Raw genomic sequence first — 144,179 nt, forward strand, 5'->3', positions numbered from 1 at the left:
TACTCTGTATCTATCCCTCGCGATTAACAACAAGCGAACGCGGTATTTAACGTCCACATCCTCGTCAGCCGACTCTCGTAGGATTCAAATTGTTGTCATATTTGCTTGTCTGTACTCGCTTGCACCCCCCAGACGCGCCCACATACACACTCACCGACGCGCCCACATACACAATATTCCAATGTACAGTTTTGCTTGTACAGTTGTACAGTGTCCCCCACCCACCCCTCCCCCCCACCCAACCACCTGCGTATATACTCTCTTTTCTGGACTCTTTTTGTATCACAAATAGTACTGTATTTGCAAATCTGGTATGTCATAAATGTATAGATGTAGCAGTACTGTCTATCTGTATGTCGTGTATGTATAGTGTTATGATGAATTGAAAATGGGGGACCCTGATGTAAACAAGACGAAAGTCTTTCTCTGGTCTGCATCCCCTGGCTTAAGGGGAGACACTGCAGGTGAATAGGGTAAAAAAATTAACTAATAGATATCACAATGAAACTTCCCCAGTTGATTACTTATATTAAGACAAGACTTTTTTGTATTACAAGTTTTCTGAAATTGTATGTTTAAATATGCAAATGAGGCATGATCTACTTAAATATGCACTAATTTGCATATAATTCCAGGACAGAAATCTGAACATTGGATAAAGCCATTTTCAAAATTATAGTTTCATTTTGTTGACATATTAGAGCCAAAGGTTATTACAGAGGGGATTTTGGATATCTCTTTTTATCACTCCATAAATCAGAAAATACTCCATTCAGTCCATTTTTATGGTAAAATTCCATATTTCGCCATGTTTTTAGGAATAAAATGTGATATAAATCAGGGTATGAATGCGATATCAACAAACCCTTCTGTAAATACCTTCAGAACATAGATATGAATAGAACTGGAAGGTTTGGTGTATGTGAGTGCTACTGAAGTGGAGATTTCTGGCTCAGAGTATGAGGAAAAACTCTTAAAACTCATTTTTGGGAAAACGCCTTCAAAGTTCTGTATTGTAAAATGCCATACTTTTTTTTTAAACAGATATTTACAAACACAATACCTAATCAAACCATTAGTAATAGACAACCTAAACACATGCCTGATAACTGAATAATAATAATAATGATGTTATTGAACTGAACAGAACTACACACAGGCTACAAACAGTGTAGTACAGTGTAGTACCCCCTAATAGGCAAAAAATATTTGAATAGATATCACTATGAAACTTTCCCAATTTGTTATGTACATATAAACTAAGAAAAAATATATTGCAAGTTTTCTGAAATGTATGTTTATATATGCAAATGAGGCACTTCCCCATTAAATATGTGCACATTTATGGATGCAATAAGGCAAAATGATGTAAAATAAACAACTAAATGTGTGTTATTGACGTTTTATTGTCACTAGTTTCATAGAAGACATGTTTAGGAAGCAAAATATAACAAAATCTCAAAATCAACAAAAAAAGTATATTTGACTATTCACCTGCAGTGTCTCGCCTTAACAATTGTATGTTTTGAGCTGTACTGTTACTGTACCCATTCTGCAATCTGTTAATAAAGTTTTCAATCAAACACACTCACCGACGCGCCCACATACACGATCACCGACGCGCCCACATACACACTCACCGACGACGCCGGCATCCGATTGGCTAAACGTTACGTAAAACGTCAGGGAAGCGTGTAAACAAACAAAAGCCAAGGTTGACAAAACCCCGGAAAAGGGAAGTGGAGGAGGACTCAGCCAAATGTTGAAGCAAAGTTAGTCGGGCACGATAAATAATAATAAACTTATCTTCTCATGGGAATTATTATTTCACTCTTCAAAACATCCATGCATGTATCTGTAGAATCGGCATCAAGAGAGAGTGAGTCGAAGTGCAAACGACGTGCGGGATGCCGCGCTATAGCCTATTCGTTACCAAGCTAACGTCAGCGAGCTAACAGTTCAGTCTCTGATGACAACTCGCTTCCAAATCAACTGACACTGATGACAAGTCCATGTCAGTCCTCACCCAGTCACCTGTTTGTGGGATGATGATTACTTGAGAGGGCGTCCAATTTCCCACCATATCAAGCTGCACACGCGCTATTTGTTTGCGGTAAGTTTGCAGTTTACTGAGCTAACGTGTACAGACTGTAAGCGGGAGCTGATTTGGAAATGTATAGCTACGTCTACGTTAACTATTAATGGTGGCATCCTGCTAACTAGGCTGCACATTTGCTGCGTTGTGGTTTTGCCATTATCTAGATAACGATAACGATAACGTTAGACATGGCGATGATGGCAAACATTGTTTTTCGATGGAGACATTTGTTATTTTGGGGGTGTCTCAATTTGCTGGTCTTGTTGTGCCTTGTTTTCAAATGGCGGTGTGTGTGTGTGTTGTTTTTATCTCAGGTTCAATCTGTGATGTTCTCCCCTTTGTTTTGCGACAAAAGTCTGGACTGTTTCCCAATCCTATCCTCCTCTGTGTCCTTTGTGAAATGACCTGACTCTCTGAGTCCACTGGCTCCAGCAGCGAATGACAATGGCGAGAATAGCCTGGTATCAAGAGAAGGTAAAGCCTGTTGCGATAGATTATGGTATGCAAATATACACATGGTGTGAAAAACAAGTCTAACGTGAAATGTAATGTTGCTGCAACAGATTGGTGCCTATGATCAACAAGTGTGGGAGAAGTCGCTGGAGCATACCGATCTGAATGTAAGACAAATTAAATTATCCATTATGAAGCCATTCATTACCCACCTGTCTCCAGCACTAAAACTAACTACCTTACGCATCTCAATCCAGGGCATCAATAGCAAACCAAAGAAGACGGGTCACATCAAGCCAGACCTCATTGACGTTGACTTAGTAAGGGGTAAGAAGAATTAATTGTTGTGTTTGGTAATGTTAGCCCCCAGATTGATTGATAAATGGTTGAATGAAGCTAGCTGGAGGGTGCTCTGCTTTTACTCTGACAAATTGAAAAGTTTCAGAACGGGTACATTTTCAAAACGGTATGGGTCTGTGAAAGTAATTGAAGATACCCGTCCATCGCTACTTTAAATCTCTCTTTACCTTTTTGGAATGCGTCCAGAGTCTCCTGACACATTGCCATTAATTCTGTATTGAAGTGGGACATGTTGAATTGACAGCGGATTGGATGGACCAGATTTGGGCTCCGAATCAAAAGAAAAACATGAGCGTTTCATAAACTCTTATTTCACCTAAACATTTTAGGCAAGAAATAGACAAGGCAGTTGCTAATCTGACTTTTCTGATCCAAGTGTCATGAGATAAGATGTATACTATCTTTGGATGTCGATGAACTGTGGCACTGTCTCTGAATTTTCATTCGTTAGTGCCAGTGGGCACAACTTGTAAACACTCACAGCTGTGTTTAGTTAGCCACAAACTAATCCAAAGTCAGTCAGTGGGAACAAACTCCTGTCTGTACGAGCTGATTGAAACTAACTGAAACCTACTACACAGTGCACACTAAATGGGATTTCAGTAATTTTGTACATACGGAAGCTTGTCCCCATTGACTGTGCATTATTTTGTGGATCAGCTGGTATCCATCAGTATGAATAACAGTAAGGATGCCACCAAATGTGGCCATTTTTCAAAGGTTCTATAAAATATATACAAAATGTGTTCATGCGACACAATCTCATTACATAATTGGAGCTGACCTGAACTTTCACAGGAAGACTCTCCTCTGCCCACAGCTTGGACAGATGAAGAATACATAGTGTGTATGTACTGTATACACTAGAAGTACAGACCTACATAAAACAAGCATTTCCATGACAACCATGTAGTGTTGACCTATTGTTGTCTCCTTAACCACCTGTCTCAGCTAACAAGCTAAATATCAGTATGAAATTCAATATCTTATATTCAAAACCCCTCAAGTATTCTAGCTAACGTTGGGCTATTTATGATCGTGTCCATTCTAAGCTGCTTGGAGGAGCTCTGCTTACATAAAGGACACATTCAAGTCATACCAGCCTGGCCGGTTTCATTTGTTATTGACCAGCCTGACTCCTGTTTTCTAAAGCACATTGGAAACGAATGTGTGTTAAAAGTGTTGTATTAATACTGTTTGGCTTGACTATGTTCTAGGCAGCATGAAATTATTGTTATGAGAATATGCTACTAAAATGTTATTTATTGATTGATTGATTGATTGAAAACTTTATTAACAGATTGCAGAATGGGTACAATACAGTACAGCTCAATACACACAATTGTTAAGGGGACGCAGAGCAGGGAAAGACTTTCGTCTTGTTTACATCAGGGTCCCCCATTTTTAATTCATCAGGACATATATGACATACATGACATACAGATAGACAGTACTGCTACATCTATACATTTATGACATACCAGATTTGCAAATACAGTACTGTTTGTGATACAAAAAGAGTCTAGAAAAGGGAGTATACATTTGATTTAAAAACTGTACATTGGAGGAGGTTGGGTGGGGGGGGGGGGTGGGTAGGAGGGGTTGGGGGGGGAAACACTTTCTGTACAACTGTACAAGCAAGACTGTACATTGGAATATTGACAACCATACTAGGTAATTTACTGTACATTGGAGGGGGTTGTGGGGGGGAAACACTGTACAAACAAGCAAAACTGTACATTGGAATATTGACAACCATATTAGGTAAATTACTGTACATTGGAAGGGGTTGGGTTAGGACATTTACAGGGGCCAGTTTAGAATTGCAGTCTCCCGTAGGTGTTCTTTGAGAGTGGTTTTGAAAGTGGGTAGTGATTCACATTCCTTTACAGCTTTGGGTAGGGCGTTCCACATTGATGTGGCATAATTGCAAAACGTGTTTAGTCCCTTGTTTGAGCCGAATCTGGGTTTAACATGATTTGTGGAGCTCCCTCTGGTGTTGTGATCGTGGTATTCACTGACCTTTGGGAAGTATTTTGACATGTACATGGGTACCTTGGTCGTGTAGTGTATCTTGTAGACCAGGCCCATTGCAAGTTGCTGTACTCTGTCGTCTACTCTAAGCCATCCTAGGTTGTCAAAGTGGGCAGGGGTGAGGTGGGTTCTAGGAGTAAGGTCAAGCAGTAGTCTGACCAGTTTGTTTTGAGATGTTTGTAATTTTGTTTTTAGCGCCATTGAGGTGCTTTGGTACCATGTTGATCAGTGACACGTCTCTTTTCTTCGCTCAGGATCCACATTCAGCAAGACCAAGCCGGAGAGTCCGTGGACGGCTCTGACTCGCAAGGGCCTGGTCCGAGTGCTGCTGTACCCCTTCTTCTTCCACTGGTGGATCCAGGTCACCTCCAAGTGCATCTCCTCATGTATCCTGGTGCTCTACTTCATGCAAGGTTAGCTCACCTCAAAGTGCATCTCCTCATGTATCCTGGTGCTCTACTTCATGCAAGGTTAGCTCGCCTCAAAGTGCATCTCCTCGTGTATCCTGGTGCTCTACTTCATGCAAGGTTAGCCCACTTCAAAGTGCATCTCCTCGTGTATCCTGGTGCTCTACTTCATGCAAGGTTAGCTCACCTCAAAGTGCATCTCCTCATGTATCCTGGTGCTCTACTTCATGCAAGGTTAGCTCGCCTCAAAGTGCATCTCCTCGTGTATCCCGGTGCTCTACTTCATGCAAGGTTAGCCCACTTCAAAGTGCATCTCCTCGTGTATCCTGGTGCTCTACTTCATGCAAGGTTAGCTCACCTCAAAGTGCATCTCCTCATGTATCCTGGTGCTCTACTTCATGCAAGGTTAGCTCGCCTCAAAGTGCATCTCCTCGTGTATCCTGGTGCTCTACTTCATGCAAGGTTAGCCCACTTCAAAGTGCATCTCCTCGTGTATCCTGGTGCTCTACTTCATGCAAGGTTAGCTCACCTCAAAGTGCATCTCCTCATGTATCCTGGTGCTCTACTTCATGCAAGGTTAGCGTTAGCTCACCTCAAAGTGCATCTCCTCATGTATCCTGGTGCTCTACTTCATGCAAGGTTAGCTCGCCTCAAAGTGCATCTCCTTGTGTATCTGGTGCTCTGCTTGAAAAAAATGTTATCCAGATAAGACTATTGGACACAGATGATGCATACATCATAGAGGTAAGGGAAATAATTAAAACCCACACCAAACAAACAACCAAATAAAATGATAACAGACAATTTACACGTCAGTTAAAATAGGCCTCCTAAGTGTGTAATCACCTTATGCTTATGTCCACAATAATGTGTGCTGGTCTCTTCCTCAGTGGCTGCGGTGGCGCTGTACCTCCAGACCCCCAGGGCAAGTGCCAGCGAAGTGTTTGGACCCATGTGTCTGATGCTGCTGCTGGGAACCGTGCACTGCCAGGTCGTGTCCACAGAGTCCAGCCGGAGCCCCTCGGGCAGCCCCACTGTCAGCAGTACCACCAGCCCTGCGCGCAGGAGGAGGTGGGCTTCTGACTGTTGGACCTCTAGTCTAGCCTACTTCTGTTTCCTCACACACACACACACACACACACACACACACCAGTGGAGGCTGCTGACCAAATTTTTAGGTGAAGCACAAATTATTATATTATATTATATATTAAATTATATTTTTAAAACATCCCCCACTGTGTGTCAGTGGTCAGTGGACACAGATGAAAACATATTAACATTAGGTGACAGCGCACCTGACCAGATGAAATCATATTAGGTGACAGCGCACCTGACCAGATGAAATCATATTAGGTGACAGCCCACCTGACCAGATCAAAACATATTAGGTGACAGCGCACCTGATCAGATCAAAACATTTTAGGTGACAGCGCACCTGACCAGATCAAAACATTTTAGGTGACAGCGCACCTGATCAGATCAAAACATTTTAGGTGACAGCGCACCTGACCAGATCAAAACATATTAGGTGAAGGTGACAAGGAAGCCACAGACTCATACCCCCCCGACACTCAACTAACCGCCTCGGACAGTCCTTCATACCAGTGGCCATCAGGCTCCACAACAGTGGGCAGCAACTGCTGCCAGACATCGACCTGGGACTTATAGGAACCCAAGGAGGACAACTTACACTACCTTAGGCATACTGCACCTTATGTGGATACTGTGATACTGTGAATAATGAATAATGTATATTTCAGTTAGTTAGATAGTAAATTATAACACTACCTTATGCATACTGCACCTTATGTGACACTGTGAAAATATATTTCAGTTAGTTAGATAGTAAATTATATTGACCTATTTGTTTACACAGCTTGTGTTGTTTTCACTACCTGTACACCCCCCCTTCCCCCATGCTGCTATGATGCCTGAATTTCCCCAAGGGGATCAATAAAGGAATATCTTATCTTATCTTAAAAGGAAAGATGAAATTCCCTACATGGGTTCCATCCTATAGAGGCAAATCATTCCTGTGACAAAATGGGATCCAATGTAATAAAACTAAGTCAACCAACGAACTAGATTCTTGTACCGGATCTCCTCTCTGGTAAACAAGAATACCTTGAAGACTCTAACAGGAGCACTCATTCAAGGGTACTACGACTATGCTTGCACCTCATGGTACCAAAGCACCTCAAAGGCACTAAAAACAAGATTACAAACATCACAAAACAAACTGGTCAGACTACTGCTTGACCTTACTCCTAAAACCCACCTCACCCCTGCCCACTTTGACAACCTAGGATGGCTTAGAGTAGACGACAGAGTACAGCAACTTGCCTGGTCTACAAGATACACACCACTAAGATACCCATGTGCATGTCGAAATACTTCCCAAAGGTCAGTGAATACCACGACCACAACACCAGAGGGAGTTCCACAAATCATGTTCAACCCAGATAAAAAAAAAAAAAAAAAATTAATAAAAAAAAAATAGTCATAACTTAGAAATGAGATTGCATAGGTCTATGAATCGATATCGCGATTCTGTTTTGATTAATTGCCCAGCCCTACAGTGTGTACAGTAAGTTAGCTTGGTGATTATCATTGTGATGTAGGCTAAGCTGGGTAGCTACTGTTAGCATACAAGCTTTTACAAACACTAGCCTACTTACTTTTTCATCCACAATGTTTTTTCTGATCCAGATGCATAAATCCACTTCTTCATGTTGCTCAGTTGCTGGTTTATACTTCGGTCCTAATGTTGGCGCAAAGTTTAATTTAGCCTGACTTTACTTGTTATAGCTGTACAGCTTACTAAACAACAACTAAACTACTTCCTTGCTCTTTCAAACAGTCAAAATGGGTCCATCTGCAGGGTCGGAGATTAGGTTTAGCTCTGGCCAATCTCAAGTTTCTCAAGTTTCTTTATTAGTTGTCATACAGAAGTACAGAATACTTTTATACAAAATGCTTATTTCTGTTACATTTTGTATAAAAGTATTCTGTACTTCTGTATGACAACTAATAAAGAAACTTGAGAAACTTGAGATTGGCCAGAGCTAAACCTACCCTGCAGATGGACCCGTTTTGACTTTGCAATGCAGCAATCTCTGATTGGATTTGCAAGGCTGCCAATCATATTCAACCTCCATGTATTGGATGGCAAGGGCTGTCAATCATTCAATCCTCCATTCAAAGGCAAGAGTTTAACTGCACAGACCGTGCTTAGACGAAATTAATAGCCTATTTCGATTGGCTGTTATTTATTATTTATATAACATTGGGTCACACCTGTGAAGTTTTCTTCACGAATAATTACTGCAGTCATTACTGCAGTGCAGGCCTGCTCAGAGCTGTCAATTTTGGCCATTTTTTTAAAAGAAAAAATTCACTGGAATTTTTTTTACAGAGGAAAACTTTTCTAATAAAAAAATATAAAATAATAATAATTAAAAAAATTAATTTTTTATATATATATAAATAAAATAAATGTATATATATATATGTAAATGAATAATAATTATGAATTATGAGTGAATTTGTGTTTCACGTGTTGTCATAGAGAAACCTCCACTGACACACACACACACACACACACACACACACTGAGTAACCTCTACATCTCACATGAAAAGATTGATCCCATCAGGGTTGGGGTTTACTTTAAAGGTTCTATAGATAACATTCAGCCACTAGATGTCGCACTAGAGCACCAGCATGTAATTTATCCACATCAGGTGCATTCCACATGGGGAAAAAATAAATAACGCACATCCTCCGTTTGTTGGTGCTGAGCCAAACTGTAAAAACAGTAATGCATAAGAACAAAGCGGGGCTCGCAACTCACTTGTAGTTCCAAGGTGTTTTAATAGACAAAAAAAGGCAGTAGATGCGACGTTTCGACCTTACCGGTCTTCCTCAAGCATGGCATTCCACATAGGGACATGAGAAGTAGGGTGGGTCAATACATGCACGCAACATGTAAACAACATACATTTTGGACCCGCACATTGTTTTTAATGATAAAATCCTTCATCAATAATCTCGTTTGCAGGGGGAAAGCAATACTTTTATTCTGCACCTTTCTAAAAGCTCTGTGGATGTATTATACACATTTTAAATAAAGATTACTCTACATACGATTTTTATCTATAACACAGTTTAAATTACTATATAAGTTAACATGTAACTAAGAAGATATTTGCGATGACGAAGCATTCGTAATTATTTGTTAACATGTTACTTTCTCACGCCAAAGGTTTTTCAGCCCCCCCCCAACCTTACAACCTTACATTCATTGAATTTGGAAAAATCTATTTCCTGAGTCGATGGAATTGAAAGTAGATGAACACCAACCCCTGACTCGCATTCTTGTTGCCTTGGATCTCAGAAGCTCTCACACATCCTCCTCCACAGCTTCCTGCTGTCTTAACTAGTCCTATAATCTATGGCCTCTGGTCTCTTGACTGTCTCCCAACAGGCCACGGAAGGGCAGAGGGATGAAGAGGACAGAAGGGGAGGAAGACGGTGGTGATTCGGAGCATCAGAAGCTTGAGGAAAACCAGAGGCCATACAGAACGGAGGAGAGAAGGGTACTAGTCACAGTTTAAACTGTCTGCAAAATGCAGTGTGGAGTACAATATGATGGATGTTTGATATCCAAGTTTCAAGTTTCTTTAATAGTTGTCATAGTAAAATACAGAATACTTTTCCATGAAATGCTTTTTTCTGTATGAGCTCCTGAGAGTGCTAGATAAAAAGTATAAAATAGAAAAAGTCAATAGTACGTAAACAAAGTGTTCAGTCAATCAATATACATATACAGGGAACAAACGTAACTTTTTGATTTACCAGCCATTTGGCTGGTAGATTTTAAAAACTACCAGCCAGGCAGATTTTTTACCAGCCAAAAATTAAAAATAGCTTTTTAGTATATCGCCATGTGTTATTATTACTATATAATACTCTCATATGCTATTTTCAATTAATATCATAAACAACATAAGGAATATTAGCATAATTTTGAGTGGACTGAAGGAATGAGTCAGCGTTAATAGTTTTAAATGCAAATAATTTATTGAAACATAGAAGTGGGGTCGGGGACACACACACTGTTTCAACTCACCACCCCCGCATCATATTGTAGTCTAGTCTGTCTTCAAACTTCCACTCCTCTCGAAACCTTTTTATATTTGAATATCAACATTATCTGTGCATCCTCAGTAATCCTGAGTTTACTACAATATACTCCTCTCCTGAGTCCTGACTAGTGACTTCATCGTCTTTCCAAACGCACGCACACACACAGAGAAAGGGAGAGTGCCCCCCCCCCCCATTTCCCTTTCCCCAGTCCACACTGTCTGCTGTTCTCTATGGCTCTGCCGCTGATCAGGATTAGCTTGTTAGCTTACGCTAACATAACATTCATTTCGGGCGATGTGGGCATAAAGGAATGGCGACGATGCAATGCATGTTAGATGCATTTGACCCGTTGTGAGAAGAAGAAAAAACCACAGACTTATTTCGGCTCGCAAAATAGGCGCACTGCTGTGTAGCTCTGCTCTCGGGGAACAAACTAAACTTTTTGACTTACCAGCCATTTGGCTGGTAGATTTTAAAAACTACCAGCCAGGCAGATTTTTTACCAGCCATTGGCGGTTGGCTGGTACTTATTTTGTTCCCTGTACATATATACAATACAGTAAAAAAATAGTAACAGTGGGGTACAATGCAGCAATGGGATCAGGTACAACTTAGCGTAAGGTGCAATGAGGTATGAATTGTAGTGCAAATCTTTGTTAATAAATATAAAGTGTGTTAAAGTGAGTAGAGTGGGTGTTACGTTACGGTGAGTGTTTATTTAAAGTGGATGTGTGTGTGCTGTGAGTAGATGATGGGTTGTTAAATAGTGTCATTGTCGTTGAGCATCCTGATGGCCTGGGGATAGAAGCTCCTTCTGAGTCTCTCTGTACTGGCCATGAGACTCCGGTATCGCTTGCCTGACCGCAGCAGTTCAAAGAGGCAGTTGCTTGGGTGACTAGAGTCTTTGATTATTCTCTTAGCCTTGCTCCTGCAACGCTTGTTGTAAATGTCCTGGAGAGTGGGAAGTCCACCTCCAATTGTGCGTTCGGCTGAACGGGCCATTCTCTGTAGTCTGCTACGGTCTTGTGCGGTGCTATTCCCAAACCAGGAGGTGATGTTACCAGTCAGGATGCTCTCTATTGTGCATGAGTAGAAGTTCTTGAGTATCTTCGGACTCACTTTGAACTTCCTTAGGCCCCTAAGGAAGTAGAGGCATTGTCGTGCCTTTTTCACTACACTGTCAATGTGTGTGTTCCATGTCAAGTCCTCGGATATGTGGACTCCGAGGTACTTAAAGCTGTTCACTCTCTCGACCGGTGCCCCGTCGATGCTGAGGGGGCTGTAGTCCCTGGCCCCCGTCCTCCTAAAGTCCACAATCATCTATTTTGTTTAGCTGAAGTTCAGGGAGAGGCAGTTCTCCTGACACCACCGCGCCAGATCCTCTACCTCTTCCAGGTAGGCCCTCTCATCGTTTGCAGAGATCAGACCCACCACTACTGTGTCGTCAGCAAACTTGATGATTGTGTTGTTGTTCCGCTGTGCCACACAGTCATGTGTGTACAGCGAGTAGAGGAGGGGGCTCAGAACACAGCCCTGGGGGGGCCCCTGTGTTGAGGGTGATGGATGAGGAGGTGCAGTTGCCTGCTCTCACCACCTGGGGTCTTCCCGTCAGGAAGTCCAAGACCCACTGGCAGAGGTCATAGTTCAAGCCCAGGTCCCTGAGCTTGGCTACGAGTTTGGAGGGGACTATGGTATTGAATGCTGAGCTGTAGTCAATGAATAGCATTCTCACATAGTTCCCCTGCCTCTTGTCCAGGTGTGATGCTGCTGTGTGCAGCACATGGGCTATGGTGTCCTCCGTGGACCTGTTGGGGCGATATGCAAATGGCAGGGGGTCCAGGTTGATGGGGATGGCGGAACAGATGTAGCCCTTCACAAGCTTCTCAAAGCACTTCATGGCTATGGAGGTGAGAGCTACAGGGCGATAGTCGTTGAGGCAAGCGGGCGTGGATTTTTTGGGTACATGGTAGTGGTCTGCAAGGGCCTTGAAATAAAGCCAGAGCCCTTGAACTTCAGGCCCTGCCCGAAAATAAGCCCGACTGTAAATAATATTTTAAGCCCTAGCCCGCATGAAAACCCGAAAAAAATTATTATTATTATTATTATTAAAATATAATTTTTTTTGTATTTGTTTTAAATATTCGAAACACGGTTTTATATGAACGTAATAAATAAACAAAACGAAGAAGCATTTCGCAATGCCGTCTCTCCCAGTGCTCGCTTATATAGACTGACTCACACATCAGCCTCAAAACGTATTGAAGGCTATAGAATCTTCTTTGACACACACACACACACACACGACACACAATAGCCTACTCAGTCAAACAAACAAACAGAAAACAGAAATCAGATTTCGAGCAGAGCAACAAAACAGGTAGCGAGTCGCGACCCAGCAAATAATAAACATATCACTCACCACGACGTCAGCAACGCGTTGAACACCGTTAACAAAACCGGCTACATACATCCCAAGAACAAATTAAAACGTTCGCCAACTGGCTATATTCCAACACAACCAATCGAGTTGAACTTGTCCCCTGAGTTCTTCTCCCTGCGCGCTGCAGTAATTACATCCAAATGTTTCTCTGGCGCAAAAGAGAAAGCGAATCTTAAAACGAAGGTTATCATATAACCCTAGTTATATGAGGGGAAAAAAAAACGCAATAAAAAAAATAATAAAAAGCGGCGGTGCCCGGGCCCGGCCGAGCCCGAATTATTTATTAAAAAAAAGCCCTACCCAGCCCGAACCCGCCGGGCCGGGCCGGGCCCCGTTGGGCCTGGGCAAGGTTGCAGTGCACTTATGGGTGGATGTGTCTCACAGGTGGCAGATAAATGGACAACAACAATGTACAAGTACACAATTGCAGGCCGATAATTGCAGATCGTAATAACGGCAGGGGGGGAAATCATTATAATTAGATTACATTTCAGTGTCAATTTCCCACCCTGATTATACATGTAATCCTGAGCTAAAAGTCCTATAAAAATGCTGTAGCTCGTTAATTAAATCTCTTGTGAAACAATGTGATTTAGAGCATGCTTGACTACTGTGGTTTGATGTGCTATGTATTAAACGGAATGAAGAGACGCAATTGATTAAATGGACCAATGGGGTAAAAACTAGGGATGCTCGATATTGGCTTTTTTACCGATATACCGATATTGTCCAACTCTTAATTTCCTATACCGATATATGCAGGGTTCCCCCCCCAAAAAACGTAATAATTTCAGGTAATTAACATTACATATCTCTTGTTGTGGAATTAACACAACATTATGCATACTTTTGACAATAAATAAAATCAGAATTTTTTCTTACTTGCTTGCCTGGGTAAATATAGGTTATAGAAAACCGATACCGATATTTTCCGATATCACATTTTGATGCCGATATCGGACATCCCTAGTAAAAACCTATATGTAATGAATGGGGGTATTTATTACTGTATGTAAGCCCCCCAGGGCAGGATGGGTCAGCAACAACATTTGGCCAATTTCCAGTGAGAAATTATAAGGATTCGTATAAGATTACAAGAAGTCACTGTTCTGTTAGCTTCATGTGGACTTTAAACAACATTCAGCTGTACTGTAATCTGCTTCTGCATTATGTTCTTACAGACAAATACAAGATATTATGTTCTTACAGACAAATACAAGACATTATGTTGCAGACAAATACAAGACATTATGTTCTTACAGACAAATACAAGACATGTTCTTACAGACAAATGCAAGACGACATGTTCAACCTCTTACAGACAAATGCAAGACATTATGTTACAGACAAATACAAGACATTATGTTCTTACAGACCAATACAAGACATTATTATGGTCTTACAAATAGACATTATGTTCTTACAGACCAATACAAGACATCATTATGTTCTTACAGACCAATACAAGACATCATTATGTTCTTACAGACCAATACAAGACATCATTATGTTCTTACAGACCAATACAAGACATCATTATGTTCTTACAGACCAATACAATACATCATTATGTTCTTACAGACCAATAAAGGACATCATGTTCTTACAGACCAATACAAGACATCATTATGTTCTTACAGACCAATACAATACATCATTATGTTCTTACAGACCAATACAATACATCATTATGTTCTTACAGACCAATGTTCTTACATTATGTTCTTGCAGACCAATAAAAGAAAATCAGGGTTTGGTGCATCTGATGAGCTCTCCAGTGAAGAAGAGGAGGGGGGAGAGAGATGCACCTCTACAATCGGACCTATATCTGATTCTGTCCTCAGGAAGAGAGGTATTCCCTCTTCCTCAAACACCCCAGTTGGACCACAGGTAATAAACCTTGCATGCTTTCAATCTGGTCTCACTGCATGTTATTCAAGCCAGCAAAGTTATATTTGTACCAGGGCTGGGATCAGTTCACATTAAATTAAATTAATTGAAAACGTAAACAAAAATGACTATCTAATAATGGAGCATTCGTTCTCAAGAAGGCTATTTGCTAATTGGTTGAATGGGACGACCGATGCTGCCTTGATGACATACAGTACCTTCCCTCTGTGCGCCACAACCCTCTCTGTTCACTCATTACTGTGTGTTCGGGCGATTCTTGCTAAAATGTGAATCACAATTTCTTTAAAATCATTTATTGCACTCTTTCTTAAACAGACAACATAACATATCACTGATTCTCTAGAATCGGGACAAAACACTTTTTAATATTATATTTTGAGAATGCACACTATATTGATTAGAGTTGTATATTCATGTAGAGAAAGGTCTGAGCTATTTAACCATGTAAAGGTGCAGGCTCTACATAGAAAAACATTTTCAAGAAATTCACATGTTTCCCTTTGAAACTTGATTTGTGTTAACTCCGTCAGACACACAAAAGTATATAATCCTAATTATTCCAGTCCAACAAGAATCTAAAGTTCTGAAGTATGTTGTAATAGTGTTTAGTTACTCTGGTATGCAATCAAATATAATATATAAACCTCAGGTGTAATTTCACACTATTCTGAAAACCCAGATTTAGACATTTTGCATTTTCAAACTTTGTTTTTAATTTTGATATGATAAAAAAAAAGATCATTAAGTAAATAAGACAAGAGGGTGAAGATCTGATGCTCCTTTATTACTTAAACAACATAAACTGAAGAAGGAATTAGTATTTTCCCCAAAATTAACAAAAACAAACATCTGACGGTGTTGACAAATGCATGCATCTCTGATAAATGAACACATGCATTTTTTAAACAGATGGAAATGACAATGATAAGAACTAATAACTCCTTGTCTTATACTGAACATTTTGTTAACTCAATTGTAATAACAACAAACTTTACATACACGTTTCCAACTATTACAAAATGCACTTTTTCCAACAACAAAAACAGTAATGGAGACCAGGACCCCTTCTCCTGTTTTCATCTACCCAACATCTACACCACTTCCTGATCTCCACTTTCTCACCCAATTCTCCTCTTCGTTTCCTTCTGCATTTCCGATTAGTTTCACTATGATGTCTTGAACTGGGCAGAAACGGAACCTTTTCTGTTGGACCATGGGGATGCAGAAATTCCACTTTCACATCTTGTTGATCAGTATCCACATCGATGGTCTTGGCAAGCCACCAGTGGTCATCATATTAGGGCGGGCCATACTTTTGTGCAAACATGAATTCTAAAGAAATCTTAACATGAGGGGTGTCTAAAATATGTGTTTCTTGTGGGGAATTCAAATATAGGATAATTTTTCGGATAGGATAACTCTAACCTACATCATTTTGGATTTCAAAATGGCAGATTTGACCATTTTTCACCCCTTAGGGCCGGACTGGGGGAATTATTCAGGCCACTTTTTAAGCAGGGGGTCTGGGGGTCCCCCACCAGGAAGATTTTTGTTACAAAGACTTAATTTCCTGCATGCTGGTGCAGTGCAGGACTTTTAAAATGTTTACCCTTTAAATGCCATTGTTTGTGATGGCATCACAAATTATTGTTAAAAAAACAAACATTTAAATATTTTCAATATCAAATGCAAAGTGGACTTTTCTGGGGGGGATTATTACAGGCTAATAATTGTTATAATCATCATGTGTCAATGATTAGCAACAACACTGATTTTGATGGATTTTTTGTTTTTGTAATGTCAGACTTAACAACTCTTATCAGAAAAGTGAGTATTTCATTTTTAATCTGACATTACAAGAAAAATGAAAAATAAAAATGGTTATGATCAGGACTGAAGTTGAATAAAAGATTTATGGGAAAAAATGGGATGATGATGATGCATGGTAACGTTAGCTAGTAGCTAGCATGTTTATTTTAGCACTGACTAACCTGGTGGTCCCGTGGTGCAAGAAAACATTTGGTAAATGTTGCCACATTTAGCGGCATCTCCTGCAAGGGTCTTTCTTTTTATTTCTCTCTCCCTCTCTGCTCCACTCTTCCTCTTTTTTTCACTGTTGAAGTGTTGAAACATTTAATTTCCAGTAATTTCCATCTGACTGTTCTGTGAAATACAAACAGTCAGCAGTATGTATTTTTCTCTCCCTCTCTCTCTGCTCCACCTTCCTCTTTTTTCCACCGTTGAAACATTTCATTTCCAGTCATTTTCATCTGACTGTTCTGTGAAATACAAGCAGTAAGCAGTATGTATTTTTCTCTCTTTCCCTCTCTGCTCGACCGTTCCTCTTTTTTCACTGTCCATTTTCAAGCGCAGGTTATAATGCTTTCGCTCTCTCCCTGTCATTTTGCAGAAGTGCCATCTGCCATTCCATTTGCCATCTCCACTGTCAATCAGTTGTATGGCCTGGTCCCGCCTCCACCAATCACATGCGGCTCCCTTTGTGTGTGTGACAGACAGAGCTCCTGATGGCCAGTCCGGGCTGCGTCTATTCTTTCCCCAATACATTTCCAGTTCCATGTGCGCGTTCTGCGATCTGATTGGCCACTGACGTTTCTGGTCATGTGACATGTGCGCCCAATCACGTGACGAGCTGTGTCTTTGCCCATTTCCGGGTCTAACAGCCTGCAAACTACCTAAAGCCTAGTTTATCACTGGTTAAGCTTAGGCGACTCTTTCGAAGTTGGTTAAGGTTAGAGTTTGGAATCAGGGCTGGCGTTCTATCGCCCTGCTCGAAGACAAACTCTAACCTTAACCAACTTCGAAAGAGTCGCCTAAGCTTAACCAGTGATAAACTAGGCTTTAGGTAGTTTGCAGGCTGAGTGCCTAAGCCCGGCGAAATAACTTGCCGTCACACGATTGGGGTCACATGACCAGAAACGTCAGTGGCCAATCGGAGCGCAGAAGGCGAACGTGGAACTGGAAATGTATTGGGGAAAGAATTCAGGCGTCCGGGCCTTCGCCATACATGGATGCCAACATGAATCTGAAGGAAATCCTAACATGCAAGGTGTCTAAATGATGTGTTTCTTAAAGGGGAATTTAAATACGAGTACATTTTTGGGATAGGATAACTCTAACCTACATAATTTTGTATTGCACAATTTCCAAATGTACCCATCCCCTTTCGAAGATTTGAAAAGATATGGGAAATCATTTATAATGACAAAGCCATCATTAGCACTATCCATCATCACACATCGTCACACGTGCAGAGTTTAGGAAGAAATCCTGGACAGTCTGTGTTATACCCTGTATGAATGTTGGCTTTTTCTGAGGATGCTCCCTTTCTCTCATTAACTTATAGGTTAACCCAAAGTCTTTAATTTGTTAACTTTTTAAGAATCGTGCCTGATGACACACTCTGTGCTGGTTTTTGGCGCCGTGGGCCAGGAGTTTGTTTGTTTGTCTTCAGATCTCTTCCGAGGATGTGGTGGAATAGCAGGGCCCTTTGGATTTTCTGATTCCTTACTTTGCTTCCTGATAGCATATTCTTTGTTTCCGTGCCTGGAGAGTCCAGTGGTGATGTATTTGTAGCCTTTTCAGCACATTATTGTTTTTCTCAGGTTGTTTTGTTGATCACAAATCTGATGGAGTTGACGTCTGACAGAGTTGACAAAAGGGCACACATTTACCCTCCAAGCCTGCATTGTGCACTACAGCTAGCTAGTTTTTTGGCAGTTGCTAGCTGTCTTAATAATCTCACTGAAACACTTGAATTCAATCCACTATTGTTTTTTAAAAGTAATAACGGAGAGACGGTGTTGACATGTTCCAGCTGTGACCAACGGAATATTGACATTGTTTGTCTAAAATATCAAAAAGTGTAAAACTTACCAGACCATGTGTGGTAGTGTTGCATTCACCACATTCAGGGGAAGGAAAAGGGGTCCTCAGGGATAGAGCTGGCCATGCTATTGCCTGATTTAATTAGGTTTATGAAAAGGTCTGACAGAGTTGACATAAACTGAGGACACAACTTTGATAGGTAGATTTCTATTTCTATTATTTGAGTTTCATGGCATGCATTGTTTTATACATGTATAACCCTTATCTTTGATTTGATATGTATGTTTTCACAAGTGGAGAGGTCTTTCAAGCTTTTTTGAGCTGGTCAATAATGTGACCCCTTGCTGAGGACAAGATAATTAACATGGGAGCTTCTAACCACAGATTATACATTTAAACAAATATCCCCCAAAAAACAAATATGTGCTAAAACTAGAGCTGGGCCGTTAACGGCGTTAACGTGCTGCGTTAACGCGATACTAGTATTGCGCGATAATATAATTGACGCAGTTAATCTAAAAAAAATTACATTTTTTTTTTTTTACTTTTATTTACCCAGGGTAGGTTCGCTGAGCACAGATGCTCTTTTTCAGGAACGCCCTGCTTCACATTCACACAGTTCCATTCACACCTGGGAGCTGCCCAGTACAACCACAGTTGACACCATTGGCCACTGAGCAACTCCACTGGAGCAGTTGATTTGCATTGGCAGGGTTTGGCCCTGTCTGGCACCCAACGGGAAAAATATTATAGGCACTATAAGTAGATACCGCTACATAAAACAAGCTGGTCTGCCTGAGTGACTGGTGGAAGAAGGAGAAATAGAGATTGGACTGATTGAGTCAAGCCATGTCACATAGTTCAAGTTTGAAATGCTTCTTTCTGTTTTGCTCCTGAGAGTGTGCTAGATACTGTACTGGTAATATTATTTATTTATGTTAACTTCTTAATTTTTTATTGATCTTTTTCCCCCTCCTTTTTCCTCCGATTTTCTCCCATCCCAATGTTAGTCGTTATGCCAATTCCCAATCCCCTTCCTGGTCGCTGCGCACTTACCCCCCCACAGTCGGTCTGGGAGAGTGGAGGCTACCACGTGCTTCCTCCGACACATGTCCAGCCAATCAACCGCTTCTTTTCACCTGGCAGCGCGGATTCTCACTGAGAGGGCGTAGCGTGTGGAAGGATCACACTATCCCACTTAGATCCTATCCGCGCTTAGCAGGCGCCCCGACCGAACTGTAGGAGTCGCTGTTTACAACGACCCGGACCCACCCCGCCAGCTTCTCCCACCCTCTAATACTGCCAATTGTATTAGTGTGAACGGCCAGCCAAGCTGGTGACAACCCCGGAGCTGTGAGCTGGATTCGAACAGGCGAATCCAGCCGCTCCGGGGTTGGTGACGAACGCAATCTCCGTTACGCCACCTGACCGCCCCCATTTATGTTAACTTCTGAATAAAACAACTTATTAAACACAAGTACATCTTATTGAACATTATTTTGATATTTCATTACCAATTATCATAGCAAAACAGCTTTTTCAAACAGTCTGTAATGCATTTTGGAAACGGGAGATGGGCTCATGGTGTAATGGGCCACCTGGCCTGAGAAACATAAGGAGGAAAGAAAAAGTAAGGACTTACTTCTGGTCATTATTTGGGTGGAACACACATATTTTGAATGCCTTCGGCATTTTTTGAGCCATTTTAATCTAGATTAAATCCAGGATTGCAGATAGATTAATCTAGATAAAAAAAATGTATCTATGCCCACCTCTAGCTAAAACATAACATCAGTATACACAATACCTTATGTCAATCATTATGAATTTCTTTATTTTTTATATAAATTCGACTTTTCTATGGACATGTTTTGTCCCAACTCTCAAGAATCAGTGATATATCAAAGTGCTTGACTTAAACTTAAACATAATGTATGAAAGTGCTTGACTTAAACTTAAAAGTCTCTTGTAACATACAAAATAACTCAAGTCAGAATCGTCATCATTTAAAAAAGTGAAGTTAACAATAATTATATTTTTTATAAAAAAAAATATTAAAAGAAATCGTCATAATTTAGAAATGAGATTGCATAGGTCTATGAATCGAGATCACGATTTTTTCCGATTAATTGCCCAGCCCTAGTGTCACTCCATCCGTGCCGTGTTATCGTTTGTGTGTGCAACCTCTCCCTTCACTGTGCACCTTGGTGAGGTAGTTCTGTGACACACACACACACAATCAATTATTTTATGTACAGTATATAGATTAGAGTTTGAAAAAAAGTCCCACCCAACCCTGAACCATACAAACCTGCATCACCATGGCACATTTTCTTAGAGGACCATTGCATTTGTCAGCAGGAAGGAGGTGGAGCTACTCCCAAGGACCCCAAAATGAGGCCTCGCGAACTGGACCGCCTCCGGCCCAGCGAGGGCTCCCGTCCCGCCTCTGACACTGATGACACGCTGTGGGAGGAGCTTCTCCAGGGGCCTGACACCGCCTCCACGGGCAGCACCGACAGCGAGGGGGAGGCACGGTACAACGCTGGCCTGATACACCCGCCACCCACCACTTTAAGCAGTGATGACGAGAACCTTCAGCAAGGGATCGCCGGAGTGAGTTCACCTTAAACCTCATGGATAAAGTTGTTCTCAGTGCTGCTGGTGTCACTAATAATAAAATGTTTAAAAGTGGGTCATTTTCTTCATTGGCCCGTGCCTGTAAGAACAGTCCTGTGAGCCGTGGTTTGTCTGTAAGAACAGTCCTGTGAGCCATGGTTTCTGTGAGCCATAGTTTGGTTGTAACCCACTGTTTGAGGAACACCGCATTAGGGCACCTTCAGTCCCCTCTCACACGGGCTAAAAGTACTCTCCCATCCAACGTTAACCTCGGGAAGGTGTTACTGTAATGTAGCTCACACATATTTAGTCAGCCTATGAGTAGCATCTGTTAACACATTGACCGCCAGCACCAGGGGTCGCTGATACCCCATTCATTGCCAGGTCTTTATTCAATAGATATAGTTTTAGACTGTGACATTTGCGAGTGCTTAAAATATATCCTATATTATATCTATGGGTCTAATAACGCTGTCGGGTCTCAGTGAGTTGCTTCTAGTCAACATGCCCGAGACGGATTGTTTTTTCATCTGTACATTTCCGTTTTATACCGTTTTGAATAGAGTATGGTTTGGGTGTTTTTCAGTAATTCCAGGAAAAAGGCGAGAAAACTGCGTTTTACTGTAATCCAGTCATCACGTTGTAATTTTTCGGCTGATTATCTAATCATCCTGAAATCAACGCTAGATTATCATTAGTATGTCTCCTCGTCCATACATGAAATTACTGTCGTAGCGGGGCGCTCCCCCCCCCCACCCCCACCGCAGCCAACGGTAAACGGCCATACACGGTCCACACATATAGCTGTGATCGCGGGAAAAGAAATAAATGTCAGATCAACAATCAAATTTATACATAATCTTCTTACCTTGTATCTGATGTAATGCAAAAGAGATAATCCAAATATCTGATCGCAATTCCAAATAATGCTTGTGGAGGTCCGCACCACACTACCGACCGGTTCACAATGACGGGCGGGCGGAGTTACTGCTCGCCCCCTAAAACACACCAACCCATTTTCAATGAGATGCAATAGCTCCGCCTGGCAGTAGAGGGCGGTGTTGACCGTCTGCCAGCTCAGACAGGTTCTGAAGAGGATACCAGAGGCTGCAGCTATGAATTATGAATAGATATAGCGAATAAATGAAATAACGATCCCAAAAACGAGTTCACTCGTTTCTGGCGCTCAACGCATGGCGGCCAATAACGAGTTAACTCGCTTATGGCGCAGAATGTGTTAAGAATGTGCTGTATATTGCTGAGCTTGCTGTGTCTCGTTGCAGGGTCAGCTGTCTTGGCTGCAGGCGTGCCACCCATCCAGAGACCGTGTCAGTGCCATAATATGGGAACAGGGCGAATGCAAGAAAGCAGACATGTCAGTACTGGAGATCAGTGGGATCATCCTCACAAGGGTACACCTCCCAACACACCACATGCCACCACTCTAGTTACTAACATCTAGGGCTGTCCCCGACTAAGGATTTGGATAGTCGACTATGATAGGCCAAAATTTGCAGTTAGTCGACTATTAGTCGACACATTTATTTATTTATTTTTTAATCATTCCATTTGGGCTGTGGCGGGTGCTTAATGTCTGAAGGAGTCGACTGAAGGCTTCTTGTCTTCTGCTAAAGCCTTGCAATTGGTCCACTGATGGATACATCTTGATATTTGTTTAGTCTAGTGTGTTCATTAGATAGGTGAAATCCTATTTCAGTGCCTCTGTGCCGGTTTTCTTAGGCAGTTAGCCTCTGGTATGCGTGCCATTAGCGTTAGCCACGCTTCTAGGCCTCTTTTCTTTTGGAAAGAATGATTACAAAATAAAATTTATACTTTTTTTGTATTTTGTATTTTATTTGTATTCGACTAAGAGGTTGGCAGTCGACTACGGCTCCTTTTGACCGATTAATCGACTAATAGGGGTCAGCCCTACTAACATCATAACTAAATATCATCCAAATTATTTTCTAGCTCTGCAAATTACACTGTGTGTAATTCCCGCCGGTAATATATAAGTGGTCAACATGTTCAAATAATAGCTCTACAGGTGCGGCTGGGTAGCGCAGTGGCCTAAGTACTCGCCTACCACCGCATAGACTCTGGGATCGAATCCAGCTGTCAGCGGTACCTCTGGCTTGGTCAGTCGTCCCTACTAACACAATTGGCAGTGTTAGCGGTGGGAAGCCGGTGGGGTATGTGTCCTGGTCGTTGTAAACTGCGACTCTTACAGGTCGGTCGGAGGGCCTGTTCAGCAGGGAGGGGATCTGGGGGAAATAGCGTGAACCTCCCATGCGTTACGTTTCCCCAGTGAAACTCCTCGCTGTCAAGTGAAAAGAAGCGGCTGGTGACTCCACATTTATCGGAGGAGGCATGTGGTAGTTCTACACCCTCCCCAGGCCGACAGTGGGGCAATGCACGCAACGACCAAGAAGGGAATTGGCATAACGACTAAATTGGGATGGGTGAAAAATACAGAAAAGCCCAAAAGAAAATGGGAAAAAATATATAATAATAATAGCTCTACATTCTGACAGCCATCAAGCATATTATGTGGTTGAAACAAGTACAATTATCTACCAGTGCAGTAAGCTAATTTGGCAAGATTGCTTGAAATGAGTAAAAATATCTAGGGTTCTCTCTCTTGATTGGATAAAGTGGGAAGGGAAACCAGAACATGTATTTTATGTTTACTGCAGAGCAGGAGGGACTGGGAGACCCATGTTACTATATCAGTGATTGCTGTTGGAATGTAGAGCTATTTAACACATATTTTAACAAAGAAATACCACTTATAGCACCTTTACAACTATATTCTTAAACCGTTTGGTGTTGTTGGGACAAAGTATTGAGATATAATCCATTTTCTTCTCCATTAGGGAGATATAACATTCTTCAATGTCCCAAGAAAATCCGCTTTTTGATTTCTATCAGCATGTGGACCCGAGGAGCCTGAAGATCCATATGCCAGTACCCGCATAGGTGCTTGTGTTGTGCCAGCATGCGTGGTCTGTTGGCAGCGCTGACAGGCTGTCGTCGTCGTCCCCCCTCTCTCTCTCTGCAGGTGAAGTTAGTGGAGCAGGGCATGGGTTACCTGGTACTGGGCGGGCTGGTGACCGCCACCCTGGCACTGCTTCCCTTCGTCTTCCGCCTGGCACTATATCTGGACATGTCCCGCCTGGGCTCCCTGTCCCCGGCGGAGCTGCTCCAGATGGTCGTGGGGCCTCCCGACGGCACCGCCTACGTCTTCCTCCTCATCACCACGGTGGAGAGAGTCTGCCTCACCGGCCTCTTCTTCTTCATGATGTGCGTGGCCGAGAGGACCTACAAACAGGTGGATTGCTGCGTTAATGCTGTATTAGAAGAGAAGTGTATGATTAAGGTCTAAGGATTAAGGTCTTGTTCACATCTAATCTAAACAATGCAGGGAAAACATGGGGGTAGTTGCGTTGGGTTTTCCGGCAGTTATTACCTCACAACACTCCGTAACACCAACGTAACTTCTGTCGGGTCTTACTCCGGGCTTGCATTCTCACCCTCAAGCCCGCCCTCTTACTTATACACCTGCAGATAACCAATATAACTCTGTATGATGGTAATCATGTACAATAATGCTGTATACCATATATATATATTTATTCTTACCGTATATATATATATATATATATATATATACATCCACCTGTCTGTACATACCTGCACATAATCCTCGTGCATATCTGTAGATACTATATCTGTACATACAGTATCCCTTACCTACTCTTACTTGTTACGCTGCTGGCCAGTATGACTACGACCATACTGTCTTTATACCTGTATCACTGTACATCTTGGTATTACAACTGTGTACATGCATCTGATTAGCACTACACACACCCAGTAGTACCAATTTATATATTTTATACCCAGTTTTAGTCACTGTGCATTGTATATTACTATTGCACTTTTCTGTTATATTTGTACTCTGGTTGGATGCCAAACTTCTTTTCTTTGTACTGTACTTGTGCTGTATAATGACAATACATTTGAATTTGAATCTAATCTCCTCGATCTCCCAATCACAACTGTTGCGATTTGGAGGATAAAAAAAAGAGCGCTAGTTTGAAAATGGGTAAATTCCGTTAATAAGCGTATCGAATAAACGCTTCTATTTTTCTATTGGATTTTACTGGACCCAGCAGCACCTAAACCTGGATGCGCTTCGCTATTATTATGATACAGCCACACTGCACCAAACACCTTTCACTTAGAATGACTCGGATGCAACGCTCGCCACCACATGGCACACGTCAGCTTGTAAATGTGCCCTCCGGATATGAATATTTAGGAGAAACCCCAGTAGACCGATGTGACTCATTGGTCTAGTCAGAGTAAGTAAGTAAGTAAGTAAGTAAGTAAGTATTTATAAAGCACCTTTCATACATGTCATGTAGCTCAAAGTGCTGTACACAATTATAGGCATATATAACGAGTAGACCTTGCGTCAGCCTCACCTTTTGTCCCTCAGACACGAATCTCGTTTGTCACCCTCTTGCCTCTTACTATATACACAGAGATTACAGACATCCGCTCACAAACGCAAGTGATTACAATACCATCTTTGCACTTTGTGCACTGCTGTAATTCATGTTCATATAGGCCAGGCGTTCTCAAAGTGAGGCCCGCGGGCCAATAGCAGCCCTCGGAAAACATTTCCGGCAGCCCGCAGTGATTTGTGTAAATGCTTTTTACTTTTTCTTGGGTGGCCCTCAATCCAATGTTGGGTCCCTGAATTGGCCCTCGGTCATCAAGATCTTTCAGAACCCCTGATATAGGCTGACGCACTTTATTTTTCTTCAACAGAGACTGGTGTTCGCTAAGCTCTTCAGCCACATCACTTCAGCACGAAAGGCCAAGAAGTCCGAGATCCCACATTTCAGACTGAAGAAAGTGCAGAACATAAAGATGTGGCTGTCGCTGCGTTCCTTCCTCAAGGTTAGCCTTGTCCTACATGCTCTGCCGGTATTGAACCTCATGATTCAATAAGAGTGTGCACTTCTGTCGGGATGATCATTGTCTACAACATGAAATTGACCGTTCTCGCCACCTACAGGCTCTGATTTATTCTTTAATGAGGTTACTGACCGCCATCACCATCATCTTCCACCAAGTGGCAGTAATCTCTTTGGGGCTATGATTTGATCTAAACGAATCTTGATGCATCACAATTCCTGTTTCAATCCCATTCAGTACATAGTAATAATTGTTGTTATACTTATTAATCAAAGTAAGTGAAGTAAAATTGTAAAAAAAAAAAATTCTATTCAAATCTACAAAGTCTATTAGGACCGTGACTATTGCATGAATTAATTCTTTCTCCCACCCCTATCTGCTAGTACATTGTTTGGACCACTATACTGTGACACTGTCTTACCACATTGTCTGTAATCGTGTCTCATCAACGTTCTTGTTCAATACAGAGACGAGGTCCCCAGCGCTCAGTCGATGTCATCGTCTCCTCCATCTTCCTCCTCGCCCTCTCCATCTCCTTCATCATCTGTGCTCAGGTCAGTCTTGTCTCCTCCATCTTCCTCCTCACCCTCTCCTTCATCATCTGTGCTCAGGTCAGTCTCGTTTGCTGGAACAGCTCTGACTAGAGACATGCACACTTATGGATTGGTAATCAAGTTGCAACAGAACACTAATTTATTGGGAAACACATTGCAATAGTTTGTAGCCTATACTTAAACATACACAGCTTTTTATGTTATTATTAATATTCCCTTCCCCATATTTCAGTAAGATAATTTAATAAACATTTTAATCAGTAGAATAGCTGTGTACACAACCAACAGGATCAAGGCACATGTGAAGACTGCATGAAGGTGGATATCCACACACTGGATTACAGCTCCCAATACTTAATTGACTTTCAACCCAGCGTTTGCCTAATGAAGACTGTTGGGTTGAAACATTGCTTTTTAGTCAATAAAGTATTGGGAGCTGTAATCAAGTGTGCGTATATTCATTTTCCTTCAGTCTTCATCAATTTTAAGTTTACCAACAACTACCAGTTGAAACCCCTCAACAGCATGCTTTATTATCACATTCTTGTCTTCTTATGTATGACCTCATTGTTAGCTGCTAAAGCTCTAGACAAGCTTTGTATGCATTACATATAGTTCATTCATTCAATTAATTCAAACCTTTATTTATTCTCGAAGGACAATTGAGGTCACCCTCATTTTCAATGTCGTCGAGACTTAGACATTTCAATGCATACATTTTTGACAATATAATAATAATAATAAATATGAATAACTATCTATATATAATATATATATAATAGCACCTTTCACACATGGACCGCAGCCCAAAGTCAAAGCTCTATAATTAACCAGCAGATTCTGAGGGTTAAGTCCAAACTCGTCCCAACTAATTATTGAAAGTTTGCAATATGTTTTTGAAGGGATCAACGGAAAGCTCAAAGAGTCAACACAGGCTGGTGGGGTGAAAACATAAACCACTGCTGAAATAGTAAATACAAATCCTCCAGTCAACGAACGCTGCCACCACTGGTCGCCAATAAGATCATCACCTTGACCTGACAGGTTAACAGTGATATTAATGTGTTTTATTGGAGACCAGTGGTGGCAGCACAGAGCGTTTGTCAAGCTTTTCCAGAACACCACAGAAGAGGGTGCTATTAACGGAAATTAACATCTCTGCTGGAGGATTTGAATGGAGACTTCGGAGAGGAAAGGGTAATTTGAAACTGTATTTCAGTAGCGGCTTGTGTTTTCATCCCACCAGCCTTAGATGAGACTATTTGAGCTTTCTGTTGATCCCTTTGCAAACATTCAATAATTATTTAGGACGAGTTTTGACTTAATCCTCAGAATCCGCGGTGGTTCGTTCTAGAGCTCTGTATGTAATGCAGACAATAGTCAATAGAGTGGTAAGTTTGACTATGTAAAGCTTGTATTTTAAAAACGGCAAACAATGAGAACATTTTCTAATTAGAAAAATGTTACTAATCGAATTACATACAAATGACAGTGGGACATGTAAATTAGACAAACGGTAGTAAAAGAGCTATAACTCAAAATGACTTACCACGGAAATATCTGTCTTCTGAGGTTGTATATTTTGGTTGTATGGTATGCCTTAAGGCGTAGAGCTTTTGATCGGGCCCAACCCTACATGAACCCGTGCAGGTTCTGGCCAAGCCCGAACCATGGCAACAGTTTTGGACCCAAGCCAGATTATTATTTTTATTTTTATTGAGAATTTCTGCCATCAAAAATAAAAATAGTCATCCGAACACTGCTGTTCCTCGGGTTCGGGCAGAGAATCAAAGCTCTAGTATGCCTACTTTCTTTCTTCTTTTTGGCTTGTAGATTGGTTGATTACCTAACTCTAGATTAATCCTCAGTGTAGATTCCCATTCATTGATATGTTATCCTGCTGACATTCCCATCTGCCCATCTCCACTCCCTGTAGCTGTTGCACAGTCACAAGACATTCCTGGATTCTCTGACCAACTGGGAGCTGATGGTTTGGGGTTCCTCTCTCATCCTCTTCCTGCTCCGCCTGGCCACCCTGGGCTCCGAGACCAACTGCAAATACAGCAACGCCTCAGTGCTGCTCACTGAACAGGCAAGGATCTGTAGCACACACGCACATGTGCAACCCCTTTTTAAGGGGGAATACTACCCATTTTAAGAATTCACATTATGTTCTTCCTGTGCCCCAGGACAGTTCAGTCAGTATTTGTGAACTTGCACCACTCTCCTAGAATAGAATAGAAATACTTTATTCATCCCGAGGGAAATTTGGCACTACAAATCGCTCACAGTAAAGAGTAAACATTTAGGGAGACAAAAACAAGTCCCAAATGAAGAATAAAATAAGCCTAAGAATAAAAATACCCAGCTCCGGGATATACATTTCCTATTTTATGTTTATACATTCTAATATAAAATATACAGAAGTCTATAGTAAGTGTAATATTGTAAAATATACAGAAGTCTACAGTAAGTGTAATATTGTAAAATATACAGTAAAATATACAGAAGTCTACAGTAAGTGTAATATTTAACAGTGTTTTAACACTTTAAGTGCCGAAAACGTGTTTAGGCGTCCTTCCCCGCCATGCTCAAGTTGCCGAGGACGCCGTAACTCGTCTTTAATATCAATATTTCAAAAATCTGTGATCGGAATCATATTTTCCATCCGCAGCCTTCACACACAGTTCTGAGCTCCTCTCAATCCTCTAGCGGTTCAAGAGCGCCATCTGGTGGCCGATCGGCAGAAGCGCCAAACAGGAAGTTATGTGGATGAAGTGCTGATCACCCATATTACTTCCGGGCACTCGCTATAGGTCCCGGGACTCCATCTTGATACACTGGACATCGATCGGTTGCAAATAACTCGATAAACAACATGATTTGGACGTATATAGTATTATACAACCTGGAAATGGACCGGGTATTTCGACATCCCATAATGGAAAACTGTCTACCCCACGCTGATCGCCCAACGGCCCGCGGAGACTGGGGTGAGTTTTAGCGTGTAATATTACCGTGTTCAACACTAACTGCTATGATGAACATTTGACCCACATTAGATGAATGGTATAACGCTGCCCACGGAATTATAAACGCCCCCTCGCCCATCCGGTCAACATCAGATGACGTGTAGTAACTTCCAGAAGTCCGTCCAGTTGGATATATTTATATCGTGCCGTTTTTATATCGCGCCGATTGCTATCAAACTGTATTTGATCATCAATATAATGCATTTGGGGCTATAAATCACGTTCTGGAGAAAGCTGCAGAAAGAGATAAAAACAATAGGCGGCTACGTGGCGTAGTGGGCAAGGCGCTCGCCACGAATGACGGAGACGCTGGGCTTGCCTGTTCGAGCCCAGCGCTCCACATTGCTTTCAGTTTAGCTGGTCGTTCATACGAATACACATTGACCGTATTAGGGGGTGGGAAACTGATGGGTGGGGATCGGGCGTTGTGGACAGCGACTCCTACAGGTCGGTTGGTGCGCCTGCGCAGTAGAATCAGGAAGTGTCGGGGGCAGCGTGAGCCTCCCACGCGTTACTCCTCGCCACTGAGAGATCGAGCTGCGCAGGTGAAAAGATGCGACTGCTGTTACCTCAAGTACCGGAGGGGACTTGTGCTATGTATGACTTAGTCCACATTGCAGCCGGCTTGTGGGAGGCAAGAAACAGCGTTCGTGACAGGGGAGGGTTGAATTGGATGATACGAAATTGGGATGGGAGAAAATATAGAAAATGGGAGAAAAAGTGGATAAAAAAAAAAGAAAGAGATGAAAACATACTTATACTTTAGATCATATTTTTGTATGAATATGTGAATGAAAAAGTTTAACGTTCATACACCCTGAACAATACATATAGGACATTGAATGGGCCCTAATAATGGCAATTTAGCAATAGAATTTAAAAAGTTATAGCCCTGCAAAGAAGGGGAACTTCTCCATAGACAAATAGAGCTGGCAAGGGATGGTATATCATGAATTTAGCCTTAGGCAATCAAAGTGTTAAAAGTAAAAGTCCAGGAAGATGGTAACTGCCACCCTGTGCTCAGTGATGCAGTGAGGCACAGTGATGCATTGTAAAGTCTGATGGCTGTCGGAATGAAGGACGTCCTGTGCCGTTCAGTGCTACATCTAGGGAGTCTTAGTCTAGCACTGAACATGCTCCTTCTATCAGCCAAGTCTGTGTATAGTGGGAGGGGTTGTCCCTGATGGCATGGAGCTTCTTTTTGGCTTGTAGGTTGGTTGATTACCTAACTCTAGGTTAATCCTCAGTGTAGATTCCCATCCATTGATATGTTATCCTGCTGACAGTCCCATCTGCCCATCTCCACTCCCTGTAGCTGTTGCACAGTCACAAGACATTCCTGGATTCTCTGACCAACTGGGAGCTGATGGTTTGGGGTTCCTCCTTCATCCTCTTCCTGCTCCCTGGTGGCATTAAAGCTAGAAATCGGAAAGAGAACCCCCCCAGAACCCTCCAGTTGGTGATGTAACTGGGATGTAAAATCTGGGCCTGCTCCACAGACTATGAACGTGGCTCTGAATTTATGAGGCCATGAACTGTTTTTGTGAGCTCTTGCACCCAAATGAGGATTTACTTCTTGTTCAGACCTTCTAGCAATACTAGAATATAAACATAATTTGGGTGTAAGAGTTCACACAAAATAATATTTCATGGGCTCATAAAGTCAGAGCCCCATTCATGGTCTATAGAGCAGCCCCAGATTTTACATCCCAGTGACATCACTAATTGGAGGCTTCTGTCTCTGCTTTCTAGCTTTATTTAGAGTGGTGTGTGCTCACAAATACTGACTGAACTGTCCTGGGGCACAGGGAAAACACATATGAATTCCTAACATGGGTAACCCCTTTTAATGCATGTATTTGTATATATATCACTCTTAATGTAAAATTCTTTCTTCAGATCAACTTATATCTCAAGATGGAAAAGAAGCCGAATAAGAAAGAAGAGCTGAGCATAGTGAACAACGTTTTGAAACTTGCTACAAAACTGATGAAAGTAAGCCTGGAATTCATTCAACTACCGGTACATTGGTTTACAGCCTGGATTTCCTGTAACCCTGCATACTTGATCTTAACCTTGTAACTTCTCTCAATGTACAGTATAATGGGATCTAAAATGTAATCTATGGTTTAACTGTTACTCTGCCAGGAGCTGGACACTCCCTTCAGACTGCTGGGCCTGACGGTCAATCCTCTCATCTACAACATCACCAAAGTGGTCATCCTGTCTGCGGTCTCCGCTGTGATCAGTGATCTGTTGGGCTTCAACATCAGAGTGAGTTTTTTTTTAATCATTTATTTAAAGTGATAATCTCAAACATTTTCATATAAATAAATGTATATTTTGCCACAACTGATATAACACACAATAGTGATTCTACCGATAACAAGTTCATGAATGTTTTTACATTTGCTGTTCTTAACACTGTTGTCTGGTAGGACATTCCCGGGAACATCATCTAGCACAGTGGTTCTCAACTGGTCTAGCCTCGGGACCCAACATTTTCCTTAGTCATTAAGTCGTGACCCAAATTTTTGCACCACTATGATTTATTTCAAAAGAATATATTTGCAGTAATACGCAATCTTTCATGCACTGTTAAAAACATGAAATAAACACAAAAAAGTGCAACTAGGGATAAAAACCCAATGAAATACAATAATAATAAATAATATATGCTTATTAGCAGATTTCTTAGCTTAACATAACAGACCTAAGTTTGAGGGAACTAATGGGATAACTGGGGTTGCAACAAAAGTGCAACTAGGGCTAAAAACCCAATGAAATAAAATAATAATAATAAATAATTATGCTTCTTAGCAGACTTCTTAGCTTAACATAACAGACCTACAGTAAGTTTGAGGGAACTAATGGGATAACTGGGGTTGCAACAAAAGTGCAACTAGGGCTAAAAAACACAATGAAATATAATAATAATAAATAATATATCCTTCTTAGCAGACTTCTTATCTTAACATCCCAGGGAACTAATGGGATAACTGGGGATGTTGTTTGCTCCTGACAAGAGTCTCAAAGTCTGGGGTGATGGTAGACAAAGCAACTCTGAGGTCATGCTCAATGTCCAATCTTTTCCTCTGCTTTGTCTTCAGCTGGACCAGAGCTGAGAATTTTATTTAAAAAAAAAAAAAAAAAATTACTTATTTTTGTTTTTTTACACACACATCCGCGACCCACTTTTGGGTCGCAACCGACCAGTTGAGGAAACACTGATCTAGCACACAGGAATTGATGTGTTTTACGTCACCAACAGCAGTTTGTTTGGAATGAATAGGAAGATTAACTTTAGTAGTAACTAAGTAGTTAGCATGAATGTTCAAGATGGAAACCAAGTCAATACAATACACTGGCTGCATGTTAGCCTAGCTTACCACAATGAATGGAAGCGGACAGTGATGGGTAGCCTAGGCATTGTCCAACTAACGCACAGATGGCTTTCTACTGAACGCACAGAGAGGAAACTGGTATCTATCTTCTTGTCTCTCTCTCTGGAGAAGACGATAAGCTAATTTTTAAGGATGGACACTTTTAACAGACAACCCAGTAATCAACATTTCCGAAAGTGCCGAATGGTACAGTGCCAGAGTTGGCTCAAGAGTTCATTTCCATCTGTAGTCCCTTACTAGTACAGCAGAGTATGGATGGTAACATTTTATCACCTAGTTTATTTAACCATGTCACTTTATTTATTAAACGTTATAAGTGGGAAATTAAGCCATCATTCGATGCCTGGGTTGTACAGCAGTTGAATTGTTTATTTTAGTTTGTCATTTCTTCCTGTTTTTAGACTAGTTGTTTTAGTGTGTTACCAACTTACAATCTGAGAAATTTGTCGAAATTCCCACACTTACGGGCATAGTTAAATGCAAAAATAATTTGCCCCAAAACAAGCACCCGGTAACATCTTAATTTAGCAAATAAAAACTGGTCTCGAGAAGAAAGTGGGTCAGAAAAATGTATCAGGGGTGCTCCAGTAGCACACCATGTTACCGCGCTGCGTCGCGGGACTCCGTGCTGCGTCACGGATCTGGTTGACTCCGAGTTCGATTCCCGGACTCGCCGTCATTTGCCGAATGTCTCCCCCTGCTCTCTCTCCCGTTTCACCCTACAACTGTTGGTCATGCTTGACCAGAAAAGCGATAAACGCTAAAAAATAAAAGTTTAAAAAAAAATAAAAATGTGAGTATCTGCTTGTGATGGACGGGACGGCTCTTGTGACTACTAAAAAAAACTCAAATGTTGGAATTGACATGTTTCATTTTTAAAGGAGGGAGGGCTAAACACCATCTAACCTTCACCAGATGGCTAGAACAGCTAGTGGTCAGTATGATGCTGATTGATAGGGACACAGGCAAGGAAAACAGCATGAGAAAACGCCAGTATGACATTTATTATACCCATCAATTATAACCTATAAATGTATGCAGCACTAAATCCAAGGGGTCACATCAGATTGGTGTTTTGGCATAGATCCCAGTTTAAACAGAAGAAAGTTATTACATAAAATGTCTTTGTCCAATAGTAGCTTTTCTTTAATAAATGCCAAGTGCTCCTTATATTGTTATAAAAAATAAATGCCCCGGCCATTAATGAGTTTTATTGTTTGCCTCTTTTTGTCTTTATTTCCAGCTGTGGAAGATCAAGCCTTAATGTGAACAAAATGCCAAACCACTAACTGTCAGACACTGGACACAGACTGCTACAGCCTCTACAGATCATCCATACAACGTGTGCTACAGCCTCTACAGATCATCCATACATGTGCTACAGTCTCTACAGATCATCCATACAACGTGTGCTACAGCCTCTACAGATCATCCATACAACGTGTGCTACAGCCTCTACAGATCATCCATACAACATGTGCTGAAGCCTCTACAGATCATCCATACAACGTGTGCAAACCTACTGACTGTGTATTTGCATTATCTGTTCTCTCTAATGAACGTTGACCATTTCATTATCAGATTCAATCAGTCACAAGCATTGGACCATATTCACACTGTGGCCATTTTGTTGTTGTGTTATGCTGCCCAGGTTGGGTTCCTTTCCACCCTGTTCCCACCAGAGTATGAAGTACAGTAAAATGCCCACTGTGTGAATATGGTCAAGTAGCTGCTCTTGACAATCACTCGTCGTACACCACCGGCTGCTTAGTTTCCGTGGCGACATGCCGCTTGCTTGAGCCTGCCACTAACCCAGTGCCTGACCCTTGACCCTTTGAATGTGTTGTGATAAACGACAGTCACTGGGGCGCCGTCTGAAGACTTGAGAAACATGCTGGCTTCGCCGACAGACTTTTGAATGTGCATTATGTTAAAAGGTGTGTTTGTGTGTGGAGGAGGAGGACGACGTGTGTGTGTGTGTGTGTGTGTGTGTATATATATATATATAATGACAGAGAAATACAGATGTAGGTAGATGGTGTGCATAACTCTTATGCAGGTGTTCAACAGTAGAGAATGGGCCAATTTCACTGCTAGCTCTGTATTATGATATAATGCCACGTAATCTAAATGAGTTTAGCTACCTGTGCTAAATAATGTTGTTGGGTTTTCTCCATAGGATTTAACTTTGTTTTGCTATTTAAGGGGGTGCTATGGTGGCTTATAAATTGACTTTATTTATTGGGGATTTAGTATTAGAGCTTTAAGTGCTTACAGTTGTAACGGTACCTTTTTAGGTCTTGATTCCTGGACCACCGTCATTGCCTTTTATACAATGTTCATTAAAAATAACTGCACTGTCTGATCATGGTATACTTATACTTAAAGAAAAACATATTTTTGTTTGTTGAATATTAAGTAAATAAAATGCTTTTTCATCTTTTGTGTGTGTGGGTGCCTGATATTGTAGAAATATCACAAATCCCATTCACTATTATAGTTCTGCTGGTATTACCATTTTCTTTCTCTGATTTGTATAATGTTATACTGTGTCATGGAGAACTTCGCTTAGCCCTACTGTGTGTGTGAGATAGAGGCTGACATGTGAGTGGATTTTGACTCTCGCTCCTTCCCACTCCTACAGAAATAATCCCATCCCAATCCCGTGTGAGAGTTTAAAAAAAAATCCCACTCCCACAGAGACTGATCCCACTCCCGCCCGAATCCCATTGATTTTGTTGTCATAGTTCCCACTCCCTTCTGCTCCCGTTGACGTTTACTCCCGGTCCTGCCCAATCACGGGATTCAAAGTGAATTTGACTCTCATCCTGTGGGAATCCTCTCAACGAAAAGATGCACCCGTCTTCAAGTCATTCAGTAGGTTTTGTGATCTGCACGGCCTCAGCCAGCTAATCACCCAACCCACACTTGTATGTGAATCAACTACCATTGACCTCATTCTGACATCCGACAAGTCCAAGATCTCCAATAAAGGGGTTATAGCATGCGGGTTAAGTGATAATTATATGATATTCTGTACCCGCAAAAAGCTAAAACAAAAGGCTGGCTATCACAAAACAGTCACATCTAGAGACTTCAAAACCTACTCTAGCGAGGCCTTTAACCTTGAACTGGAGAGTGGGCGGCTACGTGGCGTAGTGGGCAAGGCGCTCGCCACGAATGACTGAGACGCTGGGCTTGCCTGTTCGAGCCCAGCGCTCCACATTGCTTTCAGTTTAGCTGGTCGTTCATACTAATACACATTGGCCGTATTAGGGGGTGGGAAACTGATGGGTGGGGATCGGGCGTTGTGGACAGCGACTCCTACAGGTCGGTTGGTGCGCCTGCGCAGTAGAATCAGGAAGTGTCGGGGGCAGCGTGAGCCTCCCACGCATTACTCCTCGCCACTGAGATCGAGCTGCGCAGGTGAAAAGATGTGACTGCTGTTACCTCAAGTACCGGAGGGGACTTGTGCTATGTATGACTTAGTCCACATTGCAGCCGGCTTGTGGGAGGCAAGAAACAGCGTTTGTGACAGGGGAGGGTTGAATTGGATGATACGAAATTGGGATGGGAGAAAATATAGAAAATGTGAGAAAAAGTTGATCAAAAGAAAAACCTTGAACTGGAGAGTCTGGACTGGTCAGATGAACTCAATGGTACACTGGTTGAAGAAACATGGCTTGGTTTCAAAACCAAGAACCTAAGAACTAAGAACCACCAGGGTAAAAAATCACACTGAGCCGTGGATGCACTCCGAAATACTGGCCGCTATGAAAACCAGAGACAAAAAATGCTCGGAGTTTCGTAAAAGTCAGTCAAAGCTTACCAAAAGCACGAGCAGTGAACTCCAAGCTCACGTGACTGAACTCAAACTGGAAAGAAACAGACTAGTAAGAAACGACGTAAACTCCATGATCAAAACTGCAAAAAAGAATTTCATCAATGACAAAACTGAGGAAAACAAAAACAACCCACGTGAACTTTGGAAATTACTCAATAATCAACTAGGCTGCAGTAAAAAAACTTAAAACCAGATTCTCAAACATAAACATAAAGACGGACAACACGCTCATCACAGACAAGCTGGATGTAGCCAATTACTCAAACATTTTCTTCACAAACATAGCCACAACACTGGTAAACAAACTACCCTCCCACTCAGGGCATTATGGGGTAGAACACATAGTAGCTTACTACAAAAACCTAGGGGTCCGCAAGGACGACTTCAAGCTGGAAATGGTAACAACAGATGAGGTACTCAAAAAACTTAGCGCCCTCCAACCTAACAAGGCCACTGGCCATGACAACATCCCCTCCAAATTCCTCAGAGACTCAGCAGCCGCCATCACCCCAGTCATCACACACATAATAAACCTCTCCATAAAACAGGGACACGTCCCCAAGGACTTCAAAATTGCGAGGGTGACCCCTCTGCACAAAAAGGGCAGCAAATTAGACCCAGGCAACTATACCGCCCTGTTTCTATTCTTACCTCCATCTCGAAAGTCATGGAAAAAATAGTCTACGAACAGGTCGAAAAGTACCTAGCGGAAAAAAATCTAATCTACGAATTCCAATCTGGCTTCAGAACATCCCACTCCACTGACACATGCCTTCTCTATTTGAACGTCCACATCAAACAAGAGGTGGACGCGGGCAAATACTGCGGCATGGTCATGCTGGACCTACAAAAGGCCTTCGACACTGTCAATCACTCCATTCTGATTGACAAGCTAAAAGCAATTGGTTTTGATAGTCGCTGGATGCAATCCTACCTTGAGGGGAGGGAACAGATGGTGGAGGTAAACGGAAGCATACTAGGACCGCTACTGTTCCTAATTTATGCAAATTACATGTCGTCAGCTTGTGACTGCAACTTGTTCCTGTTTGCGGATGACTCAGCCCTGCTGGTCTCTGACAAGAACAAGTTACAGGTTAAAAAAAGAACTCAGCTCGGAACTAGGCAGAATCTGCATATGGCTCGCTGATAACAAACTATCATTACACATGGGCAAAACAGAGTCCATTCTCTTCGGTTCAAATAACAAACTCAGCAAGACCGACGGCTTCTCAGTTACAGTGGGTGACAATATTGTCACAAGGAAAGATGAAATTACCTACCTGGGTTCCATCCTAGAGGCTAATCTTTCCTGTGACAAAATGGCATCCAATGTAATCAAAAAAGTCAACCAACGAACTCGATTATTGTACCGGATCTCCTCTCTAGTAAACAAGAATACCCTGAAGATGAAACTCTGGCAGGAGCACTCATTCAAGGGTACTATGACTATGCGTGCACCTCATGGTACCAAAGCACCTCAAAGGCGCTTAAAACAAAATTACAAACATCACAAAACAAACTGGTCAGACTACTACTTGACCTGAACCCCAGAACCCACCTCACCCCTGCCCACTTTGCCAACCTAGGATGGCTTAGAGTAGACGACAGAGTACAGCAACTTGCAATGGGCCTGGTCTACAAGATACACTATACGACCGGGGTGCCCATGTACATGTCAAAATACTTCCCAAAGGTCAGTGAATACCACAACCACTACACCAGAGGAAGCTCAACAAATCATGTTAAACCCAGATTCGGCTCAAACAAGGGACTAAACACGTTTCGCAATTATGCCACAACAATGTGGAACGCCCTACCCAAAGCTGTAAAGGAATGTGAATCCCTGCCCACATTCAAAACCGCTCTTAAAGAGCACCTACGGGAGGCTGCAATTCGAAACTGGCCACCGTAAATGCCCAAAACCCCCACCACCTCCTAATAGACAGTCTCCTCCCCACCGCATGTATTCCCTCCCCGCCGTATGTATATTTCCCTCCCACCCACCCACCCCCTCCTAATGTACAGTCCCCTCCCCATCATATGTATATACTCTGTCAGGATCTAGGGGTAACAGTACTGTATATTTGAATACCGCCTACTGTATGTCACAAATGTATCAGTACTAAATACCTATATGTCCCTATGCCATAAATGTCATGTATGTTGTGTATGTCATAAATGTCTATATGAATTGAAAATGGGGGACCCTGATGGAAACAAGACAAACGTCTTTCTCAGGTCTGCATCCCCTTAACAATTGTATGTATTGAGCCGTACTGTATTGTACCCATTCTGCAATCTGTTAAATAAAGTTTTCATTCATTCATTCATTCAAGACTCTGGCAGGAGCACTCATTCAAGGGTACTACGACTATGCTTGCACCTCATGGTACCAAAGCACCTCAAAGGCAATAAAAACTAAATTACAAACATCTCAAAACAAACTGGTCAGACTACTGCTTGACCTTACTCCTAGAACCCACCTCACCCCTGCCCACTTTGACAACCTAGGATGGCTTAGAGTAGACGACAGAGTACAGCAACTTGCAATGGGCCTGGTCTACAAGATACACTACACGACCAAGGTACCCATGTACATGTCAAAATACTTCCCAAAGGTCAGTGAATACCACGATCACAACACCAGAGGGAGCTCCACAAATCATGTTAAACCCAGATTCGGCTCAAACAAGGGACTAAACACGTTTTGCAATTATTATTATTATGTCAATATTCCAATGTACAGTTTTGCTTGTACAGTTGTACAGTGTTTCCCTACCCAACCCCCCACCCACCCAACCTCCTCCAATGTACAGTTTTTACGTCAAATGTATATACTCTCTTTTCTGGACTCTTTTTGTATCACAAACAGTACTGTATTTGCAAATCTGGTATGTCATAAATGTATAGATGTAGCAGTACTGTCAATTATGTCACATCAATGTGGAACGCCCTACCCAAAGCTGTAAAGGAATGTGAATCACTACCCACTTTCAAAACCACTCTCAAGGAACACCTACGGGAGACTGCAATTCGAAACTGGCCCCTGTAAATGTCCTAACCCAACCCCCTCCAATGTACAGTAATTTACCTAGTATGGTTTTGTCAATATTCCAATGTACAGTTTTGCTTTGTTTGTACAGTGTTTCCCCCCCAACCCCCTCCAATGTAAATTACCTAGTATGGTTGTCAATATCCCAATGTACAGTTTTGCTTGTACAGTTGTACAGTGTTTCCCCCCCAACCCCTCCCTACCCACCCCCCCCCCCCCCCCCCCCCCACACAACCCCACCCAACCTCCTCCAATGTACAGTTTTTACGTCAAATGTATACTCCCTTTTCTGGACTCTTTTTGTATCACAAACAGTAGCCTACTGTATTTGCAAATCTGGTATGTCATAAATGTATAGATGTAGCAGTACTGTCTATGTATGTCATGTATGTCATATATGTTATGATGAATTGAAAATGGGGGACCCTGATGTAAACAAGACGAAAGTCTTTCTCTGGTCTGCATCCCCTTAACAATTGTGTGTATTGAGCTGTACTGTATTGTACCCATTCTGCAATCTGTTAATACAGTTTTCAATCAATCAATCAATCTGTATGTCTGTCATATATGTCCTGATGAATTGAAAATGGGGGACCCTGATGTAAACAAGACGAAACTCTTTCTCTGATCTGCATCCACTTAACAATTGTGTGTGTAATTGAGATGTACTGTACCCATTCTGCAATCTGTTAATAAAGTTTTCAATCAATCAATCAATCAATCCCGCGGGAATCCCGAAAAAATGTCATCCTCTGTGAGATTGGCAGCGTATGTGCACAATAAGATCTATTACGGTAGGACATTTGTGACGTAGGGCCTAGGGGTACACCTACGGCTACTCCAAAGGACACAACGCCACCAGCCGAAGGACCTCGGCGCAAGGACAGGCCAGGCCCCGAACAGACCGGCCGGACTGCCGGGCATCTGTTTGCTTATTAAAGTAGGGACGGTCACGGTCTAATCAGTGGAGAATAAACGTGCCAGTCGCGGTACGACGATCCAGAGACTACCGGGAAATCCCAGCTCCCCGATGCACTACTGCTTACAGAGCAGGTAAAATGCAAAACAGAATGAATTAAATATGAAATGTAACCAGCTGATGCATTCGAATCATGTTATCCCGGTAAACCGGTCTAAGAAAATAAAGAGATTACAATATTTTATATATAGGCCTGTCGCAAAGTAGTATATAATTCGTCTGATCATGTCGGTCATATGCTTTGGCAAGTTGTGCGAATACCTCCATGTGCGCGACATGTTCTGTACCAGCAGGCGAATAACTGACGTGGCCACTCCATTATCATCATCGGGCTTTATGCGAGGCGGGACACAGGCGTTGCCACGGATACAACAAGCTGTTTTCATAGCAGTGTAAATGGCATAGCTTTTGTGTATGAAAGTATCTTAGCAGTGAATATGATGGTATTTTGCCTGTTGATTTATAATAATCACGTCTCTTGTTTCAGCCCAGCTCGGACAATGCCCTTCTGGGAAGAGTGTTGAATTTGGCACAAACACAACTTCACCATGTCAAGCATTGAGGGAGAGACTGGCTCTGCAAACTCAGCTGAATCCATGAAAACAGAGCCCAGAGTGAATGAGAAGAAATGCTGTAAGAAGTTGCCCAGAATTAGATTTCACTGAGGATGAGTCCATGCACATGAAGGACAGCTTCTCATGCATGCCAATCAGTGGCTGCCTTAAAGAAAGACTGTTCTTTTGACGTGTTATCCATTGCTCTCCCAGTGGCCTGTGTATAGGCTAGTCAAAATAATTTGAATTAATCTCACTAGGTCTAATTTTATAAAATTGCAACTCTGTTATTTACATCAAATGATCTAGTAAAGTAGATCAGTAAAATGGACCAGTAGCCTACTTGTGAACTTATTTTGCTCTCCAAGGCAGCTGGAAGAAGTACAGTTCCTTTACTTAAGTCAAATTTGAAATATCCAGACATAATAGTACTTCCGTTAAGAATTATATTTAAGATGAGACAGCACCCCCTAATAGGGACAAAAAATACTTGAATAGATATCACTCAAACTTTCCCAGTTTGTTTATACATATAAACTAAGAAAAAATATATTGCAAGTTTTCTGAATTTTATGTTCATGCAAATGAGGCACTTCTCCATTAAATATGTGCACATGGATGCAATCAGGCAAAATAAATAAAATAAACAACTAAATGTGTGTTATTGATGTTTTATTGTCACTAGTTTCATAGAAGACATGTTTAGGAAGCAAAATATAACAAAAGCAAAAAGGCAATTTTGGGGGTGCTGTCTTGCCTTAAGTAAAAGTAGATAAGTATTTGATATTCAATGTACTTTCACGATGTTTGTGTATTGCAGTGCTTGGGAGTTGGGAGCATTCAAATCTCAAACCATTTAACTGTTAAAGTTATGTGGTCCAGTTATGCTGCTCTGATTACCTTCTCTTGAAGTTGTCAGGCTTCAAATTTGAAAGTACATACTCTCAAACTATCAATTCTTCAACATTATTGTTTCCTATACAAAATCCTTTTTTTCAAAGTACAAAAAGTACAATATTTCCTTTGAAATATAGTGGAGTAAAAGTACAAAGTTCCCTAAAATGTAAATTCTGCTTATGTGCAGTAAAAAAAAAAAAATACTTTGTTACGTTCCACCACTACTCCCAGGACAGCTGTTCACTCTTCGACTCCTCTCTTTCATGCCAATAAAGATTATATTTATCTTTCAAGGGATAATTATATCCTTCCACTGTCCACTACAGACAAACGGCCTAGTTGCAACAACGCTGTCAATAAGACAAGGGAGCAAATCGCACACAACAACTTTGATCTCTTAATTTTTCATTCATTCATTCAACCTTTATTTAGATCCTCTGACATTATTGAGGGTGGACCCTCATTTCCAATAATGCTGAGATTACAATAAGCAGAAAGCAATAAACAACAACAAAGAAATAACAAAAAGCTAAGATGAATCCGAAAATAAGACACACATATTAGCATTAGTTAAAACAATTACATTCAAAATAATTAAGATGAGAGTCACAAGAGAGTCATTATTTAAAGTGCTTTGCTGTTTATTCCATGAGCCTGGAGTACAAAAGCTAAAAGCAGTCTTTCCTACATTGGAATCTAGCAGTGAGGTAATGTAAATCGGTAAATTGGTTTAGGAGCGCTTTGTAAATAAACATCATACCGATATTGATCTTGTCTCACAGAGTGATAAATACTGTAGGTATCACCAGTAATCTAAGAGTAGAGTGATAAATACTGTAGGTATCACCAGTAATACATCTAAGAGCAGAGTGATGAATGCCACCTAAGGGTTTAAGGGTGGTAGAATTAGGGAGTTATTTTTCTACTAAACATGGGAAAATAAGTTATATTTCTATAAAGAAAGCCAAGTGTCGTTCATAGCTTTTTGACCAGATTATCAACATGAACTTTAAATGTGAATGTGCCTAAATATTGATAATGTGGGACTCTTTCAATAGCTGTGCCGAATTTCAGTCTGCATTTGAAATCAAGAATGTTTCTATGGAACAATAGTGACGTCCCTCTCCTCCCAAGCATACATGAACCCTTTCACCCTGCCTACTTTTATACACTGCCTATCAAATTCATGTGTCGGTTCTATGCTAATTTTATCTCACTACCTCCTACTGTATGCACTGTAATTTTAAGAGAACTATTTTATCACACTTTTGACTTCTTACTGATGCACTGCTCTGTTGTATGTTAAATACCCTGTTGTATGTCCGTTCTATTTTATAATTTTTAGACTATTTTTAAACTGAATAATTTTAAACTATTTTTATTATTTGTATTACTGAATGAAACTGTAAACAGAGAGCCTATTGGGATGCTAGATCCTAATGTGAAACACTGTGATTTACCATACCTTGCTACCTGTCTATCTTTTTATGCTCGCTTGCCTGTATTTTTTACTGTTGTGAAGCACTTTGAACTGCAACCTTTGTATGAAAAGTGCTATACAAATAAAGTTATTATTATTATTATTATTACTACCGCACACTGCAGAAGGTTAACCCTTTCACTGCCACACTGCGGAAGGTTAACCCTGGTGTGTGGTGGTGAAAGGGTTAACCTGCTGTGTGGCAGTGAAAGGGTCAACCTTCTGTATTGTTGCACTGAAAGGGTTAACCATTTGGTGGTGTGGTAGTGAAAGGGTTAACTGCACCCTTCTGGACACATTTCTACTGAAGTCTTGTTTCACTACACTACACTTCTTTGCAAAAATATGTCATCTTCTGCCTATTCATACAGTAAGGTTCACATAACCCTAACCTATCAGTAGAGGGACCAAGGTTAGTAGTTTACTTGTTAAGTATGTATACTGAATATGTAAATGATGGTGAACGACTTACACATTTACGGCGACAGTGGCTCGGGAGGTAGAGCAGTCTGTCGGTGTGTGAGTGAATGGGTAAAACTGTGAGGAACAAATTGTAAAGCGCTTTGGTTAAAAAGTGCTATATAAATGCACCATTTACCATTTATGTCTCTCCTGTTTAGCATGGGCCTCCTACATGACAAACTCTCCAACGGTGATCGTAATGATCGGCCTGCCTGCGAGAGGAAAGACCTACATGTCTAAGAAGCTGACACGCTACCTCAACTGGATTGGTGTTCCAACTAAAGGTAAAGTGTGAACATGTGAGTAAAGACATCCGTTGCGGTTGACCATTGGCTTAAGTATGACTTGAAAGTTATCTTTAAAAGAAGTGCCATATTCAACATAGCAAAATCCAAAGTGCATTGCGGCCTAGAAAGAAAGGGGCATTAATTAGGCACAGGGAGCGGTTTAAATTAAAGTTGTAAGGCTCTTGGGGATAGCAATATCCCTGGTTGATATGGACACCTGTTGAATAGGATATTTTTTTGGTATCTCCTCTGTCGTCTTTATAATGAGAATCCAATTAATCCATTCTTACAGACAAGTACCACAATTCAGTTGTAAATTATCTTTTTTTCTTTTCTTTCTTTGTTCTGTATTTTGTATTTTGACCCTGTTCTCTAGGATGGGTTCAGTCCGTCACTCTGTAATTACTGATATGGTGAAGGGAATTTGACCGGAGATCAGCTACTATGTTGACATTATAACAATGATAGTCACAACACCACGTCAAGGGCAAACTGTCGACGCCATCCTATTCCTTTTCACAGTGTTTAACTTGGGCGTATATCGGAGGGAGGCTGTCCGGGCTTACAAGTCCTATGATTTCTTCCGCCATGACAATCAGGAAGCCATGAAAATAAGGAAGTAAGTTTCACTCGTCCTCATTCACTCATACATAATAACTCCGATCCAGTTTTCATTCAGTTACATTCACAAGGCACTCGCCGACAGTGAAGGTAGCAGTATGACTGTGTTGCACAATGGTGTTAAGTGTCATATTTCAGGTGACCCTCCCCTGCTGCTGCATCGATGACTTTAAGCTGTTTCTGGGCCGGTGGTCTGTACTACAAGCTGACTGAAGACAACTGACATCTACAGTCAGCTTGTAAAGACAGGAGCTTGACCCCATTGGTTTTCGCATTGTATTGTGGTTAACTAGGCAGAGCTAGAGTGAGGGACAGCATGGATTGTGTCAGGAAAGGATCATTTCTACCAATCTCGGGTTCCAAAAATCAGAACTCTCTCTTTAACTTCAACTATCAATCTAAAATACAAAGACAGCCAAAGACAGACAGACACACACACACACACACACACACACACACACACACACACACACACACACACACACACACACACACACACACACACACACACACACACACACACACACACACACACACACACCCCAGATATAGTGTCAAATCATTTGTGGTTACTGGTCAATTGTAAATGAGCCACAATCGCTCCGTCCACAATGATTTAATTAACAGGCTCACTGATTGAAGTGGAGCTGGTATTGCGTCGGTCCCGTGAACATGTGGAGGGCTTTGCTGCTCCTGAAAGCATCCCTGCATGCAGTGTTACTGACCTAGATATGAAACAAGCTGCCCCTGTCACTCTGCACCCCGTCAGCACCCTGCAGTTTGCTGCATGGGGTCTCTTACACAATACAGGAGGAAACAATTGGCCGACTTGTTAGAGACTGCTCCTCCACTGCAGTAACCCAGACCTCTTTGTCATAGCAACCAACAATCAAATAATGCTTTCGGGACAATGAGCCATAAATTTGCTTTGGGTTTTCGGATAACTGATATTTTGAAACCTCATTAAACCACCATTTCAGTGTTTAGTGCACTCTTAATTAAAGAGGTTGTGTACTTTTGGGGGTGATGTATAACTTTCCCCACTGAATGATCTAGATCTGATGGCACAACTGCGTCAACATGGACTTGTGTAGTTCTTCATCTGAATTATTATAATCATCTGAAGATGGAAGGGCATTTGTTCCGTCTGTATTTGAACAAATTAATGAAATATGGCTGTACTGAACACCCGGTTCTCAACGTAGCGTTAGGGACCCCCCACAGGGCCGTGAGATGATTCGTGTGGGAGCGGGATCGCAAAAAGATATACCAATTATTTACCATTAGCACATTTAAAGTCTGTAGTAAAGATGTTTTGTTTTGTTTTATTATGAAATAGTAAATATGAAAATATGTAAAGTCCAAACACATTCCCGCCCGAGCACGGAGATCTCCGTGTTTCGAGTCCATGCGCTGTGGACAGAGGCACGGCTATATCCGTGGGAAGTTGTTATTGCTTTTATTCCATTTTAATAACCTATTCAAGGTCGCCGAGCGGCACTGCAGATTTACCCTACTCTATGAATTCGACAAGGTGCAATACCGGCCAGATCCTCTTAGGGGCGCTATCGCGATAATGCAGTGTGCCCTGTGGCTGAACGGATCAGTATTTTTTTTTCTTTCAATGGAGATTTCAGTAGCAGGATTCTGGATGTGCAGCATGTAGCTTGGATTACGTTTCAGATCGCAGATTTCACCATGCAATAAGGGGATTTATCATCAGCCAATGGACATATCGATCTACCAGATGGCGATCGATAATGGGGAAATGCTCGGGGGGATCAGCCCGGACCACGGTAAGATCTTTTTCACGTAAATTACAGCCCGATCGGGCATTGTTTTGATAGCCATCCAGGCGTTTGGCCTATGTGGCTAGTTAGACGAACACGGTTATTGGTAATCAATAATAATAAACGACGTCCCCCGCCCCCCCCCCCCCCTTTCATGCATACATGCTTTGGGATCGTGTTGATTATATGCAGTTTGAGTTATTTCTGTAGCATCTGTAAAACGGAAATGCCATTGGATATAACGTTAGCAGCTATTAGCCCTATAACTAGCCTTCCAGAAAATATACTAGTCCCAAATCCTGTATAACGCTTATATTCACGGCGCTATAAAATGAGAACCTATTGATGAATTTTTTTTCTTCTTTAAGCCATTTTGAAGGGATGGTTTATGGACTCAATTGACAATGAGAATGGACGGATAGCAATACTATAAAGTATAGATTTAGCTGTACAAAAAGCCCCACGTTTGTTTACATTCCCCGGTCCTCTTGACATTAATTAGACTCAGCCCAATGGCCCTGAATGTGTTAAGTGAAATAACCCGAAAAGAGAAAATAAATCTCATTCTTTGTTGTCATCATTTTGTCTTTGCTTGACCACATCAGGGGGTCGCAAATTGACGTCCCTCTGTTTTGGTTCACAAACCACTGGTATAGATTATCACTATGATGTTTCCCTCTCTCCCACAGGCAGTGTGCTCTGGTGGCTCTGGAGGATGTGAAGCTATATCTGACTGAAGAAGGAGGACAGATTGCTGTAAGTTCACCTGTCTACCTGTGTGTGTGTGTGTGTGTGTGTGTGTGTGTGTGTGTGTGTGTGTGTGTGTGTGTGTGTGTGTGTGTGTGTGTGTGTGTGTGTGTGTGTGTGTGTGTGTGTGTGTGTGTGTGTGTGTGTGTGTGTGTGTGTGTGTGTGTGTGTGTGTGTGTGTGTGTGTGTGTGTGTGTGTGTGTGTGTGTATATACTGTATATATATTTATACAACAGGTAGGTAGAGCGTTATAAACCGTGAGTATATTCATGATACACTCACGGTTAAATCACCATGAATATACCTATATACATATACATACTATACACACACAATACATACATCTGGCAAGGGATGATCCAACACTATAATATTTGATCACCCCCATCATTTCATTTCTTTCAACAGGTGTTTGATGCAACCAACACTACGAGAGAGAGGAGAGACCTCATCTTGGATTTTGTGAACGAGAACGGTTTCAAGGTAAAACAACGTGGAAGATGAGATTTTGCTTCGGGTTCATCTCTTTGGACTTAAATTGATGCTGGAATTGGACTTAAAGGATAACACACCAGTATAATGTTTACCTCTGCCTCATTGCCAGCAACAGACTTCATTAGGTCTTTAACATCATTGGAAAATCGGATGTACCAAAACGTTACTTTGTAACACTGAGATTTGTCTTTTAAAGTGGGGACTATTTTTCACAGCACACTCTTGACCACCATGGTTATTATGTATTGTCGCTTCTGAAGCAGTGAAGTGTTGTCTTTGCAAGTTGCTTTTGATGGAGTTAGGAATATAATGGAGAAACTGAGCTGTGGGAACACAACAGACAAGAAACAGAACAGGGGGTAAGTATGTAAATGTCACAACAACTGTCGTCAGCTTGTGACTGCAACTTGTTCTTGTTCGCGGACGACTCAGCCCTGCTGGTCTCTGACAAGAACAAGTTACAGGTTGAAAAAACCCTCAGCTCAGAACTCTGCAGAATCTGCACCTGGCTCGCTGATAACAAACTATCATTACACCTGGGTAAAACAGAGTCCATTCTCTACGGATCAAATAACAAACTCAGCAAAACCGACGGCTTCTCTGTTACAGTGGGTGACAATATTGTCACAAGGAAAGATGAAATTACATACCTAGGTTCCATCCTAGAGGCAAATCTTTCCTGTGACAAAATGGCATCCAATGTAATAAAAAAAAGTCAACCAACGAACTAGGTTCTTGTACCGGATCTCCTCTCTGGTAAACAAGAATACCCCGAAGACTCTGGCAGGAGCACTCATTCAAGGGTACTACGACTATGCTTGCACCTCATGGTACCAAAGCACCTCAAAGGCGCTAAAAACAAGATTACAAACATCACAAAACAAACTGGTCAGACTACTACTTGACCTTACTCCTAGAACCCACCTCACCCCTGCCCACTTTGACTACCTAGGATGGCTTAGAGTAGACGACAGAGTACAGCAACTTGCAATGGGCCTGGTCTACAAGATACACTACACGACTAAGGTACCCATGTACATGTCAACTCAAAATACTTCCCAAAGGTCAGTGAATACCACGACCACAACACCAGAGGGAGCTCCACAAATCATGTTAAACCCAGATTCGGGTCAAACAAGGGACTAAACACGTTTCGCAATTATGCCACATCAATGTGGAACGCCCTACCCAAAGCTGTAAAGGAAAGTGAATCACTACCCACTTTCAAAACCACTCTCAAAGAGCACCTACGGGAGACAGCTATTCGAAATTGGCCCCTGTAAATGTACAGTAAATATCCTAACCCAATAATACACAAGTCAAGTCAAGTCAAGAGTTTTATTTGTCACGGCATACAAGTATACAATGAAATGCGGGGGGTCTTGCCCGCAACAAGACCCTCTTCTTGGGACCAAGTAAGGTTTTGTCGATATTCCAATGTACAGTTTCCCTCACCCCACCTACCCAACCCCCCCACCCCACCCACCCAACCACCTCCAATGTACAGTTCCCCCCCCCCCCACCCCACTAGCGACGTTTGATCTTGGCATTGAGCCAAAGGCAAAATCACAACCGTGTTATCCAACAAAGTCCAGTTGGAATTCCAGCATCAATAAGTGGAAACAATTAAATGTATTTAAATGTATTTATATTTTAAACGTGCAACCAGTTTTTTTCTGTCTATTGATTGAACTTTGTTTGTGTCGTGTGTTGGCACGTGAACCAACGACTCTCCCGTGTGACTCATAGTGAACTCTGCCTCTCTCTCCAACAGGTGTTCTTTGTGGAGTCTGTGTGCGACGACCCAGAAATCATAGCTGCGAATATTATGGTATGTCAGCGTCTCGTCACACATCACTTCGTGACTCCTGGTCAAGGTCAAACCCATAAGCTATAAATACTCAGACTGCCGGCATGTTATGACTCATCATTTGGTAACAATATACACTTGCCCACATTCCCATACAGGAAGTCAAAGTGTCAAGTCCTGATTACCCAGAGAGGCACAGAGAGAGAGTGATGGATGACTTCCTGAAGAGAATAGAATGCTACAAAGTTACCTACCAACCGTTAGAGCCTGATGAATATGACAAGTAAGGATGTTGAAATGTCTCTGCTTACTAATATAGAAGATATATCTAATAACTGATCTATATCTATCTAATAACAATATATGTTCCTCTTCCTAGTCAAGTCAAGTCAAGAGTTTATTCATCACATACATACCAGGGCATACAGTGAAATGCGAATGGCCATGCCCGCTACGATTGTGCATGAAAACAATCGTAATAGTAGTAATAATAATAATAAGATAACTAGAATAGACATGATAAATAGACATGTTAATAAATCACTTAAAGGCACTGGATCCTATGTACACGCCTATACAATGTGCAGTTTTACTTCTATGTCCCTATGCTATACTTGCTGTTACTAACTATACTATGTAACAATCACAAGTTATTTTCTTAATGTGTCCTTTTTCCCTTCCTTTAAAGTGTCCTTTTCTTGTGTGTTTAAAGTGACCTATGGTGCGTTTGTGTGAGCTAGTGCAGAATGTTGTGTTGTGTGTGTGTGTGTGTGTGTGTGTATGTGTGTGTTCATGTGTGCGGGCGTGAGGCGGGCGGGCGATCAGAGTTTCACTTTCCCTCCCATGTTATCAGGCGTCGCTGATCCCACCAGCTGCGCGCGGGCGGGCGACTCGCGGGCGGGAAGCGAATAAAATAGTTTTGGTTGGATTCCAATGTACAGTTTTGCTTGTACAGTTGTACAGTTTCATTGCTCTAATGGCCTGAGGGAAGTAGCTGAGCCTGACGCACAAATCCCACTAGGCGCGGGACGCGGGCGTGAGGCGGGCGGGCGATCAGAGTTTCACTTTCGCTCCCATGTTATCAGGTGTCGCGGTTGAATGAATGACTTTTATTTATATAGCACCCTTCACAGCACGAATGCACAGGGTGCTTTACACTACAGCTTATATAAAAAACACAACAAAACAAAATCAGAAATAAATGACAAGAACAACAGACAGCAGTTAAAAAACTGTGAAACCAGATAAAAAAGTAGAATAAAAGAATTTGGATAAAATCATGAGTCACTAATTAAAAAACAAAACTATAGGAACAGTGAGGACAAGAAAAAGTGCCTATGTATGACCAAAAGCCTGTCTGAACAAATGTGTTTTAGTTGTTTTTTAAAAGAGTTTTCAGAGGGGGCAGTTCGCAGGTCCAGGGGGAGAGCGTTCCAGAGCCTTGGTGCTGTCACCTCGAAGGCTCGATCACCCCTGTTCCCACCAGCCGCGCGCGGGCGGGCGACTCGCGGGCGGGAAGCGAATAAAATCGCTTTGGTTGGATTCAGAGGCGTGCGCCACTCGCATTTTCACAGAAATACACTCAATATCTGCATTATTACCACACATATAGATGTTGTTCAACCAGCTAATGTGTCTGTATCTTTCCCAATACAAATAAACCATACTATACTTTTTCAGGAGTACAGTCACACTGATCATCATTCTAAAATGAATTATAAAATTCTAATTAATTATATAATAACTGGTTATACATGCAAAATGGACAATAGAACACTGGAACTGGAAATCTTAAAAAATTCTTCAAACGGGGACTGACTTCGCATATAGACTAGGCATTTACAGCTGTTCCAATGTAAATGTGCCTTCCTCCGTGCACTTTCGCCCGCTCTGAAGTCGGACTCGGTGTGGACGGCCACGCACGCTGTTCTCGCACGAAACCTGTGCGTGCTTACGCCCACGCCTGGTGGGATTTGTGCGTGAGTCTCTCTGTTCTTGCTGCGTATATACGGAGGCGTTTGCCTGACCGCAGCAGCTTGAACAGGCTGTTGTTGGGGTGGTGAGGGTCTTTCATTATTCTGCAGGCTCTGGATTTGCACCTCCTGTTGTATAAGTCCTGCCTTGGTGGTAGTGCAATACCCGTAGTACGCTCTGCTGAGCGCACCACTCTCTGTAGGGCCTTCCTGTCCTGGACCGTGCTGTTTCCAAACCAGGCAGTGATGTTCCCAGTCAGAATGCTCTCTACAGCCCTGGAATAGAAGGAGTGGAGTATCTTCCCTGATACTCTGAACTTCCTTAATTGTCTCAGGTGGTAGAGGCGCTGTTTTGCCTTTTTTACCACAGTGTCTATGTGAGTTGTCCATGTCAGGTCCTCTGTGATGTGGACTCCCAGGTACTTAAAGCTGCTCACCCTGTCCACGATAGCCCCATTTATCCACAGTGGCTTGTGTGTCCCCTGCTGTATTCTCCTAAAATCCATGATCAGCTCCTTGGTTTTACCAATGTTCAGGAGTAGGCTGTTATCCCGGCACCACCATGCCAGTACATCAACATCCTGGTAGGCCTTCCTGGCCTCCGTAGTGGGACGCCATCTCTATAGTACGCTGAACATGTTACTTTACTGCATATAGATGGGTTTTTGCTGCAGTGTATATCTAGCACAGTAAAGTAGTTAGTTCATGAAGTCGAATAATATGTTTATTTAAGAGGAATGTTTTTTGAGTACTTTGCTTCAGTGGCTTAGACTGCAGACAGTGACTTAACAATTAGTTCTCAGCAATGATGAGCAATCACCAGACCCCCTCCTTTGTTCTGGACTACCCCCGGATGTGTGCAGTTTACTGTGCAACAAATCTATTGACCTGTCTAATGTCCACCGTGGCCTGATTGCGCACACACCTTTGTTGTGACGTTGCAGAGAAACACATCCAGACGTAACAATTCTGGTAAATGACACTCTGCAGTTCACATAATAGTCACTAGATAGAGACGTAACTGTTTTGCTGTGTGACCACTCTGTGCCTCCCACAGGGAACTATCCTTTATAAAGGTGATGAACGTGGGCCAGCGTTTCCTGGTCAATCATGTGCAGGACTACATTCAGAGTAAGATTGTCTACTACCTCATGCACATCCACGTGCACTCTCACTCCATCTACCTGTGTCGGCACGGAGAGAGCAAGCACAATGTGGACGGTCGCATTGGAGGAGACTCTGAGCTCTCTCCTCGTGGGAGACAGGTACGTATGTCCAGGTAGAGCTTGACTTGGGCCTTGAAATTTGAGACTGGCCGTAATCCAAACCTCGGAACCAATTTTGTCCCAAACCAAACTGAAACGGAGGAGCTGCGTGAATATCTTTTTGTGGCCGCAATCCTACCTAAACCATGAAATATTTCCCCACTAAAAATTCTGTACCTAAACCCAAGCGAGTAAGTGAGAAATTCAGCCCTGGTCGACAGCTTCAGACAGAAATATCAAAACATCAAATATTAAATGTTCATGTCCTCTCTGGACAAAGTTCAATAATTTTTGCATCAATCAATCCACTGAACTCCACTGAAGTAAAAATTTTTTTATAAAGAATGGAAACCTCTGTCCGTCTAACTCCATCGCAGTTTTCCCACGCCCTGCGCGACTTCATCGAGGAGCACAAGCTGTCTGGTCTGAAGGTGTGGACCAGTCAGCTGAGGAGGACCATCCAGACAGCGGAGGAGCTGGGCGTTCCCTACGAGCAGTGGAAGATACTCAATGAGATCGACGCCGTCAGTACCTGTTCTCACCTCCTCCATCTCAACACATTACTCTCCTGTCTTTTCATGATAAGAACCATTATGGTTTCATGCAACTGCAGTTTTGGCTGCACGCTTTTTTCCTTTCCAATTACCATGAGCAGTGGAACACACTCAACGAGATAGACGCTGTCACTTATCTTCCAGTTTACCTTTACTTGCCTTTACTTACGTCATTTGAAAAGAACCATTGTGGTTTGGTTGAGTCACAGTGTTGGATGTACAGTAACTCGAGTTACTTTTTCACTTTCACTTAGTTAGACCTCAACAAATGCCAACACCAGTACCTCTGACACCATCACCAGTACCTCTGACACCATCACCAGTACCTCTGACACCATCACCAGTACCTCTGACACCATCACCAGTACCTCCGACACCATCACCAGTACCTCCGACACCATCACCAGTACCTCTGACACCATCACCAGTACCTCTGACACCATCACCAGTACCTCTGACACCAAAACCAGTACCTCTGACACCATCACCAGTACTTCTGACACCATCACAAGTACCTCTGACACCATCACCAGTACCTCTGACCTCTGACTCTTGATTCTCCTCTTCCAGGGTGTGTGTGAAGAGATGAGCTATGAAATGATTCAGAGTTCCTTCCCAGAGGAGTTCGCCATGAGGGACCGGGACAAGTACCACTACCGTTACCCCGGAGGAGAGGTACGTACCCTGGCCCGCTTCCCCTTTCTCACAGGATCATTTTCAGTTAACGTGTCATAGCAGGGTAAATACTCTACATTCAGAGTAAGAGTAAGTAAGATACACAGCTAATACTCATCATGGGTCTGCTTGATTTTAGGTGTGCATCTGTGAATAGGGTCCCTTTACACAAAATCTGGTCCTAAACACCTGAAGGCTATTTCCCTTCACTGAACCGCTAACCCCTGACAACCATTTAAAAGAAACCCAAACACCAACAACAACCAAGAGTCTCATTAGGCTGGCTGCTAGCTCACTGGCACAAGGCTAAATGTGTCCCCTTTGTGTCACCACAGTCATACCAGGACCTTGTTCAGCGGCTGGAACCTGTTATCATGGAGCTGGAGAGACAGGGCGATGTGTTGGTCATCTGTCACCAGGCGGTCATGCGCTGCCTGCTAGCTTACTTCCTGGACAAGAGCGCAGGTCAGGGAGGAAAGATTGAGAGTGGCTACGCACTCACTGAGAGTGACACACTCTCACATACACAATGCATTGGCATAGATGAAGATTAATTGTGTTCTGTCTTTTTTCCCCTCCCCCGCAGGCGATCTACCCTATCTGAAGTGTCCACTCCACACGGTGCTCAAGCTCACCCCTGTTGCGTATGGTAGGCCTTTGGTGTTGCAGAAGACATTGCTTTTTATCACAAAGACCTTTTCATGCCGAAGTTCAAAGATCTGAAACCGTTCCATCTCTGTAACTTGTACATGTCGCTTTATGTGTTCCTTCTTCTCTTCATCTCCAGGTTGTAAAGTGGATATGTTTCATCTTAATGTGGAGGCAGTGAACACGCATCGTGACAGAGCTATTGTAAGTCATACTAGTCATTGCTAGAAAATCCTATTTCTGCATAATTATGCATTAGCCTCAAATTTTATTGTATGTATAATATTATTGGGTTATTTATATAGTCGTTTCAAAATAACGCAAAGGAAATCTCAGCATGTCAAATCATAATGGTTTCTTTCTCCCAGTGTCTGCTAGTCCAATGCAATTGCATTTCAATCAGCCCTCCACACCTTAAATGTGAGGCTTTGCTTCCTTGTCTCCTTTCCTGTTCTCTTCTGTCCCTGTTGCTCTCTAAGGAACCAGAAAATCATACTGTTTTCCCTGAGCTCCCTAATTAATCAGACTTCCTCGAGCTCCATCTATCTAATTAAGTAGTACTATTAAGTAGCTGAACTGGGATAGCATTCACTCCTATGGAAGTCATGGCTGATCACGCTTCCCTGCTTACCTGAACTGTAATCATTGCCATCACTCTGCTCCGGTCTCCTCCCCCGATTGATTTATGCTAATGATTATTGGTACTTGAGGAAAGAAAGTTGTGTTTGCTCCATTACTTTTCTCTTTTTTTTATCTACTTTTTCTCCCCATTTTCTATTTTTCTCCCATCCCAATTTTTGTATTGTCCAATTCTACCCTCCCCTGTCTCGAACGTTGTTAGACCATGCCTCCCACTGGTCGGCTGCAATGTGGAGGAAGCCTTGTATCACGTGTCCCCTCTGGTACACAAGGAGGCAGCTGTCGCATCTTTTCACCTGCACAGCGTGATCTCTCAGTGGCGAGGAGTAACGCGTGGGAGGCTCACGCTGCCCACAATGCTTCCTGATTCTGCTGTACAGGCGCACCAACCGACCTGTAGGAGTTGCTGTCCACAACGTGTCCACCTATGTTAGATTCTGATCAATCTGCCAGTATCACGTCTTCTTGTGTTATCACCTCTCCATGGTCCCTCTGCGTTGTGTACTTTTAATGATCCCGACGTCTCATATACTGGCTGATACAATCCTTATCTCTCCCCGTTAGTGCGATCCGCAAACCATAATAATTCTCCTTCTTAAGAATTCGACACCTTGACAGCATACCTTTCTTGAAAAAGCGTTGTTTATTGATATGAACAGAAGCCTCAGCCCAGATGTTATCAGATTGTATTTTCATTGCTATCGTCTCTGCTGTTATTCAGTCCAATAGTGGCTCAGGCCTTGTCTAGCCAGAACCCTTCTCCCGTGTTAGCCGAAGCTAATGATGATGTGTCATTTCCACCCCCCCCCCCTCTCCGTGATGAGAGGAGAGAGTCTCTTCTGGTTTCTTCCCTCTTAGTCTCAGTCAGATTTTAGTCTGCCCTTACCCGGAACCACTGTCACCTTTATAGGATCTTCGTCCTAGCAACGACGGCCCACCCCCTTCTGGTTGTCATGTGCCAACAGCTTTAACCTTTACACACATCAAAACGTTTCATTACTGTAAAAACCTCCATCGCCCTGCTCCTGTGTCTCCTGCCCCGCCGTTATCTTTGTTGATGTACTGGGGAATTCAAAATATTCTGCCCTGCTCAGTGTGGTACTCACACTAACACCCTACTCGCTCTGTACCACCTCTTCCACCACCCTCTGCTAAGGCAAGCCATGCACATTTCGATCTCTCTGACCCGGCCCCCTTTAGATGCTCTCATCTCCCCCCAATCTATACTTCACATACATTGAAAAACACCCAAAAACACCAGTTTCTTTCATTCCCCCCTTGATTCTTAATCAACCTTCAGAATCATAAATCATTCTTTGGTTTTTCAATGAATTATACCCAAAAATAGACTCATAACAATTAGGGCCCCTCCGTCTGCTGTTTGCCTTATTGTTTTCCATTACACGCATCACACCTAAACCAGAAAGGATAAACAACGGTCAGGGAGGAGAGAGAGAGAGAGACAGAGAAAGACACAGATTTGCAACTTTTCAGACAACACACCTAAACCCTTTGGCCCCCCTACTTAGGTACACCCCACGTCAAATCAGAGCGCTCCCTTCCCTCTTACAGTACACCCCCCATCTTGGGCCGGTCCCGTCTTCTAGGGCAAGGGCCCCTTTCAGCAACGGCTCCTTTCCTGAGCTGGTCCCCGTTCCAGGGCGCGGTCCCCTAGGCAAAAATGTCTCCTCTGGTCTGCTACGGCCTCAGTGCTCTGGCTGTCCTCTCCACATCTGCTCTCCCACCGCCGCCGTCTCCTCTCTCTCTCGTCGTGGATGATCTGTGTACCAGGCTGCGGTGCCTGGCCCTTGCTGCTTCCTCCTCCTCCAGTCTGTCTCCTGGTCGTCTCCACCACGGTCGGACATCTCCAGACCCTAAAAGCAGAAAACAACACCAGCAGTTTTCTGTACACTCGACCCTTGTGTTTTCTATTAGTCTACGACCTAATTCCACACCCATATCTGTCCCTGTTCGTCGTCTTCCGTCGTGACACCAGCAGCTAACCGATCTCCATTTTTCTACGCACTATCTTCATCCCAGGTTGGCCCCTGGCGCGCACCAGATCTTCTGGTGACTGTGTCTTCCGAAGACCCTGCCTATTTATCAGGTGTGAGAAGGCCCCACTGGAGATCAAACTCCCTCTTATTTCATAATTAAACCTATTTAATTAACTGCACCTCATCTCTCTGTGCAATTCTTATTTAACCCATTATATAATTAAACTCTATTTAATTAACCTGTATATCTATATTATTATTATTATAATAATCCACCCTCTCCCTGCTAAAGTAGATTCTAACTTGAATCACTCCCCCACTCCGCCACTAGATGGTAGTACAGACCTATCTTCAAAAATGTGCCTGCATTATCCCACTGTCCCCCCTAGATGGTGGCAAACTCAGTCTAGAGTATTTTAGCTGACGTCACTCTCTGACTCTTATCCGTTAGCCTCCTCGTGGCTCTCGGCCATCTTGTCTCGGTGCAAATGGCTACTCTCTCAAACAAACGGCCGCTGCCCTTCCTTCCGAGGCCTAAAAACACAGCTGTTTTTCTCTCTTTCCCATCCATATCAGGGGACACTTCTCCCAGACTAAACTCTTGCTTATCGGACATAATACACAGTTTAAGGTAAACCCCCGATCGACTTTCCTCCCGTCACGACAAATTCCGGCCGTCTTGAGACCACAGTGACCAGTTTAAGGTGGGCCGTCTCAGGCGACAGTCTTGTCATAACAATCCCGCCATAACAATTTTTCAGTCTGGTTCAGCATCCCCCCCCCCCCTCTCCTCATCTCGCATTTACCCTCCTTAAACCAAAACCGTGCAGCCTGCCTCGTTTGTTTTTCATTCTCTGTAGATGACACCCTCGATTTTCAAAACACCATGGCTCTCTGCTCATATTATTACAGCTGGCCTCTCCGTCGCTACTTATATGTTTACGGATGCACTATTGTTCGTTTTTATTGGCTTGCGAGGTTAGATAAGGCTAAGACCCCTAGCGTGAGACACACTCACGTTTTTTCCTCCAACGTTGTCTGGCGTCCATGGTTCCGCTCGGCTCGGTTGCTGTGCCCCCTCATGGCCTCTGTCATGGCCTTGGCACTCCCCGTCTCCAGCCCCATTGTCTTTAACCACAGTTGGCATCGTCGTCTCAACCCAATCTAATCTCGATCTGCAATCCGGCTGTCATCGGCACCAACTGTTAGATTCTGATCAATCTGCCAGTATCACGCCTTCTTGTGTTATCACCTCTCCATGGTCCCTCTGCGTTGTGTACTTTTAATGATCCCGACGTCTCATATACTGGCTGATACAATCCTTACCCCGTTAGTGCGATCCGCAAACCATAATAATTCTCCACCTTCGTAAGAATTCGACACCTTGACAGCATACCTTTCTTGAAAAAGCGTTGTTTATTGATATGAACAGAAGCCACAGCCCAGATGTTATCAGATTGTATTTTCATTGCTATCGTCTCTGCTGTTATTCAGTCCAATAGTGGCTCAGGCCTTGTCTAGCCAGAACCCTTCTCCTGTGTTAGCCGAAGCTAATGATGATGTGTCATTCCCCCCCCCCCCCCCCCCTCTCCGTGATGAGAGGAGAGAGTCTCTTCTGGTTTCTTCCCTCTTAGTCTCAGTCAGATTTTAGTCTGCCCTTACCCGGAACCACTGTCACCTTTATAGGATCTTCGTCCTAGCAACGACGTTCCACCCCCTTCTGGTTGTCATTAGAGATGTTCCGATACCATTTTTTCCTTTCCGATCCGATTCCGATACCTAAGCTTTGGGTATCGGCCGATACCGATACTTATCCGATATCAGTGCATACATAAAAAAAAAAAAAAAAAAAAAACATATAAATTATATATATATATATTTTTTTATATATACTGTTTTTTAGTAATAATTAGAAAGTAATGGTATTTATTCAACAGGTGATTGTATAGATTTGTATTAGTATCATTAATCAATGAGTATGGGGCTGCAGCACTGCAGATATACCCTACTCCAATGATCCAGTCCACTCGCTTTGCACTCGCTACCCAGTGGCTCTGCAGATATACCCTACTCAGTCTACATGGCTCCGTTGAAGTAGCAGAGGAACTGTTGTGATTTTTGCACAATAAATATTCAACATTCTCTTTTGAGACTCCGCCTCAGACTCTTATCATTTGGCACTAAAAGCTAAACATTGTCGCCGATATGGCTGTCCGCAACATGTCATTAATTGTGTACGCGACGTGCAATTGTGCAATGACGACGTTACCGTGAGCTAGGCTAGCTAGCATGAGCTACCGGTATGGAAAGACCATAGAAGACTGTAACGTTACTGGTGACATTGTGATTTAACTTGGAATACTCCTTTGCCAACTTGCTGTACTTTGCTTGCAGGTCTGCAGCCATTATTGCTGGATTATGAATAGCCCCAACTTTAGCCAAGGTAACGTCAAAGCTAGCTTTCGGTTAGCTGTTCAATGCTAATAACACCAGCCACCAAGCGAACTCATCAGAGCTCCCTGTCAACAGCGCTCTGTCGGGACGATGGCATTTTAAGAAAGTATCTGCTCTGCTGTTAAAATGACAAATGGCAATTGACACTTTAATTCACGGTCGATTAAGCACACGTTTGTTTTATAATGCTCACTCAGCGAGTAGGGTATATCTACAGAGCCCAACGTCCGCAGTGTTGTTGATAAATTACGTCATATGGTATCGGAGCGCAACATTAGAGGGTACTCGCCGATACCGATACCAGCATTTTAGGCAGTATCGGCGGCATTTCCGATACTGGTATCGGTATCGGAACAAATCTAGTTGTCATGTGCCGCTGCCATGACAACAGCTTTAACCTTTACACACATCAAAACGTTTCATTACTGTAAAAAGCTCCATCGCCCTGCTCCTGTGTCTCCTGCCCCGCCGTTATCTTTGTTGATGTACTGGGGAATTCAAAACATTCTGCCCTGCTCAGTGTGGTACTCACACTAACACCCTGCTCGCTCTGTACCACCTCTTCCACCACCCTCTGCTAAGGCAAGCCATGCACATTTCGATCTCTCTGACCCGGCCCCCTTTAGATGCTCTCATCTCCCCCCAATCTATACTTCACATACATTGAAAAACACCCAAAAACACCTGTTTCTTTCAACCTAGCATGTCCTACCATGCTCTGTAAATAAATTATGTACATATACCGATATGCCCTACTCTGTTTACTTGTTTTATTGCACAATGTCGTTCTATTGGATTCTATTATATGTTATTACTATTGTATTATGCACATCATTGCGGGCAAGACCACCCGCATTTCATTGTATACTCGTATGCCGTGACAAATAAAATTCTTGACTTGACTTGAACGTCCGATCCCCACCCACCGGCTTTCCCACCCCCTAATACTGCCAATTGTATTAGTATGAACGACCAGCCAAGCCGGAAGCAACGCCGAGAGCTGGGCTAGAACCCAGCATCTCCTGCGTTAGTGGCGAGCGCCTTGCCCACTGCACCACTTAGCCGCCGCTCCATTACTTTTCTCATGAAATCTTTCCTCCTGAAATTCCCCAATCTTGTCAGGTGCTAGTTTGTCTGTACTGTGCAGTTTGGGTTATGAATGTGCCCTACTTTATCTGCCCCCACCTTTTGTAGTGGCTCATTGTGGATAAGTGTAGTTTGTTTGACTGTTGGGGTAAGTGTCCCAGTGTTGTTGTGTGTTCCCAGGTATTTTTCATTTTTCTTTACTGTATCCCCCCCCCCCCCCCCATCTCCTACCAGGGTAAAGTCCCGGGGGACCCTGCTCCCTTATCCCGGAGGAATAGTTGCACTCCCTTGTGCAGTCACGACCAGTTCAAGCGTCCCAGGCTCTACAGCGCTGGCAACCGGCCCTGGCTCCCCCTCACCCCCACCCCACAGGCCCTGATGCCAGAGGGACAGCAAAGCGAAGTTAGTGTCGGAATTACTGGCCCCCTCTTTAAATCACCCTTAACTCTAATCAGCCACCCCACCTCCAAAAGCCTTCCCTGGCCTTTAGCTCCTCCTCCTCGCTGCACCCTTGGATCCTCTCAGAGATTGTGTTTATTGAAAACCCATGTGGAGTGTCTTTCTCTCTGTCACTGGCATGTCCCTGACACCTACTGTACTTGCTGAATGGGTGTCTTCCCCCTTTGAATGTTCTGACCGTCTGTTGAACCATCCCCAACATCTGCTGTTTGTCTGGCATGGCCTTTGCTTCACTGTTACTGTAGGACGTCTTTAAGCGTGAATATGCACATCCGGCATGCCTACTTCTTCCCAAGTAAAAGCTAATTTTTTTTAGTTTTGGCATCAGTCTGTACAGGGCATTGGGATCTCACATAGGCCTACTGTATGTTGGTGGCGTCTTATATTTTTTCGCCACACATCTTATTGTTAGTTGACAGGAAAGGTAGAAGGGGGGGGGGGAAGACACAAGAAGTGCTTGGATCTGCACTACGGTATTGTATAAGTCAGCAGACCAATGCGCACTGGAGGGTGGGTACGTCAAATACTGACAGTGGATATGTTTCTTGGTAGTGGTCGGAAAAACATGGATCCTCAATAACACACAAAGAAATCAAGGCACACTAATAAAGAAATCAAGGCTTTTTAACTTCTGTACCTGAAGATAATAATAATAATAATAATAATAATAATAATAATAATAATAATAATAATAATAATAATAATAATAATAATAATAATAATAATAATAATAATAATAATAATAATAATAATAATAATAATAATAATAATAATAATAATAATAATAATAATAAACTTTATTTGTATAGCACTTTTCATACAGAAGTTGCAGTTCAAAGTGCTTCACAGCAGTAAAAAAATACAGGCATAAGCGAGCATAAAAAAAGATAGAGGTAGCAAGGTAAGGTAAATCACAGTGTTTCACATTAGGATCTAGCATCCCAATAGGCCTTTCTGTTTACAGTTTCATTCAGTAATACAAATAATAAAAAATAGAATAGACAGAGTAAAAACAAAGTGCAGTTGGATTCAGTTTAAAAATAGGCTAAAAATTATCAAATAGAACGGACATACAACAGGGTATTTAACATACAACAGAGCAGTGCATCAGTAAGATGGCGTGTCTTGTTTTTTCCCTATTAGTTGGGAATGGATGGTGATCCATGTTTTTACACCCTTGTATATACAAGGTTTTTTCCCTCTTTTTATTTTATTTTACTATGTCAGAAATATCTCCAGTGTTGTCAGTTTTTGATAGGAAATGTATGCACCACATATAGACCGTGTAAAACATAGCTAAATGAACGTTTGCCTTAAATTACTTGTTGATTTATTTTAGCTTTCCATAACATTCCACTTAATGTTCTAACATTTGTAACAAATGTGGTTATAAATGCTTCTTCATAATTGTGTGTGATGTGTCCATGGGCTTGTGAGTACAGTGCTTCAGCCCTTCTCCACCTCTCTCTCTCTCTCTCTCTCTCTCTCTCTCTCTCTCTCTCTCTCTCTCTCTCTCTCTCTCTCTCTCTCTCTCTCTCTCTCGCTCTCTCTCTCTCCCTCCCTCTTGGTCTTCACAGCCTCGGATAGGAAGCATTTGTCTGTGAGTATTTTGGAGACGTTCCTGCAGCGTACCCCTAATTTCCCCACCATTTTATACTGACGTCCACAGTCAAGCAATCTATATAATCAATTGCATATTTTGTCGTTTTCAACATGTAATGTTTGCGATTTCTCTTAACTTGCCACTGCCTTTGCACCTATAGCAACAAGACTGAAACTCACGATCTGCATTGTTTGTCAAGCTGGTCTTAGGAACACAGATGTTGCACAGATGTTACTTCTCACTCTGATACATTTGTGTTTTTTGATTAACCGCTATGTAACAGTGAAATCAATGTTCAAAGAAAGAAAATGTATTTCGGATGGAGAAAAATTAAAGCTAAATGTCACTATAGTGTTACACACAATATTGTGAGTTTCATTGCATGTCGATGCTTGTTATTTCATACTATGACATGGAGTGGAAGATGGTCTCTGCTTTGGTCACAAATCATTGTGTTGAAACTTGCTCCTCTGTTATTCAAAGGACTTGCAAAGCAGCTAAAATCAGATTAATCTTCTGTGTGGATTAAGAGAAGTTCCATTATATTCTAATGAGATCTGTGTCACTCTTCCCATAATTACCACATTTTTCAATTAGGAACTTAGGACGACTGGGCCATCTGGAAATCTATTTTACTACTAGACTTGCTGATATCGAGTAAATTAAAAGACAGAAGTTGGTGAACATCAAACATATTTGTTTGTTTCTTTTCTTGAAGGAGTCCCTGTGCGAAGGAATCGACTTTGACAGCCCCGAAGAAGCGAGTGGCTGTGTCCGCGTCTGAGTGACCGAGACGGCGTCCTCTGTCTTCTGACACTGCCTCTTCTCCTCGTGACACTATATGAGTGAAAGCTGTGGTGACCAGAGGTCATCCTCCTGGTCCTTCCTCTCTGAACGTTCCTGTTCCTCTTCACCCTGCATGCCAAGGCTCTTGAATGGCAGCATAGTGCCACAGCTACTCTAACCTCTAGCATTTGTGCCAATAAAACTACAATCAACCAACAATACATTATAGGTCAGACCTGATAACCAATAGCGCATATATTATAGATCAGACCTGATAACCAATAGCACATATATTATAGATCAGACCTGATAACCTGGTATTCCTATCAGTTAATGCTGCAATGCCTTATTGTGTTTGTTTATGTATGTTTATGAGACCCGCGTGTGCCAGTGTAATGTAAACAAAGTCATGTCACGAGAATCATTTGAGCTATTGCACATAGGAACCACCTGTTGTGTGATGTGTCGACTATAAAATGAGTAAAGAGGTCAGATTTTTTGTATTGTAGTCAATGGGCATCAGTTTAAAAATCAATGCTATGAAAATATTTTTATAACGTAAGTAAACTGATCTGCCATGTGGAGCAATGTGTAGTTGTGTTGTCGATCCACTGTATATTTCTCTGCCATTATTTACCACATGATGATCAGCCAGCAACAATGAATGGAACAGAAATAATGTAAACTGTGTGGGTTAAAGGAAGTCGATAATGTTTTGGCAACAATGTTTGTTATGAATATACCAATAACATATATTTTCTGTTGCTATAATGTTACATACCGTTTGACAATTACATCTAAAGCAATTTTTGAAGTCTCGTCTTTCTGTCACAAACATTTCAATAATCCCTTTATTTCAGTTAGGTGTTACCTCTCCAACTGACACTTGTATTAAGATCTGATATTAAGATATTCTCTACTAGCATATACATTGTGTACTGGGAGGAAACCTTGGTATTTGACTTTGTGCAACTAAAGCAGTAAATTCATATTTTTGTTGCATTTGAAATCGGTGCTCATATTTTAACTTCCCAAATTGCAAGATTGTGTCAAATTATAGGCTACTAGGGTTATAGTAGGTCTTATACATCAGTTTTGTTCAAATGTCCCTACTTGATTTGTTCAACCATGAAGCCACTGGTGTAATGATGCAGTGGTTAAAATAAAAAGGTGGTAAACTAATAATTCCAGAAGATGATCACAGTAACACAAATAATGACCCACATAAAAAAAAAATTGTATAAATATGCATTAATTATTTGGCTCATAGCTATGTCCATTGTCCAAGGGGATCATAACGTTGTGTAACATTTTATTTATTAGGGTTCATTTAGCACAAGTAAATAAATAAAAAGGAAGGAGGTGGATAATTTAGATATGATCTTGGCAGAATCATTCATTATTTCATTAATACCATTCATAATTTACGGCGGTGATGTTGGTGAACAATATATGTGTACACGTCACACGGTATTTCATGACGTGCTACACACCACGGGCTGTCAGTGGATGTTTATTGTTAGAGGCAGGGCTGCTGCAACTACCGTTAGGTAAGAACATAAACAACACATTCATTTGATGGATTGACTCATTTGATTACATGGCATAGAACGGTTTAATTCATAAACAGGTAAATATAAATCGCCTGCTAAACGGGTAGCGCTTGCCTGGAACTGACCAGTCAGTTAGCTGTCGTTAGCTAGACCAGCTACTGTAGTTACGTTAGCTAACAAAGTATCTTTAGTTTCAACCCTAGCAGGGTAACGTTAGCAGCACACTGCATGGCATATTGTTGTGGCTTTCATAGCTTTGTATCCGAGTAACTATATTCCTGCCATATAACGTTATTTAAATTGGTTACAAGTGTAATAGAATGGCACCAGGAGATAGCTTGCTAACTGTTAGCTAGCTGGCTAATTGCTAACTTTACTGAAGGAACAAAGAAATGGTCGCTGTCAGGTCTTTTCCAGTTAACATGAGTCTAGTCAGCAGGTTTAGTTGTTCAGCCCATCTCGCTACAGCAGCAGGAACGTTGGGCATATGTGTCAACTGTCAAGCAAATGGTAGCATAACGTTTGTGTGCTTTACAATCCAGGTGCCAAGATATTTATATTCTGTTACTCTCTCAATATTATCCAATATCCCCCCCACCCAAGCACCTCCAATGTACAGTTTCTTCCCCCTCAAATGTATATACTCTCTTTTTAGACTATTTTTGTACTCTTAAACAGTACTGTATATTTGTAGATCTGGTATGTCAAATGCAACAGTACTGTCTACATGTATGGCATGTATGTCATGTATGTTACCTCCATCTCGAAAGTCATGGAGAAAATAGTCTACGAACAGGTCGAAAAGTACCTGGCAGGAAAAAATCTAATCTACGAATTCCAATCTGGCTTCAGAACGTCCCACTCCACTGACACATGCCTCCTCTATTTGAACGACCACATCAAACAAGAGGTGGACGCGGGCAAATACTGCAGCATGGTCATGCTGGACCTACAAAAGGCCTTCGACACTGTCAATCACTCCATTCTAATGGACAAGCTAAAAGCAATTGGTTTTGATAGCTTATCAGTGAGCTGGATGCAATCCTACCTGGAGGGGAGAGAACAGATGGTAGAGGTAAACGGTACTCTATCCCCCCCCCTCACAGTGAGCTGTGGTGTTCCACAAGGAAGCATACTAGGACCGCTACTCTTCCTAATTTATGCAAATGACATGTCTGTGACTGCAACTTGTTCCTGTTTGCGGACGACTCAGCCCTGCTGGTCTCTGACGAGAACAAATTGCAGGTTGAAAAAACCCTCAGCACGGAACTAGGCAAAATCTGCATATGGCTCGCTGATAACAAACTATCATTACACATGGGCAAAACAGAGTCCATTCTCTTCGGTTAAAATAACAAACTCAGCAAGACCGACGGATTCTCAGTTACAGTGGGTGACAATATTGTCACAAGGAAAGACGAAATTACCTACCTGGGTTCCATCCTAGAGGCAAATCTTTCCTGTGACAAAATGGCATCCAATGTAATAAAAAAAGTCAACCAACGAACTAGATTCTTGTACCGGATCTCCTCTCTGGTAAACAAGAATACCCTGAAGACTCTGGCAGGAGCACTCATTCAAGGGTACTATGACTATGCGTGCACCTCATGGTACCAAAGCACCTCAAAGGCGCTTAAAACAAAATTACAAACATCACAAAACAAACTGGTCAGACTACTACTTGACCTGAACCCCAGAACCCACCTCACCCCTGCCCACTTTGCCAACCTAGGATGGCTTAGAGTAGACGACAGAGTACAGCAACTTGCAATGGGCCTGGTCTACAAGATACACTATACAACCGGGGTGCCCATGTACATGTCAAAATACTTCCCAAAGGTCAGTGAATACCACAACCACTACACCAGAGGAAGCTCAACAAATCATGTTAAACCCAGATTCGGCTCAAACAAGGGACTAAACACGTTTCGCAATTATGCCACAACAATGTGGAACGCCCTACCCAAAGCTGTAAAGGAATGTGAATCCCTGCCCACATTCAAAACCGCTCTTAAAGAGCACCTACGGGAGGCTGCAATTCGAAACTGGCCACCGTAAATGCCCAAAACCCCCACCACCTCCTAATAGACAGTCTCCTCCCCACCGCATGTATATATTCCCTCCCCGCCGTATGTATATTTCCCTCCCACCCACCCACCCCCTCCTAATGTACAGTCCCCTCCCCATCATATGTATATACTCTGTCAGGATCTAGGGGTAACAGTACTGTATATTTGAATACCGCTTATGTCACAAATGTATCAGTACTAAATACCTATATGTCCCTATGCCATAAATGTCATGTATGTTGTGTATGTCATAAATGTCTATATGAATTGAAAATGGGGGACCCTGATGGAAACAAGACAAACGTCTTTCTCAGGTCTGCATCCCCTTAACAATTGTATGTATTGAGCCGTACTGTATTGTACCCATTCTGCAATCTGTTAAATAAAGTTTTCATTCATTCATTCATTCATTCATTCATTCATTCATTCATTCATTCACAGTATGTCATTTATGTCATTATGAATTGAAAATGGGGGACCCTGATGTAAACAAGACGAAAGTCTTTCTCTGGTCTGCATCCCCTTAGCAATTATGTGTATTGAGCTGTACTGTATTGTACCCATTCTGCAATCTGTTAATACAATACACTTTGCAGAAAGTCAAAGGAACGTTGCAAATGCCCAATGTTAGTTGTACAGAATCATCTAATTTTCCATACCTGAATAAGCTGTAAAACTCAACTTGCCAGCTCTTTCCACAGCAAAACGGTAGGCAAGGCACCCTGGTCTAGTTTCAATCTATGTTGTTTAGTCTATCTGTTCAGTACTGCTCAGCACTGGTTCAAGACGCACAATGAGATCTTCTTCTTCTTCTTCTTCTTCTTTAGAATTTCCGGCAGTGTAGACGCATCGTGGCGTATTACTGCCCTCCGCGATTCTTTTGATGGTCTCTTCTTCTTCTTCTTTCTTCTTTTGAATTTCCCGCAGGCGTATTTCTTCCCTCCTCAGTTCTTATACTACACTAGTGGTGTGCCATATTTAGGCCTCTGGTAAACCATCTTTTGATTGTTTACCCTCTTCTTCTTCTCATCTTCAACACACACTTTCTCCTTCTTCTCTGCTCCTCTTGCCTGTCCAATACTAATAAATACACTAACGCTATATCCTCTGGTACAACTCTGAAGCATGCAGAAATGTCAGCACTGCCTCTGTGATCAGCTGGTGGTTCTCATTATCCATGCCAAAGCATGATTTAAGAGAGAAGGAAGAGACTCCCAACTCTACCAGACTTTTATAAAAGATTTCCCTCTCTTTCCTATACCTTTCACATTTTAGGAAGACATGCCCGACAGTTTCAGTCTCTCCACATTCACACCCCCCATCTGGATGTTTGCCCACAATGCACAAGGTACTGTTCAACCCACAGTGTCCCAGCCTCAGTCTACACATCTTCACCCTATCACTCCTTGACCCATATCCATCCACCTTGATTTTGACCCGAGGCTGCAGAGAGAAATAGTGCCTTCCCTTGGTCCCCCTTTCCCACTCAGCCTCCCACTCAGTTCTACTCTTCCCATTGAAATGCCTATCTCTTCCTCCCTTCCCAGGCTCTGTTTGGCAAGGGAGTCAGCCATCTTATTTCCCGCAATCCCAGCGTGCCCCGGGACCCAACAAAACTCCACTGACCAGCCTGCCTTCGCAATCCTATATAAAACCAACATTATTTCCTGAATGAGATCAGGGCGAGCTTTAGACCCACCTGCACTCGGAGCCATCAGTGCAGCAGCCGAGTCAGAGCATATAATCACCTGGCTTGGTCCCACTTCCTCCACCCACCACAATGCCCAGAGGATGGCAAGCAACTCTGTCACAAATACAGAGCTGCCATCGGATATTCTTTGTCCCTTACCGATCCCTAACCGAGGCACCCACCACCCAAAGCCTGCCCTCCCACTTTCAGGATCCACAGAGCCATCAGTGTACACCTCCAGAGACCCTGAGTCCAGAAGGAACCTCTCTATTTCTTCCACAATCTCGCCCTTATCATCCTCCTTCAAGAACCTAAGTTCAATGACTCGATCAGGCACTAGCCAAAATGGCACTGATAGCCAACGAGTGTGCTCCGCCACCCCCCCCCTGATGCAAGCTCAACTTCCTGGCCCACTGATCAATACTGGCCAAAAAAGGCTTATACTTATCCCCATCTCCTGAAAGTAAACACCTAGCTGGGAAGGACAGACTTGTCCCACTCAATTTTGCCCAGTACTGTAGCCCTAACTTTACTCTCCTCAGGTTTAGGGGCAACTCCCCCATTTCCACCAATAGTGCTGAAGCTGGGGTGGTCTTAAAAGCTCCACAGCAGATTCTCAGAGCCTTGCACTGAAGCACATCCAGCTTTCGCAAATTAGACTTGGCCGCAGAGCCGTACACATAACAGCCATAGTCAATTATTGACCTGATCATCGCCTGATATATCATGCACGTGGTCTCTCTATCCGCTCCCCACCCACTCCCAGCCAAACTTCTCAGCACATTCACTATTCTTTCACACTTTGCCAGGGTTTTCTCTATATGAACAGCCCAATTCAGTCTTTCATCGAACCAAACTCCCAAAAATTTAAACACCTTCACTCTCTCTAAGGGAGATCCATACATAACCAGCCTTCCCCTAGGCACCCTCTTTCTAAAACCAAAAATCATATAATTAGACTTAAGGCCCTCCCATAGTCGAGCAGACTGTACACAGAGCAGACTCCGCGGAGGTCCACTGGACTCTTTGAGCCTAGTCGAGCGGACCTCCGCGGACCAATTTCCTACATGTCACGCGCCAGTTTACACAATTGTCCCCACGCTGTTCAACTTCTGTCATGTCGTCGTCATCCGATGTCAAAATAAAGAGTGTTATCTCTGTTTCCAATATTTCGATAATAAAACGGGCAGTTTTACGCACTTGAATAACAGGTATATAGGCAGCGAGATGCAATGTACCGTATAGGCTTGAGGTGGACAGCGCTGGTGCTGAAATGACAAACACGCATTGCATGAAATAAAAGCACCAGTTTTATTTCAAAATATTGGAAACGGAGATAACATTCTATGTTATCTCCGTTTCCAATATTTCGAAATAAAACTGGCAATTTTACACACTTCATTTAGAAAAGCCATTCAAACATCTCTCTTGGCACGGAGCGAGTGGTCAGAGTAAAATGCAGATCGGCGTCACATTAAATGCAGTTCGATGTCAACCAAAACGCCGAGCAGCGTTTTGTGTGACACCAAGTCAGCGGCGCGGATGTCCGCGCGTCAGAAAATAGTAGCTTCGCACCTGTGGGTCTGCTGTCCGCTGAGATCAAAGCTCAAAGAGCCGCGCGGAGTCTGCTCTGTGTACAGTCTGCTCGACTATGGGAGGGCCTTTAGAGGCGGAGATTTTAAAACCCCACTTGTCTCCCCATTCCTCTACATCCCCCAGAGCTCTTTGTACCTGCTTTAAACAATACTCAACATTCTTCCCTCTTTTCCATATGGCCCCATCGTCCGCAAATAAAGACAACCCAAACCCTCTTCCAATTTGCCCAAAAATGTCATTAATCATAACATCGAAGAGGACTGGACTAATTACGCTTCCTTGCGGGGTGCCATTTTCTATTTTTACAGTTTTTGAGGTTTGCCCCCCCACACGTACTTGGATCGTCCTGTCTAATAGAAAATCCTTTATCCAATTAAACAATCTCCCTCTAACTCCTAAGTCATACAATTTCAAAAGCAACCCCTCTTTCCACAAAGAGTCATACGCCTTCTCAATATCCAAAAATACACTTATCACTACTTCCTTATTGTCAAAAGCCTGTCTAATGTCCTGGTCTAGAACAGCTACTGATTCCATTGTAGACCTGCCATTTCTAAACCCATTCTGATACCCAACATAAAGATCCTTACTTTCTAAAAAGTAAACTAATCTATTAGTGTTGTGAAGGATCAGATTAAACCGAATATATATATTTATTTATGGATATATATTTAATAGTATTTGTATATCGTTTGATATCCCTTGTATATTCCTTGTACATATACACTGAATATCCCTTTAGTCTACTAACAGCCCATAATAGTTTCATTCTACCATTGGACAAGAACCTGGCGCCAGCAGCCAAGCCCCTTGGTTCAAGTTCAATCGTGCCGACGAACATGTCGTTACAAGCCCGGTTCCGCGTAGGAATACGTCTGGCGAAATACGAATGGTACTATTTGTTCACAGCGCATATATATATGGCGCAAGTAAAGTAGAACTTTCTTTTAGTCCATTAGTCCTTTAACCTCCAACCTAGTAACAGACGTGAAGCCTCACCCACGACCCACGTGTGGTGCAGTATGGCCTACTTGGCCTCGGAATAGGCATTGAGACATCGTGTGGATTAATAGTTGAATTGTCATAGTTTGGCACTATACCGTCGAGTGGGACGTATTTCTATTAAGTTAATAATAGTTTATTATGTATGGTGCATCGTTCGGTTAGAGTTATAAAGTGAGCAGTACCCCCCCATCGTTCCTGGCGTTATCTAGAGTCTTAACCAGGCTGGGCAGACCACGTGTGGTGCTTTCATCCGAGGAGTTCTGGGCCAGGACGAGTGGACCTGTACATTGGATTACTTTACCCGGACGACGGCGAGCCCTACACGGCTTGGATTATCTACTTGCTTTGGGTGCTTTGATTATGCCATGGATAACAGCCAACACTGCTGAGTGTTGGAACTACCCCCCCGAGAGGAGTCCAGGTGAGACGGCGCTCTACCCCGAGTGAGGTCGCCTCACGTCTCTTCGTTGTGGACCGGCAGCTACCGTCTACAAGAGGGCCCAGCTGTATTCATCTGTGGACCGAGGTTCTGTGGGCACCGTGTTCAGCACTCTGAATTCTCCCAAGAAATCGTTGGCCAGATGGGATATCGCCAGCGGCTCTCCTAACCCCCCCCCCTACTGACTTACAACCAGCGGGACCCCCCTTTAGTGTATCCAGCTATAATCATTTAAGTACCATCGCTATAGTTCCCTACAGAACCAGGTTGTATACTTGCTCCCTGCGTAACCAGAGATTGGACATTCAATGTTGATTTGCCTACGAATACTCATTTGCCTTACAAGTGCATTCAAATCATAAATGTCATTAAGTGAACGTTGTATATACTCTTTGCTATATAAAATATTCGATTTATACATTTGTGTGGACTTCGTTTCATCAGGTGGGAAAGTGTTCATCATATCTATATCATGTACTGTGTGGCCAGTAGTTAAAGTACATAAACGGTAGTGGTTTAATGATACCATACTTATCAATACAGTCAGGGAATTGTACCCCTCAGTTACAATTAGTAATCATCCTTTCCATAATTTTACACAATACAGACGTCAAGGCTATGGGTCGGTATGACCCTGGGTCAGCCGCTACTTTACCTGGCTTCAAAATAGGAATGATGACGGCATGCTTCCACTCCTTTGGCAAGCAGCCTTCTAGCCACACATTATTAAACAAACCCAGTATTTCAACCATTACAAATTCGTCCAAATTCTTAAATAATTCATAGGGTAATCCATCTCTGCCAGTCGTCGTATTTGCACCAGCCTGGATAGCATCCCCTAACTCTTTCATTGTAAAGTACAAATTAATCGGATTATTATTTTCTGAGCTCCTTCTCAACTTCCACTCATTCTGCGATAGCAGTTCAGTCCTCTTTCTCCCTCTCTCCTCCCCCAGACTCCAAGAGCTATGCACTGCCTGAAATGCCTCCACCAGCATGTCTGCCTTCTCTTTATTGGTAACTGCTTCTACCCCCCCCTTCTGAATCACTGGAATCAAGCTTTTTTTATATATTCCAGCCATTCTGTGTACGACTGCCCACATCTGCCTCACAGAAGTCTCAGGGCCTAGTGTTTCACAGAACTTCCTCCAACTACTCTTTTTAGCATCTTTAATAACTCTTCGTGCTACTCCCCTTAACCTCTTATATTCTACTGCCTGGCACAACCCTGGATACTGTCTCACCCTCTTATATGCTTTATTCCTATTCCTTACAGCTACGTCACATTCTTTATTCCACCAGGGAACCATCTTTCTAGCTCTGGGATCCTCCTTCATAGGGATTGTGTCCTGCGCTGCCCTACAGTATGTATCATCTCACTAAGAGAAGCATTCCACTCGTCTACACTCCCCTCAGAGTCAATCTCTCCTATCCACTTTCGGGCCACCTCCAAGAACTCTTCCCAATTAGCTTTCGAGAAATTATACCTGGGCACTCTCTCCTCAATTTCTATTATCAGATCCCTTCCAAATTTGCACAGAATAGGACAGTGAGAGAATTGTTGAATATATATATAGATACACAAATGTTCTAGAATGTTTGGTTATGACATCATACTGTGACATCACAAATGTTCTAGAATGTTTGATTATGACATCATACTGTGACATCACAAATGTTCTAGAATGTTCTATTATTATTAACTGCACTCAGGTGTGGCGCTCATAGTGGTCATGTTGTTTGTTTCCAGAGTTGAAAGGGGCCAGCCAGGATGTTGCGGCTTCGTTGTAAGACCAAAAATGGGAGCCACATAATGCAGGGCCTGACTCACCAGTCCTGTGTGCAGGAGCTGAAGAGCAAGGTGGAAGAGTTGACCGGAATCCCCTGCGACGTGCAGAAGATCATGGTTGGTTACCCTCCTTCCAGCCTGGACCTCCGAGATGGAGACGCTCACCTCAAGGACTACCCCATCAAATCAGGTAGGCCTGTGTACCACTCCACCGTAAAACCTTAACAGAAAAATATGTGGGTTGATAATTGTCTTTTAACAGTTTCAGTGCCGACCTTGTTTACATTTTTACCCCGTTGAATGCCATCATCCACTTCAATGTTAGCGTTAAAAACGCCTAATCTATGTTTTAAATTATGGCTATGTGTCTAATCTGCCCGTCGCTTATCAATGACTTGTTTGCAGTCAACATTGTCGAAACGGATTGTTTTTTTTAATCGGTTCATATCCTTTTTATAGCATTTCGAAAAGCTATCGTTCTCTCGAAAATCTTCGGAAAATTGAAAGATTCCCTCATAAACTGCATTTATTGGAATATTCTCGAATACACTAGACACGTTGTCATTTGTCTGCCTATTTATGAATCGTTTTCAAATAAACGCTAGATTATCGATAGTATATGTGTACTTATGCATGCTATAGACGCGAGCTGAGAAATCAATTCTCTCGTTTCCTCAAGATCACACAGCCACACACACACACATGGCACATAGGGGACACACTGTTATCTCAGCTAATACAGCTCTGATTACCCCAAGACTGGTAACATAGACTCCTTACCTTAGATCAGATGTTCTCCAAAAAGATTATTCCAATTCCTCGCCATTCCAAATATCGATCACGCTTATTGATTGATTATTGGCTGCTGTAAATATATATTCCAGGCTGATTTCCGTCTCGCGATCAGATCCCTCTTCATCAGATCCATCGCCAGCACATGCAGACGTTCCATAATTTCACAAAACAAAGATCCAGTGAGTGCGAGTACAGAATCACCTAGTGGAGGGGCCAAGTATAAAGACTAAGGGGCCTTTCTCACTCACCAATCGGGATCGAATCAGCGCCCCCAGGAGTGTTCTCACTCAGACGGACACACCCCTTTTGGGAGCGAAGCGGCGCTGATTCGTCCCCCCCCCCCCCCCCCCCGCTGAACCTGGGACGGTTGGAATAGGTGGTTTCGGATGCGGGCCAGTGGGAGCGGGGGGCGTGACACACACACAACGTCGTTACTGTAATGCTTTTCATGGTTGCTTGAATTTTGGGCAGATAAAACCACAGCAACAACTGGACAATACCCACAAAAACGATATTTATGGGCAATTTGAGAGTTCAGACCGCAACCAAACAAGCATGTGGAGCCTCACAGCTCAGTGGATGAAAACATGAAGCCACGTTACAAACAGCACTTCCCTGGCTTGCATTAGGCCTGGCAATTTTGTTTGCCATGCTATGTCTATACATTGGTTTCTTGTTCAATGCATTTATTTCTATTAGACCAGTGGTGCCCAACCAGTCGACCAGTAGATCAATGACATGCAATATAATTGCCACGAGCGATGGGATAATGTGCTGAACAGGCTAAGCTAACTAGCGTTAGCCGTTAGCTTAGCGTTTGCCACAATGCTATACTGTTATACTGGCATATTCCATTCACGTTAGCATGTAAGCTAACAAAATCAGCGCCGACGAGACTAAACTCAGCTTTTGGTGTTCAATTGTGTTGATGTTAGTTTTGTTTCATCAACAAATGAGAGGCAGAACACACAGTGAATGTATCCGTTTTGTTTATTGCACGTTCTTTGCTGAAAAATAAGTGCTACAGGCTATACTAGACTAGGCTAAGCTAACTAGCGTTAGCCGTTAGCTTAGCGTTAGCCCTGGGAAACGCTCAAAAGCGAACTCTACAACACCATCCATTCATGATAAAATGGGGTGGGTTATATTGACAAGGCTTGACAACAGAGGTTCAAATATAACTTCATATTTATTGGTTATTTGTTCATTTTATATCAGCATCCAGTCTCCGCCGTCGTGTTAAGACACTTCCTGTTTACATTTTCGAACGTGACATCACCTACGGCAAGCGTAAACGCTCAAAACGCAAACAGAACCCGGAGCGAACCAAGACTGAAGTGTGTACACAAACTAGAGGGGGGAGAGGGAGGGGGGAAGTTCGCATCAGATCTCGGAACGGGCTAGAACGGAATGGAATGGAAACGAATGGGTGAGTGAGAAAGGCCCCTAACACTTGTAAACTTTGTGAAATTATGGAACGTCTGCATGTGCAAAGATGGTTAGTGGCCATAACTCTGAAATGTTATGGCAAACAATTGAAGATATGTTGCCAGTTCCGAGATCACTTGACTGTGTAACTAGTTCTGTGGATTCAAACGTATGTCTGTATTTCACCACCTCCATGTTTTGGCAACAGAATCTCCAAAGTGTCCTCGTTCAAGCCGATTAATTCGGGTCAATATCTGGCATTTTCTTTTTATAATTGGCATAGTCCAATAACCACATCCACATGGCTGATTAACAAAATAATTTAGCACTCTAACTTGTGTCAATCCCGCAAGGGTCAACTGATGTTTGATACATTAGTTAATTTAAAATAATAAGTCGAGTGCATCTACTAAAGAAAATAAATTATTTTGTGTCATTTGTTATTAGGAAATTGTTGTATTTTATCAGATGCAAAAAAAAATCATATTGGTATTATATCGGTCATCGGCCACCCTGCTCTCTAAACATTAATCTAAAGTGAAAAATGCACTTGTTTTTATTAATAATACAAATGTATTACTATACCTAGATTACTGATTGTGATTAGTGTAGGCCTACAGTATTAGTGAACTGTAATCCACACATCCTTGGTTGTATTTGGCATTCTAAAAATAGATTAGGTTATATCTCGTTTTAACTAGTTTACAAGTCAGAGACGTGCTCTATCACTGGTGTTTCACTCACAACATGACTTGTTACAGGAGACACACTCATCGTCGAGGAAGAGAAGAACAAACCAAAGCCTCTCGATAATTCCACTGTGAACAAGGGACCGCGCCTGCAGGACACTCTCCCGGTACTCTCACGCCGTGTCGTTCCAGCCGACAACTCCTGCCTTTTCACCAGCGTGTCCTACGTGGTGGAGGGCGGCGTGTACGACCCGGCTTGTGCCCCGGAGATGCGCGACCTCATCGCCCAGATCGTGTCGAGTGACCCTATGGCGTACTGTGAAGCCGTGCTGGGCAAGACCAACGAGGAGTACTGCTCCTGGATCAGCCGCGACGACACCTGGGGAGGCGCCATCGAGGTGTCCATCCTGTCAAAGTTCTACCAATGTGAGATCTGTGTGGTGGACACACAGACGGTGCGGGTGGACCGCTTCGGCGAGGATGCCGGCTACCACAAACGCGTGCTGCTCATCTACGACGGCATCCACTACGACCCGCTGCAGAAGGAGGTGCCGGAGTCGGAGATCCCGCCCCAGACTATCTTCTCCACCACAGACGACGTGATCCTGGCCCTGGCCCTTGAGCTGGCGGACGAGGCGCGGCGGAAGCGGCAGTTCACGGACGTCAACCGCTTCGCGCTGCGCTGCATCGTGTGCCAGACGGGCCTGGTGGGACAAAAAGAAGCCCGCGAGCATGCCAAGGAGACGGGCCACACCAACTTTGGGGAGGTGTGAAAAAGCACCCACTTCCTCATACTCTCCTCACAACCCACCCCCCACCCCCCCCCCCCACCCCACGTTTGGCAAGTCTGTCTGCTTGTGCGATCCTCTACCTCACATCGCCCAGCGATACCTAGGGAGAATCTGCTGACACTGTTCAGTATTACTCTTAACTACGGTCAGTTCTCGAGTTAAGAAAAGCTACTGCTACACCCTGGCCTCATTAAAACCATCAGTATGGAGATGTTCTCAGCTCTGTTGTCTTAAGCTCAACACACAGAGAGTGATTTTTGCTCATCCCATTTCTCACTTACTGTGTATTTATTTCACTTGTTGATTGATTGATGTCAGCCTTTCATCTTTTAACCAAAGCCGAGTATGCTTGGTCTCACATCGTGTTTGAATTGTTTAGCACAATTGGGCCTTTATGCCAAGGTAGACTAGTCTCAATGCAAACATGGTTTTTCCATCAAATTTTTTAAGCGTTTTACTTCACACAGCACTGAAGCGTTTAGATTGTTGTTTGAGAGCTATAGGCTTAAGTATTTGAAAGGTAAATTGACAAGTTACAAGTGATATAAGCCTTATTACTTCAGTGTGAATATTCTTTCTTTCTTTTGTCGTGGCATCGTGCGTGCAAGTAGGTTCATCTTAAAGGTCAACCGAACTGAACACAAATGAATGGTGCTGAAAAGTCTTTTACAAATATTGTAGCTAATTTCTTTTTCTTTCCTCTGGGTATGCGAGTGTGGTGTGTGATTTTTTTTATTTTTTTTTAATCTGGAGTTTTAATGCTATAATGCTACAAGAAAGCACTTTTTCTTTTTGTACATTCAGTTTATTTTTTGTTTTGTTTTACATTTTTTAAAAGCAACGCAAACTTGTGAGTAGAAGTGTTTTATTTCAGGACATAACGTTCAAGGCCATTGATAAGTGGTATGCTACAAATAAACATTGTCCTTCATTCTTAAAGGCAATGGGTCTCATTCCCGAATATTTTCCAAGAGTTCTCTTGGAAGACTTATCTTGGAACCGACTGAGACGGAATCAATGACAAGTTCACTCTGAGTCCCCAACGTGCTGGGAATATGTCTTAAGTGGCTCAAACTATCTGAGCTGAGATAATCTGCGTTCGGGAATGGCACCAGTCTGAAACATGAACGTGCGTTCCCGTCTAGGTCATTTGCATACAAAACAACGCCTCCAGAGCTCCGTATAAGGCAACTAATTATGCAGCCGTTGGAAAATGGACGCGGAAGCGTTTTGCGACCCATCGAAATTAGATTAATTGTATTGTCATCATATATAGTACAGCTCGGGCGCACACACACACGCGCGCGCGCAGTACTGTATAGTAGGGATGGGCGTGAGTAATCGATTAATCGTAGCTATGAGAAATCAAAACTAATAATAATTTAATTATAAATGTTTATGAAAATATATATATATAATCTTTTTTTTTTACATATCTTTTCACATGTATGTGTAAGATTATAACTGTTTGTTGGTTTCCTTAAACATATATACGTGAATGAAGAAAAAAAAGTAAAAATATAAAAATATATTCGAATCTTTTTTTTTTTTTTTTTTTTAAATACTTTTCGAGTAATACACGATTCAATCGAGTATAGCATGCGATCAATCAATCTGGATTTTTCTTTAAAATGCCCATCCCTACTGTATAGAATGAACGCTTATTATTCCATTAATGACTTGTTTCATTAGGAGAGCAGCAAAGACACACTGCGCTGCCCGCCCGGTAGACCGTATACAGTCAACCATGCAGTCCGCTCATGGTACGCCCGACTCTGGCGGCCTTAATATGTGTACAGTACAGTACAGTATACAGATATTAAGGCCGCCAGAGTCTTGTGTGTGCCAGTATGGCCTACATGTCGAATGAACAGTAGGCTTATATTATTCTAGTTACTTGTTTCATTAGGATTTAGTAGATACTATATATATGCTCTGCCCTACGTACAGTATAAGTACAGTCTTACTTATACTGTATGTAGGGCAGAGCATATATATAGTATCTACTAAATCCTAATGAAACAAGTAACTAGAATAATATAAGCCTATATACTGTTCATTCATTAGACACGTAGGCTATACTGGCGCACACAAGATTTATGGAATATTAATGCAGTCTATTTCCACGCGATTAGCTTTAGTTCTTATTTATTTATTTATCCACTGTCATTTCAGTGTTGGTGTATAGGCTATATAGTGTATTTCAATATCAGTTGATTAATGATATATTCGAAGGAATGCAGGTTTATAGCTATATCAAACAAAGGTCTGTCCCATTGTATACCAATCAATGGGATATATTGCATGTTGACCTGCATTCTTTCAAATGTATAATTAATCATTAAAACAGATATGTAACAAATAAGAAATACAAATTCCACAGAAGGCATTAAATTATTATTATTTTCAATCATTTCACAATAATTGCATAATTGTGTTTGAATATCTGAGTAATTAAAGTAATTATACATTTGTCCAAAATAGCTGGTTCAGATATGGTTAATCCAGCTGCTCTGTGATCACATTAATCCATATTATTTATTTTTCCGACATCAAATGCGTAATTTCTTATCGTACAAATATTGTCATATTTATTTTAATTATGATTAAGTAATTAATTCCAAGGAGGCCTGTAGCGTTGACATGAAGGAATCACTATGAGAACACAGTCTGTCAAGTTAATAACATTTTCAATTAGTCAATCAATCATAAGTGTGCTCCTCAGCACTCTTAAATTCTGCTCTCAGCCACGGCCAAATCCGATCTCAGGAAAATTTGGGGAATCGCGCTACTAGCGCTAATATGTCTCTTAAATGGGCAGAAATCTGCCTAAGAGGAAATTTTTTGTCGTAAATCCGTTCGGGAATGAGACCCATTGTCTAATGTCGTCAACAACGACCACTAGGCAAAAAAGGTATCGGGCTTTGTTTATGTTTTTTTGTTTGTCTGATGTGTGGGTTGGATTTCAGTGGCAATAGGAGAGGGGTTGCTACTGCTGGCCAGACCTCAGGCTCTGCCAAGAAAGCTCTGGAGAAATTCACAGTATAATGAGTTACTAAACTCCAACCCACACATTAGCCAAAACAAAACAAAAACGACAAAAACAAAGCGCAATACCAAGCAGGGCTCTTTTGCCTAGAGGTTGCCGTTTGGTGGCATTACAGATTCTATCTTTAAATCTCAGACTCAAAAGGAAACTGCATAGACTGAGAGATGCAATGTAATCGCAGTTCAGGTACTCTCTCTCTCTCTAAACACAATGTGCAACATTCAGTTTTTAAAATGTCTTTGGTGTTCCCCCTCTCCTCATATTTGCAACCCAATACCAACTCCAAATGTGTTTTTAGATAATTGTGAGCATGTGGTTGTTTGCCCATGTTGGTGTATTGTGTGATGCATGATGTCTGTGTAAACTGCCACTCTGTAATACAGGCCAATGATGTCCACCAAGAGGTGATGTCTTCCCATCTTTGGCTCAAGTCAGGCATCTTCTCACTGCTTTAGACCTTTGGTACACACTGTCTATAGGGAATGACCATGCAATTATTCAGTTAAATCAGACCGAGCTCAAAGATGGCTAGTAGGAGGAGGCCATAATATACAGACCACGTTTGTGTTTCTTAAGCCTTGACTCAGATAGGTGTGTCCTCTCTCTCTCCTTCTCCCCTATCAAAGGCCACAGAGTCAGGACTCACAGCCGGTCTACACCGTTTACCCGAGCAGCAGCGTTTGCACTCAGCGTCTTGCTTTTAATTCCGGTGCCCATGTTAACGAGTTAGAGCAGCCACACACAACCCTGCGTGAGCAATGCATGGCAGCAGCAGGTCATCCTAGAGATCTATTTTCTAGCGTGAGATGCGAGGTACCCTGGAAAATGCTTTGTTGATGACACTGTGTGGACACCATCACTGTCTGTGTGGACACCGTGCGAGCCACTGCAGTTCAGCAGTTTTTCTTATAACAGTGGTCTGGAGTAGAGAACACTGATCATGGTAATACAATTACTTTTGTTAGAGTTTGACAATGGAGCTGGTAATCGGGGCCTGCTGACAGACACTGTCCTCGTTGGACTATAGAGGAGAGAGAGAATGGGATGAAGATGTCACGTTAATGTCAACTTATTTTTACTTTGAACCCTAAGCGCTTTTGTTTTGCTACGTGTTTAATAAAATATGCTAGTTTTTAACAGCGACGATGCATTATTCAGCCTATATAAAAGTGAAACTGTAGATATGGCTCTGTGTTGTACCGTGTGTTGCAGTTCCTACAGCCTATGGTGTCCACACACTATCATACACAGGTCTGCAGCAGGTTCCTGTGGGTTGAGGGGACTTGCAGAAGATTTCCCCCACATTTTCTTGAATCTTCAAGGACACTTAGAATGAATGTTGTACACAAAGCACTACAGAATAACTGGATCTACTTGATTTTTCCAATGTTGTGTCACAATAAAGAGGTTTAACTCGAGGCATTTTGTTTGTTTGTTTTTTCAACAGCCCAAGTTTTTCCGACATAATGCCAGCCGTTTTTAAGAATTCATGTTATCCTAGCACCGCAGGACAGTATTTATGAATATGCGCCACTCTCCAAAACCTTCAAATGTGTGATGTAATCTGGATGTAAAATCTGGGGCCAGCGTTTACACTGAAATTATATTAAGAGTTTCACACCAGAATTCGGGTTCAATTCTGATTCAGACCTATTGGCAATACTAGGAACACGAGACAGAGACTGAGAGAAATTATTTCTTGATCTGGACACCGGTCTCTAGAGTGAACAAAAGGGTCAACGGAGCTACCCCTCAATAGGGTTTTACATCCATCACAAATTAATGTGTTTGCTCTCTTATTGTTTGTTTACTTTTAGGGGAGTGGCGCATGTTCACTACTGTCCCAGGCCACAGGAATGACTGGAATTGTGTAATTTCCCTTTGCTCCAAAATGTAGACAGACTGACTCCGTTTACACAGAGGTTCAATGGGAGTTGGAAGTGGTTAGTCTTCATGGTCCTCATTACCAGACCACGTAGATTCAACCTCTAAAGGTGCTTATTTAAAAAAAATAATAATAATAATAATAATCCTTTGAGCTTCAATGATGGTCACTGGCTGTTACCACACTGGTCAGTTAAACTTGCTCACAGTAGGCTGTGAGTCAGTATGGTTATGGACACATACATGTTTAGTCGCAAAATGTATGATTAAAAAGCTGATAAGCATAGTCTAAGTTGTCATTTATCTCAAATTGCTGCCCCAGAATGGTTGTTCAATGTAGTGTGCCCTGGCAATGGCTTATACTTGCCTAGGTTGGTCACTGAACAAATCAATCCTATTACGAGAGGTTAACTTAACTGTTCCTTAAAATAGCATGTAGTCTAATCCAACTGAATTGGCAAGAGATCAGACTCCTGTTTATAAAACTGGAAGTGGTTAAAGACAAAGAAGACAGATCAATAATGATGAACATTCAGCAGGTGTGTGGGTTGAATGAAGCCCACAACTTGGATGATCTTATCTCACCTCGGCTGTCGGCTAGCTGAGGTGGAGACTGTGACGCAATTCTCTTCTCTGATTGGCCAAGAGCACGAGGTACAAAGTGCGTTCTGCAGGTATCACCTGTCGCGCTGGTCGCGTTGGAGCTCTGGCCGAGCTGAGCAGCAGAGGCGCCCGTGCGTTCATTCAAGAGTCAAGACAGACACGCACACGCGATCTGTGAGATGAGATGGAAAGTCTTACCGCAGGCAGGTATTTCACAGGTATGTAGATCGTCAGTTTACTTTTATTCACTGGTTAGTCAGTAGCCTATCAGAATAACAGAATGAATGAATGAATGATGAGCCTCCGAGTCCGTGTCCTAGTCTACTTAAACCGTGAACTGTTTTGCTATTTAGAAGGTACGATTTTGACGACATCAATGTAAGTACTAGTTAACCTATATTTATCATATATCCTTTTTCTAAATTACTACTAAAAGGTGCTGCGGGTTACAAGGGACCTTGAGAACATACTGAACATGTAAATGGAGAACAAGGCATCTTCATTCTGACAGTCAGAATGATCAGACAGACTTTGAGCCTCCTTTACCAACAGTCAGAATCTGACTGTTGGTAAAGGAGGCTCAAAGTCTGTCTGATCATTTCACCTTGATTTCACATTATTCCACATTATTACTCAGACCTGTAGGGTGTTCCTTCATAATCATACTAAATAAATTGTCACCTTCATTGGGCTTTAGACTGGTCTGGAGAGTTTAAAATGCCAGTGAAAGTTGTTTGCCCACATTGAAGCTGGCATGAAGGGCTCATACTGTTTGGGTAATAACGAAGCTCATCCATTATGATGGCAGAGGGATTTGTTGCCCCTATATGTCGTTAGGTGTTAACGTCTCCACACAGATTCCTTTATCCCTTGACATTTAGAGCAAATTATTGTGTCTTTATTTTGAGTGTTCTATTAGGCAATGTTCTACAGGCAGACAAACATGCATTTTTCTTAGGTAATGAGTGACTAACTACAACGTCTTGAGTCTTGCTTTCTTGTGAGACATGTGGTCACAATAATAGAATACATGATAGCATATAGGTCAGTTGATAACACCAGACTGATAACATGCAACTATATAAATCCCTCAAAACGTAGGAGTCTGCATGACCGAGAACCTAGTTTTTGAATTTACAACACTTGACCCAGTATGGATTCTGGGACGCGTTTTCCAATTGTCTCTAGCTCACAGTAGCTGTACTTTTATTTGCATGAGATCAGTCCAGATTGTGGCTGAAGACAATAAATCTTATAGTGAACATTGCTATATTCAAATCCACACCTGCGGTGACTTGCATGCAGCGGGTCAGATGGTGACTTTTACATAAAGGCCCGGGGATGGGGGCTTTCAGTTTACAGGGATGGGGGGTGACATGACAAAGGACTGCTATTGTGTCTCCCCTGACCTATTTAGCAACCCCTCTCAGGTGTTGAAACTATTCCAAAATGGGAATTTCTTTCCACTGGGGATAAAACAAGGCTTACTTTATACTACAAGGCCAACACTAGTTAAATTTCAGTCAGATAGTCAAGTTTATTTACGCTCTTTGTCTGTTTGATGTTCTTGTAAGGGATCAACACAGAGGTACTCTGTAGTAGTGGTCTAAATGTAACGTGGAGTAGGATGTTTAACAGCTGCTACTTCATACTATTATAGTATATACTGTAGATGCACAATTTACAACGTCTGTATGGATTTAGACTATCACAGTAAGACAGTGTAGTCACGTTGGACATCCTATAGGTTTGTGCTGCTTTGGTCTTCCCGTCATGTTGAAACTGATCCCACTGGGAGAGTTTAGGAGTAACATGTGTTGTAATCTGAGTCACATGCAGCAATAAGACCAGTTGGCTTCAATATCTTGCAGATGTAGACTTCGTCATGATATATATACCCTGTCATGCTCCACTAGCCACATTGGCCATTTGTGTTGTGTGTGGCCGACACACCTCAAGGTTAAGGTTGTGAGGTTTAAATAGGTCAGTGTGTGAGGGACTAAGTGATGTGGAGACAGTGAAAGAAGGGTAGGGTAACATATCAGAAATGTCCATCCAAAGACCATTCAGCTCTGACATGAAATATACATTTGAATGTTTTGTTGTGGAATGGATATCTTTGCCTTGGTTCAACTGTATAAGCAGAATGTAAACAGTGATTTGATCCCACTCTGTTCCCTTTTTCTTTTCTTTTTTTTAACAGAGAGCGAGACAGGATCCCTTCGACCAGTCTTGGATTAGCTTGGAATTTCCCTAAAATGCCCAAAAGTGATACTTGGCCCGGAGGCACTGGATCGGAGATCATGACAGGCATAGACAGTGCCGGCAGTTATGACAGTGTTGTCAGTGTTAATTCTGGATTTGTAAGTAATGGGGTTTACCGTCCTGTGTTGTGTGTGGACTTCTTGATGATAGTTCAATTAATGAACATAGATAACAATGTGAGATATGACAAGACCGCATCATTTGTGGCCATGATGAGTGTTGAATACTGGCTTTTATCTGGGATGTATCTGGTTCCATTGTGTTTTCAGCTGAACATGCTGGTTATTTTTTTGTATTTCAGAGTAATGATAGCCTAGAGCACTTGTCTGCAGAGGAGAAGGCATGTCTCATGTTTCTGGAAGAGACTATTGACTCCTTGGACGCTGAAGATGATAGTGGACTATCCAATGATGAACCAGACCTGCCCATTCCTGGCAACCTCACCACAAAAATGGCTCACCTGTCAGCCTCCCTGGGCACCGACAAGCTTGACAGTGAGTCATCCACCAGGGAGGGAAACACATGATAGCTATTATAGTCACCTGAGCTGAGATACATGGTACATCCATTGACGGCGTGTCTGTGTTTCAGGGTCACCAAAACAGGTCGATGAGGAACTTTCCAAGGACACCCGTGCAGACCACAAGGCCATCCAAAATTACCTGGTTCCAACCCCCTTTGTCCTGGCGAACTGCTATCCCTGTTCCATGCCCATGGCTAAGCCAGGCTTTCCTCCGGACAAGGGGAACTTCCACCAAAAGTCTCAGTTCATTTTGTCAAACAGTAAACCTGGCCCCCGACATGGCCAGCAGCATGGCGCTCCTCGTATCCCTTCAGAGGTCAATGTCGTGGTGATACCTCCTCTCACCAAGCCCAAGGGATACCAGAGTAAGATACCTGAGGGGACGACATCTAGAGGCCCTCTGTCATATGAAGCCCTTGTCCACCTGAGGAGGAGTGCCTCTTTGAAGAAAACCCCTTTATGTCCAACACTTGACCATACTATAGAGTCACCCATTCACCCTAACCACGGGAATCTGCCCAGAGCCCCCTTAGAGGTTCCATCGTCTAAGGCCTATCCTCCAGCTGTGGCCCCCAAACCCAACATAATGCCCACCAGTGTTTCCTTCAAGACCCAAAATGAAATGACTTCCCAAACCCCAGACTCTCCATCCAGCAGGTGCTTGCCGGACCCTCAGAAGGTGAGACTGGAGGCCCTGCAGAAGCTAGGCCTTCTGAAAGACAAAGAACCAGAACAGGAGACCGTTACCTATCTGTCCCCATCTCAATCTCACGCCTGCTGGGACCTGGACCTAAATGCTAACAGGTTTGTAAGAGGCCCAGCCCTAGCTAATCCATCACGAAGCCCGTCCTTTTCTTCTTCTCAAGGGCCCACAGAGCCAAAGATCAGGCCTCTGCAGAGCAGTGCCAGTTTCAATCACCACTCCAGAAGTGAGCAGCCCTCCGTGTCCCTCCCCCACCCCAGCCAACCCTGTGGGGTTAAGGCAGTCACTCTGGAGCGGTCAGGGGTGGGTCTCGGTAGCCATGTACACCTTCACCCAGCCCCGCTATCTCGCTCTGCAACCCTGGGCAGCCAGAGGAGTGGCGAACATTACCTTGCACCACCTGTACATACAAAGGTACCAGAGACGGCTACAGTTTCAGCCCTGCCTATGCCCCACAAACAGCCAAACCCCCAGGGCTACAGTGTGATGATGGTGCCTGGGATGGGAAAGGACCGCAAGGAAGCACTCAGAAAGCTGGGGCTGCTGAAAGACTGTTAAAAACAGAGGTGAGCCACAGGGTGGTGAGCAAATTAAAGTTCAATAGTTCCATCTGCTTAAGTAGTGTTAAGAGCATTAAGAGGAAACTTGGTACTCAAAGTACCTAAGAAGACTCATTTAAAGGACCACTGCTTTGGACTTGTAGGTCTAATGTCATTTGAGAGGACTTAAAGGGATAGTTCAGATTTTTGGAACCCTAGCCACATTTGCTACTTACCAATGATGTTGTTGATCAGTAGGGTCTTTTCTCAGCACAATCCATGCTGTTCCTCATACCAGCTCTGGCTAGTTGTTCACAAACCAACGCAATGGGGTCAAGCTCCTATCTGTACAAGCTGACTGAGGACAACTGAAACGTTGTGTGTTCTGTGGGGCTGATTTCAATTGTCCTCAGTCAGTTCGTACAAACAGGAGCTTGACCCCATTGGCTCTGCGTTGATCATCCTTTGTAGTGAGTGATCCTCAAGTATGTTGAGTTTCCATTTTATTTTGAGGGCTTTAAGTTGCATTCGAGCAGCGAACACAGGCATCATCTCAGTGAGAGACATGATCCCCATGTCATTATTGTCTGTGCATAACATGTTACTTCTGATATTATCTGATCACTTCACAGATCACAATTGTGCCTCTGAACGCCACCGGAACACAAACGTAGAATGTATAGCAGCTCCGTATCCATCTTTGCTTGACTATTATTTTTTCTTTTTTAAATTCTCAATGTTTTTTGAATGTTGCTGGCTATTTCGACAGGGCACCCTTATTGAACAGTACTGATGCAATCGCTGATCATCCTATCATTTATTAGCATTATTGTGATGGATTCATAAATATGTGACGGAACTCTTTCCATTGTAGGATACTCAAGGTGTTCACATAGGAAGTAAATCTGCACTAACATGATGATTTTACCTCCTCTGTGATATGACTGTTTCCATAAACATCAGCAAAAAAACTGTTAATAAGTAGTCTATTGCGTAATACTTTGTTACAGTTTTAAGCACTACAGGGTCAGCAACCTTAGGCACGAGTGCCACCATTGGCACACGATATCTTAACCAATGGCACACTAGCAAGTGTGTAAGAGAGGAACCTTTTTGGAAATGTTGAAGTGTCCTCTCATCCCCACGCCGAGTTACCTCTTTCACAGCCATTGGCAGTTGCACAGCCTGTTATTTATGGTAGGTTGACTGATATACCAGGGATATTTCAGGGTCAGAGTCAATCAGAAGGGTCAGTCTGTTGTTGTTTGCAGAATATTGAGTGTTAAACGCCATTTTGAGACCAAACATGAGAAAACATTTAAAGGATGAGGCAGACAAGGCTGAATGTGTCCAGGTATGGCAAGCAAGCATCTTATAAAGACGGCAGTATTGTATAGCGCTTATATAATTATGAGAGGAAAATGCTTATTAAAACTATTTTATGGATGGAATCTGTTGGAGATTTACATTTTGATGGTGTCATAATTCAACTTAATGTACCTTAATGTTGATACAGCACACTGATTAACAAGAACATTTTAAAATGGCACGTTGTATCAAAAAGGTTGCTGACCCCTGCGTGACTACACCATACAACTACCCGTGACTACTTCTGTACACCCATATTGAGTATCGTTTCTTCTCTTCAGGTGTACAGAGTATCAGCTTGCATTGGTTTTTACTGTAGCCCTGGTCCTGAAATGAAACCACGAGGAAACTGTCCATATAGACCATGGGTTCTTCAACCTTTTCAGGACAGGACCCCAAATTAACTTAATTAAATAGTATATTATCCACATAATGTATACGTATAGTATTGCAGTCATGTGGGGACCAAGAGGAAAACAACCTGTGACCTGTTTTGAGTCTGAACCTTTAGTGAATAACATCTTTGTAATCAGAGTATTACGTCTCTAACAAAGAGCCAAAGAAACTTTCATTCAGTGGATCCTTTATACCTGTAAACCTGTCCCCTGGCTTTTAGCTCTCTCTCCCTCATCCAGCACACTTGACCCACTCACAGAACTCACTATCAGTCATACTACTCATCTTACACTCTACTCAGGCAATGAGAGCCTGCTCAGCTGTCCTTGTGTTCATCTGATCAGATTATGGTAAGGTTCACCTCGGTGTGAACCGGTCTTACTTTACAGACCAGTGCTTTTCCTTTCTCACGTGTTCATTCTTGACGTCCGCTGTTTGCGAGACCTCTGTTCTGTCCCTCAGAATCACTCGACAGGACAAGAATGAGCTTTTGTAAAGTCTTGAACTCCTGTGGTTAATGTGTATGGTTGTCCTACAAAGGCAAAAGGCAGTTTGCAAAAGTAGTGAAATGGAGAAAAACTTTATCTCCTGTATTGTTGGTACAAAGTATATATCGCTGCTAGCGGGACAAAACCTCCTAACTCCAAAAACCCAACTTTTCAGCAGATGAAAAAAACAAACACAGATTTGAGGGCGAATAGAGTTACGAGGTTTAGACTGATGATTGGTTTAATGCTTTCCCATTGTGTAGACTTTGTAAAACCACACACACATGGAGGATGATCTACTGAGTTGATAAAAATAAAAAAAATTGAGTTAAGAGGTTTTGTCCCGCCAGCAGCGATATATGAAATACACTATCTGCTTATGTACCAACAATACCTTTGGCAGGACATAAGTATTTTTTTCTGTTTCACTAACAACGTAACTGTAGTTACTGTTGTTTGCCTTTTAGCACCACTGTCGTGTCGTGTTATCTCAGAAAGGTGGCGTTATCATAATGGACCCGTATCAGTGTCTCAGCAGAGTGCTGTGCACATGAAGGGTGTCAAATTTTTTGAAAGTGACACAGCCCTGCTGGTTAAGTAATATTCGAACAGAGAAATCACCCTATTAGCCCAAATTAGAAACATGATACACGGATAGTATAGGATGGACGAAGGAATGGTCCAGTTCATCAACATGAAGTTGTAATGGGTACTTTTGTGATTTTCTGCTGTAGGGAAAAGACGTTCTTTTTTCTGATGGGTAGATTGCGTTTCATCATACATACATAAATACATCCGCGGGGTCTCCCTCCCTCCAGCCTGCATAGTTTGGGTGTTGATACTCTGTCTACACCTCACACCTTACCAGAGGCCACGGTGCAGTCACACATTCCTGGCATTGGACAGGAGATAATATACCAAACACACAGGGTCACACGTAACATGTTATCACCCCCCTGTCAACACTGCTGCCATGACAACAACCCCTGCGATCTGCGTGACAGCCAGGGCACCTTCATCTGATGTGACACTAAAACCCGGTCTGACACACTGGGGGCTGAGATCCTATTTCTTCTCTCTGGTCCCAAGAGAGACTATTCATGACCCTACAGCTGACACGGTGCTCCTCCTCACATCACCGGCAAGGCGGCAAGTCATTTGAAAGCCCTCGTTTGTGTAAATGGAGTGGAATTGGACGGCAAACGGATTAATTATGCATTCTATTTATTTGATCCTCCCAGCAGCAGATACAGAAATATTTAATACTTGCAGTGCAGGAGCAGCAGGAGACACCAGAAAGTAAATAGTACATTCATTTATCAGGAGTGATACATTTTACAATATTAGGAGTATTGTGCAAGCACTATGGAGTGGCAATAGGTAGCATTATCATAGGTAGCATCAGGTTCAAAAACATTCAAAAGGCGCTCAAACACACATGTCGCATATGGATCCATATAATGTCCATGCAGAGTGTATTTAGCTGGTGCTTAGTTAGTGGTTATCAAAAATGCAATAGTAGGCTATGTAATAAATACATTATCCAGCATAGCATGTGTAGGATACACAATCTCTATGGGTTAAAAACAGATGAGAAAACGGCAGGAATAAGAGGATGTAGAATAGGAGAGGTGCCAGTCGTCTCAATTCCCTTAACCCTTTCACTGGGTTAACCCTTTCACTGTGACAATACAGCAGGTTAACCCTTTCACTGCCACACGACAAAGGGCCCTTTCACTACCACACTACACAAGGTTAACCCTTTCACTACCACACTACAGACGGTTAACCGTCTGCAGTGTGGTAGTGAAAGGTTAACCTTCTGTAGTGTGGCAGTGAAAGGGTTAAAAACAGATTTTATATTTTGTTTCTCCTCCGCTTCGCCTTGGCGTTGGACAGCGGGACACCCAGCGATTCCAGGTGGAAGGGGCGCGGTAGGAGGGACTCAGAGGAGCTGACAGAGGGGCCGATACTGGAGCCGCTGGTGGTCAAGTGGGCCACTCCTCCGTTGACCAGGGGAGGAGAGTGAATGGCTGCAGGGGGGGGGGACACTCCCAACAGTTGGTCACAACAGCATAACAGAGAGAATGTTGAAACAGTGTGTGAAACTGTGACACTTGCGATCAGGTCACAGTCATCATTATTTGGTCAGCTGACACCTTTGGGACGAAGCTCAGTCCAAATCTAAAGGAATCCAGAGCACAGCACCATAAGAGTTCAAAGGTCCCCTCCTGATGTATTTGACCCGTGTTGTATATTAAATAGCAATTTGTATAAATATGTTTTTTCCACCAAATTGTTCAATACACTACTGGAAATGGCTTAGCAGTATATCTACACCTTTTACCCTCATTGAGAATTCAAGGATATATGAATATGCAAATTGGCAACAAGCACCCATTGATATTTACCAGGAATTCGGAGTTGGCAGCTTATATTCTTTCAAGAATGTTAATACCTCAGCTTTCTGTGTACGCTGATGCTAAAGGTGTCAGGTTACCTCATACTGGACCATGATAGGTTTGACCTAATGGTGACAGAGAATCTCTCCCTCTCCGGGAGAAGATTGCGAAAAAGGCAATGTGGTGACAAGTTCTGCACAAAATATGAATCTGTATAGTCAAAGTCATGCCTCCAAGAGGAGGTAACCATACAAAGGCTTTTGAGTGAAGGGGGTCTTTAAAATCCAACGATTAAACCAAAGGAGCAAATAAAACATGTTCTCTCCTACTGCAATGAATGCATAAACGAAAGAAAAAAAAGTATATCAAAATACTTCTGGTGTGTTCTTAATTTTGGACATTATTTGTCCCTGCGGTTGGATTATTCTTAATTTTTAACATTATTTGTCCCTGCTCTGCTGGCTGTCACCTGGGAGGGGATTAGCACTGCTGTGCAGAGGGTGCTTATTCATTCCATGATACAAGTGATAAAACAGCTGCATGCATCCAAATAATTTGTCATAGGTACATCACATGAAAGTACTACACAGCCTATTCTGTCTTTAACTAGGTTCACATCTCCAAGATCTCCAATAAAGGGGTTATAGCATGTGGGTTAAGTGATCATTATATGATATTCTGTACCCGCAAAAAGCTAAAACTAAAGGCTGGCTGTCACAAAACAGTCACATCTAGAGACCTCAAAACCTACTCTAGCGAGGCCTTTAACCTTGAACTGGAGAGTCTGGACTGGTCAGATGAACTCAATGGTACACTGGTTGAAGAAACTTGGCTTGGCTTCAAAACCAAATTTTCATCAATACTAAACAACATGGCCCCCCTAAGAACCACCAGGGTAAAAAATCGCGCTGAGCCATGGATGCACACTGAAATACTGACCGCTATGAAAGCCAGAGACAAAAAATGCTCTGAGTTTCGTAAAAGTCAGTAAAAGCTTACCAAAAGCACGAGCAGTGAACTCCAAGACCACGTGACTGAACTCAAACTAGAAAGAAACAGACTAAGAAATGACGTAAACTCCATGATCAAAACTGCTAAAGAAAATTCATCAATGACAAAACCGAGGAAAACAAAAATAAACCACGTGAACTTTGGAAATTACTCAACAATCAACTAGGCTGCAGTAAAAAACTTAAAACCAGGTTCTCAAACATAAACATAAAGACGGACAACACGCTCATCACAGACAAGCTGGATGTAGCCAATTACTTAAACACTTTCTTCACAAACATAGCCACAACACTGGTAAACAAACTACCCTCCCACTCAGGGCAGTATGGGGTAGAACACATAGTAGCATACTACAAGAACCTAGGCGTCCACAAAGACGACTTCAAACTGGAAATGGTAACTACAGATGAGGTACTCAAAAAACTGAGCGCCCTCCAACCAAACAAGGCCACTGGCCATGACAACATCCCCTCCAAATTCCTCAGAGACTCAGCAGCAGCCATCACCCCAGTCATCACACACATAATAAACCTCTCCATAAAACAGGGACACGTCCCCAAGGACTTCAAAATTGCGAGAGTAACACCCCTGCACAAAAAGGGCAGCAAATTAGACCCGGGCAACTACCGCCCTGTTTCTATCCTTACATCCATCTCGAAAGTCATGGAAAAAATAGTATACGAACAGATCGAAAAGTACCTTGCGGAAAAAAATCTAATCTACGAATTCCAATCTGGCTTCAGAACATCCCACTCCACTGACACATGCCTTCTCTACTTGAACGACCACATCAAACAAGAGGTGGACGCGGGCACATACTGCGGCATGGTCATGCTGGACCTACAAAAGGCCTTCGACACTGTCAATCACACCATTCTGATTGACAAGCTAAAAGCAATTGGTTTTGATAGTTTATCAGTGAGCTGGATACAATCCTACCTGGAGGGGAGGGAACAGATGGTGGAGGTAAACGGTACCCTATCCCCCCCCCTCACAGTGAGCTGTGGTGTTCCACAAGGAAGCATACTAGGACCGCTACTATTCCTAATTTATGCAAATTACATGTCGTCAGCTTGTGACTGCAACTTGTTCCTGTTTGCGGACGACTCAGCCCTGCTGGTCTCTGACAAGAACAAGTTACAGGTTGAAAAAGCCCTCAGCTCGGAACTAGGCAAAATCTGCATATGGCTCGCCGACAACAAACTATCATTACACATGGGCAAAACAGAGTCCATTCTCTTCGGTTCAAATAACAAACTCAGCAAGACCGATGGCTTCTTGGTTACAGTGGGCAGTGTTGGGACTAACGCGTTACAAAGTAACGTGTTACAGTAACGAAGTTACTTTTGGCGATAACTAGTACTCTAACGCATTACTTTTGAAATTCAGTAACGCTACTTACGTTACTGAATGGTTCGTTAATGCGTTATTTGCGTTATATACGGCGTAGATTGATAGCGAGCGGTAGTGATTATTATTATTATTATTATTATTATTATTATTATTATCCTCATATCCTGTCTGGCTGCGGGGAAACGCTATGCTGGGGGCGTGTTTTGTTTACTATTCCTGATCCTGACTGATATGCGCCCAGCTACTCGCGTATTTCTCTTTTGTCGAGCGAAAAGAAAATAACGTTTTAGTTATGTCATTTGTGTTTTGGCTCAAAGATACTGGAGTCTAACGTTAACTACCAGGACTCATCCAAATCCACTCGCCACCCGCGTAGAATGATACCAGGCGACACACAGCAAATGGGACGGAAAACTTTTCCCAACTACTTGGAGAGAGAATATACAGTACAACATGGAAATGAGATAAAGAAAATGTTTAAGGGGCTGCTGGACTAACGCTACATCTCGACAGACACTGGTGAGTGCAGTGATGTGAATGTAAATGAATGGAAACTCAAGTTGATCAACGCATTTTGACTACAAATCTGCCAGGGAATCTCATCAATACTAATCAAACAATATAAATATAGTCCTTTCATGCACAATTGATATCCTAACTATTCTAACGTTGCAATGCATGATTGATATCTTAAACAACGTTGCAAGACGGTTATAATGAAACGCTCCGGCGACAGATATCAAGGCTGTTCCTCAAGCACTTATTTTCAACCTAGAACCTAAACGTGCATGCGCGCAACCTAAACGTGCCTGCGCTCAACCTCCCCGAGCAATTAGGCACAGTGCATTTCTTATTACGTCGGGACATTTGTGTTTGTGTCAGATTTGTGTTTGTATCTAGAAGACCACATTGCTTAGCAGAGTTCAGTGATGTGAATGGAAACTGTCAAGTTGATCAACCGATTTTGAGTATCTGTATCTGCATGGGAGCAATTTTTTTCTTCTTCAAGTAACTAAATAGTTACTTTTCACAGTAACGCATTACTTTTGGGTGTAAGTAACTAGTAACGTAACAGTGTTACTTTTGAAATGAGTAACTAGTAAAGTAACTGAGTTACTATTTTTCAGTAACTAGCACAACACTGACAGTGGGTGACAATATTATCACAAGGAAAGATGAAATTACCTACCTGGGTTCCATCCTAGAGGCTAATCTTTCCTAGAGGCTAATCTTTCCTGTGACAAAATGGCATCCAATGTAATAAAAAAAGTCAACCAACGAACGCGATTCTTGTACCGGATCTCCTCTCTGGTAAACAAGAATACCCTGAAGACTCTAGCAGGAGCACTCATTCAAGGGTACTACGACTATGCTTGCACCTCATGGTACCAAAGCACCTCAAAGGCACTAAAAAACAAATTACAAACATCTCAAAACAAGCTAGTCAGACTACTGCTTGACCTGACTCCTAGAACCCACCTCACCCCTGCCCACTTTGACAACCTAGGATGGCTTAGAGTAGACGACAGAGTACAGCAACTTGCAATGGGCCTGGTCTACAAGATACACTACGCAACCAAGGTACCCATGTACATGTCAAAATACTTCCCAAAGGTCAGTGAATACCACGATCACAACACCAGAGGGAGCTCCACAAATCATGTAAAACCCAGATTCGGCTCAAACAAGGGACTAAACACGTTTCGCAATTATGCCACATCAATGTGGAACGCCCTACCTAAAGCTGTAAAGGAATGTGAATCACTACCCACTTTCAAAAACACTCTCAAAAAACACCTACGTGAGACTGCAATTCGAAACTGGCCCCTACAAATGTCCTAACCTAGTTGTACAGTAAATTACCAAGTAAGGCTTTGTCAGTATTCCAATGTACAGTGTAAAATGTGTGTGTCCCCCCTACCCAACCCCCCCCCCCCACCTCCAATGTACAGCCCTCACCCACCCACCCAACCCCACCCCACCCACCCAACCTCCTCCAATGTACAGTTTCTACGCCAAATGTATATACACTCTTTTTCTGGACACTTTTGTATCACAAACAGTACTGTATTTGCAAATCTGATATGTCATAAATGTATAGATGTAGCAGTACTGTCTATCTGTATGTCATGTATGTCATATATGTTATGATGAATTGAAAATGGGGGACCCTGATGTAAACAAGACAAAAGTCTTTCTCTGGTCTGCATCCCCTTAACAATTGTATGTATTGAGCTGTACTGTACTGTACCCATTCTGCAATCTGTTAATAAACTTTTCAATCAATCATTCAATCAATCAATCTATCTTGTTCTGTCTGATTAGAATCCTTGCTTGTTTTTATTTGTCTGATTAGACTTTTTGTTTTTCTTTGAACTTGAAACATACTTTGTGTGTTGTATATTTTGTATGTCAGACCCCAGGTAGACTAGTCTGCGCTCTTTGTGTCAACTAATGGGGTTGCATGCACAAATGCACGCAACGGTAATGGGATTTAAAAACATCACTTGGATTATACTTGGGTGGAGGATTAAATTACTTTGGAACTACCTCATGCATGCATGCAGAGTGGAATTGTACATGAAAGGTAGGCTGCGCTTAGTTTTAAAAGCATATCACATTTTATTCCTTATCTAAAGCTAACTACTCATGTTACACTAGCTACTAGCCTTGTTTGAGCGCTCTTTGACTGATTAACGACCCTCTAACAATCTCCTCTTACACTGTGCATCTAAACAGAAACCAACCTGGATATTGATAATACTGGAAAGGCACTCATATCGACAGACAATGTACTATAAATCACTACTAAAGAATGTGTCCTCTCTGTGTCCTGGGCTCTTTAGACTTGAGTCATGTCAGGAAAAGCCTGCGGTACGGCTGGGAAATATATTTAATATTGTCTAACTGAGATATCGTATGGAGTGTTGAGTTTATGTGTTAATATGATAGTATGTAACTGCTTAACTGTTCCACAAGAGGGCGCTATAGGCGCAAGGAGACATAGCTATTGTAGCTGACGTCAGGTAAGAGGGTATAAAAGGGATTGTTCCCTCCCCCTCGATCTCTTCCTCATCTACCTCTCACAGAGAGAGAAGGTCTCATGGTGCATAATTATGCAATGTGAAATAAACCACGCCGATTAAAGGCTAAAGAAGGACCTTGTCGTCATGAACCTATTATTGTTGCTCCCCAGGTGACTCTGTCAACAGTTTTTATATAAAAAATTGTGATGCACAGTTGCCGTCTAAATCAATCCAAGAAAAGCAAATAGGAAGTCTGATTTCTCGCAAAAGGATTTCTGAAATGTTTTGAGAATGTCAGGTGAAAATGACAGTTCCAACTGATTGTATCACACACTTCACACTTGGGTTATCCGACGTGTAATCTTCCATACCTAAGCAGATATCGTTATATGTATCGATATATAAAAAAAAGAAAAAGAAAAAAAATATGGTGAATATGTGATATAAATGTTTTTCCGCCCGGCCCTAGCCCGGTCCTGCTCTTACCAAGCCCCTTGGCAGATTCACCACTCAACAGTTGATTGGCTCTCCTTGACTTGAAGTAGTTACTGGCAATATTCCCACTGTCGCTGCGGTCCAGCATCTCTTTATACCGGTCCTCTTCCAACTGAAGACGAAAAACAAAAAAGCAGCATCAGGGCCAAATAATTATTTGATGTGTCTTAGAGCATTTTTAGCGTAACATAATCATATGGATAGAGGACGTGCATACCATAAATGACTCTCCAATATCAGCAGCCGAGCCTCTGCGAGCTGAATATCTCGGAGCCACGGCTGAGAGGGAGGGAAAAACATGTAAAATACATGTGCAACAGCTTCGTCACACACAGTTATGAAAACATACCATAGAATTAACAAAACAAACAAAAAAAAAGAATTGAAAACGTTTCAGAGGTTCAGAATTCCTTCCCAGCAACACAAAGGGCAGATCTATCCTATCTTCAGTCTGTCTTTCTCCTCACCTGACGGCAACGAGGTTTTCTGCACCACCACATCAGGCAGCCTCCAGGTGGCGCTGTCCTCGTCCCAGGTGGCCTCTTTCTTCAGGCGGTCCAGGTTGCTGTAGTTGCAGTCACGGCGCACCAGGGGCACCATGCGCTCTAGAAGGCCGTTCAGTAGCTGCCCCTCCCTCTCCAGCCGGCGGATGGTTGCCAGGTAGTCGTCCTTCTCATCCTCGAACTCTGCCTGCAGGTCTCGGATCTCCAGCTTGGCTGCTTTCAGCTGTCACATGAAGTTGATAACAGTATGTCACGGCTGTCGGGCAAAACCCACTCTGAACTCTGTTGCCTATACTCTGTTTATACCTATCTACAGCATTCACTGTCTACTGCCACTGTAATAATACCCACCTACCTCAACCTATTGTCTATATAACACTGTATGATAGAGATGTACAATAATATTATACTGTATCTGTATTGTATATATATGTACATCTGTTTGAATATATCTGCATATTTGAATCTATTCTAATATATAATCAGATTTTCAGATTTACACGTTTTTTCAATTCTACATTGGGTTTTGAAAAGGCTCCCTGGTCCTTTAGGTCTTGAAACCTGCTCACAACACAGACACATGTGAAAACCTTCAATTCAAGTAGCAACATTGGAGATATGAGGTTTCTGGGGGTAGAGGATGCTGTCATCTACCTGCTGAACCGAGCCTACACTCACCTAGACAAGCCGGGGAGCACTGTGAGAGTCATGTTCTTTGACTTCTCCAGTGCTTTGATACCATAAGGCCTGGGCTGCTGGGTGAGAAGTTGGAGGCGATGCAGGTAGAGGCCCCCCTGGTGTCCTGGGGTGTTGACTATCTGACGGGCAGACCACAGTACGTGCGCCTACGGAGCTGTGTGTCAGACAGACTGGTCAGCAACACCGGGGCCCCGCAGGGGACAGTCCTCTCTCCCTTCCTCTTCACAGTCTACACCAATGACTTCCACTATCGGTCAGAGTCCTGCCACCTTCAGAAGTTTTCTGATGACTCTGCGATAGTGGGATGTATAAAGGACGGTGATGAGAGGAAATACCGGGAACTGGTAGTGGACTTCGTCACATGGTGCGATAAAAACCACCTGCAGCTAAATGTGGCGAAGACCAGGGAACTGGTGGTGGAGCTGGGGAGGAGTGCACCTGTGACCCCCGTTTCCATCAGGGGTGTCGATGTGGACATGGTTGAGGAGTACAAATACCTCGGTGTGCACATCGACAACAAACTGAACGGGTCAAAACACGCAGAGGCACTGTACAAGAAGGGCCAGAGCCGACTCTACTTCCTCAGAAGGCTGAGATCCTTCAATGTCTGTACAAGGATGTTGAGGATGTTCTATGAGTCGGTGGTGGCGGGCGCCTTCTTGTAGGCTGTGACCTGCTGGGGCAGCGGACTGAGAGCAAAACAGGCTGGATAAGCTGGCCAGGAAGGCCAGTAGCGTGGTTGGGGTGGAGCTGGACTCCCTAGCGAGGGTGGCGGAGAGGAGGAGCCTTGCTAAGCTCCATGCCATCAGGGACAACCCCTCCCACTATACACAGACTTGGCTGACAGAAGGAGCATGTTCGGTGCTAGGCTCACACTTCCTAAATGCAGCACTGAACGGCACAGGAAGTCCTTCATTCCAACAGCCATCAGACTTTACAATCCATCACTGTGCCTCACTGCATCACTGAGCACAGAGTGACAGTTACCATCTTCCTGGACTCTTACTTTGAAACAGCACTGTGCAATATTACACAGATCTCAGTATATTTCTACTGTATTTATTTACTGTATATTTTATTCCATTTTATTCTATTCTTATCTTAGGCAATTTGATTTGTTTTGTTATTCTTATTCGTGACCTGTTCTGTCTAAATGTTTAATGTTGAGCGATTTGCAGTGTCAAATTTCCCTCTGGATAATAAAAGTATTTCATTTATATTCTATTCTATTCTATTCTATTCTATTCTATTCTATTCTATTCTATTCTATTGTCCAACATCAGAGAAAGACAGAAATTCCCTAAAAACATGATTCACAGTGAGTTCTCAGATACCCTAACTAATTTCACACTTTCATTACACGTCCAGCGTCTCTCCGAGTTCCGCCCTGATCGTTGGTGCCCCCCTCCCCTCCCTCCAGGACATCTACAATACACGCCTGGCCCGCAAAGCACTAAGCATCGTGGGCGACATCACCCACCCCTCACAATGCTTTTTCACTCTCCTGCCCACCGAGCCAGGACCAGCAGACTAAAAGACAGCTTCATACACCAGGCTGTCAGGAAGTTGAACTCTCTCCCAGCTCTCCCCCCGCTCTCACTCTGCCACCACAGAACCTGGACTATACCCCCCCCCCCCCCACTGACACAGACACACACTGCCACTTTAGTTTACTGCCATTATTTTAGTTTACATTATATTAGTTTACTGCCATATCTATCATCTCACTGCCACTTTACTGCCATTATTGTATTCTACTGCCATTATTTATCACTTATACTTACCATGTACCACTGCTGCTAAAAAAAGATTTGACTCTTTCGGTCGATGTACCCACCTTGCCCTGGATCTTGTCCACCAGCTGGTTCTTGGCGTGGACCTCCTCCTGGATGGAGTCGTAGACGTTGAGCAGCACGTTGTCGCTCTCCTCGCTGTTCTCCGACAGGGCTTGGATCAGCTGGTTCTTCCTCTGGTCAGCCAGAGTCTTCCTCTGCCGTTGTCTCTGCTGCAGCTCTGTGTTCCTGACCTGCTCCCCTCCCACCACCTGCTGCTCTAGCTGCTGCAGTCTGGGGAGTGTGCGCGCACGCGCACACACACACACACACACACACACACACACACACACACACACACACACACACACACACACACAGACACACACACACACACACCATATATATACACACACACACACACACACCCCACACACACCATATATACACACACACCATACACACACACACCATATACACACACATACACACCATATATATACACCATATACACACCATATACACACACACCCACACACCCACGCACACACAGCTAATAGATGATATAGTAAGCTTCCCTCACAGTAGAACAGCCCGCGGGATAGAAGCCTGTCTCTATCTCTGTATTGTGAATCTTGGTACAATTTTGTGTATCAAACAAGTATTTATGAAATATTAGAAAATGTAATTTCAGTTTAATTCCGCATCACACCTACATTAACTCATTCAGCGCCAGACCCGATGATAGTCGGGTTAACTCGCCGACCGTTCAGCGCCAATCACGAGTATAGTCGAGTTTTAATCGTTATTTCTTTTATTAGCGATATCCATTCATTTTCATCCATCCAGCCTGATGTTATCATTGGGAATGGGTCTGAGCTCGCAAAAGGGCAAATACCGCCGCCTACGCCTTCCAGCTGGTATTGCACTCCATTAGGAATGGTGTCGTTTCTTTTCTGGGACGATCCGAGCTGTGCGGGCGAGGTTTAAATACTCAGGCGAGGTAGGCATATACAACGATGGCATGGAACAGTAACCCCGCCCGCCCGTTCGTGTGTAACACTCGGTAATGTGCGATGGACCTCCACGAGCAGTATTTGGAATGGCGATCAGATAATTGGATTATTTCTTTTGCATTACATCAGATACCAGGTAAGAACACTATATATAAAAGCTTGCGTTGATCTGATATGTCTTTCTACCCCGATCGAAGCTGTCTGTGTGTTGTGCGTGCGTGCGTGTGTGTGTGTGTGTGTGTGTGCGTGTGTGCGTGTGTGTGTGTGTGTGTGTGTGTGTGTGTGTGTGTGTGTGTGCGTGTGTGTGTGTGTGTGCCGTTGGGTGGGAGGAGGTGGCGGGGAGCCCCGCGGTACAGGGCTCTTTTCATTCTTGCATGAGGAAGGATAATAATGATGATCTAGCGTTGATTTCAGGAAGATTCGATAATCAGACAAAAAATGACAACGTGTTGTTTAGTGTATTCCACTAAAGGGCTATTGTCGTGTATTTTCCTGGAATTACTAAGAATCACCAAAACTATACTCATATTCAAAACGGTATAAAATGGAAATGTACAGATGAAAAAACAATCCGTTTTGTACATGTTGACTGGAAGCAACTCACTTATAATCGACGGGTGTATTAGACCCATAGCTATAATTTAAGATATATTTTAAGCACTCGCAAATCCCCCCATTGATTAAAGTGGTAGCGTTCTAGCACCCTCTCGCGCATTAAGCGATGGCGCAGAATGAGTTAAGATGCAGTCCAATATGATCTTAGAACATATACTGGATTGTCAAACATGTGATTGTCCATACCTAAGCAGATACTGCATCTTGAATAGTATATTGAAAAAATATTTATAAATATAATATAATAAATATATATTGTGATATGGGCGGCTACGTGGCGTAGTGTGCAAGGCGCTCGCCACGAATGCAGAGACGCTGGGCTCGCCTGTTCAAGCCCAGCGCTCCACATTGCTTTCAGTTTAGCTGGTCGTTCATACTAATACACATTGGCCGTATTAGGGGGTGGGAAACTGATGGGTGGGGATCGGGCGTTGTGGACAGCGACTCCTACAGGTCGGTTGGTGCGCCTGCGCAGTAGAATCAGGAAGTGTCGGGGGCAGCGTGAGCCTCCCACGCGTTACTCCTCGCCACTGAGAGATCGAGCTGCGCAGGTGAAAAGATGCGACTGCTGTTACCTCAAGTACCGGAGGGGACTTGTGCTATGTATGACTTAGTCCACATTGCAGCCGGCTTGTGGGAGGCAAGAAACAGCGTTCGTGACAGGGGAGGGTTGAATTGGATGATACGAAATTGGGATGGGAGAAAATATAGAAAATGGGAGAAAAAGTGGATCAAAAAAATATATATATTGTGATATTTCCCTCCTGATATTTCCCAGCCCCACTGTGTGACACTATGCTGTTCATTTGTGGCAGTTTGTTTGTTTGTTATGTAACTGTAAATGGGATGGTTTGTGTCCACAGACCTCTCTAGCACATGTTTCTGGTCCAGAGGCCCTGAGGCGATGATGACTGGAGAGTCTCTGTGACCGTCTCCTTCTGACCCGTCCCTGACCACTGGATGAGAGGCCTGGGGCTGACTCTGGATCACCTGGAGGAGAGGAAGATATGGGCTGAAATGTGCTGCTTCTGTCTCTGTGCGAGTAGTACGCCAGAGCTGCGACCGGGCCTGTGTTATTACTCGGTAGTGGTTGATGGTACCGGGCCTGTGTTATTACTCGGTAGTGGTTGATGGTACCGGGCCTGTGTTATTACTTGGTAGTGGTTGATGGTACCGGGCCTGTGTTATTACTCGGTAGTGGTTGATGGTACCGGGCCTGTGTTATTACTCGGTAGTGGTTGATGGTACCGGGCCTGTGTTATTACTTGGTAGTGGTTGATGGTACCGGGCCTGTGTTATTACTCGGTAGTGGTTGATGGTACCGGGCCTGTGTTATTACTCAGTAGTGGTTGATGGTACCGGGCCTGTGTTATTACTCAGTAGTGGTTGATGGTACCGGGCCTGTGTTATTACTCAGTAGTGGTTGATGGTACCGGGCCTGTGTTATTACTCGGTAGTGGTTGATGGTACCTGGGTCAGGACTGGCTGTTCAGCAGGGCTTGGGCATAAAACATCAGTGACAGGACGGGTCACCTCCTCGTGGATCTGGGTCCTACGACTGGAGATCTCTGACAGCGGGAAACAAGACGAGACTTAAGAAATCACAGCTTTCTTAATATAGCTTGGTTATGTCTCATCAAAATAAGGGCATTGGCTTTGGGTGTCCTCGACGGTATTGGTTCGTAATGGCGGGCTTAATGGTCAAGTGTAGTTCTGACTGCCGCCAGCCCTGGAGGTGACAGGCCACCAGCTAGACTTCACAAAACGTACATCACAAAACAGTTTCCTTATGTCACTTTTTATATATACTTTTTTGTCATATCAAAATAAGGGCATTTTCTTTGGGTATGCTCTCAGTGGAGCAATGGTCAATAGTGGGTTTATGGTCAGGTGCGTGACTGTTACCGTTCCTGGAGCGCCCCCTGCTGGCCTTCTCCAAATCAGACACCTTGGTGTCATAGGAGAGGCGCAGGGTAGCGATGTCCTCCTGGAGCTTAGCCTTGGACTCGTGCTCGGCATCGTACTCTGCCTGCAGTCGGGACAGCTTCTCCTCATACTCCTGGACACAAAACACCATATAAATAACCTGCACCTGAGGCTCAGGTGGATGTATGGAGGGGCGACCTGTGACATACTGGTTTGAGAACATTGTAGCTATACCTCTTTAATATTCTCCTTCTCTGTCTCAGTGGTGCTGGACCGTGGCCTTGACGTCACACCCGGAGAGGCCTCGGACAGCTGACCAGCCAGCAGAGCTACAAAGGATTAGAGGGAAAAAAAGGTTTAAGACAGACAGGTTAAAACTATTACTATTCATTATTGATTATTCTATTCTTATTCTCTGGCAGCTAAGGGTCAATGGCATTGTTCGTCAAACAGTGTGAGCTTGAGTGTTACACTCTGAGTGCATAGTAGTATAGATATATTAGCATGATAAGTAGTAGTATACGTAGAGTAGCATAGTAGTAGAGTACATAGTAGTAAAAAGACAGTAAGAAGGTTAGGTTTTATTAATCAAGAACTACGTCAACGCGTGGCTCTCACACGAGAGGTCGGCGGTGCCCAGCTGGCCGGAGATGAGGGAACGCAGCTGCTTGATCTCCTCCTGGTACTCTCGGAGCAGGGCGTCCTTGGGGTCCTCGTTGATGCGAGGCTTGTTCTGGATGCTCTTGGCCCGGTTGGCGTAGCGCAGTGTGCTCAGGGTCTCCTCGTAGTTGTTGTCGGCCGGCGAGAGGCAGGCCACCATCAGGGTGCGTGTGTTACCCCCCAGGGAGTGCTGGAGGAGCCGGGTCAGCTTGGAGTCACGGTACGGGACGTACTTCGAGCGGCCGTCCACCAGGGCGGAGATGACGTTGCCCAGGGCCGACAGGGACAGGTTGATCTTGGTGGCCTCGCGGAGCCGCTCGCCGGTGGCGCCGGTCTTGGACTGGCGCTCGCTGCCTGCCAGATCCACCAGGTTGAGTTTACCCGCTCTCAGGCGGTCCTGTCCTGACGTGTCTGAAAAGACAAGAGCGTTCATGGAGATGAGAGATCTATACAGTGAGGTAAAGAAGCACAATATGGATAAAGAGCAGGGCAAGTCAAGTTTATTAGCATGTCCCAAACTGGGCAATTCATGTTACAGCAGATAATGAGAACTCCAAAAAACACAGTAAACATACATAAACAAGAATAGACAGACATGTACATGGTCACAAGATCAGATAATGATAACAGTTAAGTAAGCAACTACAACCATCCACCCACCCACCTCAAAGCTACCTCCTCCTGCTTCCTTTATTGATGGCACGAATGGAGGTAGGTATGAATGAGAATTGAAATTTTATACCTATTGTTTTTAGCTGCAGGGGTCTCTAAACGTTGGCCAGAAGGCAATAATTGATATTCCGGATTTAGGGGGTGAGAGCTGTCTGCTCTAATAAATGACGCACCTGCTCATCATATGACCCAGACAGCAAAATTGTACCCCCACAATCTTGCTAGCCCCCCTCACAACGCTGTTAAAGGCATTCTTTTCTCTACCGCCAAGGTTTCCATACCAACAAATGGCAGCAAAGGAAACAACAGACTCTATGAAAGCCCTGTAGAACAAAATCATCAATGACTTATCCACCAGAAATTTGGCTAGCTTCCTTAAACAGAAGAGACGCTGCTGACCTTTCTTACACACCATTTCAGTATTAGAATAAAATTTCAGACGATTGTCAATAATGGAACCGAGATACCGTAATTCCTCTAATAGTAACCCCGGTTTGTATTTGTTTCAACTGTAGTGGGTACCAGGCTTGTATTAGGAGGAGGCCTGTATAAGAGGGAGGCCTATATTTCAAATTTTCAAACGGATCATAATGAATAAATCAACATTTTGTGTCAGTTTGAACCCAGTAAAATGTACTGGGTTCATTTATTGAAACCAAGTACTGTATGAAATAGTAAACAGTGCAATTACAGGTGGTCACTGGTCATTTCAACGTTTTCAAAGTGAAATCAAGTAACTAGCTCAGTATGCAGCTCAGTATATTAGTAACCCGGCTTGTATTAGGAGGCCAGCTTATAATTGCTTAGCTCAAGAGCGCACCCGGCCATTAATAGAGACCCGGCTTGTATTTGAGACCCGGCTACTATTAGAGGAATTACGGTAATTATAAGTGGTCACCAAATCCACTGTCTGGCCATTAATGACACTACTCTGAGGAGCTAGTGGAGATCGTCTAAAATCAATGCACATGTCTTTAGTCTTTGTGACATTTAGTTGTAGAAATGCCTCTTCACACCAGGAAACAAAGTAATCTACAACTGGGCCATGGCTGGCCTCATTATCACTCAAAAGACTAACAATGACGGAATCAAGGGCAAGATACAGAGACTAGAAAGACCCATTACATTTACAACAAGTCAGCAGGAGGGGTGCATCTCTGACGGTTAAGGGTAAGTGGTATTGTTCATCTAGCAGTGATGAACTTAAGTGCTACACTCTGCGCATAGTAGATTCAAGATTCAAGAGTTTATTCATCACATACATACCAGGGCATACAGTGAAATGCGGTTGGCCATGCCCACTACGATTGTTCAATAAAACAATAGTAATAATAATAAAAAGATAACTAGAATAGACATGGTAAATAGACATGTTAATAAATCGCTTAAAGGCACTGGATCCTATGTACATTCCTATACAATGTGCAGTTTTTCTTCTATGTCCCTATGCTATACTTGCTGTTACTAACTATACTATGCAACAATCACAACAAGTTATGTTCTTAAAGTGGCCTTTTCCTTCCTTTAAAGTATCCTTTTCTTGTGTGTTTAAAGTGCGTTTGTGTGTGTGCGAGTGCAGAATGTTGTGTTGTGTTTGTGTATGTGTGCTATTTTTAGTGCTGTTTATAGTTTTTTAGTATGCTGCCTCTGTACAGCACTTTGTGCCCCTGTGGCTGTTAAAGCGCTTTATAAATTAAGTTGGATTGGATTGGAGTGTGTGTTCATGTGTGTGGAGAGATCAGTGTTCATTGTTCTGATGGCCTGAGGGAAGAAGCTGAGTCTCTCTGTTCTTGTTGTGTGTATACGGAGGCGCTTGCCTGACCGCAGCAGCTTGAACAGGCTGTTGTTGGGGTGGTGAGGGTCCTCCATTATTCTGCAGGCTCTGGATCTGCACCTCCTATTGTATAAGTCCTGCAGGGGTGGTAGTGCGATACCCATAGTCTATTCTGCTGAGCGCACCACTCTCTGTAGGGCCTTCCTATCCTGGGCCGTGCTGTTTCCAAACCAGGCAGTGATGTAGTATAGACATATTAGCATAGTAGGTAGTAGTATAGACATAGTAGCAAAGTACATAATAGTAGAATACAGTAAGAAGGTTATGTGTGTAGTTAGCATAGCAGTTAGTCATTGACCGGAGGTAGGCAGGAGCCGCTCACCTCGCCGCACGGTATGCCATTAATGATACATTCTTTTTTTTTATCCACTTTTTCTCCCATTTTCTATTTTTCTCCCATCCCAATTTTCATATCGTCCAATTCAACCCTCCCCTGTCTTCGAACGTTGTTTCTTGCCTCCCACAAGCCGGCTGCAATGTGGACTAAGTCATACATAGCACAAGTCCCCTCCGATACTCGAGGTAACAGCCGTCGCCTCTTTTCACCTGCGCGGCTCGATCTTTCAGCGTCGGGGGTCTGGGCTTTGGAGGGGCCCCGCCCCGTCGCTTCTTGATTCTACTGCGCAGGCGCACCAACCGACCTGTAGGAGTCGCTGTCCACAACGCCCGATCCCCACCCTTCAGTTTCCCTCCCCGTAATACGGCCAATGTGTATTACTGTGGACGACCAGCTAAACTGAAAGCAATGTGGAGAGCGCCTTGCCCACTGCGCCACGTAGCCGCCCACCCATTAATGATACATTCTATGACTCGTCTGCCTGCAGCAGCGTGGTGTGGCTCACCTGTGCTGCAGATCTCCAGGTGGATGGTGAAGATGGAGTGGGAGCGAGAGGAGTCCTTATTCATCAAGGTGTAGCCCACAGAGCGGTTCTTCCAGCCTTGCTCCATGATTCGCTCGCACTCCTCCACACTGTGCACGGTGTGCATGGAGAGGTCCCGCACGTACACCCCATGCTCAGGGTGCTCCTTGAGCTGTCGTCAAGGGTGGAAGAAGTACACAGTTCCTTTAGTAAAAGTAGGAATACCCAGAAAAAGAGTGTGCCCTGGTAAAAGTCCTCCATTCAAAATTATATTCAAGTAAAAGTGGAGTATTTTATATACTTATAAGGCGTATAAAGTAAAAGTACACATTCTATGTAATGTTTGTATAATCCACTGTTTGGGATTATTCGATCCTTGACCCATTGACCTCTAGAGGTTATGTTAAAGTAGTATGTGGGCCCAGTTATGCTGGCTCTGATTACATCCTCTTGAAGTTTGACAGACTTTGAAAGTACACTATCTTCATCCATTTTTGTCCATAAAATATTTTCCTTCTGGATATATGTGTAAGTGTTCCTCCTCTGAACTCCTGGGATTGACCGTCCGGGCCCGCCGGGATCGGCACCTCTGTACTCAGCCTGGCTGCACGGGTATGTTCTCTACGCACTTATACAAGCTCGACCATGGCTAAATTGAATATTTTAATTTGGAACGCAGGAGGGCTTAACGCCCCACACAAGCGTGCCAGTGTCCTTTGGCTATTGAAGAGGAGAAATATTGACCTTGCTCTCCTTAGTGAGACGCATTTAATGGTAGGTGACGTGTCAAGACTGGCAAATCGGCAATATCACGTTATCTCCTCATCCTCAGCCGATGATAAGACGAAAGGAGTAGTCATAGTTACAAGACGTAACCTTGATATCAAAATCTTGGATGTATGGTCGGACACGGAGGGAAGGATTACTATAGCAAAAGTTGAATTCTTGCATAGGAAGATGGCTATAATAGCATTGTATGCTCCTAACACATTTGATTCAGCGTTCTATAATACAATCACGAAGAATATGTTGGAACTTAATGGATACGCTCTCATTGTGGGTGGCGATTTTAATGCGTGCTGGGATGCGGAGATGGATAGGTCCGGGCCCTCTGAAACGAGCGACCAGAAACGGGCCTCTAAGGCCCTCAGGATGTGGGCCAAAGACACGGGGCTCACAGACCTCTGGCGCTTATGCAACCCCACCCTCAGAGATTACTCTCACCTGTCAGCCAGACACAAAAGCTTCTCTCGAATTGACTATGCATTCGCGTCCCCTAATATGTTTGATAGTTTCGATGTCTCATTGGTTCCCTTGGCTCTCTCAGACCACAAGGGGATTTTCCTTACGGCAACCTTGGGCAGGCTCTCCGCAAGAGCTCCCAGATGGCGTTTTAATTCGACCTTGCTAAAGAACGATGACTTCTGTTCTGAGTTCAGGAGTAAACTAGCTGAATTTTTGCAGATCAACGTTGGCACGGTAGAAGACCCTAGGGTCCTGTGGAACGCATTGAAAGGATTCATCAGGGGTCATGTCACACTATTTGCCTCCAATTTGCGAAAATCCCGGTCAAAAAAGCTAGAAGGACTGGAATCATTATATGCAGACCTATACGCATCCCTGCAAAATGACTATAATGAACGACTAAACACACAACGTAAGATAGTCAAAAAAGAAATAAACTCCATACTTAAACAACAGTCTGAGTTCTTAATACATAGGACAAGACAAAATTACTATTTTCACGGCTCCAGACCTAGCCATCTATTGGCAATGAAAATACGCTCAAATGATCATTTCTCAGATATCCCCTCGATTAGGACGAGCCAGGGTGCAGTCACTACTGATTCGAAAAAGATCAATGACACTTTTAAAGAGTTTTACTCACAGTTATATAGCTCAGAGGGTAATCTGGATGACTCTAGATTTGAATCGTTCATTGGCGGGCTTGAGATACCCCACATTTCTGAGGAAGAGGCCAAGGAACTAGGGAGACCGATTACTCTCGTAGAATTGAGGGAGACTATTGTTGAAATGCAGAGGGGTAAGGCGCCAGGCTGGGATGGTATTCCACCCGAAGTGTATTTAGCTTTCTGGGACCAACTGGGTCCATTGATGCTCGATATGATCAATTACGCTATCGAACAAGGGGAGTTCTCAAGAGATGTCAATATGGCGTTGATTTCTTTACTTCTCAAGAAGGACAAAGATCCCAATGATTGTGGTAGCTATAGACCCTTGAGTCTTCTCGGGGCCGATTTAAAGGTGTTTGCCAAGGTGCTGGCCCGTCGCCTGCAGAGATTTATGTCTGTATTGGTACACTGCGATCAAACTGGTTTTATCCCGGGGCGTCTGGCTGCAGATAATCTTAGGAGGCTGTTGCATGTAATCGATAACAGTAAAGACAATACAACTCCATCCACAGTTCTGTCTTTGGATGCCATGAAGGCGTTTGACAGACTTGAGTGGTCATACCTGTGGAAGGTACTTGAGGTCATGGGTCTTGGAAAGAGTTTTATTCATATGATTAAAGTCCTGTATGCCTCGCCGTCTGCGATGATACTGACTGGCAAAAACTGTTCCACACTCTTTCCAGTCTCCAGATCTTCTAGACAGGGTTGCCCTCTGAGCCCGGGACTGTTCGCGCTTTCCCTCGAACCTTTGGCTCAATTTATTAGGCAATCGGAGGACATCGTCCCCATAATGGTCAACAATACTCCACACAAAATTGCTCTCTATGCGGATGACCTGCTGATTTTCATGGACGACCCCTCCCGGTCGGCCACAAAATTATTGAGGATAATCGACGACTTTGGTAAATTGTCAGGTTTTAAGATTAACTGGAACAAATCAGCCTGCCTACCTCTTAATGAACTGGCCAAGGCGGTACGACTACCAGCTGATATCCCCATAGTAGAACATTTTAAATACCTGGGCATAGAGATATTCCCCACGCTGAACCAAACTACTAAGTACAACTTCACGGGTACTTATGATAAAATACGCCAGGATCTAGACAGGTGGTCGTCCCTTCCTAACTCCTTACAAGCCCGGGCTTCCATAATCAAAATGAACATCCTGCCTAGGATAAATTTTATTAGCTCAATGCTCCCCCTGCCCCCTCCAATAGACCACTGGCGCAAGGTACAATCGATGGTATCTAAGTTTGTCTGGAATAACAAACGCCCGAGAATCAAAAGGGCTACTACTCAACGTAGGAAACAAGATGGGGGCCTCGCAATCCCTGATTTTAAACTTTATTTCTGGTCCTTTTCACTGAGACCTCTGATGTGCTGGCTAGACCCTGTAGAGGCTGTATCGTGGCGCTCCTTAGAAGCGGCGGCGGTGTCTCCGCTAAGATTGCAGGATGTAGTGTACTCCACTGTCTCTATTTCGAAATGCCGGCTGAGGTATGGACCGATCATAACTCACGTGATCCAAACGTGGCGTAATGTACAGAGGTCGTGTGGGGTTAAATGCCCTTGGCACCTGGACTCTCCAATTTTTAATAACCAGCAATTACTTGTTGGACACAAGCCGGTTAATATTCCTCAATGGCAAAGGAGGGGAGTGCATACTCTGGAGGATATTTATGATAAGAACGGCCTCCGTGCGTTTCAGGACTTAAGAGAATTTTATGATCTTCCCGGCGAGTCCTTCTTTCTTTACCTTCAACTAAGGTCAGCACTGAGAGCGCATGGCGTACCGTGGGCTCAAGCTTTGCAACCACACCCCTTCCTCAGGCTCATAGTGGACAGAACGACATCCAGAGGGTTTGTCTCAGACTTTTATACGCTCTTAATTCAATCCACGTATAAAAATTTATCATTGGATACAATCTGGCGTGTGGATATCCCGGAGTTGGACCCCGAGTTTGACTGGGATGATGTTTGGGCAAATGTGGCATTATCTTCCCGCAACCCCAATCACCAGCAAATTAATTTTAATTATATTCATAGGACCTATCTTACACCTAGGAAGCTATTTGCTATGGGACTGATAACCGACTCTCGGTGCTCTTTGTGCTCTCAAAAGGCCACTGGCACTTATATGCATATGTATTGGGATTGCCCACCAGTGGCCCGTTTCTGGAGGTCAATAACGGACAAACTTTCAGATCTGTGTGGCTTAACTATCCCATTCACAGCTGTTACGCTACTCCTGAACGATATAACGACACTACCCGCGTCCGTACAACTGAAAAGGGTTGTCCTAGCGGGCGTCACAGCAGCGAAGAAGCTTATAGCAATGAGATGGAAGGAGCCTGAGAAGCTGACAATGATCAACTGGTCCCTAACTCTATTGGATGTGATTTATCTTGAGATATCCACGGCTCGGGTGATTGGGGTAGGGCAGGCTGGTATTGACCTGTGGTTCGCAGCAGCTGAGAAGGTAAAGACCGCCGTGTGCGGCTGAGCGGGGTTGGGGCGCTTGATCGGGGGGGTCCGGCGGTCTCTGGGGAGGGGGAGGAGGAAATGTCTTGTCTGTCTTGGTTTTTGTCTTGTCCTTCTTAACTTTGGCTGGGGGGATTTTAGGGGGGGTTGGTATTTAGCTATTCTGCGCTATATGTCAATTCACATGCCATCTCCCCAAGGGACTAATATTGGCAGACTGATTGACCTGTCAACCAACTTGGAAGAGGAATTTCTTTCTTCTTACACTTTACCGTCTGCGAGTTTGGCAGTCTTGAACATGTGTAAGGGACCTAGGCTATCTACAGTAAATCTGCGACAACACTCTCATAAACAATCTTTTAAGTCACTCCACTTTGTAAAGGTGGGGAAAGGTTGCCATGTCTTGAAGACCCCTTTTTGTTATTGAAGTAGCCACCTATATTTGATAGGTTGGACGCTGTTTCTTTTTCTTTTTGTCTTATAATTTATTATTCTGTATTATTATTGTTTGTTATTCTCCTGTGAAGTTATGTTTTTTGTTACTGTGGTTATTGTGTTGTCCTGTTTCATGTAATTAATAATAAAAAAATTTGATCAAAAAAAAAAAAAAAAAATCCTTCTGGGCGGCTACGTGGCGTAGTGGGCAAGGCGCTCGCCACGAAATGCTGGAGACGCTGGGCTCGTCAGTTCGAGCCCAGCGCTCCACATTTGCTTTCAGTTTAGCTGGTCGTCCGTACTAATACACATTGGCCGTATTAGGGTGTGGGAAACTGATGGGTGGGAATCGGGCGTTGTGGACAGCGACTCCTACAGGTCGGTTGGTGCGCCAGCGCAGTAGAATCAGGAAGTGTCGGGGGCAGCGTGAGCCTCCCACGCGTTACTCCTCGCCTTTTTTCCCACGTTCCCCCTAACCACTCCTATAACATGGCAGGTAATTTAGAGTTCAGGCAGGCCCAGGTAGAGCGGTACCATATAGTTTTTTACCGCACTCAATTCGCATTTGATTGACTTTTTACGTTCATTTACATAACCCTTTTTGTTTGTTTTATAGTGGTAGGCAGCTATTGGGGCTGTTGTGACTTGCTTCCCAATAAATCCCATTTGTTTTGAAAGTACATTGGACCAGCGTCATCTTTTCTTTTGGATTGCAATTCGGAGCGTGTCGGACTAACAACGCATTACTGGAGCCTCAAGGCAACTGTGGTTCGTATGATTGCCTTTACAACCACTGTCTGTTATTTATATCAGTCCCATAGACACATACCGAACCTGTAATCCTGCTGGGACACATTAGCCTTCAAGGATTCACATATTAGCCATGGTGCCCCACAGTCACCAAGGCAACCTCTACTGTGCACAGAACTCAAATGTCACATTGACTGTAGGCAGGAAGCCTTAGCAACACGTTTCATAATCTTGGTAAACACTTTACATGGTCAAACTTCTGTTGAGAAACAATCACTATTTACCTTGAACTATTGTTCTAATTGACTCATGAATATATTACTCATGTAATGGTGCGACGCCGACATGATGGTTCCCTACCTCCATTCTCTGTTTGGTGTCGATTCCTAAAAGGTCTCGGATCTCTTCGTTGTAAATTTCCAAGTAGGAGGCCCTCACCAGGAATTTTGTATTTTCTGCACACTAGTGGGGAGATGACATGGGGGGGGGGTGAAAGTACAGGCCTCTGACAATTCTGGTAAGACAGTATTAGGCTAAGTGCTAAAGCTTGTACTTGTTGGTTGGGTGGCAAATAAACAAACAGATGCATGTTTTATTCACAGTAGAAAAGGTCAAACGTTTTGCATATGTATTCATAAAGTCATGATATGGGTATATTACAGCATGCACAGGTTTCATGTGGAAATCCAACCTGGATGCTCTCAAAGATGTGCTCGAAGGCCCGTGGGATGACCCCCCTCTGCACTGCAGGCTCAGAAACCCCCTGCATAGTGTAGGATTTACCACTTCCGGTCTGTCCATAGGCAAATATGGTGCCATTGTAACCCTCGGTCACGCCCTGTCAACATGAAAGACCAGGGGATAGATTACCATTTGCAAGAGATTTCATGGTTATTGAAGTGCTTCGAAGAGAACCTCCTCACTGTCCTATAGCAATTGACTGACAGCAGACTCTTAAGTAAATAATGAGGTCTGCAAACATTAGCAATGGGATACAGGCTACTAGGCGATTTTGGATTTTGTTTCAGATTCTGAAGAGGTGTCCAATGACCAGTGACCTGTCATTTTGCTCTCAAGACAACAGAAAACAGACTGCACCTACCTCCACCAAGGGATAGGCAATCTCGTTGTACATCTGCTCAGTGGTTTGTTCGATGAAGTAGGTCCCATCAAAGGTGAACTGTTTGGGCGGCTCATCTGTGACGCTAGGCTTTTCAATGAAACACTGACAGTGGTGCAAGTCCATAGACAAGATCATCTTACAGTTCAGAGACTTCTCCCGGTCATTCATCGGCCTGCATCGGACCACCACCCTCACCGATTCAGACATAATTTCTGAGTATTTCACTCACTGTGCAGAAGAAACTACATATGTACCATAATCTTTGAGGTCTATATACTGTATGCAACAATTTAGTTATTATTATGACATGTTCAAATCAGACGACAATCCGCCACACATCTGGATAATAAACTAACTTAGTTTAAAACTGCTCACAGTCCTGTTTCATGTAGAGACCAACTATAATGACAAATGTCTTACAATCTTGCTGTTGAGAAATGTACCCTGCAGTCAGACAGCTAGTCTAATTTACAAACATAACAATAATGTCATGCTGCCCTTCAATGATTTCCCAGACGGTTCAGCGATGACACGCACGCCAAATATAAAGAAAGCACGAAGAGGCTAACAATGTGACATCACCATTAGAGTCCACTTTTTTAGCATCCGAAATTTGACGATCAGCGGATGACATGAAGCAGTTTCTTCAAAGAAAACCCGGGATTAAGTAAGATTAACGTTAAACTAAGCAATCGCCGAAGCACATAAACATAATGATCTCTTGCTCGATACAATGCCCTGCCATTTCTCTTCTTCTCAGAGCGTTTCAAGTTGCTTAGCAACAATAAACTTACAAACGTCACATGCAGAAAATTGACAGTGCCTATCGACAGCCATTTTAGTAAGGATGAGGTAAAATAAAACATCGTTTGATTTACATGATGTTGTCTCGTGTTTTTTTTTCATGGATGGAAAATGATTGCTAATTAATAGGCTATATGCAGTGTTTTGTTGCTCATAGACCAGTTAACTGTGCAACTTGTAATCAAAAGTTCTGAGGTCAGAAATGCATTACGTTAACTTAAGTTACTCAAACTACATTTCAAACTGGTTCAATCACATCTCCATTGGCCTCCTTTTTGAACGATTTTATGAGTCAAATATATGCACTTAGAGGTTCGCAAAAACTAATATTATGGATTAGTAGCAATTTATGTATGCAATGAAACTTCACCAGCAGTCGGTATCAAAGTTACTATCAACATGTTAATGATTTCATTTCGAGACGTTCCTTGATTAATTTCGCCCGACTCGTGTTACAATAGGTCTGTGACACAATAAGTTGAGGCTGAAAAGCTGTGTCGTCGATTATGTATTTGATGTTGTGCATCATATCGTAGAGTAATCACAGAAAAGTAAAACGACACTATAAATGGAAAACCAGTCCCATTAGACATTAAAATGTGATCTACATGTTAAAAAAAAAAGGTACTTACAAAGCAATAATCAATCAAAGCAAGCAAAGAAAAAAATCTTTGGCTTTAACTGATGTGAGCAACCAGGACAGCTAACCTGAGCCTCGAGCCCAGGAGAGCCCAAATTATATTGTACAGAATGATCAATTGTATATTCATAAGTCAATATCAAGCTTTGAACCCTGGGAATACTTACAGCAGCAATGTAAAATAATATTGTAAATTAAAAGAATTAAAGGAGTAATGACGATTACCATACATCTTACCATAAGACGTTTACATTGAAAAACATGATAAGTGTCCCATCACAAAAATGGACAGATCTCCAACATTGACTTTTTTTGACAGAAAGCAACAGGCTTATTATATAAGTGTCAACAGTCTATCAATCAATAGTGAATCCTACTTAAAAGTTTTAAAAGACCCCGTGCAATAGCGGAGATTGCTCTCGTCACCAATGCAAGAGGCTGCGGTCTCGACTCCCGGAGTCAGCATTGCCCAGGGGGGGGGAATTGGCATAACGACTAAATTGGGATGGGGAGAAAAATAGAAAATCAGGTGGAGAAAAAGATAATAAAAAAAAAAAAAATACCCTGTGCAATTATTAAAAAAAGATAATAATTAGTGAATAGTAAGTAAAGGTATATTTGTGCAATAGAAATAAAGTGTCATGGTTGTATTTGTTGTTGTCGACACTGTCCAGTGCTTAAACCCATTGCTTTCTCTGGGTACTTTTGGCGTTGCTTCTTTTGATGCTCTTCTGTGTCCCTCCAGCCTGCAGCTTGCCAGTGCTCTCTTCCCACTCGTAGCAGTGGTTCACACGGGCCCAGCTCAGTGAACATGCCAGGTCTTCTTTGGTCTCTGTGTAGTGCTCTATCAAGGCAGCGACCGAGCTGAATTCCTTCTTGTATTTCTAGAATAAAAGATTAAACCAAAAAGGGAAAAAGAAACAGGTAAATGAGGTAAGTTGGGCTAATTTTAAGGTTCCATTGCGTTTCATCTGTACTTTGGACCTCTTGTCTCTCGGAAAAAAACAACGTCTTTCCCGTTAATGATACAGAACGATGGACCAGTTCAAAACAAAAATCGGTACTTTGGCACAACTGACTCCAGGGAACGGGTGAGCCGAGTCAGCATTAGGGCTCATTCACTTCTAGTCACAGCACCTCACTGCAGGTTGGTGCGCTGGTGTGGATGAACCATTTGTGTGACATCATGCTTACAGCTTTTTAAAATATTTTTTTTTATTGTACATCTATTTTGCAGTCAAACAAAGTTAAAATCAAGATGACATCACACAACCCCCCTCCTTTTATCACTCTCTCCCAATAATAATTTGATGATAACCTCAATACACTTCCCTAATAACAATAAAAACATTTTTAAAAATATCATAAATAAACACCTACCTCCAGTAGGAATTTCCCCTTGTGTGTATTTTCTATGAGGTGGGTAACAAGGCCAGAGGGGAAGTGAATGATTAGAGAGCCACAGTTGGGCTTCTTGGGATGGGGACACAGGAGGTATGATCCCAGGACGTCGTCTGCAAGCAGGGATGAGCTGCTATCGCTGCAATACAAGACGCAGACCCAAGGTAACATGTTTTTGTGCAGTCACTGTTCAAATACATGGAGCATACATCCAAGGGAAGGGATCAGGGATATATCCGTTAAGATGCAGGAGTAGAACTCACGTTGCAATGCCATCCCAACGCCAGACTGCTTGTGCCAGTGCTTCCTCCGTCTCAGCCAAACTGGGAGCACGGGATCTCTTCAGTGGTGCATTTTCCTGTTCCTTTCCTGTTTCACATAGAAGATGATACATTCTTTGGGATTCTTGAAATGATCACATTCCAGAGGGTCCCTCGGGGGAGATATTTTAACAGGCTTTATTTGCTTTGGAAAATGTCCAATGTAATTCCACCTGGAGTGGAGTTGCAGTGAATGGAATGCTCGTTTTAAACAGAGTTGGAATGAAAAACAAGGAAAATGCTGATGAAATAGCCACGTCGTGTACAATGAACATGACCACCGAGTGAGCACCAATGACAAAAAGCTTTCAGAAGTTTTATTACGCAAGAGCATCTTTCACCTCGTTAAGTGGTGCACAGTGCAGAGCCCACATCCACTTAACAGACACCACGACAGACGGTGAAACACTGAGGGTTTCGTTACCTAATCCACTCTTTGACTCTTGAAACGGCTCTTTGAACACTCAGCCCACCTTGTGGAGGGTTCAGTCGCTCCTGGACACTGCGCTGTTTGAGAGGGGTGAACGTGAAGGAGCGATAAGCCCCGGAACGGAGCACTTTGTTGCGGATGGCATCCTTGCGCGTAAGGGAAGGAGAGCAGGTGAAAGCCTCTTCTTGGCTGCTCTGCTGCCCTTCAGTCAACTTTTTCTGAAGAACCAAAAAACAAACAAACAAAAACTATAAGAACAGCACTAGTCTGAAAAACTAGACTCAAAGAGGTACTGTTCTCCGATTCAATCAGCAGCGTCCTATGGAACAATAACTTTGGCCAATCGTGCAGAATACAGAAGGGTTTGCTAGTGTGACCCACCTGGATTCCCCTGCATGGGAAACCAAACATCAACCAGTCAGCCAAAGGGGAATTCCCCCCTGGTCACAGGATATATTAGGCTCACTACTAGGCTTTATTAGGAGTACTAGGCTTTAGGCCACATGATATATTAGGAGTACTAGGCTTTAGGCCACAAGATATATTAGGAGTACTAGGCTTTAGGCCACAAGATATATTAGGAGTACTAGGCTTTAGGCCACATGATATATTAGGAGTACTAGGCTTTAGGCCACATGATATATTAGGAGTACTAGGCTTTAGGCCACAAGATATATTAGGAGTACTAGGCTTTAGGCCACAAGATATATTAGGAGTACTAGGCTTTAGGCCACATGATATATTAGGAGTACTAGGCTTTAGGCCACATGATATATTAGGAGTACTAGGCTTTAGGCCACAAGATATATTAGGAGTACTAGGCTTTAGGCCACATGATATATTAGGAGTACTAGGCTTTAGGCCACATGATATATTAGGAGTACTAGGCTTTAGGCCACATGATATATTAGGAGTACTAGGCTTTAGGCCACATGATATATTAGGAGTACTAGGCTTTAGGCCACATGATATATTAGGAGTACTAGGCTTTAGGCCACATGATATATTAGGAGTACTAGGCTTTAAGCCACATGATATATTAGGAGTACTAGGCTTTAGGCCACATGATATATTAGGCTTACTAGGCTTCAGATCACAGGATATATTCAGCTTACTATAGGCTTCAGGCAGGGCTACTCTGCTACTACACTGGCGCAAACCTTGGACCCCGGCAGTAACCCTCTGAAGGGGGCTCTTCTGAAGGACACCAGGGCGCTGACGCTGAGGGGGAAGCCGTGGTTAAGCAGGGACGGGTTACGGCGAGGCAGTGGGCCAACGGCCTCCTTCTGGGCCTCGTCTGGGTGCTTCTCCAGGTAGAAGAGCTGGAAGCAGCGGCACAGCAGCAAGTTCAGGAACTGCGCCTGAGAGAAAGAGACCGCTGTTCCATTAGTCACCTTCTATGGAGCAGCTGCAGGATTCGTCTCTTGATGACGTCATCACTACAGTCCTCTCAGTCACTAATGGCCTCTCTTGTTCATATTCATGAATCGAAAAACATAGAAAAAAAATATATATAGAAATAACATTATGTAGATGATTGTCTGTATACCTTGTACCTGCTCGTCAATCTTGTTACATAGCTCATTGTGGTCAGGGTGCAACCAGAGGCTCTAGACTAGGTAGAATTCCACAAAAAAGGCGAGCCTGTCCAAAAGGGATGCATTTGTCTAGAACTGCCCAGACCTGTTGGTTAACACATGCGATCATGTTCAGGCAATAATAATCTGATTGTGACAGTGTTAACTGTAGACAGAGAGACAAGTAAAGACAACAAGCAAACAGAAGAGTTAAATGCTCTGATGCCTGAGGACTATAATTATAGTAATCTCTGGGCTACAATAAAAGTAAAAGATGTTTGAAATGAGAGCGAGAAACCATGATACAAACTTGTGTGTATGTGTGTGTGTGTGTTGGAGGGGTATGTGTGTGCTTTGTGAACTCGTACTGCTCTGAAGTGCCTGGCCTTGAAGAGGTGGCAGTACAGCTGGGCGTCGGGGCTGCCTGGGTTGTGGGCGACGAAGGCGAACTGGTCATCTGCAGGCCGCGCCGTGGAAAGAGAGATCCTCCTCAGAGCGTGAGCCATTAGAAGGGTCTACGGACAAAGTCATGTGAAACTTTATTTATATGAATTAATATAGACTATAAAATCCATGACCAGTTTGTTCCAACATGCTTTACAGAAACAATGGACACAGTCAGGACAAAACAGAAAAAAACTAAAAAGGGATGAGCTGAGTAAGTAAGACACTTTATTTAACAGATTGCAGAATGGGTACAATACAGTACGGCTCAATACACACAATTGTTAAGGGGATGCAGACCAGAAAAAGACGTTTGTCTTGTTTACATCAGGGTCCCCCATTTTCAATTCATAGTGACATTTATGACATACACAACATACATGACATTTATGGCATATGGACATACATGACATACAGGTATTTAGTACTGTTACATTTGTGACATATACGATATTCAAATATACAGTACTGTTACCCATAGATCCTGACAGAGTATATACATATGATGGGGAGGGGACTGTAGGAGGGGGTGGGTGGGTGGGAGAGAAATATACATACGGTGGGGAGAGAATATACGGTGGGGAGGAGACTGTACATTTGGAGGGGGTGGGTGGGTGGGAGAGAAATATACATACGGCGGAGAGAGAATATATACATGCGGTGGGGAAGAGACTGTCTATTAGGAGGGGGTGGGGGTGGGGGTGGGGGGGTTTGGACATTTACGGTGGCCAGTTTCGAATTGCAGCATCCCGTAGGTGCTCTTTAAGAGCGGTTTTGAATGTGGGTAGGGATTCACATTCCTTTACAGCTTTGGGTAGGGCGTTCCACATTGATGTGGCATAATTGCTAAACGTGTTTAGTCCCTTGTTTGAGCCGAATCTGGGTTTAACATGATTTGTTGAGCTTCCTCTGGTGTTGTGGTCATGGTATTCACTGACCTTTGGGAAGTATTTTGACATGTACATGGGTACCTTAGTCGTGTAGTGTATCTTGTAGAACAGGCACATTGCAAGTTGCTGTACTCTGTTGTCTACTCTAAGCCATCCTAGGTTGTCAAAGTGGGCAGGGGTGAGGTGGGTTCTAGGAGTAAGGTCAAGCAGTAGTCTGACCAGTTTGTTTTGTGATGTTTGTAATCTTGTTTTAGCGCCTTTGAGGTGCTTTGGTACCATGAGGTGCAAGCATAGTCGTAGTACCCTTGAATGAGTGCTCCTGCCAGAGTCTTCAGGGTATTCTTGTTTACCAGAGAGGAGATCCGGTACAACTGTCATTGTATGTTGTTACTGTGTGCCGTTGTATGTACCATTTACTTTGATACAATGTATGTGCTGTTGTCTGTTGAGTACAGTGCTGTGAGAAGGCATTTCCCTCCGGGGACAATAAAGTCCAAGTCTATAACCTGGGCTTGCAACAGCAAAGGCTCAACCACCCATAGATTTGAACCTTTAGACCCGAGAACAGCTAAGAGCCTCTGGTCACAGGACCTGACTCACACCTAGTGGGGATGCACTGTATAGGGTGAAGACGACGTTGGGAGATAATACAGTAGAGCAGGGGTGTAAAAAGTACCCAGAAATTATACTTAAGTGAAAGTATGGGTACCGTCTCAAAATCTTACTCAAGTAAAAGTCAGAGTATCTGGCTAAAAACACACTTGAGTAAAAGTCAAAAAGTTTCTATTTTTAAATGTACTTAAGTACTAAAAAGTTTAAACGTTTTTTCTGACGGTCTATTCTTCTGACTGTCTAGTCTTGCACAAGGACCAATCAGCATGGGTAATGGGAGGGTTCTTTTTCCATTGATGGGGATTTGATTGGCTGTTTTTAAGTAAAATGCGGCCGCAGGATTAATAACGTTAACGTTAGTTCGGCCAGAGAAACAAATATACTAATTCAAATGGTTGGACCCGAGAGATTTGTAGGTCTGCATTTTAATTTAAATGTAAGGAGTAAAAAGTATGTTTTTTTTCTCTGAAATGTAATTGAGTAAAAGTACAAGTATACAAACCTAATAATACTCGAGTAAAGTACAAATCCTCCAAAACAGTACTTAAGTATTGTAACGAAGTACAATTACTCAAGTACTTTACACCCCTGCAGTAGAGTATCATGCAAAGCTTTATAAACAAACAATAGGATAATCTGATTCTATAGCTGACAAGGAGCCAGTGAAGGGATGGATGATAGATTATTCCAGCAGAAACCAGTGTCTCACGTTGATTAGACTAAAACAGACTAACATATAAATACACGCACACAATGAGCAAACTTCCAATGCGATCATGTATTTTGTCATCGTTAAGAACAAACCACTATATCCTTACCGTCTCATCCTCGTTATACATTTTCACACCTTTGATTGAGAATTTCAGGGACACGGCCCTCCTTCTCTTGCATGTCTGGTTATGGGTGGAAACATTGTTAGCCATGGTGTCCTGCAGTCATTAGAGTTACTGTTATGTATTTAACAAGGATGCATCAATACCACATGTTCCCTGCCGACACCAATTCTAAGTCCATAAACTATAGGTATAGCTACAGTAGGATCATGAGTAGCGATCAGATTCATTACTTTTACTAAACAGTATATTAGACCATTACATTACTTTTATTAAACAGTATAACTTAGACCATTAGTTTGATTCATTACTTTTACTAAACAGTATACACTTAGATCATTCGTTTGATTAATTACTTTTACTAAACAGTATACACTTAAGAAGACCATTCGTTTGGGTCACTGGACTGTCATTTTACATTCTTACTCTGAGAGACTTGAGCTGTGTGTGCAACTGCTCCATCTGGTCAGCCAAACAGCAGTCGTCCACTGGAAAGGAGCCCACGTACTTTGAAGACACAACGTTGTCAAAATATCAATGATGAGAGCCTGTTCAAAATGAACCAATAGTAAAAGACAGAAGGAGAACAAAGACAAACTTCTAGATGTACCTCTGCTGATCGTGTAACTGTACCATCTTCTCGGTTTGGTGCGTCAGCGTCACCCATGCTGTCGATTTATCTGTGAAATCAGACCTCACAGGATCACTTTAGACTGCCATAGGTCTACTCTACACACAACACCAAACTGTATCGATTATCAGCGTTTTAGTTAGAAGTTACCTCAGTAGTCAGTCACTGAGCCTGTGTATTATCAACACACCCTTTGCTATGCTGGTTGGGTGAATGGTTCAGCATTGCTGCGGTAATTCATTCAAGTACCAGTCCAGTAACCAGGTTTCTATTGACTTCTTCTGGCAAACGTGTCGACATAAATATTTTAGGTTTACTGAAGATCTCGGAACATTGGAATGACAACACGTTGGTACATGCGGGTGCGCTCAGCCGCTGAGTGCCATGATTGAGCCAAACAGATTGAGAGAGAAACCAATTTTGATTAATAACTTACTTTAAGCCAGAGATTGTTCCCACCGCCGCCCAGTATGAGACCCCCCTCGCTCAGGCTCAGCAAACATCGAAAGTGACGCCCACACGACGCGACTTACCTGAACATTTGTGGTCCACTCCACAGGTGTGCTGGGGCGTGTCCCAAATGTTACACAAAACGCCACGGTGGAGTAGATTTGCCTGTAATAGGCTCAATTGAGTCCATGGAGGATATGCCACCCGCCCCCTCCCGACTCAACATTCCAGCTCATTGCGCAATTCAGACAGTGTACTGACGTGTGCATCCTCCCAATAAATTCCCACATCTAACTAGCTTTCCCACGTAGCCCTACGTCCAGCCCATACTTTTAAAATATTGGTTAAGTCATCTTATTTTAATCCTTTTACCTTTACATTTTTAATTAAAAAAAAATAACACCTATCTATTTTGCACATAATTCATTTCGTTTGCATATGACCGAATCCTTGTGTTGTGTTAATTACAGCACCATGCAATTATGTATACAAAATAAATAGCAATAACTTATAAGGACATCCATATAATTTAATTGACCTGTAAGTAACACAACACAAGGGTTCAATGTCCCTGATGGTGGCCATATTCAAACTATGTAAACTAGTTTACTCTCAAAACAAAATTAATGTGTGCAAAAGTTTTTGGATGTGCAAAATAAATCCGCATTGTTTTTTGGTGAAATGCCCCTTTAAGTAAACTGCTTTCATACCCTTCAAAAATAGAATAAAGAACAAGCAATTGATTACAAATAGCCATTTTTATTAATGACTTCGGGGGGAAAGCATAACATCATAAGGATTATATGCATGCACAATATGAGCTAAGGCCCTTCAAAACATCCGTCTTATTCACAATAACACAACTCAGACAGCTTGGCATTTAGAGCTCTTAACCCATAAAATCACCTCATGATCACACACATGAAAATAAAAACACATTTTGTTACAATGCAGTAGTATCGTTTTGAAAAATACTACACACTGTGCTTTGTCAAAAACACCACTATCGTATCCGCAGGTCTCAACATTCAAAATGGACTTTGTATTCAAACTCGAAAGGCCAAACTAAACGCCAGTGTTTACCAGGACACAGGAACAGACTAAAAGTCTTAAAAAATATTTCTCAATATCATTTATCAGTTTAAAATTTGCAACGCACGATTAAGTAAAAGTTTAACAATCTTTTTTTTTTGTTTTTTTCTTTCTTCTTGTAAAGGAGAGGGTTTGATGCCTTTAGGAATGTGTGCCGTCAACATTTGGAAGGGAAGATTAAGAATGGAATATAAAACATGAGAAGACAAGCCACAGCATGGCTGTAGTTACACAGGACCTCTGCTGTGCGTTACCAAGGAGAAGCAGGGAAATGGGAACAGAGAGTAGTGACAGACTTCAATTCTTAACCCAGCTTCTCTTAAGCTTTTACACAAACTGAGCTTTTCTACACAACGGTGTTTAAAAGGAAGAGATAAAATGAGATTCAGATACTCTCAAATGTACAGTAAACTTGCCTAACCGATGTCACTTTCCTATCCTACAAAAAAGAAAAAAAGAAAAATCCTACAGCCCCCTCAAAAAGGGAGAAAAACAATGACGCAAAACAGAGCACTGAGAACAAGAGGCAGCGCCTCCTTCAGAGCTACAGCTGGCCTTCTCCGGCTGGGCCCTGCTGGGCTCAGAGTTTCCTCTGGGACCTGCGGGCAGAGGGCTTGGTCTTCGCCTCCTTTTTAGCTGCAGGCTCCTTGAGGGACGACTTCTGTGACCCAGATGGTTTGGATCCTCTGTTGGTCATCTTTTTAACAACTGGTGTCTTGGGCTTCTTCACGGGAGCCGCCTTCTTGACAGGTGTGGCTTTACTTGCTGATGGCGATGCCTTCAAGGAGGCTGCAGGTTTCTTGGCGAGAGTAACCGCTTTCTTGGCGGGAGTGGCCGCTTTCTTGGCGGGAGTGGTCGCTTTCTTGGCTGGAGTAGCCGCTTTCTTGGCGGGAGTAGCCACTTTCTTTGCGGGAGTAGCCACTTTCTTTGCGGGAGTGACCGCTTTCTTGGCGGGAGTGGCCGCTTTCTTGGCGGGAGTGGCCGCTTTCTTGGCGGGAGTGGCCGCTTTCTTGGCTGGAGCAGCACCTCTCTTTTTGGGGGGAGGCCTCTTGCCCTTAGCCTTTGACGGACTGGCTGTTCGTGGCTTCTTCCTGGGCGGAACGCGAGCCTTTGGTGCAGGCCTCTTCTGAGCTTTTCTGAAAATCAGAATTGAGAAGCACAGCAATAGTGTCATTTCAAGTATATTTTTTTTGACAGCTGAAAACACACCTACATCAAATACAAACTCGTTTCTTTGAGACTTTTCAGACGCACCTCTTTGGGGGAGGTTCATCATCCTCATCCTCTTCTTCCTCATCCTCATCTTCCTCGTCAGAGGAATCATCCCGAAACTTACTCTTGGACGTTTTCTCCTTCTTCTTCGGTGGTGGTGCTATGACTTTGTCAGGGTACAAAACGGCTGGGCTGTGGAACAACAAAAGAGAAGGTCTGAGAAGAATGCATATAAACCAGTTCTTTCAGATGTGTGGGCACATATCTAGGGCTGACGGTTCCCGTCTGTATATGTACAACTCCGCTTTGCTTGCTTAACATCACAAACCGGGAACAAACACTTACCCCAAGTTGTTGAAATGGTCCAAATTTTGAGAAGTTGGACCATTTCAACTTCAAACTTAGCACCACTATGAAACTTAAGTCAATTGAATTGTAAAATCTGTCAGAAAACAATACTTTGGATACACAAAGTTCCCAGTTACAGTCTTGGTTATCTGGGGTGTAGTTATTCATGTCTACAAATAGACAAAAAAACTTGACTGTAGAAATAAGGTGTTGATTACATTTTAGGGTGGCTTTTCATTCCAAGACAGGAATGTGCAGTTTCTAAGGCAAATTAATTCATTAGGAAAACACAGAATGTGGTCAATGTACCTTGGGTAGAAGGGGAATGAGAGCCGGTAGGTTCCTTGGAATCCCTTCCCAGTGATCTGATCCATCCAGCCCAGCATTTTACACTTGGTTAGAGTCTTAGTCAGAGTGGCCACTGAGGGGAGAACGTACCACAGACTTAGTGAATCCTCAGAATACCTAAACCTACGATTGTTCATGTGTGATCAAGACAAAAGCAGGATGCGCGATAGAAAAACATTAGGAAGAGAGTGGGACTTACCCAAACGGCCTTCCTTGGTGTCCTTGTTATTGTCAACTAGGTATTTGCGGAGTGTTTGGGTGCTGCAGGTCTTGGGTTCGTTCATGGCTGTGACGGCAGCGACGATGGCGTCGTCCAGTGGCCCGCCCTTCGCAGCCTTGTCGGCACTACGCTTCAGCTGTGACAAAGAAAAAGAGTGTCTTGAGACCAAAACACCTCGACAGCGGAGAAATGCTTTGGGACTAACGATACATGCAGAACGCTTGTGTTGTGCTAAAGGACCATACCTGGAAAGTCCCGCTGGCTCCTTTCCCAGTGATCCGCTCCAATAAGCCTCTGTCCACAGCCTTTATGAGGGCAGACTTCAGAACGTCCGGCCTGACAATAAAGCAAGAGAACGAATCAATAATGCCAGCTAATGACCAGATTTAAAAACATCAAAGACAGCAAACTGGATGGCTTGTTAAGAGGGCGTTTTTTGTGTCAGTGATGCTTTATGACTAACGATACAAGGCAAGTAAACGTACCTGCTCTCGACGTTGAGATGTGGAAAGTGCTGCTCCAGGTATTTCTTGATCAGGATGTAGGAGGCCTCTTTGGGCTCACAGAGCCGAGTGATGATGAGGGGCAGAGCGTCTCCCAGGGACTCAGCCTTAACTCCCGAGGTCACAGCCTTCTACAACACCGCACAGCAACGGAGACAGGAAGACGCCGATTACAATCCAATACAAGAACCGACTCGATCCAACTCAAAAACATTTGATTCATATTTGGTGCAGACTCTTGGACCTACAGCACCGACAAGGCAGAATCCTTGGCCTTTGCAGTGTTGCGCCAAGGGCTGAAACACGTTTGTTTCTGCCGCTTTGCACTAAAAAGGATTTAAACTTATTTGTGAATGCAGATTTTATTTTGGATTTACAACCAAACACATTAGGATTTGTTCACACACGAACAACAGAAACTGTGCTGCTTGTGCATCCAAGAGTAGCACTATCAAACTAGCTAAATAAATAGAAAATAAATCAAAGACCTGTCCTCGAGAACCATCCACTAAGAATACATTTGAGTGGATTAGAGAAGGGAGGTGATTGTTTTTGCGTACAACTTGCTCTTTGAGGTGTGAAAGCAGCACTGAAGTGTGCGTGTAAACAAGGCCTTCAAGACTGGAGATAAGGATGATGTGAATGACAAGATTACTGTATTGTACCCATTCTGCAATCTGTTAATACATTTTTTCATTCAATCAATCACAGTGCAGGTGATTGCTTGAATGAAAATTTTATTAACAGATTGTAGCTTTTTCTCATTAGATACCGATAAATATTGGATTTGTGGAACATAAGTTGCATATACTTCCCTCCTTGCGGGCTGTTTAGGTCTTATAGGGAGACGATGTAGGGGACAGGGATTTAAGTAGACCAGACCCATATTGCCTCAGACCCTTCCCATAACAATCTCAAATCACCATTTTCTTCTAATGTAGTTCAATGAGGTTCCTGTTCCGCTAGGTCTAATGATCCCCATTAAAAGTATGGCACAGGTGCATTTTCCAATGTCCCAAAATGTCAAATTACTTATGCCACTTGAAGGCATTTATCCAAAGCACCTCGATCTACCTTGAGTGAATTCTTTTTTTATTATTACCTTTTTCCCCCTCCTTTTTTCCGATTTTTTTCCCATCCCACTGTTAAGTCATTATGCCAATTCCCAACCCCCTTCCTGGTTGTTGCGCACCACCCCCTACTGTTGGTCCGGGAGGCCGGAGACTGTCACATGCTTTCCTCCGACACATGTGCAGCCAGCCGGCAGCGCAGATTCTCACCGGGAGAGTGTAACGTGTGGAAGGTCACACTAACTTTCTCCAGATCCTACCCTCGCTGTGCAGGCGCCCCGACCGAACTGTAGGGGTCGCTGTCCACAACGCCCAGGACCCACCCACGGCTTCCCTCCCCCTAACTCAGCCAAACGAGTTAGTATAGCGATCAGCCCAAGCCAAGGCAATGCTGACTCTCCGGGAGTCGAGACCACAGCCTCTTGCATTGGTGACGAGCACAATCTCCGCTACGCCACCTGACCGCCCGAGTGAATATTTTTAGCATGGGTGGCCTGAATGTGAACCTTGGCAGTGAAAAGTGCCATTTCCTATGTCTTTTATAACTTACCTTAGCTTGAGGTTTGGTGGTGGGCAGCTTCCCGATGGCAAAACTACCTGAAAGGCCTTTACCCTTGAGCTATGCAAGAGAATAACAAAGACAAAGCAGTGAGTGAGCAAGCGAACGAGCGGTCGGATAACAAATATTAAACGAGCAGAACACTCCTTACCTGTTTGACGGCACCCTTCTCTACATGCTTCTTCAAAGCCTTTTTGATGAGGAATTTTCTCTTGTCCAGATCCAGACCCGGGTATTTCATCACGATGTACTTCATGACGGACTGGAAGGACATTCCTGACCTGTCAGCGGAGGACTACAGAGGAGAGATACTGGGCATGACCTACAAATACTGCACACAAACATGGCATCACCGTGTCCTGAATGCATTGCTTCAAAAGAAGAGGAAATGGAATGAGAGAGACATACAGGTGTTTAATTATGTGTGCTGGATGTTGGTATGGATATGAGAAGTAGGGCTGGGGCTATATTTTTCTGATGTTTGACGGTATACTTATTTATATAGTCCACCCCAACCATGGACTGTTCCAGCTGATGCGGTCTAGAAAGCGCTACCGCAGCCACAACCAACCGGCTGAAGAACAGTCCCCCCCCCCCCCCCCCCCAAGCCATCAGACTCCAACAGAGCCCCTTGACGCTAGAGCCATATGAAATCAGTTTTATTATTTTCCAAATTCCATAAAACTTTTCCCCAAATTCCATTTTAATATTTCAGAATTCTGTATTTTGCTTTTTATGCTCATTTTACCATCAGAAATAGCGTCTAATAAGTGGGAATGAATAAATGTCCACAATTGAATAAGATATAACAGTCCATTTAATGTTTTTAAGTGCTGCAACTCAGAAACAGTTACAGTTTACACAATATTTTTCAAATAATATTGTGGCAAAATAAAAATACACATTTCAAGTGTAAACAATAGATACAGCTACTACTGACATTATCACAATGACAGTAGCCTAGCTATATCCATTATATTATGATGCAATATACCGGTAGTAATGCATAATTTAGGCACCCTTAGTTTAGTTTATAAAGGACAGTGTGTAATGACAATCGTTTGCATTAAACAAATGGATGGGTGCACTAGATTTAGCTAGAAGCTATCATTTCCATCTATAGTCCTCTGTACTGTAACGTTACATAGCTATTTATTTCGTTTATAAAGGACAGTGTATAATGACAATCGTTTGCATTAAACAAATGGATGGGTGCACCAGATTTAGCTAGAAGCTATCATTTCCATCTATAGTCCCAGGGCTGTACGCTAAGCTTTTTCACTAGGGGCACACTTGCCCCTAAATGAGAAATTTAGGGGCAAAGAATATTTTTAGGGGCACATTTTTAAATAAAAATGTTACCATTATTAAAAAAATATGTTCCTCCTACATTTACATTTAGTCATTTAGCTGACGCTTTTATCCAAAGCGACTTACAAGTTCTGTACGACAAGCCATCAGGAAGGGCACAACTCTATCAGCTGAGTAACAATGTTCATCAAAGTGTTGAGTGCTACAGTGTAGGTTAGTTTATTAGGACAAGTGCATGACAGTATGGTTAGTTAGGGTTAGATATATATATATTTTTTTTCCTGCCTCATTACTGTGGTAATTTTATTTAACATTTAAGTGCGTTTGTTTTCAGGTTTGTATCTTTTATAATGAACCAACTGAGAAAGTGTGTAAATCACTAATAGAACAAAAACAACAAACTGTGTGTGTGTGTGTGCGTGGCGCGCGCTGTAGTGCTCCTTGAATGAGATCACCACAACACACACACCATTGCATTAATCAGGAGGACAAGAAACTCTGCATATATTTGTTTCACAATGAAAAGTGCTTTAGAAATCAAATTAATTATTATTATTGTAAATAACCCCATGAAAGGTTTATTATTTTTATGGGTAATTACCTGCTTCATATTTGTGATGTTACTGGTTTCAGTGTGTGCCTAAAGTGATCAATGTGTTGGGCCGTTTATAGAGATCTATGCCAATGAATGTTTATGTATATCCGGGACTTTTTTTTATAAGAATTGAGAGGCATTTGTATATGTGACCTTTATTTTGAAAACCGTGTTGCGACGTGGTTTGCGCTTTTGACAGTGAAATGTTCAGTCCAACTTAGCTCGAAGGAAAGACTAATCAAAAAGGTTTAATTGACCCGTATGAGGCTCTTACGGTAGGACTTTGATTGTTTATAGAAGTGGAATGTAATACTATGCACGGGGAACCGTGACAATTATTAGTATTATCTTATTTGCATATCGTCTCATTATTAGATAGATAGGTTGATACTTTATTGATCCCCGGAGGGAAATTGAAGTAGACAGTATTTCACGTCCTAATATGGGGTTACTACTCACCTAATGCATGGCTGAACCTGAACGTTAGAAGTGTCTGTGTCCCCGTCAATCAATCACCACATCATCACTTCAATCATCATCATCTTATCATCTCTCCACATCGGACGTGGTTGTCATAAGATGGACTGATATCCACTCAGTTGTTCTTGCAGAGCAAAATTAGCGGCTTAAATTTATTGAAAGGAAGTGCTTCTTTGGCGATGCAATAGCCCATATTATTATTGAAAGGAAGGCCACATTCGGTTTCGTTTCGCTAGGAATTATGGGATTTGGTGTTGGATGTATAGACTCTATGCAGACAGGGACATGGTCTTTAATCGCACGATAGACTACAAGTACCAAGTATATAGCGTGACCCAGATTCACTCCACGTAAATATTTTTCACACTCCGGCTATCGGCGATCGCAGTAAGTTCATTCATTGCCGACAGATTCTTTCATAGCACCACGACATTGTGACGCACTGTACAGCCTTGGTTGTAGGCTAATGTTTTACAATTTTTTTATCCAATTTGTATGGATTCATTTAGGAGTGAAATGCGAATGAAGGGTTGAAATCACTACTCGCAACATTGCTCCCAAATATTATTTTTCACTCGCAACGGCCAAATTAAGGGGCAATTTGCAATCATCTCGTCGCAGTGTACAGCTATTTAAGTTTATTTAGTTTATAAAGGACCGTGTGTAATGACAATCGTTTGCATTAAACAAATGGATGGGTGCACTAGATTTAGCTAGAAGCTATCATTTCCATACTATGTCCTAACGTTACATAGCTATTTAATCACAATAGTGTTGCACGTGTTTTTGCGGGTCCAGTCCACGGAACGTTGACAGAATTTGCAAAACACCTTATCGCCGGAGGCATAAAAGTCATTAGGATACTGTTCTGCTCTGAATTGAGGGCTTATTGCGGAATTTCTTAGCTTCTTGACGATGTTAACATCAAAGCAGCGAGACGCTTGAGCACTGCTGCGTGTTGTGTGTAACCTGCTCTAGCGTCCCCGGTCATCTTTGCTTTGCACCAAAATTCCCAAAAACGGAATTTCAGTCCAGATTAGGCCAAATTCTACAATATTCCATGTTTTGCACTCGATTCCATTTTTATTGATAAATTCCGCGATTCAGTCCACGATTCCGTGAACACGGATTTCATATGACTCTAATTGACGCCCCCCTAACCCCCCCCCCCCCCCCCCGGACTACACTTGAGAAACACTATTGGCGATGATAAAAAAAAGATTATTGCACATTGCATTCTACACACTGCTAAAATTTGCACATTGCTCATCACACAACATACTTTTTTGGAACTGTACATAGCCATTTTGTTATTCAATTTCATATAGTATAATATCTACATCCTGATCTGCAATGCACACTTTTTAGAACTGTGTACAGTAATCTTTATTTTAGTCATCTTATTTTATTCTATGCTAAAATTCTTGTATTTTTATTATTGGAAGCTGCTATAGTCATCATATATTTTCACGTTTCTTGCTATAAAGTACTGAAATAAGTGACAAAGGAATCTGAATATACAAAATTATCACGGTGCAACTTTGATTCAATATGGTGTTTTAATATTATAATTATATTGTTTACAGTTTATTTTTTCCCACTAATATTTTTATTCAGATCAAATTGTAGACATATTTATGTCTTTCTACTATTACCATGCCCATAATACCTGTACCTCCCCCATGCTGCTATGACGCCCGGATTTCCCCAAGGGGATCAATAAAGGAATATCTTATCTAAATAAAAAAGATAATGAACTCCCCATCTTTATGTGGATGAGGATCCATAATGGTAAACCTCCAAGACCTAACGCGAAGACTAATATAGAATTAAGCGTCAACAGGTGAGGGGTAGAAATTCACTTCACATTGGTACATACTTTAATAGCCTCGATGAGGATGTCGTCCACCTTGGGCTGAGAGCCTGGGAAGATGCTGACACTGGGCACCTTTTTGCTTGCAGACATGGTGGCCCACGCAGGGACGGTCCTCTTCACCTTCTTGACTTTAGATTTCTCCAGCTTGTATCCGTCCTTCAACCTGTTGCCCAAAAAAAAGGGGGGGGGGGGGTGAAGAGAGAGCTCAGTAAATCATTCTGTGGTTTCCTCGAAGCGATATTTCACTATGATTCCACCCTCATCGTTATCATATCCTCACCTTAGCAGGAGAACATAGCAGTGTGTCGCACACTGTCCAACGATGCAGTCCTTGCATTTCTCACTTTCTCCCAATGTCCACGCAGTCAAAGCCAAACTGAAATATTTTGAAAACATCTTTACGCTCCATAGTAGTTTCAACCTACGAGCATCGCTGTTACTGTATATCTAGGGAGTCTGTGGGCCACAGCAATTTTTGCTTCTTTTTAGCCACTCCTTTGACTTGACTCGAGTTCTATTCCATGACATGGTCTACGTCATAGACCGACTATTCAAAGACAGTGGTTCTCAACAGAGGGACCAGGGACGTGCTAGGGTGGCCTTGCAATTATAGTAAACTATTGAAAGTTAATTACAGAATGCTTAATTCACAAAACATCAAGACTAAATAACGCATAGCAATTAATATTATATAAATAGCCTTTTTACTTTCTGTAGATGACACATCTACTGTAATATGTTTGCTATGAATAGGGGAAAGAAAATATAGAAGGATATCGATGTGTAAATATCGACGGTCTACTGGCAAAAGTAGTTTTTCACTTTTACGCTTTTATGAGTGGAATAAGTAGGGCCAACTACATTGGTGTAGAGACGGAGCTGCGACGACAACGACGACAGGCAGAAAGGTCATAATGTCTCTGGAATAATTCCTTGGAGACGGGGGCAAAAGGGTTGAGAACCACTGCTCTAGGAGATGAAGAGGAGGAGGAAACATTTCATGTCATGGGAGTCAGTTTTGTGAGTACGACTACAGCAGTGGCATTTTCTGTACCTACTTTACATGTTGGCAAGACGCTAGTTTGAAAAAGTTCCCATATTTCGATACAACTTACTGATCAGTACTGAAATATTGAATTAAATGCATAGTATTTATCCAACACCAGTATATTAGTTTAGGGGGGGGGGGGGATATAGCATGGTATTAATCAATGACCTTGCACAGGGCTCTAGACTGCAACAAAAATAGTGGTTATCCTCCTCATTTAGCTTTTTGAAATAATCAGCTATAGACCGCTTCGTATATGGAATGCAGTTAATTAAATAGATTGTTTCGTAAAGTTCTGCGTCCTCTGCCTTGAAGAACGTGAATCCCATGCACTCGCACAAATATGGCAGGGTGACATTTTAGCTCGCACATGCTCAAAAACTGGTTGCATATGAGATACAATTTTGGTCGCAGTCTGGAGCCCTGTAATTATGGAGGGGGGGGAACAAACAAACAATAAAAAAAAATTGATTCTAGATGCACGACACCCGTTATGCTTCGGTAATTTTTAAATTGCCATGTTTTGTCCAAATGTGAGTGGTATACAGCGTCCAGTAGATCAACGATAATATTGAAATGTCTCACTATACGCAGTACGTGTGCTGTCCCACAATGTCTGACTACCACAAAGTCAATGACTCTCTGTTCCTCAAGTTTTTTTTATTTTCTTAAATTTTTTAACAGACTGGTGCACTCAGTTGGCGAATATAGATGGAAGAAGTTGGTATATGCGTGTGACGGTCCCAGCCATTAGAGCAGCACCACCGCAACACTTGAGACAAATATTCTAATGCTTTCCAGCAGAGGTAAGGATAATAAACACATAAGTGCCATCAGAGTGAAATATCGCAATATTCATTAGTAAAGAGTTACAGATTCTGTGATGACTCACCCTTTCTTCCCCGATTCGTCAACTTTCTTTTCCCCGGCTGCCTCAGCCTCCTCACCGTTTTCAGTTGGCTCTGCCTCCCCTAAAGCCTCCCCCTCTCCCGGGGAGGCGGAGGACGCAGCCTGCTCCTCCTCCTCAACAGAAGGTGACCCCTCCGATGTGGCATCAGGCTCTGGATAGAGGTTTGGTGGGAAAGAAGGGTGTACAGAGATGTGATGTCCTGACAACACAAAGAATTTAAACTAGCTGGTAGATCCAACCTCTACTACACTCCACCACAGTATGAGGTCAGGGGAAAATACCATAAACCAGAAAACAATGCTCGCCAGTCGGGCATGACTTACTTTGTTGGCTTAGTCATTGAAATACCTTGCTCACACAGATATTCAATGCAATATTCAAGTCGACCATTAGTAAAGTTCCATGTGTATAATTCCAGCTGCGTTTGTACATGGATTTTCCTCAAACTGAGCTACGCAATCAGATACCATTTTCAAGTGACAAGCCACGCAGTTGAGCATAGTAGAGGTTGGGTTCACCAGCTAGTTTAAACATATTTCAACAGACTGGTCAAGTACAATGTAACAAAATATATATACATCTCACATGCTTGCAAAACAAATTTCTAGAGGAGAGGGAATTACAAAGGGCAAGTTTATGAAATCACTTTCCACAACCACTAGTGCTTAATGCACTGGTGTGTTGGATGCTATTTTGCTGAGTGTCATGTGGATAGTAATCATTATATGACTAATATTCAGTATGGTCTGGATATTATGGCTGGGCACCGGTTGGGACACCATCAGTTCCCGACCTGGATGATGGCCGAGCTCACCTCCCTCTGCTGCAGTAGAGGGGGCAGTCTCCTGGGGTGGAGTCCCGGCTGCACGGCGAATAGGCATCACACTAAATGGCCTGGATGGGGACATGAACACGGATTAGCTGCCTGCTTGTTATATAATAAATAAAGTGTTTGGTCAGTTCGTGAAATGATAGCGAAAATGGCGCCGATGTCTGATTTTATTTTGCACTTGGCCAAAATCGTCATTCATTGGGGCCTTCGCCTTTCCCCCCCAGGAAGGATTTTCTTTCTTTACGTGAAACGTTAATCAAACGGACGACAATTGCGCATGCATTTCGTGCATTGCACGGCGTTGCGTTAACTAAATTACACTTGTGCTCAGATAAAATAGCAAGGAGGAGAAAATATTATTTCGCATCATGACAGAAATGGATATTTTCAACGAACACGTTAACGCTAATTCAAATATGGCCATTTTGTCCAGCAGTTCATACATACAGTAATGGCGCCGCATGGACCTGGTAGCTAAAATGCACCAAGTTGCACTGAAAGAAGAAGAAAAAATCCGCGCTTTTTTTGTGAAATTATGCATGCAAGAAGAAGCAACTGATTTTATATGTGAACCTTACCGTGTACTTGTCTACAGTAACAAAGAAATTCGACGTAAGGTTAGCGAGCTAACTAGCTAAAATTCTGCACTACCCTTTATTTAGAATTCTCTATTTACATGCCCCTCCCCCTGGAAGAACGTGACGCTGGCGTCAACTACTCACGTCAAGTGGGCGTTTTCTTGGAGTTCTTTGTTCCCAAGCCGAAGGCGCCAAGTCAATGAGTTATATTAAAGCTATGCTTGGGACAAAGTTTCATGTAAACCAATACATCAAATAACCATTCAAATAAACGTGTGCGAGTTGTTATAATTTAACAAGGGAGGCAGGTATATACCTAGAATTATAATGAGGTATTGTTGTCTCCCAGTGGTTAAGGGGAAACCATTTTCGAACGTTTCTATGACGACACAACGTTTCTATGTGAATCAACTCAGACTACCATTGACCTCATACTGACCTCTGACAAGTCCAAGATCTCCAGCAAAGGGGTTATAGCATGCGGGTTAAGTGATCATTACATGATATTCTGTACCCGCAAAAAGCTAAAACTAAAGGCTGGCTGTCACAAAACAGTCACATCTAGAGACCTCAAAACCTACTCTAGCGAGGCCTTTAACCTTGAACTGGAGAGTCTGGACTGGTCAGATGAACTCAATGGTACACTGGTTGAAGAAACTTGGCTTGGCTTCAAAACCAAATTTTCATCAATACTAAACAAAATGGCCCCCCTAAGAACCACCAGGGTAAAAAATCGCGCTGAGCCATGGATGCACACTGAAATACTGACCGCTATGAAAGCCAGAGACAAAAAATGCTCTGAGTTTCGTAAAAGTCAGTCAAAGCTTACCAAAAGCACGAGCAGTGAACTCCAAGACCACGTGACTGAACTCAAACTAGAAAGAAACAGACTAAGAAATGACGTAAACTCCATGATCAAAACTGCAAAAAAAAATTTCATCAATGACAAAACCGAGGAAAACAAAAATAAACCACGTGAACTTTGGAAATTACTCAACAATCAACTAGGCTGCAGTAAAAAACTCAAAACCAGGTTCTCAAACATAAACATAAAGACGGACAACACGCTCATCACAGACAAGCTGGATGTAGCCAATTACTTAAACACTTTCTTCACAAACATAGCCACAACACTGGTAAACAAACTACCCTCCCACTCAGGGCAGTATGGGGTAGAACACATAGTAGCATACTACATGAACCTAGGCGTCCACAAAGACGACTTCAAACTGGAAATAGTAACTACAGATGAGGTACTCAAAAAACTGAGCGCCCTCCAACCAAACAAGGCCACTGGCCATGACAACATCCCCTCCAAATTCCTCAGAGACTCAGCAGCAGCCATCACCCCAGTCATCACACACATAATAAACCTCTCCATAAAACAGGGACACGTCCCCAAGGACTTCAAAATTGCGAGAGTAACACCCCTGCACAAAAAGGGCAGCAAATTAGACCCGGGTAACTACCGCCCTGTTTCTATCCTTACATCCATCTCGAAAGTCATGGAAAAAATAGTATACGAACAGATCGAAAAATACCTCGCGGAAAAAAATCTAATCTACGAATTCCAATCTGGCTTCAGAACATCCCACTCCACTGACACATGCCTTCTCTACTTGAACGACCACATCAAACAAGAGGTGGACGCGGGCAAATACTGCGGCATGGTCATGCTGGACCTACAAAAGGCCTTCGACACTGTCAATCACACCATTCTGATTGACAAGCTAAAAGCAATTGGTTTTGATAGTTTATCAGTGAGCTGGATACAATCCTACCTGGAGGGGAGGGAACAGATGGTGGAAGTAAACGGTACCCTATCCCCCCCCCTCACAGTGAGCTGTGGTGTTCCACAAGGAAGCATACTAGGACCGCTACTATTCCTAATTTATGCAAATGACATGTCGTCAGCTTGTGACTGCAACTTGTTCCTGTTTGCGGACGACTCAGCCCTGCTGGTCTCTGACAAGAACAAGTTACAGGTTGAAAAAGCCCTCAGCTCGGAACTAGGCAAAATCTGCATATGGCTCGCCGACAACAAACTATCATTACACATGGGCAAAACAGAGTCCATTCTCTTCGGTTCAAATAACAAACTCAGCAAGACTGACGACTTCTCGGTTACAGTGGGTGACAATATTGTCACAAGGAAAGATGAAATTACCTACCTGGGTTCCATCCTAGAGGCTAATCTTTCCTGTGACAAAATGGCATCCAATATAATAAAAAAAGTCAACCAACGAACGCGATTCTTGTACCGGATCTCCTCTCTGGTAAACAAGAATACCCTGAAGACTCTAGCAGGAGCACTCATTCAAGGGTACTACGACTATGCTTGCACCTCATGGTACCAAAGCACCTCAAAGGCACTAAAAAACAAATTACAAACATCTCAAAACAAGCTAGTCAGACTACTACTTGACCTGACTCCTAGAACCCACCTCACCCCTGCCCACTTTGACAACCTAGGATGGCTTAGAGTAGACGACAGAGTACAGCAACTTGCAATGGGCCTGGTCTACAAGATACACTACGCGACCAAGGTACCCATGTACATGTCAAAATACTTCCCAAAGGTCAGTGAATACCACGATCACAACACCAGAGGGAGCTCCACAAATCATGTAAAACCCAGATTCGGCTCAAACAAGGGACTAAACACGTTTCGCAATTATGCCACATCAATGTGGAACGCCCTGCCTAAAGCTGTAAAGGAATGTGAATCACTACCCACCTTCAAAAACACTCTCAAAAAACACCTACGTGAGACTGCAATTCGAAACTGGCCCCTACAAATGTCCTAACCTAGTTGTACAGTAAATGACCAAGTAAGGCTTTGTCAACATTCCAATGTACAGTGTAAAATGTGTGTGTGTCCCCTACCCAACCCCCCCCCCCCCCCCCCCCCCCCCACCTCCAATGTACAGCCCTCACCCAACCCACCCAACCCCACCCCACCAACCTCCTCCAATGTACAGTTTCTACGCCAAATGTATATACACTCCTTTTCTGGACACTTTTGTATCACAAACAGTACTGTATTTGCAAATCTGATATGTCATAAATGTATAGATGTAGCAGTACTGTCTATCTGTATGTCATGTATGTCATATATGTTATGATGAATTGAAAATGGGGGACCCTGGTGGAAACAAGACGAAAGTCTTTCTCTGGTCTGCATCCCCTTAACAATTGTATGTATTGAGATGTACTGTTCTGTACCCATTCTGCAATCTGTTAATAAACTTTTCAATCAATTCAATCAATCAAAACACTGAACTCCTCAAATAGACGTATCACGACGCGGTACGTCATGACAAGCCCCGGTGCATTAACGGTTTGATTGATTGATTGCAACTTTTATTAACAGATTGCAGAATGGGTACAATACAGTACTGTTAGATATTGATTACCCACTTGTAAAAATCAACTCCATATTTAAACAGGAAACTGGTTTAACCCACTGAACCCAGGCTCAATACAAACAACTGCTAAGAGGATGTAGACCAGAACAATACATTAGTCTTGTTTGATTGATTGATTGATTGATTGATTGATTGATTGAAAAGTTTATTAACAGATTGCAGAATGGGTACAGTACAGTACAGCTCAATACATACAATTGTTAAGGGGATGCAGACCAGAGAAAGACTTTCGTCTTGTTTACATCAGGGTCCCCCATTTTCAATTCATCATAACATATGACATACATGACATACAGATAGACAGTACTGCTACATCTATACATTTATGACATATCAGATTTGCAAATACAGTACTGTTTGTGATACAAAAGTGTCCAGAAAAAGAGTGTATATACATTTGGCGTAGAAACTGTACATTGGAGGAGGTTGGGTGGGTGGGGTGGGGTTGGGTGGCTATGGGTGAGGGCTGTACATTGGAGGTGGGGGGCGGGGGCGGTTGGGTAGGGGACACACACACATTTTACACTGTACATTGGAATACTGACAAAGCCTTACTTGGTCATTTACTGTACAACTAGGTTAGGACATTTGTAGGGGCCAGTTTCGAATTGCAGTCTCACATAGGTGTTTTTTGAGAGTGTTTTTGAAAGTGGGTAGTGATTCACATTCCTTTACAGCTTTAGGTAGGGCTTTACATCAGGGTCCTCCATTTTCAATTCATCAAGACATTTATGACATACAAATATACAGTACTGTTTCATCAAGAATTTATGACATACAAATATACAGTGCTGTTTCAGAAAAAGATACATTAAAAAAATATATGTATCGAAGGGGAAGAAACTGTACATTGGAGGGAGTTGGTTGGGTGGGTTTGGACATTTACTGGGCCAGTTTCTAATTGCAGCCGCCCGTAGGTGCTCTTTGAGAGCGGGTTTGAAGGAGAGTAGGGATTCACATTATTTTACGGCTGTGGGTAGGGCGTTCCACATTATTGTAGTGTACCGGTCGTGACAACGTCACCTCAAACTTCGATGCCCCCAGGGAGTTTCGAACCCGGGTCTCCCACGCCACGGGCAACAACACAGACCGCTATACCAAGAAGTGAACTCACTTCTTTGTACCGTGTCTATGCGTCTTTTGAGGATGTGAGAGTGAGTTTAACCCATAGCACCGCTACTCACCCCAGCCCTTCGTGACTGTGCTTCACAATACCATCCTGGCACCGCTACTCACCCCAGCCCTTCTTGACTGCGCTTCACGATACCATCCGTTACAGTAGCATAATTGCTAAACGTGTTTAGTCCCTTGTTTGAGCCGAATCTGGGTTGAACATGATTTGTGGAACTCCCTCTGGTGTTGTGGTCGTGGAATTCACTGGCCTTTGGGAAGTATTTCGACATGTATCTTAGTGGTGTAGTGTATCTTCCTTTACCGTTTACCAGTAATTTTGTCCTTGATGCTGCATGTGGGGTTAATGGGAAAATTGCATTTCACCAAAATATTTTATATTTAGTTAAGTTCCAATATTTAAAAGCCAAATTGCTTAAATGACCGGATGCTGGTGACGTCGGGAGACCGGATTTGCAATGCTAATGGTGCTTTCAGTCGGTCCTTGACAAGTTGGAAATCTTTTATGTGACCAAATGGATCACAGCCTGAACCACATACGCTTGGAGCAACCTATTAATAGTACGTACATTCATTTTCCTATAGCTGCAGGAGATTCTGGACCCAAAAAATGATGTCACCTGTCAGAGATCAAAAAAGGATTTCTCTCGCGCCGTTGACTACCATTAGTATTAAAAAAAAATGGGTCCCACGTGGGTCCACTGGAATTGGAGGGACTTCACCTCACTGTTAATAGATTGCTCCTAGCTTCATATGTGGTTCATGCGCCGGCTGTGGTTCCAATGAACAAGCCCTTCTAATATACATTTCTCTCTCTGATAAGGTAGGGTATTTTAAATTTCAAAGCAGCAGTTAAAATCGCTAGCCAAAACAAATTTAGCATTGCATATCAGGCCACTCGACATCACCAAATGATTTGTCTCTCGCCGTTGATTACTGTTCATATTTTTTCCCAAATAGGGTCCCAGGGCTGTCTAGTGGAAGCGGAGGAACTTCGCCTCTCTATAGACCTGGGGAGTCGCATGATCGTTTTAAGACCTGCCTGGTTCCAGAATGTTTTTTGCCTATGGTCTTATTTTTACGACTGTGCATCTAATGCAATTGAATCTTTACTCGTTTCCATGGTAACTACTACAGTACCCATATGCCTCAGCATTTGAAGCGTGTTAACACTGCAAAGCTGAGAGGATGACGTTACGAAACCAAAATTATCAAAACACCGGCGGCGGCGTGGAGTTAAAGTTAGCTGTGGCACCTATCTCCTTTCAAGGGAGCACTGGCTCAGGCACGAGGCACAGTATAGTAGGGTCATCTGTGGCACTTCCGTGACCGTGGAGAGCGAATGTCCGTTTCTCAATGGATTTGTCATCTAGGAGGGTTAATAAACAAATTTAGCCCGGGTGTATTTTTTTAAAAGGCGGGGAAAATTCGTGAGAGATCAAAATCCAAAATGACTGCCGTGGAAATTAACTTTTTAATGGTTTGACCTATAATGATGCACAATACATGGTTTTAGAGCTTATTTTGATCAAGGAATACATATTTGGTGTTTATATAATGATTTGACCTATTGTTGACCTTCAAATGCAAGATGGCTGCCAATTTTGAGCTCCAAAATGGATTTTTTTCAAAATCGTCACAGAGCCTTCATATTAGCTCTAATGAAAGCTCTGCTCATGATGAGTTGAGTTATGGACAGAGGGGATAGGTGGCTATCTTCCACCATACTCCATCCATCTGTGAAAGTTGGAGACATGATCACCCCTGTTTGCTTCAGCAGGGTGGGTTATTGGCCCCAGATGCTGTTTCCACAAGGTTGTCTGACTGCTTTGTCTGACCTCTCACCCTAGACCTGTCCGGTTTGGTAAAACCTGCTAGGATTTTCCTCCTACTGGCATAGCTCTCAGGGTTCACTGAGGTACTCAAGCTCCCTTACCACGAC

At 42.9% G+C, this 144,179-nt stretch overlaps 7 protein-coding genes across 16 annotated transcripts; 4 read left to right on the plus strand and 3 right to left on the minus strand.

The window, feature by feature from the left end:
• Window positions 1-1,733: 1,733 nt before the first annotated feature.
• On the plus strand, window positions 1,734-35,741 carry phtf1 (putative homeodomain transcription factor 1). Of its 2 annotated transcripts, none has more exons than XM_084316236.1 (17): window positions 1,734-2,113; window positions 2,413-2,572; window positions 2,662-2,718; window positions 2,809-2,878; window positions 5,200-5,358; window positions 6,243-6,423; window positions 9,842-9,953; window positions 14,675-14,833; window positions 21,059-21,316; window positions 22,603-22,731; window positions 24,381-24,650; window positions 26,159-26,290; window positions 26,776-26,862; window positions 28,799-28,954; window positions 31,794-31,889; window positions 32,043-32,168; window positions 34,542-35,741. In XM_084316236.1, the coding sequence occupies exons 2-17, from the start codon at window positions 2,537-2,539 to the stop codon at window positions 34,560-34,562; spliced, it is 2,049 nt and encodes a 682-aa protein (XP_084172362.1). In that variant the 5' UTR covers window positions 1,734-2,113; window positions 2,413-2,536; the 3' UTR covers window positions 34,563-35,741. The 2 variants fall into 2 exon arrangements, with proteins under 2 accessions (XP_084172362.1, XP_084172363.1); XM_084316237.1 differs by having other exon boundaries at window positions 21,062-21,316.
• A 5,323-nt stretch (window positions 35,742-41,064) lies between these two features.
• On the plus strand, window positions 41,065-65,157 carry pfkfb2b (6-phosphofructo-2-kinase/fructose-2,6-biphosphatase 2b). 5 transcript variants are annotated; one of them, XM_084316238.1, is made up of 17 exons: window positions 41,065-41,247; window positions 41,661-41,806; window positions 44,725-44,850; window positions 45,376-45,472; window positions 47,954-48,020; window positions 48,421-48,495; window positions 50,282-50,338; window positions 50,476-50,600; window positions 53,348-53,555; window positions 53,933-54,079; window positions 54,680-54,784; window positions 55,120-55,249; window positions 55,371-55,433; window positions 55,572-55,636; window positions 61,843-62,010; window positions 63,645-63,667; window positions 64,389-65,157. In XM_084316238.1, the coding sequence occupies exons 2-17, from the start codon at window positions 41,722-41,724 to the stop codon at window positions 64,456-64,458; spliced, it is 1,611 nt and encodes a 536-aa protein (XP_084172364.1). In that variant the 5' UTR covers window positions 41,065-41,247; window positions 41,661-41,721; the 3' UTR covers window positions 64,459-65,157. The 5 variants fall into 5 exon arrangements, with proteins under 5 accessions (XP_084172364.1, XP_084172365.1, XP_084172366.1 ...); XM_084316239.1 differs by having other exon boundaries at window positions 41,666-41,806; XM_084316240.1 differs by lacking the exon at window positions 63,645-63,667.
• A 799-nt stretch (window positions 65,158-65,956) lies between these two features.
• yod1 (YOD1 deubiquitinase) lies at window positions 65,957-78,282 on the plus strand (the record flags this gene model as incomplete). 2 transcript variants are annotated; one of them, XM_084316976.1, is made up of 3 exons in its annotated part: window positions 65,957-66,006; window positions 74,559-74,787; window positions 77,582-78,282. In XM_084316976.1, exons 2-3 carry the CDS (start codon window positions 74,580-74,582, stop codon window positions 78,280-78,282), a joined length of 909 nt encoding a protein of 302 aa, XP_084173102.1. In that variant the 5' UTR covers window positions 65,957-66,006; window positions 74,559-74,579. The 2 variants fall into 2 exon arrangements, with proteins under 2 accessions (XP_084173102.1, XP_084173103.1); XM_084316977.1 differs by lacking the exon at window positions 65,957-66,006 and adding an exon at window positions 66,012-66,086.
• A 5,668-nt stretch (window positions 78,283-83,950) lies between these two features.
• LOC311230585 (specifically androgen-regulated gene protein) lies at window positions 83,951-88,842 on the plus strand. Its single transcript, XM_084316907.1, has 4 exons — window positions 83,951-84,054; window positions 86,040-86,199; window positions 86,403-86,595; window positions 86,693-88,842. Exons 2-4 carry the CDS (start codon window positions 86,095-86,097, stop codon window positions 87,883-87,885), a joined length of 1,491 nt encoding a protein of 496 aa, XP_084173033.1. The 5' UTR covers window positions 83,951-84,054; window positions 86,040-86,094; the 3' UTR covers window positions 87,886-88,842.
• Window positions 88,843-91,963: 3,121 nt separating this feature from the next.
• On the minus strand, window positions 91,964-115,862 carry kif17 (kinesin family member 17). Its single transcript, XM_084316434.1, has 14 exons — window positions 115,644-115,862; window positions 115,233-115,379; window positions 114,902-115,003; window positions 108,945-109,134; window positions 105,555-106,007; window positions 105,171-105,265; window positions 104,916-105,069; window positions 104,481-104,578; window positions 103,876-104,000; window positions 101,445-101,673; window positions 98,873-99,131; window positions 98,623-98,684; window positions 98,397-98,517; window positions 91,964-92,151 (listed from the first exon to the last, which is right to left on the minus strand). The coding sequence occupies exons 1-14, from the start codon at window positions 115,830-115,832 to the stop codon at window positions 91,976-91,978; spliced, it is 2,400 nt and encodes a 799-aa protein (XP_084172560.1). The 5' UTR covers window positions 115,833-115,862; the 3' UTR covers window positions 91,964-91,975.
• Window positions 115,863-116,963: 1,101 nt separating this feature from the next.
• On the minus strand, window positions 116,964-124,775 carry sh2d5 (SH2 domain containing 5). 2 transcript variants are annotated; one of them, XM_084316375.1, is made up of 11 exons: window positions 124,683-124,697; window positions 124,397-124,527; window positions 124,226-124,295; window positions 124,042-124,122; window positions 123,601-123,675; window positions 121,205-121,351; window positions 120,420-120,620; window positions 119,303-119,477; window positions 118,773-118,878; window positions 118,489-118,648; window positions 116,964-117,992 (listed from the first exon to the last, which is right to left on the minus strand). In XM_084316375.1, exons 3-11 carry the CDS (start codon window positions 124,280-124,282, stop codon window positions 117,786-117,788), a joined length of 1,209 nt encoding a protein of 402 aa, XP_084172501.1. In that variant the 5' UTR covers window positions 124,283-124,295; window positions 124,397-124,527; window positions 124,683-124,697; the 3' UTR covers window positions 116,964-117,785. The 2 variants fall into 2 exon arrangements, with proteins under 2 accessions (XP_084172501.1, XP_084172500.1); XM_084316374.1 differs by lacking the exon at window positions 124,397-124,527 and having other exon boundaries at window positions 124,683-124,775.
• A 664-nt stretch (window positions 124,776-125,439) lies between these two features.
• On the minus strand, window positions 125,440-137,783 carry hp1bp3 (heterochromatin protein 1, binding protein 3). Of its 3 annotated transcripts, none has more exons than XM_084316001.1 (13): window positions 137,679-137,783; window positions 137,083-137,162; window positions 136,251-136,419; window positions 134,591-134,686; window positions 134,314-134,473; window positions 130,200-130,343; window positions 130,040-130,108; window positions 128,402-128,550; window positions 128,162-128,252; window positions 127,896-128,052; window positions 127,658-127,769; window positions 127,043-127,192; window positions 125,440-126,924 (listed from the first exon to the last, which is right to left on the minus strand). In XM_084316001.1, exons 2-13 carry the CDS (start codon window positions 137,147-137,149, stop codon window positions 126,369-126,371), a joined length of 1,920 nt encoding a protein of 639 aa, XP_084172127.1. In that variant the 5' UTR covers window positions 137,150-137,162; window positions 137,679-137,783; the 3' UTR covers window positions 125,440-126,368. The 3 variants fall into 3 exon arrangements, with proteins under 3 accessions (XP_084172127.1, XP_084172126.1, XP_084172128.1); XM_084316000.1 differs by having other exon boundaries at window positions 137,062-137,162; XM_084316002.1 differs by lacking the exon at window positions 134,591-134,686 and having other exon boundaries at window positions 137,062-137,162.
• Window positions 137,784-144,179: the final 6,396 nt, after the last annotated feature.

The sequence above is a fragment of the Notolepis coatsorum genome (genome assembly GCF_963971535.1).
Source record: "Notolepis coatsorum genome assembly, chromosome: 6".
In the NCBI taxonomy this organism is placed as follows: domain Eukaryota; kingdom Metazoa; phylum Chordata; class Actinopteri; order Aulopiformes; family Paralepididae; genus Notolepis; species Notolepis coatsorum.

What these genes read in the sequence shown, in the direction of transcription:
- phtf1 (XM_084316236.1), top strand. Translation starts at nt 2,537, where the DNA reads ATGACAATGGCGAGAATAGCCTGGTATCAAGAGAAG. An exon ending in CCGAGAGGACCTACAAACAG is followed by an intron (nt 24,651 to 26,158) that starts GTGGATTGCTGC and finishes TTTCTTCAACAG; the next exon opens with AGACTGGTGTTCGCTAAGCT. An exon ending in TGTTGGGCTTCAACATCAGA is followed by an intron (nt 32,169 to 34,541) that starts GTGAGTTTTTTT and finishes CTTTATTTCCAG; the next exon opens with CTGTGGAAGATCAAGCCTTA.
- sh2d5 (XM_084316374.1), bottom strand. Translation starts at nt 124,282, where the DNA reads ATGGGTGACGCTGACGCACCAAACCGAGAAGATGGTACAGTTACACGA. An exon ending in GGTTACTGCCGGGGTCCAAG is followed by an intron (nt 119,478 to 120,419) that starts GTTTGCGCCAGT and finishes TTGGTTCTTCAG; the next exon opens with AAAAAGTTGACTGAAGGGCA. An exon ending in CGTTGGGATGGCATTGCAAC is followed by an intron (nt 118,649 to 118,772) that starts GTGAGTTCTACT and finishes CTTGTATTGCAG; the next exon opens with CGATAGCAGCTCATCCCTGC.
- LOC311230585 (XM_084316907.1), top strand. Translation starts at nt 86,095, where the DNA reads ATGCCCAAAAGTGATACTTGGCCCGGAGGCACTGGATCGGAGATCATG. An exon ending in TCAGTGTTAATTCTGGATTT is followed by an intron (nt 86,200 to 86,402) that starts GTAAGTAATGGG and finishes TTTGTATTTCAG; the next exon opens with AGTAATGATAGCCTAGAGCA. An exon ending in GGGCACCGACAAGCTTGACA is followed by an intron (nt 86,596 to 86,692) that starts GTGAGTCATCCA and finishes TCTGTGTTTCAG; the next exon opens with GGTCACCAAAACAGGTCGAT.
- hp1bp3 (XM_084316000.1), bottom strand. Translation starts at nt 137,149, where the DNA reads ATGCCTATTCGCCGTGCAGCCGGGACTCCACCCCAGGAGACTGCCCCC. An exon ending in TGAGCTCGGCCATCATCCAG is followed by an intron (nt 136,420 to 137,061) that starts GTCGGGAACTGA and finishes ACCTCTATCCAG; the next exon opens with AGCCTGATGCCACATCGGAG. An exon ending in TGCTATGTTCTCCTGCTAAG is followed by an intron (nt 134,474 to 134,590) that starts GTGAGGATATGA and finishes TTTGGGCAACAG; the next exon opens with GTTGAAGGACGGATACAAGC.
- kif17 (XM_084316434.1), bottom strand. Translation starts at nt 115,832, where the DNA reads ATGAATGACCGGGAGAAGTCTCTGAACTGTAAGATGATCTTGTCTATG. An exon ending in AGAAGGAGAATATTAAAGAG is followed by an intron (nt 105,070 to 105,170) that starts GTATAGCTACAA and finishes TTTTGTGTCCAG; the next exon opens with GAGTATGAGGAGAAGCTGTC. An exon ending in TGAATCTGCCAAGGGGCTTG is followed by an intron (nt 92,152 to 98,396) that starts GTAAGAGCAGGA and finishes CCCCCCCTGCAG; the next exon opens with CCATTCACTCTCCTCCCCTG.
- pfkfb2b (XM_084316238.1), top strand. Translation starts at nt 41,722, where the DNA reads ATGTCAAGCATTGAGGGAGAGACTGGCTCTGCAAACTCAGCTGAATCC. An exon ending in GAAGCCATGAAAATAAGGAA is followed by an intron (nt 45,473 to 47,953) that starts GTAAGTTTCACT and finishes TCTCTCCCACAG; the next exon opens with GCAGTGTGCTCTGGTGGCTC. An exon ending in TACTCAATGAGATCGACGCC is followed by an intron (nt 54,080 to 54,679) that starts GTCAGTACCTGT and finishes CTCCTCTTCCAG; the next exon opens with GGTGTGTGTGAAGAGATGAG.